Genomic DNA, 136,987 nt, shown 5'->3' with positions numbered 1-136,987 from the left:
GGGGGTGCAGGGGGTGGGGGAGGGAGGTACGGGGGTGGACGGGGGGAAGGGTGTGCAGGGGGGTGCAGGGGTGGGGGAGGGAGGTACAGAGGTGTACAGGGAGAGGGGTGAATGCAGGAAGAGGGAGGTACAGGCGGGTGTACAGGAGGAGGGGTGTGCAGGGGAGTACAGGGGGTGGAAGAGGGAGGTATGGGGGGTGTACAGGAGGAGGGGTGGATGCGGGGGTTACGGGGTGAAGGCAGGGGGAGGAGTGTGCAGGGGTGGGGGAGGGAGGTATGGGGGTGTACAGGGAGAGGGGTGTGCAGGGGGTACAGGGGGTGGGGGAGGGAGGTACGGGGGTGTACAGGGGGAGGGGTGTGCAGGGGGGTACAGGGGGAAGGGTTGGATGGGGGGTACAGGGGGTGGATGCAGGGGGAGGGGTGTGCAGGGGGTGCAGGGGGTGGGGGAGGGAGGTACAGGGGTGTACAGGGAGAGGGGTGAATGCAGGAAGAGGGAGGTATGGGGGGTGTACAGGAGGGGTGGATGCGGGGGTTACGGGGTGAACGCAGGGGGAGGGGTGTGCAGGGGTGGGGGAGGGAGGTATGGGGGTGTACAGGGGGAGGGGTGTGCAGGGGGGTACAGGGGGAAGGGTTGGATGGGGGGTACAGGGGGTGGACGCAGGGGGAGGGGTGTGCAGGGGGTGCAGGGGGTGGGGGAGGGAGGTACAGGGGTGTACAGGGAGAGGGGTGAATGCAGGAAGAGGGAGGTATGGGGGGTGTACAGGAGGAGGGGTGGATGCAGGGGTTACGGGGTGAACGCAGGGAGAGCGGTGTGCAGGGGGGTACAGGGGGTGGGGGAGGGAGGTATGGGGGTGTACAGGGGGAGGGGTGTGCAGGGGGGTACAGGGGGTGGACGCAGGGGGAGGGGTGTGCAGGGGTGTGCAGGGGGTGGGGGAGGGAGGTACGGGCGTGTGCAGGGGGGTGCAGGGGGTGGGGGAGGGAGGTACAGGGGTGTACAGGGAGAGGGGTGAATGCAGGAAGAGGGAGGTATGGGGGGTGTACAGGAGGAGGGGTGGATGCGGGGGTTACGGGGTGAACGCAGGGGGAGGGGTGTGCAGGGGGGTGCAGGGGGTGGGGGAGGGAGGTACGGGCGTGTGCAGGGGGGTGCAGGGGGTGGGGGAGGGAGGTACAGGGGTGTACAGGGAGAGGGGTGAATGCAGGAAGAGGGAGGTATGGGGGGTGTACAGGAGGAGGGGTGGATGCGGGGGTTACGGGGTGAACGCAGGGGGAGGGGTGTGCAGGGGTGGGGGAGGGATGGATGGGGGGTACGGGAGGTGGATGCCGGGGGAGGGGCGCGTGCAGCTGCTGTGTGTTCCTGCTCACGTCCCTGGGCGCTGCTCCCACCCCCGCGCTGGCCGGAGCTCCCGGCACAGGCTGTTCCCGTTCCCGGCACGCCCAGCTCGGCCCTGGAGCCTCTGCGTCCCACCCAGCGCGTCTGCAGGCAGCCGGGGCTGGGCTAGTGCGGGGCGGGGGCGGGGATTGAGCAATTCAGGGGCATCAGCTGGGGGAGCTCAGGGCTGGGCCAGCAGGGGGTGGGGGTCAGGAGTGAGGGGCACTGACAGAGCTGGGGGGAGCCCAGGGCTGGGCCAGCAGGGGGTGGGGGTCAGGAGTGAGGGGCACTGACAGAGCTGGGGGGAGCCCAGGGCTGGGCCAGCAGGGGGTGGGGGGCAGGAGTGAGGGGCACTGGCAGAGCTGCGGGGAGCCCAGGGCTGGGCCAGCAGGGGGTGGGGGTCGGGAGTGAGGGGCACTGGCAGAGCTGGGTGGGGCAGGGCTGGTACAGCAGAGGGGGTTGTGGATCAGGAGTGAGGGGCACCAGCAGAGCTGGGGGGAGCCCAGGGCTGGCACAGCAGAGGGGGTTGTGGATCAGGAGTGAGGGGCACCAGCAGAGCTGAGGGGAGCCCAGGGCTGGGCTAGCAGAGGGGGCTGGGGGTCGGGCATGAGGGGCACTTGGAGAGTTGGGGGGGGCTGCAGGTGGGGGTTGGTGTTGAGGTTTGCTGTGTGGGGGAAGCTGGTGCAGCAACTGCCTGTGTCATCGGTGACTCACAGCAACCCTATTGATCTCCCTCCCGTTCCCCCACAAACTCACACCGCTGCCAGCACGCTGCACGGGCCTTGGGGACCAGCTGCTGCCAAGGAACCGCTTTGAAGCTGCCTCGTGCTGTCACGCAGCAGGGGGCTATGCTGAGAACACCCCAAACTGGCAAATAAAGGGTTACTGTCCCCCAGACCTCCCCCACCCCAGAGCCAGAGACCGAAGGACCCCACCCAACCGGATCCACCCCAAAGCCAGCTGCCACCTCCTCTACCTTGATCCCTCTTCACACCTGTGTGTGTAGTGTGCTGGGTCAGCTGGCACCCTCCCCCACATCCCTTATTGTGTTCTGAGTGCCCCCCTCTGCTGTCACATCCTGCCAGCCCCCTGTGGGTAGGGGGTTTCTAGCAGGCTTGTGGCACATGGAATTATCAGGCTTGGCCATGGGGTCCTGAACCATCACTTAAGGCCAGCGGGAGCCAGCCTCTGGCCTGTCTGTGGGGGCTTGCCCAGCCAGTGAACATCTGCTGCCCCCAAGAATGAACAGTCCCACCCCAAGTGATCAGCCAGGGCCCAGGCCTCTGGGGGCTCACTGGGACTCGGCCCACCATGTCCATCTGTGACCTTGGTTCAGTCATTTCACCAGCCTGTGCCTCAGTTTCCCCCTTTCTCTGGAATGGGAGGTGATAATCCCTTCCTGCATCTACCTCTATTATTGGTGGGAGGGGGGTGCCTCTCACTCCCCTGCTGTCCTGTGGCCAACAGGGGAGCAGCAGCTGCTTTGGAGAGAGGGGTAAGAACCCCTCAGCAGACAGATGTGGGGAAAACAGCCCCTCCCCCAGTGCAGATCTCATTCCTGCTAAACGGGGCCTACACCCTCCCCCAGCCTCTATCTCCCGGCACTAAATCTTCAGGCCTGGGATCCAGAGGCTCCTCCAGCCCCTCTTTGACTCTTGCTCAGCTCTTGGCCCCAACAACTTCCTGTGGCAGTTAGTTCCCCAGGCTCATGCCCCAGCACCTGGAAACGTTTTCCCTCTGATTGTGTGCAGTGTTCTGGTGGGACCCCACTCGCACCTTGGGATGCTACCATTGTACACCTAATATCCCCCCCAAAGCAGGGTGCTACTGTAATGCAGCTAGTATTGCCCCATCTCAAAAGGTGGGTGCTTCAGCTGCTCCCTCGACACCTCTAAAAACAACTCCCCCCCAGCAACTTCCAGAGTCAGGAAAAACTTTTCTTTGCCTTTGATCTGAGCTGTGGGATCGTGGCTGGATCTTTCCTGGCTCAGCTGACAGAAATTCACCAGTGGAGGGGCGGGGGGGGAGTCTCTCTTTTTTTAAGGGGGGGGAGCCTGGCAAAGCCTCCTCCTGCCCCCTCCCCACCACGGGGGGGGGATTTCTCAAAAGCCCCGGCCTGGAACTGAACGGGCTCGTTTCGAGCCAGCTGCCCCCAGGGCCGCTCCCCCGCGGCCCCTGGGAAAAACCCCTCCCCGCCCCCTGCCGCCTTGGCTGGAAACGAAGACAGGCCGAGCCCCCCCCCGCCCTGCCCGGCAGGCGGTGTGGGCGGGGGTTCCCGGAACGGGGCCCCGAGCCCGGGCACGTCACTCGCCGGCCCGTGCCCATATATGGGCATCTTCCCTTGCGTCACTGGGAAAACCCTTCCCCTCGCCTGCCGCCCGCCCCCTTCGCGTGCGCCCGAGCCGGGCGGGGGAAGCAGCGCAGCGCAGGGGGAATTTTTAACCCTGTCCTTGGGCGAAAACAGCCGCGCAGGGGCTCCAGAGCGCTGCGGTCTGACATCAGAGGTGGGGGAAGGGGGAGAAAAATAACCCCCCCCCCAATAATCAGACCCACAGGGCAAGCGCCAGGCAGCGAGGGGGGGGGGTGTTACAGGATGGGGGACGAGCTAGAGGGTGATTTCCAGCTGTAGGAGCCCCAGGGACTCAGCCAGGGTGAGCTCTTGGAAAACAGAGGCCCTGGAGCCAGAGTGGGAGGAAAACAGCACAGATCAGCTGAGACACATCCAATCCACTCAGGCTGGGAGAAGTTGCCAGAAATGCCTCCTACAAGCTGGGGTGGGGGTAGACATTTTGTACAGCACCCTGAGGCCCCGGCCCATGGCAGAGCCCCACAGGCTACCACCCCAAAAAACAAGACGTGGTAAGGAATGATCACTGAACGATAGAAATATATACACACAGGGAGCCCTGGAGAAAGATGTGAAGGGTACTGACAGCAAACACGTCTAGTTTAAACCTTTCCAATGTAAAAAACTCACTTAAAAATACAGAACAAATCCTGTTTTATGATCAAACAACATGATCCCCCCCTCCACCTTCCCCCATTTGAAATAATTTAAGGGCCAAAAAGGATTTAAAACAAAACCAAAACCTCAGACAGGCACTTAGAGAACACTTTTTTTTTACTTAAATTAAAAGGTCAATAAAAAGTCAAAAAACACCAATACAAACATTTTTAAACACACAAAACAAAATAAATTCGAGGACTTTTGTTTAAAAAAACCAACAAGCCACCACAGAAGTAAAGTAAAGAAGCCGTATTTCCTTTCGTGGGCTAGGCAGTTCTACGGTGTGGCAATCAGTTTCTCTTCTCGGTCAATGTCAAGTATCAGATTGATTGTTTGTTCTGTTTTGTTTTAAGTTAAGGAAAGTCCTAGCCCCTTAAGTCAGACACACAGTTCCCTGTGCCGAAGTACCTCTTGCCGCACTATCCAGCTATGCAACAAGTTTGTTGGTTTGCGCCGTTTTTAAATACACTCACACATACACAATAGTAGGCAATACGCACATATTCTGAATCCAGCAGAGAGCAAAATACAACCCCCTCCCGTCCAAAAAAAATAATAATACAACCATCAGACAGGAGGAGGCAGAGAATCGTCTTGGAAGTCGCATGCACAGCTTGGTCCAATGTGTGAGAACACGACAGAAGTCCAGATAACGTTCATGTAAACTTTCCAACGGGGAGTCCAGTTACACACAAGTCTCTTAAATAACACGGGGGGGAGGGGGGTTCAGAAGGATTGCATTTTAACAGTCAAAAGCAACTGGCACCCATTGTTCACGTGATTCATGACTTTCTGCTTGAGTTGGGCCACCTGATCTCTCAAGACACTAGCCGTGTTGGACAGTCCTGCGTTCTCTGTCTTCAGCGTCTTGACTTTGTCCTCCAGCCGGGCTATCCTTTCCAGCTTCCTTTTCCGGCACTTGGTAGCCGCCAGCCGGTTCCTCAGCCGCTTCCTTTCCACCTTGATCCTCTCCTGATCTTCCATGTTGATGGGAGACACGGGAGGCGACTGGACGTCCGGCACGGTCTGAGGCTCTTCCTTGAAGACCTGCACCCTGGATGGGAGGGAGGTGGCCAAGGAGTGACCCCCGTAGGCGTGGGTCTGGGGCAAGTAGCTGAGGTTGGCGGTGGGGTAGCTGGAGGAGGTGGTCATGGTGCCGGGGTTGTAGCTGGTCAGGTTGGTGTAGACGGGGGGCGGCTCCTGATGGAGGGAGGCCCCATAGACGCTGCTGGCCACCGAGGCGGCCGCGCCGATGGAGACGTTGGGCGGGGGCATGTGGTTCATCTTGTGCAAGTCGTCCAGGGCCTTCACGAAGCCGTCGGCAAAGCCCTCCTGCTCCTCCGTGGCCCCCCGGGGGTAGAAGTAGGGGCCCGGGGTGGGCGTGGTGGTGATCACCCCGTTGCTGTTCTGGATGATGAGCCGCTCCAGCTCCGGCGAGGCCAGCTTGAGCGAGGAGTTGGCGCCCGCCTCGGGCAGGCCGGCGGGGGCGTAGAAGGCACCTCCTTCCTCCGCCGCCTGGCCCCGGAGGTGCAGCTGCGCCTTGAGGCCCCGGCAGGGCTCCGGGAGGTTGACGGCCATGTTCTGCTTCAGCGCCTTGTAGGCCGGGGGCCCGCTCAGCTCTGCACGCCCGTAGCCGGAAAGAAAGGAGTCGTCATGATAGAAGGGCTGCTCCATTTTGGTACACATCAGCCACGCGACCCCAGGTCAGCACGCGGTGCCCCAGCCTACACAGACAGCGGGGGCAGGGGGTGGGGGGCTGCAGAGCCAGGAAAGCTGGGTACGGTGAAAGGGGGGGTGTCAAGGCAGATCCTCCAGGCTCCCCTCCCAGGGCGCCCCCGAGACCAGTCCACGGCTCGGTTTCACTTCCAGAAACGCTCCCTCTTCCTCGCCCCTCTTCCTCCTGGCTGTGTCGGGGGGGTCCCTGGCCGGGCTCTTCTCCCCGAGCGCAGCCCCCACGCGTGGCGGGCGATCGGCCCGGCTCCCTGCTCTCTAGCCCCCTCGGAAGCGACAGGCGGCGGGTACCGTACCGGGCTGGGCGCAGCAGGCGGCTCCGATCGGGCTCCGAGCTCCGTCCCCTTCTGAGTCAGCTGCTGGCGGCGCCGCGCGGAGCCTTTATAGCGCCCGGCGGGCGGAAACGCGCCGCCATTGGGCCGCGCTGGAGCCCCACGCGCGGGGTGGGGCCGCGGACGCCGCCTGCCGGGCAGCCCCGTGCGTGCTGGGAAGGGCCCGCGCGAGGCAGGGCTGCGCGTCACAGGGGGCGGGGCCAGAGAGACTGACAGCGAGAGACACAACCACACACGCTGATGGGCCCGCAGCCCCAGACAGACACAGACACACAATAACACACCCGAACCTACAGAGACAGACACCCACACGTACAGACACACAACCACACACACACAGACACACAACCACACACGCTGATGGGCTCGCAGCTCCAGACAGACACAGAGACAGACACACAACAACACACCCAAACCTACAGACACACAGAGAGACACCGACACATAGAGACACACAACCACACGCTGACAGAGAGACACGTCCATAGAGACACAACAACACACCCAAACGTACGGACACACAACCACACACAGAGATGGACATGCAGCCCCAGACAGACACTGAGACACGGCCATAGAAACACACACAACCAGGCACCGAGGGACAGGGACACACAACCACACACATTGATGGACACACAGTCCTAGACAGACACAGAGAAAGGCACACAACAACACACCCAAACCTACAGACACCCAAACGTACAGACACACAACCACACACAGACATAGAGACACAGCAATACACCCAAACATAGGGACACACAACCTCACACAGAGACACACAGCCAGAGAGACAGCCACACACACATGCAGCCATAGAGAGCCAAACAGCCACACACAGACAGACACACAACCACAGAGACAGACACACAGCAACACATAAACACACATCCACACACAATAAGAGACACACACAAACATATAGACACACAGCAACACACAACCACACAGAAACATGGCCAGACACACAACAAGGCACACAGGTTGAAACACACAGAGATGAACACACTACCATACACAGAGACACACTACACACACATCAGCCCCCTCCCCATGTGGGCACATACATGAACTCACTGACAAAACACACTCGTGACCACTCGCACGCCTCCATCTGCACACACTCACCCAAGACCTCCCTGCTAACCCAGAGGGCTCCCCACTGGGGTCCCCACCTGGCTCCCCGTGCCCCCGTGTGAATTCAGCCGTGATGGGGGGTCGGGAACAGAACCTGGACTGGGACCTGGGGTTGGGCTGGGGGGCTGGGGATCAGGGCCCTTGGGGAGGGGGATCAAGGCCCTAAGGCCTGGGGGGCAGCTGGAGCTGTAGAGAAGGTGGCTACACTGGATCCCCCCCCTTCACATGAACCGACCCCTCCAGCTGGAGCGGGGCGGGGGAGCTGATCCAGCTCTCCAGCCCAGGAAGAGCCCATCCCCGCCCAGCTCACCCAGCAGGGCCGGAAGCCGCCCCTCTGGACAGGGTCGGGTGCAGGTAGGGTGAGGTGGGGGCCACGCGTGCGATGGGAGCAAGCTGCCATGCAGGCCTTAGGTCACGGGAGAGCCGGCAGCAGCCCGTTTGTGCAGCGCGCCGGGACTCATCCTCCTGCACCGAGCCCCTGAGGACCACAGGGGCCACTTACTCCACGGCTGGGCCGTTGGCGGATTAAATGCTGCAGTGTCTGATCCGTGGGAACCACGCTCACCTGCAGGCCGAGGGACAGAACTCTGCAGTGTGCAGCTCCTGAGCAGTGTGTGCTGCAGTACTCTGCCAGCGATGCTGCAGCACCGAGCAGCAGGCTGGGAAAATACTACAGTACCCGATCTGTGCATACTCTAGTACTCTGCAGCATGCTGGGAACATACTACAGTACCCGATCTGTGCATACTCTAGTACTCCGCGGCATGCTGGGAACATACTGCAGTACCTGATCTGTGCATACTCTAGTACTCCGCGGCATGCTGGGAACATACTACCGTACCTGATCTGTGCATACTCCAGTACTCTGCAGCATGCTGGGAACATATTACAGTTCCTGATCCATGCATGCTCTAGTACTCTGCAGCATGCTGAGAACATACTACAGTACCCAATCTGTGCATACTCTAGTACTCCGCAGCATGCTGCGGACATACTACCGTACCTGATCTGTGCATACTCTAGTACTCTGCAGCATGCCGAGAACATACTACAGGGCCTGATCCATGCGTGCGGACATACTACAGTACCCGATCTGTGCATACTCTAGTACTCCGCAGCATGCTGGGAACAAACTACAGTACCCAATCTGTGCATACTCTAGTACTCCGCAGCATGCTCGGAACATACTACAGTTCCTGATCCATGCATACTCTAGTACTCTGCAGCATGCTGAGAACATACTACAGGGCCTGATCCTTGCATACGCCAGTACTCTGCAGCATGCTGGGAACATACTACAGTACCTGATCTGTGCATACTCTAGTACTCTGCAGCATGCTGCGGACATACTACAGTACCCGATCTGTGCGTGCTCTAGTACTCTGCAGCATGCTGCGGACATACTACAGTACCCGATCTGTGCGTACTCTAGTACTCTGCAGCATGCTGGGAACATACTACAGTACCCGATCTGTGCATACTCTAGTACTCCGCAGCATGCTGAGGACATACTACAGTACCTGATCTATGCATACTCTAGTACTTCACAGGATGCTCGGAACATACTACAGGACCCGATCCGTGCATAATCTAGTACTCTGCAGCATGCTGAGAACATACTACAGTACCTGCTCAGTATATACAATACTCTCATATGCACCAATATTCCTCAATATATCCTACAGTACAGTTCAATGAGCTAATCAATCCCTCTGCAGTTTATTATGCTCCTCTGCACTATACACTGTAGTACTCTGGGGGGCTTTACCTACATGCTGGTGTATTGTTGATAATATACACTCCTGTCTGCTTACACAATACTATGGTACTTGATGGTGTAAGTATGGCATTTTAATAAAGTACTCTACTGTTGTATTCGACAGCTGAAACACTACTGCAGGACCTGCCTGGATGTAATGCTGGGGGGCAGGATCCTGGCTTCTCATCCCAGTTTTGGGAAGAGAGTGGGGTCTAGGGATAAGAGCATGGGAGCCGGGACTCCTGGGTTCTATTCCTGTCTCTGAGGGGGGACGGGGTCTAGTGGGTTAGAGCAGGGAGTTCTGGGAGCCAAACTCCTGGGCTCTATCCCCAGCTTGGGAGGCGGGTGATGGGGTCTAGGGGATTAGAGCACGGACGTAGGGCTGGGAGCCAGGACTCCTGGGTTCTATTCCTGGCCCTGCCACTGACTCACGGTGTGAAGTGAAGTGAGTCACTTCCCCACTTTGTGCCTCAACTTCCCCATGTGGGAAAGGGCCTTTGCTGCCTTCGTTTGGGAAGTGCTCCAGGCTCACAGGTGACAGAAACAGCCCTGACACCACTGGGTCCCCCAGGGGCTGGTAAACCTTCTCCTTAAAAAGCTGCTCACTCCCACGCTCCTCCCTGTGGGGTACCGTTTGTATCACAGACACTGCAATGCAGCCACCTCTGGGGTGCAGCGCAGGGGCTGTTTATACAGGGATCCCTTGTCTGGAGCTGGGATGCAGCCACCTCTGGAGTGGGGCTTGTGTAGGTTTAACCCTCATTCCTAGGTTTAAGGCTAGGGGAAGTCTGCTCGGCAGGAGATTCACACAGTCTTATGATCCTCTCCGGGCCCAGCTCTTCCATGGGATCCACTCGCCTGGGCGGTGCCCTCTCAGGACGGGCCGTGCCCAGAGGAGGCCTCGCCGCTGGGATTGTTTAGCCAGGAAATAAACAGGCCAGGCGGGTTTGGTTTGCAGACAGCCCCAAGTGGCAGGACGGGCTGGGCCGTTATCAGGGAGTGGCGAGAGCAGAGCCAGGCACGGAGCAGGGAGCAGAGTCTGAGAGACACACACACACCCGCACCCAGCTGGGAGCTCTGCCAGGACGCGGCCCCGACCCAGCGCAGGGGCGGGCCTGAGCCGGGGTGAAGGAACGGGTGACACAGCCAGGGGCTCCAGTCCAAGTCTCAGGCTGGTTCCAATTCAGCCCAAATTGGTTCTCCCCTCCAGTCTGCATGTTTTATTATCACCATGTTACAGAGGGGAAACTGAGGCAGGAGAGGCCAAGCTGGGGATAGAACCCAGGAATCCTGACTCCTAGCCAGCCTCCCAGCAAGCCTTATTTGCTGCTTCTGGTGTCAGCCATGGCCTGATTCCCGCCCCCCAGTGCCCCAAATCCCCACCCCCTGAGACTCCCTCCTCTGGGCCTGTCGGAAGGGTCTGCGAGGAAGGGGCCAGGGCAGGTGGGTTCGGGGTCACAGGGCAGGAGTGATATTGAAGCGACAGGGAGGAGATTTACAGCCAGACACTTCCTGTCTCCACTTGTCCCAGCCCAGGGCAGGGCAGGGTGGCACCATCCTGCCCCTACCTGGGGTCCTGTACACCTCTGAAGGGAAGAGGGAGGGGCTGGGGCCCCTACCAGATGAAAGGGGGTTAACCCACAGCCACCCGTATGGAAGTGCACAGATACACGCATGTGCCCATGATCCCCTTCACACACGCATTTACATGCCCCATGCACACGCGTGTGCACACCAGCACACACTCCCATGTACATCCACACGCACCGGTGCACACTTGGGGACACCACCATGCACACACAGAGCTGCTCCCATGTGCTGCGCCCAACCATCCACAGCGACACTTGTGTACTCACACGCACACCCCTGCTTGCACAAGGTCACTCGCATGCACATGCTTGCCCTGAGCTGCTCCGCGGGTGACTCAGGCCCATATAAGGCAGCGGAAGGAACCGGTGCCCCCCCGCCCACACGTCCCCCGCACGCCTGGGCACGTCGCTACCTGCTGCAGCAGGGCACCCAGCGCCGGCTCCCAGACACACCCCAGCTCACGGGGTCCCCGCGCCCCTCCCCCACCGGCCAGGCCAGGGCCTGTCCCAGCGCTGGGGCTGGGTGGTGGGGGAGGGCAGGGAAGGGGCGTGAGGAACAGTGTGTGGGGGGGACTCGGGGGTCATGGCCCCACAGATCCCCGACTGACCCCACATTGGAACCAAGCGCCACTGAGATTAATTCCCCCTCCCCAGCTGAGTTGCCTTCCCCCCACTCACCCGTCTCTCAGCCCCCCCCACTCCTCCCCCTGCCCCCATCAACCCTTCTCCCAAGTGCCCCGGAATACCATCCCCCCACTTAGCCCCTCCCCCCACCAAACCCCTTGCCCTCTACAGCCCCCCAGTATGTCCCCACTTCTGCCCCCCTGCGCCCCACTAATATTCTTCCCCCGCCCCCTCCCCCCCGCAGGGCAGCTGTGGGGCCTGGCGTCTGGCGGGAGCTGGGCCAGCGGCTCTGTCTCCCCATGCTAATGAGGGGATGAGTCGGCACCTGGCCCAGTCCCTGGGGGATCGGAGGCAGGGGGGAGGGGGTGAATGGGACTTTCCCAGCAGAGCACCTGGGTGGGGAGGCCCAGACGTCAGGGTCAGGGACAGCCCTGTAGAGCGGGGCTGGGATAACAGGGGGCTGCGGGTCGGGAGTGAGGGGCACTGGCAGAGCTCGGGGGAGGGGAGCCCAGGGATGGGATCACAAGGGGCTGCGGGTCAGGAGTGAGGGGCACTGGCAGAGCTGAAGTGAGCCCAGGCTGGGATAGCGGGGGCTGTGGGTCAGGAGTGAGGGGCACCGGCAGGGCTGCGGGGGCAGGGAGGGGGCTGCGGGTTGGGAGTGAGGGGCACTGGCAGAGCTGAGGGACAGGGAGGGGGCTGCGGGTTGGGAGTGAGGGGCACCGGCAGAGCTGAGGGGCAGGGAGGGGGCTGCGGGTCGGGAGTGAGGGGCACCGGCACCGTCCGGGGGCTGAGGGCTATTGCTGGCTCAGGGTTTAATGTGCTGAGTCGAGCTCTTCCCCTGCGCCACGCGGGGCCCAGCCCAGCCAAGCAGCGTCCCGGCCTGGGCCCTCTGCACGGGCAGGTTCTCGCCAGGGCTGGGCCTGGCACCCAGCGGGGAAGATCTCATGGCCTGGTGCCAGTGGAAAACCACACAGCTGTCTGCAGCCCCCTCTCTGCCCCCCCAGCCCTGCCGGTGCCCCTCACCCACAGCCCCCTCCCTGCCCCCCCAGCTCTGCCGGTGCCCCTCACCCGCAGCCCCCTCCCTGCCCCCCCAGCCCTGCCGGTGCCCCTCACCCACAGTCCCCTCCCTGCCCCCCCAGCTCTGCCAGTGTCCCTCACTCCTGACCAGCAGTCCCCCTCCCTGCCCCCCCAAGCTCTGCCGGTGCCCCTCACTCCCTACCCGCAGCCCCCTCCCTGCCCCCCAAGCCCTGCCGTTGCCCCTCACTCTCGACCCGCAGCCCCCTGCCAGCCCAGCCCTGGGCTCCCCTCTCACCAAGTTGTGCTTGTGCTGATGGGAATCTCACAACTATCCAGGCGTCCCCTCCCCCAGCAGGCATAGGACGTGGGGGGAGGGGGAATGTGGCACCCACCCTGCTCCAACTGGGGGTTCCTGCAGCCAGCCCTGGGCTAGGATGGGGGGGGTTACAGCTGCCCATGGCCATGGAGTTTCACCCTCCCCTCGATCCCACTCCCTGCCCCTCCACCCCAACCCTGGATTCTAGGGGCTTTTGGGCCATGTGTTTTTCCCTCCTGCCCGACTTCTCCTTCCCTATAAATATCCCGTGACTCAGAGCCGGGAGCCAGGATCTCAGCCTTGCGGTGGTGGGGGTGGGGGCGGGGAGGGGCTCTGGGCTGGTAGTGACTCTGGGGGGCCCAGAGACAGGGTTTTGCTTTGGGCTAACGTCATTTCAAGGAGGGGCTCTGGGTGCCAATGAGGGGAGTTGGGTTTGTTATAACTGAGGGAAACTGAGGCAGGGAGCTGGGACAAGACCTACCCGCTCCCTCTTTGCAACACAATGAGTCAGGGCGGGGCTGGGGATAGAACCCAGGAGTCCTGGCTCCCAGCCCCCCTGCTCTAACTGCTAGACCCCACTCCTCTCCCAGAGCTGGGGATAGAACCCAGGCATCCTAGGACACCATAACTGATAGCAAAGGGGTGGCTGGGGAGCCCTGCTGGATTTGACCCAGCGTCGCTCCCATCTGGCAAACCCCCAATACCCCTGGGGGAGCCCTGGCTGTGGGGAGCTTGCTGAGTTGGGAGCTTGGGGGCAGTCAGAACCCCTCCCCCATGGGGTTCATGACCACTCCCCCGTCTGTGCTGGGCCGATGGGCTGGGGAGTCCGGGCGAGGGGCCATCAAGGCATGTTTCCAGCCTGGGTGGCAAGACAGGATTTGCTCCTGGACTGAGGTGTGGGGGGAGAGCTGGGAATTGGGGGACCCATCCCATGTGCCTCCCTGTGGGGCTGGGTCCACCTGCTGCTTTTCCATGGGGTGCCCAGGGTCCCCCCCAACCCCACCCCAGAGCTGGCCAGCAGCGCCTCTGCCTTCCTCCCTGAGGTCTTTACTCCTCCTATCCCTACCCCCTCAGCTCTGCCCCCTTTACACAGACATCACTCTGTGCAATTGCCCAGCCAGGGGGCTGGTCCCTTCCGAGTCATCCTGGGGCTAGGGAAACTGAGGCACTCAGAGGGGGAAGGGCATGAATGAAGTCACACAGGGAGTCAGAGTCAGAACTGGGGGTAGAACCCAGGAGTCCTGGCTCTTCCCCTCCCCCCCACTTTAACCCCTAGCCTGCACCCCGTTCACATGCGGCAGCCTGTGTGAAAGGAGTTAGTGGGTCTCAGCCCAGTCCCTGGGGGGAACAGCCCATCAGGCAGCCCCAGTGGAGGGTCCAGAGGCTGACTGGAGTGTGCTGCTGTGGGGCACACAGACTCACTCATCTCTGGCAAGGGAGTGGGGTCTATTGATTAGAGTGGGAAGGGGGGCTGGGAGCCAGGACTCCTGGGTTCTTTCCCCAGTCCTGGGTGGGAAGAGAGGTCTAGTGGTGGGGGGAGGGGCAGGGACAGGAGTCAGGACTCCTGGGTTCTCTCCCAGCCCTGGGAGGGAGGTGGAGTCTTGTGGTTGGAGGTGGGGGGTGGGGGAGTGGGGTTTAGTGGTTAGAGCAGGGTGGAGGGGAGGGGAGAAGCGTCAGGGCTCCGGGGTTCTCTCCCTGACTCCAGAGGCTCAGCCAGCTGCCCTGCCACGCTGCCCCCTTGCTGTCACCCCCTCTCCCGCTCCCTTCCCTGCCAGCCTGTGCCCAGGAAGTGCCGGGGGTGGGTGACAGAGTCATTTCCCGTGAAGCGCCCAGGCTGGCGAGCAGGGGGCAGAGGCAGCTGGTTCAGAGCCAGCGGGCGGGGGAGGCCTGGCCCAGCTTCCTGCCCCCACCCCCCAGCAGATGAGGAACGCCCCCCTCCCCCTTGCACAGGGGTCAAATAGTAACTGGAACCAAGAGGAAGTTGGGGGCGGGGGGGGACGTCACCTCATGGCTCAAACTCAATGTCAGGGCCCCTCATCCCCACAGCTCGGCCGGTGCCCCTCACTCCCGACCAGCAGCCCCCTGCTAGCCCAGGCCTGGCTCCCCACCCCCACAGCTCGGCTGGTGCCCCTCACTCCCGACCTGCAGTCCCCTGCTAGCCCAGGCCTGGCTCCCCACCCCCACAGCTCGGCCGGTGCCCCTCACTCCCAACCTCCAGCCCCCTGCTAGCCCAGGCCTGGCTCCCCACCCCCACAGCTCGGCCGGTGCCCCTCACTCCCAACCTCCAGCCCCCTGCTAGCCCAGGCCTGCCCCCCACCCCCACAGCTCGGCCGGTGCCCCTCACTCCCAACCTGCAGCCCCTGCTAGCCCAGTCCGCCCCCCCCCCCCCCAAATCTGAACTGATTGACCCAATCACACCACTTCTCTTAACCCTTCCTGCTCCACCGGGTTTCCCTCTCCCCCTCGCCCTGGTCCCTGCTCTACCCCACCTGGAGCCCAGCTACTGAAACATGAGGCTGGGTTACTGTCTGGCCCCCTCCCCTCTCATGATGCCCCCAAGACATCCCTCCCGCGTCCCCGGGGATCCCCAGGAGGCTCCCAGAGTGGACCTGGATCCCCTCCCTGAAAGCAGTGCTGGGGCCAGGCTGGTCAGGATGCCTGGATCCCACCCTGCCATTGCTCTGACCATTAGATCCCACTCCCCTCCCAGAGCCAGGATGGAACCCAGGAGTCCGAGCCCCTGAGAGCCTCAGAGTCTCAGCCCTGGCGTGGTGGGCTCAGTTTCCCTGGGGGTCTCAGATCGAAGGGCCTTGGCTGATCCCTGCTGGGGGACTGTGCCCTCCCACTGCCCCATAGAGCCAGAGGCAGGGGCCTCCCCAAGGCCAGGACCCACACTCCAGACTGGCTGCCCCCACCCCATCCCCCTATCCTCTGGGGATCCCCCATCCTAATGTCCCAGGCTCGGCCCCAGCCGGCTCAGAACTTGGGAATGAAGTTCCGGGGCCCGGGGGCAGGGACCGGCCCGACGGGTTCAGCCTCATTCCTGGGGCTCCACTCACATCCGTGGGGGGATGGGGGAGCTGGGGGTGGATCCCAGGACTCCCCATGCTGGGAGCCAGCCCGGGTGAACCCGCTGCCCTCAGCAGGGAAAGGAGTCACGGGGCAGGTCGCGGGGTGCGTGGCAGGGAGACTCGCTACGGTGCTGAATCAGCAACAGGGAACTGCTGGGTGTGGGGGTGCTCAGTGCAATGAGAAGGAGAAGTGGGGGGTGCTCAGTGCAGTGAGATGGGGCAGTGGGGGTGCTCAGTGCAGTGAGATGGGGGCAGTGGGGACGCTCCATGCAGTGAGATGGGGAAGTGGGGGGTGCTCCGTGCAGTGAGATGGGGCAGTGGGGGTGCTCAGTGCAGTGAGATGGGGGCAGTGGGGACGCTCTGTGCAGTGAGATGGGGAAGTGGGGGGTGCTCCGTGCAGTGAGATGGGGCAGTGGGGATGCTCAGTGCAGTGAGAAGGGGAGGTGGGGTGCTCAGTGCAGTGAGAAGGGGCAGGGGCAGTGCTCAGTGCAGTGAGATGGGGCAGTGGGGGCGCTCAGTGCAGTGAGAAGGGGAAGTGGGGGGTGCTCAGTTCAGTGAGAAGGGGAAGTGGGGGTGCTCAGTGCAGTGAGAAGGGGCAGTGTGGGGTGCCCGGTGCAGTGAGATGGGGCAGTGGAGGTGCCCGGTGCAGTGAGAAGGAGCAGTAGGGGGCGCTCAGTTCAGTGAGAAGGGGCAGTGGGGGGCGCTTAGTGCAGTGAGATGGGTCAGTGGAGGTGCCCGGTGCACTGAGAAGGGGCAGTGGGGGGTGCCCGGTGCAGTGAGAAGGAGCAGTGGGGGGTGCTCAGTTCAGTGAGAAGGGGCAGTGGGGGGCACTCAGTACAGTGAGATGGGGCAGTGGGGGGGGGTGCCCGGTGCAGTGAGATGGGGCAGTGGAGGTGCCTGGGGCAGTGAGATGGGGCAGTGGGGGGTGCCCGGTGCAGTGAGAAGGAGCAGTAGGGGGCACTCAGTTCAGTGAGAAGGGGCAGTGGGGGTGCTCAGTGCAATGAGAAGGGGCAGTGGGAGGCACTCAGTTCAGTGACAAGGGACAGTGGGGTGCACTCAGTGCAGTGAGATGGGGCAGTGGGGGGCACTCAGTTCAGTGAGATGGGCCAGTGGGGGGTGCCCGGTGCAGTGAGAAGGGCAGTGGGGGGCACTCAGTGCAGTGAGGTGGGGCAGTGGGGGGGGTGCCCGGTGCAGTGAGATGGGGCAGTGGAGGTGCCTGGTGCAGTGAGAAGGGGCAGTGGGGGGTGCCCGGTGCAGTGAGAATGAGCAGTAGAGGGAGCTCAGTTCAGTGAGAAGGAACAGTAGGGGGCGCTGAGTTCAGTGAGAAGGGGCAGTGGGGGCGCTCAGTGCAGTGAGATGGGGCAGTGGGGGGTGCCCGGTGCAGTGAGGGGGTGCCCGGTGCAGTGAGATGGGGCAGTGGAGGTGCCTGGTGCAGTGAGAAGGGGCAGTGGGAGGCGCTCAGTGCAGTGAGATGGGGCAGTGGGGGGTTCCCAGTGCAGTGAGATGGGGCAGTGGGGGGTGCCCGGTGCAGTGAGAAGGGGCAATGGGGGCGCTCAGTTCAGTGAGAAGGGGCAGTGGGGGGCACTCAGTGCAGTGAGATGGGGCAGTAGGGGGTGCCCGGTGCAGTGAGGTGGGGTAGTGGGGGGCGCTCAGTTCAGTGAGATGGGGCAGTGGGGGTTGCCCAGTGCAGTGAGAAGGGGCAGTGGGGGGTGCTCAGTGCAGTCACCTCAGAAGTGCTGGTCCCAGGGCACTCTTTCTTTCACTCATCCGTCGCTTTTAGGGGTAACCCCCAGCCCCCCGCGGGAATCTTTTTCCTCCCAACCCTCCTCTCGCTCTTGACCTCAGCCGAACCCCGAGCGGCCTTCGGCAGGGCTGGGCTGACTCATCCGGGGAATGGGAAGCAGGGCCCGGCAGCCGCAGCCCCCCCTGCGCCTCTCGCTTCGTGTCACCCGGGCGGGCAAGAAAACGGATTTAACCGTTCGGGCGCCTCCCGGGCTTTCGATGCACAAACTTCCGGCCCCTGGGGACATGTGGGGATGGAGGCCGGGGGGGGATCCCTGAGACAGGGAGGAGACACAGACCCTCGGGGAGCATGGGGGACTCCTGCCAGAGAGGGGGAAGCTATAGGATTGGGTGTGCCCTGCACATGTGCTGCTTGTATGTGCATTGCATGTCTTGCATGTCCTATGTATATATGTGTGCTGCAAGCATGTCTGTTGCATGCCTTGTGCATGTCCCATGCATGCGCATTGCATGTTTTGGATGTATGGTGTGTGCATGTCTGTTACGTGCCCTGCAAGTGGACTGCATGCGTGTGCACTGCACATGTTGCAATGGTCTGCACCAGAGGCTCTGTGCTTCCTGGCATTGCTGAATTGTGCGCCAGGCACAACGTGCGTGTTGTACTGCTGTCTAGTTCTTTTCTTGCATGGCTATGCATCTGTGTCAACATGATCTGCATTGCACCCGTGTTGCGTGAATCTTTGGCACACACTCACATGCATGCTACGTGCATGTTCATTGCATTACATGCCTATAGCCATATTTCATCACCAGCACTTTTCCCCAGACATGCTTTGCATGTGCATTGCGTGTCACATGCGTGTGTACTGTCATCCCTGCACTTGTGCCCTGCGGATGGGTACTGTGGGTGTAGAACTGTATCAGGATCACCTGTGGGGGGGTCTGCCTTTGCCCCCACTCTCCCAGGAATTCAGGGCCTCCAGTGCCTCCCTGCCTTCCCCTACACCAGGAAGTGTTGCTGCCAGCCAGGACTCTGCTCTGGTTCCCAGCCTCATCCCTTACCCCACTGCTCCCGGCTGAGTCACGCACCCCGCCGGCTTCCAGGACAGGAGGTGGCCGACCTGGGGCGAACCTGGCTCTCCTGCCTGCCTGCCAGACAAGCCTCCCGGGGTCCTGCAGCGGCGCCTCCTGCTGGGTAGAGCAGGGAGCAGCCCAGGCTTCTGGAGCAGGGCAGGGATGGGAGCGGGGGCAGGGGGGGGTGCCTCAGAAGTGGTGCATTGTGGGAATATCTCACACCCCAAAAATACAGCTGCCTCTTGTGTGTTTGGGGGCAAGGAGAGACCACAGCTATTCACCCTGCAGCACACCGCTCCACCAGCATTGGGCCCGAGCCCCCTCCTCGCCAAGCCCACTGCCCCGCTCCCTGCAGCCCAGTGCCCCCTGCCAGTCCCTCCCCCACTCCCTGCAGCCTGATGCCCCCTTCTGAGCCCCCCCCACAGCCCAGCACCCACCTCTGAGCCCCCCACCCTGCTCCCTGCAGCCCAGTGCCCCCCACCAAACCCCCTGCCTCGCTCCCTGCAGCCCAGCACCCCCTGCCAAACCCCCCGCCCTGCAGCCCGGCGCCCACCCCCAAGCCCCCCCGCCCCGCTCCCCGCTCCCTGCAGCCCGGCACCCCCTGCCGAGCCCCCCGCCCCGTTCCCCGCAGCCAGGGCCCTCTAGCACTGGTGGGGGCTGCAAATGACACAAGGCCGGGTTGGGGGGAGGACTGGGCCCCGCAGCGTCTCCTGGAAGCTGGGTCTTTCTCTGAATGCGGCTGAAGCTGGGGGCACAGGAAGGCAGCTATGAATGGCTGAGGTCAGGCTGCCTTTGTGGGTTTCGAGCCTTCGCTCTGATCCCGGGCTGTTTGCACCTCCCCCCGCCCCCCCCCCCCCCAGCTAGCTTCTCTCCCTCTCCCGCACAGGGTTTCACCCCACGTTGGCCATCCCCCCACCCTGTCCCCTGCCACAGCAAGCCAGCGAGTGGGAAGGAGCAGACGCTGCTGAAAGGACAGGGCGTCCCCCCACCCTGCCCCATGGGGCACTGACGGGGCCCAGGGCTGAGGCAGCCAGGCTGTGCCAGTGATTGAGCTGGGGAGAGAACCCAAGAGTTCTGACTCTCCCCGCCCCCGCTGCTCTAACCACTAGCCTCGGGAATGCTGCTGCGGAAGCCTGGATGGGACAGGCGCCCCCAAACAGGCCCTGATGAAATCCCGCTGGGTAGAAAGAGGAACAGAAAGAGGCAGATGGGGACAGTTTGGAAGGCGGGGGGGGGGGATCTGCGAGTGCGGAAAGGGGAAACTGAGGCACCGGGGTTGGTCCCTGGGATTGACGTCAGCATTGACAAGACTGGGCCTAACCTCCAGCCCCTCCCATCTCAAAGTTGGGTAACTAGGAAAGACCTCCCAGCCTGGCCCTGGGGTCCAGCTGCTTCTGAGGTAGGGCACGAGGGCTGATAATACCGGGCCCCCACCCCCAGTGCAGGGCGATGCAGCCGCCTCTGGGGTGGGGCATAGCCAGATGTTTGCTAGTTGCCCAGCAACAAGCCACAACAGTTTAGGACAGGAAGTGAAGCAGCCACCCGCGTCCAATTGAAACCACAGGGAGGATTTAGGAAGGTGGCTGGAATTTCCCAACCTGCCACTTGGCCGGGACACAGGGTCACACCCCAGCGCTTACAAAACGAATGTAAGACACTGAGCTGGGCCAGAGCTGAAAGACGACCCCCCCCCCACTGAGTGCGCAGTGGAGCATTGGGGCAGCCCCACTGCACAGGGCAGAGTCCCCTACCCCGCTCCCCTTCCCCTCTAGGGAGCGCCACCTCTGCTCCAGCTCCAGGGCCTGAAGCCTGGAGCTGAAAGCGTCCTGGCCCTCCACAGGGTGTCCATGTGGGGCAGGAGGAGCCGGGCGCTGTGGGGCTGGCCCTGCACAGCGGAGTGGGGCTCCAGGCCCAGAGCCCCCCAGCTGCCCCCCAGCTGGGGTCCTCTGGGCAGCAGGCCCCACATAGGGGGTGGATCACAGGAGCCAGGCAGCATCTTGCCTAGGGAAGAGTTACGTGTGGGCCCAGGGCCAAGGCCAGCCTCCGGCAGCGTCAGCTCCGCTCCCTTTCCCAGCAGCCCGGGAAGGGGGGGCGCGACAGCAGGGAGGGGGGCGCGCAGGGTTCTCCGAGTTCAGTCCCCAGCGCTGGGAGCCGGTGCATCCTGTCGGCTGACCGCAGCGCGGAAGTGGATCCGGGCGGGGGTGGGGGGAACTGGGACGCTGGGCCAACTCCCCCCTCCCGGGCACATACACACGCTGCTCCCCCCACCCCAGGCTTATCCACCTATCCCACAGCCCTGCAGGACTCCTGCCTGGAGCCAGGGGTACCAGGCTGAAGGGGGTAATCTGGGAGGGCAGAGGGGTACCAGGCTGGATGGGCACCTGGGGCTGATGCGGGGGGGGGGTGAATACAGGGTTGGCTGGGCCCAATGGTCTGATCTGGGGGGGTGGGATATGGGGCTGGCTGGATCCATTGGACTTCTCTGTAGCTGCTGCTATGTTCTTGGACTGGGGGGGGGGGGGAGCTGACCCCAGTTTAGCAGTGGGGAAGGGTAGAGGGGGGTGTGGGGTGACTCCATCCCTCCCCCTGAGTCACCCCGACCTGGGGGAAGCTGAGAGTTATGGGTCACACGAGAAAGGGCTCTTCCCCCCTTAGCCCCCCCGCCTGAGTCATGGGGGAGGGAGCAAGGGGTCTCGGGACTTCCCCAGCCCTGGTGTCCGGCTTGGCCAGCAATGGGCTGGGGGTGAGTCAGCCCCCAAGGGGCTGGCCAGACAGACGGCTGGGGAAGGCAGGGCCCCCCCGGGCTGCAGCCCCAGAGGGGGTCCCCCCACACGGGGAGAAGGGAGGGGGTGTCGCTGGCCCCTCCAACCCGTGACCTGGGCTGAGTCCTGGCAAACTCGGGTGGCACACTGGGGGGGCACTGAATGGGAGTGACAGCCAGGGACCCCCCCGCACGCCCTGGGGCTGGAAGTGTCTTTGTTCCATGTGGGCGGAAGCTCTTGGAAGCTGCCAAACGACGCGGGAAGCAGCTGCTGCCATGGTGACGGCGCGTGACACCCCCTTGCGCCATCACGGGTGGGGGGTGTCTCCGCGCCCCGGACGCCTGGGTCCCCAAGTCGCCGTTGCAGCCCTGGGGCTGGGGGGGTGATAAATGCATGGACGTGGGGGCCGGGGGCCCTGGGGGGACTCTGGGGGAGCCCCGCCCACAGCCTGTGACACCCCCCCCCAGGAGGCGCGTCAGCCCGGGATTGCGCAGCCCCCGCGGGGAGGCGCCCAGCCCCCGGGCAGCGAAGGGTTAAGCAACAGGAGTCACTGGGGTCGTTGCCTACGTCACTGCAGGTTTGTGAACCAATCCCAGCCCCGGGGGGAGCCACCCCCCTCCCGCTGACACGCACGCGCAGGGACACGGGCACGCGCAGGAACACGGACCCGCACGGCGACACGCACAGACCCACACACACCAACATACACACCGACACACACACAGTGACCCACACACCAACATACACTCTGATACACACACAGTGACCCACACACAGATACACACACACAGATACACACACTGATACACACACACTGACACACACACACACACACACTGACCCACACACCAACATACACACTGATACACACACGGACCCACACAGCGACACGCACAGACCCACACACACCAACATACACACCGACACACACACACTGACCCACACACACACACAGTGACCCACACACCAACATACACTCTGATACACACACAGTGACCCACACACAGATACACACACAGATACACACACACACACACACACTGACCCACACACCAACATACACACTGATACACACACAGTGACCCACACACAGATACACACACACTGACACACACACACACACACTGACACACACACCAACATACACTCTGATACACACACAGTGACACACACACAGATACACACACAGATACACACGCACCGACACACACACACACACACACTGACCCACACACCAACATACACACTGATACACACACGGACCCACACAGCGACACGCACAGACCCACACAGCGACACACACACTGATACACACACGGACCCACACAGCAACACACACAGACCCAAACAGCAACATACACACTGACACACACACGGACCCACACAGCAACACACACAGACACACACCAACATACACACTGACACACACACGGACCCACACAGCGACACACAGACACACACACCGATACCCACACCAACACATACAGTGACACACCGACACACACACACTGACACACGCACAGACCCACACACCAACATACACACTGACACACACAGAGACACACACCGACACACACACAGTGACTCACCAACACACACACGGTGAAGAACACACACCGACATACACACACTGACCCACACACCGACACACACACACTGACCCACACACCAACATACACACTGATACACACAGCGACACACACAGACCCACACACCAACATACACACCGACACACACAGTGACACACACACAGATACACACACTGATACACACACTGACACACACACACACACACTGACCCACACACCAACATACACACTGATACACACACGGACCCACACAGCGACACGCACAGACCCCCACACACCAACATACACACCGACACACACACAGTGACACTCACACCGATACACACACACTGACCCACACACCAACATACACACAGATACACACACTGATACACACACACAGTAACCCACACACCAACATACACTCTGATACACACACAGTGACGCACACACTCAGATACACACACTGATACACACACACCAACATACACACACACACCCACACACCAACATACACACTGATACACACACGGACCCACACAGCGACACACACAGACCCACACACACCAACATACACACCGACACACACACAGTGACACTCACACCGATACACACACACCGACACACACACACACTGACCCACACACCAACATACACACAGATACACACACTGATACACACACAGTAACCCACACACCAACATACACTCTGATACACACACACTCAGATACACACACTGATACACACACACCAACATACACACCGACACACACACACGCACTGACCCACACACCAACATACACACTGATACACACACGGAGCCACACAGCGACACACACAGACCCACATACCAACATACACACTGATACACACACGGACCGACACAGCGATACACGCAGACCCACACAGCGACACACACACTGATACACACACGGACCCACACAGTGACACACACAGACCCATACACACCGACACACACACACAGTGACACACACACCAACATACACTCTGATACACACACAGTGACACACACACAGATACACACACACCGACATACACACCAACACACACACACATTGACCCACACACCAACATACACACCAACACACACACAGTGACACACACACCGATACACACACACAGAGATACACACACACCAACATACACACCGACACACACACAGTGACACACACACCGATACACACACACAGAGATACACACACACCAACATACACACCGACACACACACACACTGACCCACATACCAACATACACACTGATACACACACGGACCCACACAGCGACACACACAGACCCACACAGCGACACACACACTGATACACACACAGACCCACACAGCAACACACACAGACCCAAACAGCAACATACACACTGACACACACACGGACCCACACAGCAACACACACAGACACACACCAACATACACACTGACACACACACGGACCCACACAGCGACACACAGACACACACACCGATACCCCACCAACACATACAGTGACACACCGACACACACACACTGACACACGCACAGACCCACACACCAACATACACACTGACACACACAGAGACACACACACCGACACACACACAGTGACTCACCAACACACACACGGTGAAGAACACACACCGACATACACACTGACACAAACACACCGATACACACACTGACATACACACACTGACCCACACACCGACACACACACACTGACCCACACACCAACATACACACTGATACACACAGCGACACACACAGACCCACACACCAACATACACACTGACACACGGACCCACACAGCGACACACACCGATATACACACACCCACACACACCGATACACCGACCCACACACCAACATACACACTGACACACACGGACCGACACACACACACACACCGACACACACACTGATACACAGACACACTGACACACACACCGACATGCAGACACACACACACACTGACACAAACACCGACACACACACTGACATGCAGACACACACACCAACATGCAGACACACACACCGACACATGCACATTGATACACACACTGTCACGCAGACCCACGCACTGGCAAACACACCGACACAAACACCCACACACACCGACACAGACCCACACACCAACACACACGCAGAGCCACATGCACTCACAGACATGGATCCTAATGCGAACACACATGCTGACACACAGACCCGCACACCAACACACACACTGACATACAGACCCACACACCACCAACACAGATACACACACACAAACCCACATGCACACACGGATCCATACAGATATGGATCCTCTGGCACACACAGATCCAGACATAGACACGGACACATGTGCAGATGCACACGCTGACACACATGCTGACACAGACCCACACACCAACACACACGCTGACACGCAGACCCACACCTGACACACATACCCAGAGCCACATGCACTCACAGACATGGATCCTCATGCGAACACACACGCTGACACACACAGACACACAGACCCACATGCATACATGGATCCAGACACAGATATGGATCCTCTGGCACGCACAGATCCAGACATAGACACGGACGCAAGTGCAGAACCACACACTGACACACATGCTGACACAGACCCACACACTGCCGACACAGGCCACACCCGACACACACATGCAGAGCCACATGCACACATGGATCAACACACAGACACGGACACTGCACCTGCAGACACACATGCCAACACACACACACACACTGTAACACAGTACACACTAGCAACACATATATATGCCACCCGTGTGTGTAATGCAAAGCACACAGGCAACACACACACACCAGCAACCTGGTCTGACAACAGACGCACACGTATGCGTGGGGCACAACACACACACTCATGCACCAGCCCTGCAGACCCGCATAATGCATGCATGCTGCACACACCCCACCATGCACACACAATGGCACTGCACACACTGACAACACACCAGCAACACACACAACGCATGCCAGCAGCACACGCTCCCCCATCCCTCACCATGAGCACAACGCCCCCCGGCCCCAGCCTGCCCTGGCTCCAGCCCCCCTCTAGCCACAGCCCCTCTTGGACACGTGCCCTCCTTGCCCCCCGCCCCAGGGCCAGGGAACCAACTGAGCAGGACGGGGCTGGGATTGGAAGTGGGTCCTTCCAGCTCCAATCTGGAGAGCCGGGGCTGAGTCCAGCTGGCCCCATAACCCTCCACACTGGACCTGCTCCCCCCCAACCCCCCAACAGGTCCCGTTCCCCCCACCCCCTTAACTCCCCCACTGGTTTAACCTCCAGCCCCATAACCCCCGCCCCCGTCCTGCTTACCTCCAACCTCCCTACAAGTCCTGCTCACCCCCGACCCATAACTCCCCCCATGGGTCCCCCCTCATCTGGCCTCCTGGCATCTGGCCCAGATGATGTAAACACACACGCACACACACACGCACACACACACTAACCCAGCCTCCCCCCGGCTCCCATTGCCACCACTTCAAAGGCAGCTTGGGCCTGGGCAGCTGCCCAGCTGCAGCTGGGTCTGGGGGGAAGCAGCTTTGCACCCCCTCCCCGCAGTCTCTGGGGGACGGAACGAGGCGGAGGGGGGGCAGCGTGTGAGTCACGGCTCCCAGACTTCCCAGCAGCCGGGGCGGGAGGCCCAGCTGCCTTCCTGGAATCTGCCGGGGCAGCACCGGGTCGCTGCGGCTTCTCCAGTGGCCTCGGCCTGCTGGGGGAGGGGGGCATTATCCCAGGGTGGGAATTTCCAGGGGAAACAGCTGTGGAGAAACACCCCCCCCATGACAGGGGACTTTAACCTCTGGGCCTGGATCCCCAAAACACGCCCCCCCCACACCCCGCCGGACACCGGCATGGGCCTGGGCTCCCAGCAGCCAGCACCCTCTGCTGCAGACACCAACATTTAGCCAGCCAGGCACCCCCAGTCTGCCTGTCTGTCCAGCTTACAACCCCCCCCGTCTGTCTGTCCATCCCCATACACACACTCCCTGTCTTTTCGTCCATCCATCCAACTTACAAACCCCCCTGTCTGTCTGTCCATCCCCATACACACACACCCTGCCTGTCTGTCTGTCCATCCATCCAACTTACAAACCCTCGTCTGTCCGTCCATCCAACTTACAAACCCCCCTGTCTGTCTGTCTGTCCATCCCCATACACACACACGCTGTCTGTCTCTCTGTCCATCCAGCTTACAAACGCCCCGTCTGTCTGTCCATCCCCATACACACATCCCTGTCTGTCTGTCCATCCCCATACACACACCCCTGTCTGTCCGTCCATCCCCATACACACACCCCTGTCCGTCCATCCCCATACAAAGCCCCTGTCTGTCTGTCCATCCAACTTACAACCCCCCCATTTGTCCGTCCATCCCTATACAAATCCCCTGTCTGTCTGTCTGTCCATCCAATTTACAAACCCTCTGTCTGTCCATCCCCACACACACACCCCTGTCTGTCTGTCCATCCCCATACACACACACCCCTGTCTGTCCATCCATCCCCATACACACACCCCTGTCCGTCCATCCCCATACAAACTCCTCGGTCTGTCTGTCCATCCAACTTACAAATGCCCCTGTCTGTCCGTCCATCCCCGTACAAACCCCCCTGTCTGTCTGCCCATCCAACTTACAACCCCCCCGTCTGTCTGTCCATCCCCATGCAAACCTGCCTATCTGTCTGTCCATCCCCATACACACAACCCTGTCTGTCCATCCATCCCCATACAAACCTCCCTGTCCATCTGTCCATCCCCATTCAAACCCCTCTGTCTGTCTGTCCAACCCCATACAAACTCCCCTGTCCATCTGTCCATCCCCATACACACACACCCTGTCTGTCTGTCCATCCAGCTTACAAACGCCCCGTCTGTCCATCCATCCCCATACACACATCCCTGTCTGTCTGTCCATCCAACTTACAAACCCCCCTGTCTGTCTGTCCATCCCCATACGCACACCCGTGTCCATCCATCCATCCCCATACAAACCCCCCTGTCTGTCTGTCCATCCCCATACACACACACCCTCTCTGTCTGTTCATTCCCGTACAAACCCCTCTGTCTGTCTGACAATCCCTGTGCACACCCTGTGTCTGTCTGTCCATCCCCATGCACATCCCTCTGTCTGTCTCTCTATTCCACCCCACACACATACTCTGTCTGTCTGTCCATCCCTTTGCAAATCCCTCTGTCACTTCCCATACACATTATCTACCTATCGATCTATCCCCATCCACCCCCTCTATCTATCTATCCCCATCCACCCCCTCTATCTATCTATCTATCTATCTATCTATCTATCTATCTATCTATCTATCTATCTATCCCCATACACCCCCTCTATCTATCTATCTATCTATCTATCTATCTATCTATCTATCTATCCCCACACACCCCCTCTATCTATCTATCTATCTATCTATCTATCTATCTATCTATCTATCTATCTATCTATCTATCTATCCCTACACACCCCCTCTATCTATCTATCTATCTATCTATCTATCTATCTATCTATCCCCACACACCCCCTCTATCTATCTATCTATCTATCTATCTATCTATCCCTACACACCCCCTCTATCTATCAATCTATCTATCTATCTATCTATCTATCTATCTATCTATCTATCTATCTATCTATCTATCTATCCGTACACACCCCCTCTATCTATCTGTCTATCTATCTATCTATCCCTACACACCCCCTCTATCTATCTATCTATCTATCCCAGACACCCCCTGTATCTCCCCAGTGCCCCCCATTCCTGGCCCCCTCTCGAGGCCCATGGGGTGTGAGGCATGCGGAGTTCAGGGAGGCTGATGCGCCTGTAGGGCCAGGGCCTGTGCCCCGCTCCCAGCAGGATCTGGGCACGCCGGCAGCTCACCCAGAGGTTGGTCCCGACACACGGGACAAAGTGCAGCCACTTCCCCAGCCTGGCGTCTCCGCAGCCACCCCCACCCTGATCCCTGCCGCTCAGGAGAGAGGATGCTGGGATACTTGGCTGTGGTCCTGCAACCCCACCCCCGGGCAAGGAGCAAGGCCAACGGGTCTCCTCACCCCCAGTGCGGTTGTCAGCATCCCCCTGGGTGTCCTGCTGGCCTCTGGGCTGAGGCCTAGCAAACTCATTCCACAAGCAGGCACTTTGGGGGTGTAGGGGAATGAAGAGGGAGCAGGGAGGATGTAGGGGGAGGGAGGGGGACTTATGGGGAGCAGGGGGCTCATCCCAGAGCAGCAGCTGGATACAGGGCCCAATCCCCCCAGCCTTCCAGGGCATAAGCAGCTCCCCGTGACTTTGGGTGGGGGGTCACCCCTGCCCCCGGGTCTGGGGGTTGGTGCTGGGATCTCAGGCCAGCTGGGCCCTGCTGGGATGGTGGGTGGCTGCCAGCTGGGCTGGAAATGCCCAGGTGGGGGCAGGGGAGGTGTCTGTGTCTCTGTGGGTGCATGCACCCACGGGTGGCTACATTTCCCTGAGTCTGGCCCTACACTGGGCTGGCTGGTCCCCCTGCCCAGTCTCTGAGTCCCCCCCTGGCCCCGCCAGATTTCCCATGTGGGGATCATGTGAGCTGCTGGATCCCTGCCTGGTTCTCGCCCCAGCCTGGGCTGTAATTAGAGGCAATTCAAGGTCATTATGGAGCCAGAGCTAATGAGCAGGTAGGAGCCCAGCCGCCCCGACAGCTCCGTCCGGCTCCCGGGCGTTGGCCGCCTGGGGCTTTCATGGCTGCAGCACCCGCTGCTCCGACGCCTGCCAACCTGGCCTCCGCCCCTCAGCACAGACTGGCTGGGCCGGCCCAAGGGAGACCTGCTACACAGAGCGGGGCAGGGGCTCACCAGGGGGCGCTCTCCCCTTGCTGTCAATGCATACCCCCCTGTGGCACGAGGGGGTGCTGTGCAGCAGGGGGCGCTCTCCCCTTGCTGTCAGTGCATACCCCCCTGTGGCACGAGAGGGTGCTGTGCAGCAGGGGGCGCTCTCCCCTTGCTGTCAGTGCATGCCCCCTGTGGCACTAGGGGGTGCTGTCCAGCAGGGGGCGCTCTCCCCTTGCTGTCAATGCATACCCCCCTGTGGCACGAGGGGGTGCTGTGCAGCAGGGGGCGCTCTCCCCTTGCTGTCAGTGCATGCCCCCCGTGGCACTAGGGTGTGCTGTCCAGCAGGGGGCGCTCTCCTCTTGCATACCTGCCATGGGCACTAGGGGTTCCTCTCCCCTAGCGGTCAATGCTAACCGCCAACACCCCAGCATGGCACTAGGGGGCACTGTGGAGGTGAACCTGAGGGCCTGATGCTGCATGACTTTGAAGCACATTTTGGAAGTGCTGGGGTGTGAACCCCGCTGTCCTGGCCACATGCCAACTGGGCTAATTCCATTCTTCCTGTTCCCTGAAATTCCTGCCGGGCTTCGAACTAGACCCAGGGTTATTCACTTCCTGTCCTCAGCTGTCGCGTGTGGTTGCCACGCTTCTGTCAACCAGCTGCTGTGCCCCGCCCCAGAGGTGGCTGCCTCTCAGTGCTGGGTGATAGGGCCCTGTAGGATGTGAGGTGGCGAATACCTCATTTGGCTCACTAGGCCTCAGCCCTCCAGGGATCTGCTCCAGGGCTGAGAGGGAGACAGTCACATGGGGCTGCTGGTGAAGGGGCCAGGGGCTGCTGATTTATCCCTCACCAGGCCTGGTCCATATTCCACCCTTACAGCCCACCCTGTGCTGAGCCCCATTGTGGTGCGGGGTGGGGGACGGATGCAGCCATGCTCCCCGGCACTGGAGTGGCTAACCCCGCACTGCCCGAGCAGGGAAGGGGAAGCTGGAAGCAGACGGTCACTGAGTCGCCCGTGAGTCACGGCACCGATAACACGTTCCGCCCTGGGAGCAGCCGAAATAGCCCCAGCCAACACTCCCCCATGGAGTTTGTTTTCCATCCTGAGAGTGGGGGCAGGGGCGTATCTAATGCACCAGGTTCCCATTTGGGAGGCTACAGGTTAGGCCTGAGGGGCTTTGGCAGAGCTGGGAGGAGAGGGCTGCGGGTCGGGAGTGAGGGGCACCGGCAGAGCTGGGGTGCGAGGAAGCCCAAAGGTGGGGTAGCAGGATGGGGTGGGGTCTCTCTCCCGGCTGATGGACTCGGTTTCTGCCTCAGCCAGGTTTTATTTTAATCCGTCCAGAGCCAAAGAGAACCAGCCCAGCCAGGATGGGCCACCTCTCCCCTCCCCCTACACCCCAGCCTGGCGAGCATAGAATCAAGTGGGGGGTGTCAAGGAATGGGACATGGGGCCTTTCCCCCTAGGGGGTGCCGGCTCCAAACCAGTAGTGTGGGTGGAGCTACTGGGTCTCCGCTTGGTCCCCTGTGGGACAGAGGCCCCATGTCACTAAAAATCCCCCAGCCCCAGGGCCATGCAGACCACAGGGACCAAGCCCCTGCTTCACCACAGCTCTGCAGAGCTCCCCCCAACCCCACAGGCAGGCGAAGCTGGAGTCCCCTGTACCCCAGAACAGGGATCCTAATACAGAGACAATCCCCCACTCCCATTCCTGCAAGAGGAGAGGGGTGTGACAGGGAAACTTCCAGCTCTGGGATCTTGGCTGTTGTTAGCCAGGGCTCTGCTGTGGGGAAGCTCACAGCCCTGGGATCTCGGTTGGTGTTAGCCAGGGCACTGCTGTGGGGAAGCTCACGGTGCTGGGATCTCGTTGGTGTTAGCCAGGGCACTGCTGTGAGGAAGCTCACAACACTGGGATCTCGGTTGGTGTTAGCCAGGGCACTGTGTGAGGAAGCTCACAGCGCCGGGGAGGGGAGGGCAGGGCAGTAACGGAGAATTGTCTCTACCAGCCGCGGTGGCCCACGTTGGTGTGTGAAGGGTTAACAGTGACGCGGTCTCCCGTGCTGTGCTGCCCTCTGGCGGCCGGCGCTCAGCACTGCCCGTCTCTGCGCGGATCCTTGAGCTGTCCAACAGCGCCCCCTGCAGGGCTCCAAGGCTCCGCACCGCCCTGCGTGGGGCCGCTGCCGCCCCCGGCCGCGCTGCGGGGGAAGTGAAAGGGGCAGGGGGGTTATAGGGACCCGTGAATGCCCAGGATAAGGGAGGGAGGGGGTGTCTCTCTATCCAGTTGTGAGCTTCCCCGCAGCAGTGCCCTGGCTAACACCAGCCCAGATCCTACTGCTGTGAGCTTCCCCACAGTAGTGCCCTGGCTAACACCACCTGCTTTTCCCATCTGTCAGTCCCAGCACACAGCATATTTGTAACCCACTCCCATGTGCCTCCCCACCCCACAGCCACCACTCCCTGCCCCTCTTTCCTTCACAAACATCCCTGGCACCGGAGAACGGAACAGAGCCAAAGTGGGACTCAGAACACACCCCAGCTGCCACTGAGGAGCTGGACGAGGCTGTGAAGGGCCCGTCCCAACCTGGTTCTGATTCATCTGCGGGGGAACTCCTGCAGTTCAGCTTCCCTAAAACAGCTCCCTGGGGGAAGCCCCCACAACCTGGACCCACCCCTCCAGCTATGCAAATCAGAGGAGGGTGGGGAGTCCCAGGGCTCTCACTTCCCCAAAACCATCAGCCTTTCCTGGGAATCCTCCCCCCAAAGACCCACCCTGGGCTAGGCAAGCGTCGCTTGCTCCACCCTGACCCCCTGTACTCCCCTCCCTCCTGGTCTCAGCAGGCTGTTCGGACCCCTGCTGTGGCTGCAGGCAATAGGGTCTTTGGTCTGTGATGGGGAAGCGAGTGCCAGAACAATGCACCCACCTCTGGGGTGATGCACAGTTGGGAAAATGGCCTAGGAGTGGGAGCCGTGAGGAAATGGGGGCTGTGCAGCGGGGCGCAATGGGGTTGCAATGGAGTGCAGTGGGGTGCAATGAGGTGCAGTCGGGGATACCCCTCTTGGAGGAGCTCCATCAGCTGTGTCCCTCAACCCCCCATGGCCGATGTCAGGGCACTGCCATGGGGCACACGGTGCATCAGAAACACAGCTCCCCCCATGCCTGCTTGGAAACGTGGCTGGTTCTGCTGGCACCAAAGGGGGGCAGGAAGGGGAGGGGTGCTGGGGGCCTCCAGAGAAGCAGCCCCCCACCCCCCAGTTGTGTCACTCTATTCTCCCCACAGCACCAGCCTCTTTTTGGCCTCCCCATTCCTGCCCTCTGCTGTCTGGGGCAGTTTGCAAGGCATCTGGCGCCCCCTGGTGCTGCAATGGGCCCACAGCCTCCTGCACCAACAGGCTGTGAAGTGTCCACCCCACTTCTGTCCCCCAGCCCCGTGCTCAGGCTACGAACTCCGCAAGGCAGTATGAGACCCTTGGGGTTTTGTCTACACCTCGCACTGATCCCCGGCTCTGACTCAGGTTCTGGCCACACACAAGTCAGCCCACGAGGAGTCATCGAGCGCTCGGACCCTGGTCCTAGGGCCCTGCTGGGGGTGTGTGTGTCTCAGAGCGAGTCCTGCTTTACTCAGGGCCAAGCCCTGTTGTTACGCAGCGTGGATGCAGGTCGAGCCGCAGACCCAAGCCAGGGCTGTGGAGTGTAGTGTGGACGTGTCAGCGCGGCTGTGAGACCTGGGGCCAGCAACTGGAAACCCAGGTTTACAATGTGGTGTGGATGCACCCTTAGGGGCTGGGAGTGTCAGTGGGGGGTGTTGTCTGGGGGCAGGGGGGGACAACAACAACCCAAATGCTTCCTCTAATGCTCATTGCTGGGTATGAGATTCTTTGGATTCTGAAAAGGTGGGATAGATAGATAAAGGGGGTGGATAGGGATAGATAGATAGATAGGTTAGATAGATAGATAGAGGGGGTGGATGGGGGTAGATAGATAGATAGATAGATAGATAGATAGATAGATAGATAGATAGATAGATAGATAGATAGATAGATAGAGGGGGTGGATGGGCGTAGGTAGATAGATAGATAGATAGATAATGTGTGTAGGACTCCCTGTCTAGTTGGCAGCTGGTATCAAGCTGAGTGCCCCGAGGTCGGTCCTGGGGCCAGTTTTGTCCAATATCTTCATTAATGATCTGGAGGGTGATGTGGGCTGCACCCTCAGCAAGTTCACAGAAGACACTATGCTGGGGGGGAGAGGTAGATATGCTGGAGGGCAGGGATAGGGTCCAGAGTGACCTAGACAAATTGGAGGATTGGGCCAAAAGAAACCTGATGAGGTTCAACAAGGACAAGAGCAGAGTCCTGCACTTAGGACAGAAGAATCCCATGCACTGCTACAGACTAGGGACTGAATGGCCAGGCAGCACTTCTGCAGAAAAGGACCTGGGGGTTACAGTGGATGAGAAGCTGGATAGGAGTCAGCAGTGGGCCCTTGTTGCCAAGAAGGCTAATGGCATTTTGGGTTGTATAAGTAGGGGCATTGCTAGCAGATTGAGGGATGTGATCATTCCCCTCTATTTGACATTGGTGAGGCCTCATCTGGAGTACTGTGTCCAGTTTTGGGCCCCACACTACAAAAAGGATGTGGAAAAATTGGAGCAAGTCCAGCGGAGGGCAACAGAAATGATTAGGGGGCTGGAGCACATGACTTAGGAGGAGAGGCTGAGAGAACTGGGATTGTTTAGTCTGCAGAAGAGAAGAACGAGGTGGGATTTGACAGCTGCTTTCAACTACCTGAAGGGGGTGGGGGTTCCAATGGGGAAGGACCCTGGCTGTTCTCAGTGGTGGCAGATGACAGAACAAGGAGCAATGGTCTCAAGTTGCAGTGGGGGAGCTCTAGGCTGGATATTAGGAAAAGCTGTTTCCCTAGGAGGGTGGTGAAGCACTGGAATGGGTTCCCTAGGGTGGTGGTGGAATCTTCTTCCTTAGAGGTTTTTAAGGTCAGGCTTGACAAAGCCCTGGCTGGGGTGATTTAGTTGGTGTTGCTCCTGTTTTGAGCAGGGGGTGGGACCAGATCCCTCCTGAGGTCCCTGCCAGCCCTGCTAATCTCTGATTCCATGATAGATAGTCCCCTCTAATGGCCAGCAAAGAGACCATAGAGAACAGCCCTCCCCGTCCCTAGAAGGTCCTTTCGCCATAGAGACGCCCAGCCCTGCGCTATGCTAGAGCGCCGCCTGCCCGGGCTAAAGATGTCGGCTGTGGGCGGAGGAGATGACGTGTGCCAGGCGGGGTCGCTCTAGGCGGGGAGGGTCCCGGTGTCTATGGTGCTGGCGGACCGAGGCGCTCGGCGGCCGGATCGTGCCTGGCCCCGGGGGGCGGCGGGAGCCATGAGCCTGGACAAGGCCGAGCTGTGCGGCTCCCTGCTCACCTGGGTGAGGGCGGGGCGGGGGACCCCTGGGTGGGGGCGGGGGGGCGTTGGCCCCAGGCTGGGGGGGACCCCTGGGTGGGGGCAGGGGGGGCGTTGGCCCCAGGCTGGGGGGGGGGACCCCTGGTTGGGGGCAGGGGGGGCGTTGGCCCCAGGCTGGGGGGGGGACCCCTGGTTGGGGGGCAGGGGGGGCGTTGGCCCCAGGCTGGGGGGGACCCCTGGGTGGGGGCAGGGGGGCGTTGGCCCCAGGCTGGGGGGGACCCCTGGGTGGGGGCAGGGGGGCGTTGGTCCCAGGCTGGGGGGGATCCCTGGGTGGGGGCAGGGGGGCGTTGGTCCCAGGCTGGGGGGGACCCCTGGGTGGGGGCAGGGGGGCGTTGCCTCCAGGCTGGGGCAGGACCCTTGGGTGGAGGGGGGAAGGTTGTTGGGCCCCAGGCTGGGGCGCGACCCTTGGGTGGGGGTGGGGGAGGTTTTTGGCCCCAGGCTATGGGGGGACCCCTGGGGGGAGGGGGGAGGCTGTTGCCCCCAGGCTGTGGGGGTTGGGGAGGTGACTGGGTTGTGGGGGGGTTGGGGAGCTGGGAATGGGAGGCTGCCCGTGGTTATGGCTGTGCCCTCTCTGTCAGTCGGGGGGGGCTAACCCTGAGCAGTTCCACCCCCCATCGCCCCCTTTTTGCCTGCCCTGGGTGCTCTGGGTCTGTGCTGGCTGCCTCCATGAGCTGGGTCTCCTCCAGCCCCCTGCTCTCTGCTATGGGCCATGCCCTCCTACACAGCCCCCTCTTGTGCACACGTTCATACCCCTCTTCCCCCCCCCCAATCCACCCTGCCCCTCTGAGTGTCACAGCCAAGTTCCAGTCCTGTGGGGTGCCCCCCTGTGTAGGTTGAGAGGGGAGTCTATATGCTCAACCCCCCCCGAATCCCTCCAGACCCAGACATCCCATTCCTCCCTTAGAGCCCTAGTGCTGCCCGGGGAGCGCAGCCGCTTAGGAAGCTGCTGTTGGGGAAGATTTGGGATGGGAGGTGTCTGAGAGGGTTGTGGGGTGGGGTGAACAGGCCAACAACTGACCCTTCCCGTCCCATCCCCTAGCGGGCAGAACAGGGGAACTCAGCACAGGGCTGCAGGAAGAAGATGCCATGGTGCTGTGAGCTTCCCCCCGCAGCGGTGTCCTGGCTAATACCTCTGGTGGCAAGACAAGCAGGGGTGACTTGTACCAGAGAGGGATGGGGAGAAGATGACCCAGCCTGACCAGGATTCAGCCCTTCCCGTGTCTCTGCCCAGCCCTGCCAGGGAGGATTATGGAGCTGAGAGCTCAAAGCTGCCCCAGTCAAGTACTGTGTTTTGGGAAAACCCGGCAGACCTGCTCGGGGCGCTGGGAGCTCATGGCTGAACCAGGGCAGGTGCTGAGCTCCTTGTTGCTGGGGAGATCTGGCCCCGGGGACTCTGCTGCCTGGGGCTTGTGTGTTCTGTGCTTCTCCCCCACCTTAGAGTCACGGATCCATGGGTCAGGGCAGTACTTTTAAAGGGTCGCTTGGCGTGCTCCTGTCAGCGGGCCAGGCCCCCAAGGGTCCCACGCTTCCTTCAGCGCGTGCGATGGGGCCTTCTCGGCTCCGAGACGGAGCCCCTGGGCTGCAGCCCTCCTGCTTCTCCCCCTTGTCTGCCTCCTGCAGACCTGTGCCAGGTTCACACGTTCCACCTGCCAGTTCAGTCGTTTACCGGATCCTCCCCTGAGCTGGGGCGGCTCCAGCCAGACCTTTCCCAACCCACTGGTACCGTCCTGGGCAGTTACGCAGCACTAATGCCTTCGGCTCTGCCCTGAGAGCAGCCTTTTAACGCCCCTCCCCGGTAGCACTGCCTGCGCGAGCCTGTCACTGCCCTGCACTGCGCTCATAAAACCACTGCAGAAACGTCCCGGCAACGGTTAGCTCCTCGGTGCAGGGGAGTCTGCTCCTGGCGATGTGCTAGGAGCTGTACACATCACGCCCTGATCTCGGTGTGTCCGTAGGCCATGCCGTGATAACCCCGTTAACTAATGACCGCACCGCAGTAGCAGGGCAGTTAATTTGCCTGGGGCTGGGGGGAGTCTTGCTGTAGTGCTAGGTTGGGGAATGGGGTATGACGCCCTTTAGAGGGTCGGGGACTGGCTGGCTCAGGGGGTGGGGAATGGGGTATGGGGCTGCTGCCCTCTAGGGGGCACTGGCTCTGATCTGACCCCAGGGAGTGGGGAATGGGGTATGGGGGCGCTGGGTCTGATGCAGCTCCAGGGCGAGGGGGCTGGCTGGCTCGGGGTGGGGAATGAGATATGGGGCTGTTGCCCTCTAGGGGGCACTGGCTCTGATCCGGCCCCAGGGTGAGGGGGCTGGCTGGCTCAGGGGCTCTGGAATGGGACACGGGGGCTTCCCCCCTCCGGGGCATTGATTCTGAGCTGTTGGGGGTGGGGAGACGACAGAAAATCCCTCCAGCTGATGACTGCTTGGTGGCCCCTCTATGAAACGATTTGCTGGGTCTCAGCCTGTCTCCCCCAGGCTGAGAACCCCCCCAGCATGGCTGAAGTTCATGGGGGCGGTCACTGTTGTGAGGCTGTGGGGTCAGCAGAGACCCTGGGCTGGAGGAGTGGGAGTTGGGGGGGGGATCCTCTGGGGATGGGCAAAGGTGTGGGCGGGGTGTGGGGGTAGGGGTGAAGGGGAGCCATTCATAGTACTCGAGCCTGCAAGGGACTGTTAGATGCCTCCTGCCTTGTTTGGGGGGTGGGGGGAGGCTGGAAGTTAGATCCCTCCAGCACCCCCCCCCCAAAGCGGGAGGGGGCCTCAGGGAAGCATCTGGAACAGGTGGCTAGAAACTGAAGCCGGGTCCCAGGCCGGAGTGGGGTCTCTCTAGGGGGCTGGGGGTAGGTTTAAGGGAGACTGTGCTGCATGCAGAGAGAGAGAGAGGCGCTGGCTAGAGCGAACGTCCTGTCGCCGCGCTGAAGTGAAATCCTACTCGGCTGGTGGCGTAGCAGCTGGTTCCTTCTTAGTTTGGGGTGCCGGCTTTCTAGAGTGCAGGGGGGCAGATGGAGGGGAGGACTTCAGTGCCTGGGTTAATGGGGGGGTGGCTGGTCCCATCCTCGGCCCAGCGTCATCCGGGGGAGGCTGTAACTCTGGGCTTGCGGCCCCAGCAGGAACCTCCTTGCCTGTGCTGCGTTCTGGAGAGGGTGGGTCTGTGCCCCACGGCTTGGAAGGCCAGTTCTGGGGGGTAGGATGTGGGCACGGCCGGCCCGCGGGGAGGGTGAGCGACTAGGATCTGGATGCGTCTCTGGGTGACACCTGAGCCTGGCTATGGGGCCTTCCCCCTCTAGGGAGCGCTGGCTCTGAACCCACCTGAGGGTGGGGGTGCTGGCTGGCTGCCCTGGGGGTGGGGGAGTTCCCTGTGTCTCCCCGAACCGTCAGCCCCATAGACTGCTCCTGCTCTGGGGTGTTCCCTGGTGGGTGGGGCTGCGTGACAAGCTCCTGCCTTGGCTAGCAGCTGGCGCCAGCAGGATGAATCCAGAGATCCCAGGTTCAATTGTCAGTGCCGGCCGCTTGCCCGGCATGCGGGGTTACCCCTGCTGGGTCTCGGGGTGGCTTTTCCTGTCCCCCGCAAATCCTGTTCATTCCCTGCCTCGCTGAGCCGCCTCTGTGTCCCCCTCCCCAGCTGCAGACCTTCCGCGTCCCCTCTCCGTGCTGTACCTACCAGGATCTGACCAGCGGGGTCCCCATTGCCCAGGTCCTGCACAGGATGTAAGTACCGGCCTGCAGCCCCCAGAGACGAGCTAGGGTAGGTGGCAGGGCTGACAGGGGGGCTGTCCTGCTGGGGGCTAGACTGGGGCTCATCCCTCTCTGACCAGACCCGGAGGCTACTGGGCTTGGATCTCTGGTGCTTTGGGCTTCCAGGGCGGGGGGGCAGAGGGAATGGGAGAGGATTTCGGAGCAAGGGGCCTGTAGGGAAGACAGTGGAGCTGACAGGAAGCCCCCCTGCCCCTTGTCCCAGCAAGATTCCAGATCCCTGCCTGCGGCCGGCCCGCCCTGGGTGTGGGCAGCCAGCAGGGAAATCGGATCCTGCCCCGAGGTGGCAGCTGCTCCAGTCGGGCCAGGAATTCCATCCCATTCTGCGCCCTCCCCCCAATTCTGCCCTGCCCTGTCCCCTCCTTCCTTTCAGAGACTCCTCTTGGTTCAATGAGACCTGGCTGCTGCGGATCAAAGACGACACCAGCGACAACTGGAGGCTCAAGGTAACCGGCTCCCGTAAAATGGGGATGGGGGGGAGAGTTTTAAACCATCTCTTCACCCCCCACACACCCCCAATTGCGAAGGCCCTGACATCCTCTCAAGCAGGGCCGGGTGTGGACAGTCCCAGTCTGGTCACGTTTCCCCGGGACTGTAGAATCTAGGGGGCAGGAGGTTGCCATGGGGTGGGGGAGCTGAAGCCTCTCCCCACTCTGCAACTTCCCAACTGGCTGGTCCCATCCTCTTTGGGGGCTTGGCTGCCCCCCCACCCTGCTTACGAGCCAGCCGTGGTGCTGCCTCCTGCCCTCCGCAGTCGAGCGCCCACCCTGCAGCTCCCCTGCCACGCGCCGGTCTGGTCTGGCAGCTGCCTGAGCTGGGTCGTAGGTTCTCAGCCCTGTCCCCAGGGAGATCAGCGTCAGCCCAGCCGGGGGGTGGGGTTGGGGGGGTCCTGTCTGGATCCGGTGCGTGTGGCAGTCAAACCCTGCAGCGCTCTCTCTTCCAGGTGAGCAACCTGAAAAAGATCCTGCAGAGCGTGCTGGAGTACTGCCAAGATGTGAGTGGCCCCCTCTCTGGAGAGGGAAGGGGAGTGGCAGCTATTAGGTGTCCTACGGTAGCACCTCCTGGGCGCAGCTGAGATCAGCCCCCTGCCCTGCAGAGCTCATGAGCTAGAGCCCACAGGATGGATGGGGAAACTGAGGCACACAGGGACAGCAACTTGCCCACGGTCCGTGGCAGAGCTGGGACTAGACTCATAGACTCTAGGACTGGAAGGGACCTCGAGAGGTCATCGAGTCCAGTCCCCTGCCCTCATGGCGGGACCAAATATTGTCTAGACCCTCCCTGATAGACATTTATCTAACCTACTCTTAAATATCTCCAGAGATGGAGATTCCACAACCTCCCTAGGCAATCTATTCCAGTGTTTAACCACCCTGACAGTTAGGAACTTTTTCCTAATGTCCAGCCTAAATCTCCCTTACTGCAGTTTAAGCCCATTGCTTCTTGTTCTATCGTTGGAGGCTAAGGTGAACAAGTTTTCTCCCTCCTCCTGATGACACCCTTTTAGATACCTGAAAACTGCTATCATGTCCCCTCTCAGTCTTCTCTTTTCCAAACTAAACAAACCCAATTCCTTCAGCCTTCCTTCATAGGTCATGTTCTCAAGACCTTTAATCATTCTTGTTGCTCTTCTCTGGACCCTCTCCAATTTCTCCATATCTTTCTTGAACTGCGGTGCCCAGAACTGGACACAATACTCCAGCTGAGGCCTAACCAGCGCAGAGTAAAGCGGAAGAATGACTTCTCGTGTCTTGTTTACAACACACCTGTTAATGCATCCCAGAATCACGTTTGCTTTTTTTGCAACAGTATCACACTGTTGACTCATATTTCGCTTGTGGTCCACTATGACCCCTAGATCTCTTTCTGCCATACTCCTTCCTAGACAGTCTCTTCCCAATCTGTATGTGTGAAACTGATTGTTCCTTCCTAAGTGGAGCACTTTGCATTTGTCTTTATTGAACTTCATCCTGTTTACCTCAGACCATTTCTCCAATTTGTCCAGATCATTTTGAATTTTGACCCTGTCCTCCAAAGCAGTTGCAATCCCTCCCAGTTTGGTATCATCTGCAAACTTAATAAGCGTACTTTCTGTGCCAACATCTAAGTCGTTGATGAAGATATTGAACAGAGCCGGTCCCAGAACAGAACCCCGGTGTCCTGATTCCTAGCCCATGCCCTGTGCACTAGACCACACTGCCCTTTCTGAGGGGGTGGGCGGGAGGTGGCCTCCTTCCGATGGTGCCCTCACTCTCCCTGTATGTCACCCCAGTCCGGTGGGTCTGTGCACCAACCCCCTTGGGCGCCAGCTCCAGCAGGTAGGGAAGAGGGGCAGGGAGTATCTCTGGGTCCCCCCGCTACCTCCGCAGAACCCTCCATCTCTCCCCCAGGTCTTGGGTCACCAGATCTCAGAGCGCCACCTGCCCGACGTCAACCTGATCGGGGAGTTCTCGGACACCTCGGAGCTGGGCAAGCTGCTGCAGCTGGTGCTGGGGTGTGCCATCAGCTGTGAGAAGAAGCAAGGTGTGAGACTAGGGGGCGGGGGGGCTTGGCTCAGTGTGGGGGAGAGGCAGATGGTTACTCCCTGCCCGGGGGTGGGGTCTCTCCATGTGCTCTGGTGCATGTGATTTTTGGAAGGTGCCATTCTGGGGTCCCTAAAAAGCGTGGCTAGTGCAGGGGAGGAGATCAAAAAAAAAAAAAATCCTTCCTCCCCTCCCTGCAGCACAGGGATCCCTCTGTGGAATTAGCCTGGAGGCTGCTGCTCTGTGCCTCCTGCCCACGGCCCCTGGCACAGAGGCCTCTGATGTTGGCATCTGTGCCATGTGGGTTGGGTGCCCATGCTGCATGGGGTGGGGCTGGCATCGTGCCCCCGGGGTGGGGTTCGGCCCCCATGCTGTGCAGGGGGAGTGGGGTTCATGCTGGAGGGAGGGGCAGGTGTTGGAGGGGTAGGTGGAAGAGGGGCAGGGACTCAGCGGCTGCCCTCCCTCTGTCCCAGAGCACATCCAGCAGATCATGACCTTGGAGGAGTCCGTCCAGCACGTGGTTATGGCGGCCATTCAGGAGGTGAGCTGGGGCCGGCTCGGGGGTGGGACACGGTGGGCTCTATGGGGCCGGCTGGGGGGAGAGGAGTTGCCTCTCTGGGGCTGGTGCTCATAGGAATGAGACTGATGCCATTGGTGCTCCTCACTCCCGACTCGCAGCCCTCCCGGCTCTGTGCTGGCCCATCTGCTTCCTGAGCATCCGTAACCTTTTCTCTCCTGCAGCTGATGACCAAGGACCCACTGGACACGCTGGCCTCTGAGACGTACGGCAACTTCGATAGCCAGGTACCATGCCTCTGTTTCCCCACCCGTAAAAGAAGGGAGAATTCTGGGACTGTGGCCGAGACTTGCCAGGAGGGAGGGTGGAGTGTCTCTGGCTCCAGGGCTCCTGATTCCCCCCGCAGGGTGGGAAAGGTGCCGTGCTGGGATCTGTCTGTGTGATCCCCTTCTCTGATGTCTCCCCCTCTGTCCTGCAGTCCCGGAAGTACTATTTCCTCAGCGAGGACCTGGAGGAGCCGGACGACATGCGGCAGCGCTGCCAGGAACTGGAGCAACAGGTGGGCTCCTCGCCAGCTTGACTCGGGGCTGGGGGCAGCCAGAGTTAATCTCGCCCAGCTCGGGCCTGGGGGGTGACTAGCCGGCTTCCAAAGGACCCTGGGCAACACAGCTGTGTCTCGGCCCAGCCCACAGCTGCTCTCTTGCCTCCAGAGTGTTGAGTCTCCAGCTCAAGCTGTAGGGGCTCCGGGCGTCCCCGGTTTGATCCCTGCTGCAGCAGCTGTCGTGTGGGTCCGAGGAATCCGCCCACCCCCCTGATGGTCCCGTCTGTGCTCTCTGGGTGTCTCCTCTCCGGCTGGCTTGTGGTTGCAGTGTGTCCGCTCCGGGGCTGCGTGGTGTGTGGGCCTCTGCATCTCTCCCCTCCCGAGTGATGTAGCTCTGCCACTGGGTAGGTTTTGGGAGGAGTGGGGCGGGTTATCAGTCTGGCGTGGTGTAAATGGGATTCGTCAGGACCCCTGCATTCTCTGTACGGCTGGGCCCTGTTGTGTTTGATGCTGTACATGCATTGAGCAGCTGTCACTGCTCAATCTCCGTAGCCGAGCAAAGGGTGGGGGGAATGGAAGGACTGCTCTTCCTGCTTCGGAGGGGGGAAACTGAGGCAGAGAGGAAATTACTCCAATAGGGAGGCAGTAGCAGAGCAAGGAATCGAACCCAGGCCTTCTGGTGGGGTGCCCTCAGCACAGATTGCCCAGCTGGGTCCTGTTGTTTGGCTCTGTCGCTGAGCAGCTGTGCAACCCTGGCCATCTCCCTGGCCCTTGGGGGTCCAACATGGCTACCACAGAGCCAGGCAAGGGGTAGCAAGTGGCCGGACCGGAGAGACCCGGTATTAGCAGCAATATGGCAATCAGGCTCTTGTTTACCTGCACCTCCTGTTGTGAGAATGGATCCGCAGTGATATGAAGGCAGCAAACTGTACTGGGGGGAGAAGGAAACTAAACTCTGTGCTGTGTACGCCTCCTGCAGCAAGGAGTTCCCCAGGTAGCTGAGCCTCTGTAGCCATCCTCAGCCGTGTGTGCGCACAGAGGGGGCGGGAAGAGTCTGACTCCAGAATGAAGAGGGCTCCTGGCTGGCACTAAAGCCCCTGACGCTAACCAGGTGGAGACACGATACCAGGATAGCTGGGGGGAATCCTCGCTCCCCGGTTGCAGGGGGTCGGGGTGGGTTTCCGCTTCGGATGCCCATGTAGCAAGAGCTCCCCCTCCTTGCGGTGCGAAGCACAACCGCCCGCTCTCCATAAACCGCCCCCTTTGCTCCCGCAAGGTGCTTATACATCCCTGGAGACGTGGTTCCCCTGCGGGAAGGTGAGTTCGCCGTTCGCCCCCACCCCTCTCTCTCCCCCTGCGGTAACAGAGCTACTGACACAGCTGTGCAGCCCGTCGTGTTCGCTTTCTCTGCATGAGCATGCGTGTCGTGGAACTGACGAATGCCAGCGGCTCAACACGGCCTGGCACGGCTCACTCACCTACTCACACTCTGACAGCGCTCGTGGGCACATCTCTGTACCCCAGACTGGGCCCCTCTCCGCAAAGCCTGGGGGGTCGACGTCTCTAGAAGCGTATTGCTGAATTATGGGGGGGCTTCCAAGGAAGGGGCCTGGAATTATCTGAGGCCTGGGAAAACTCTCTGTGGGAAGAGCGGGCTGCTCCTCCGTGATGAGATGCAGTAAGGGGGGGCTGTGACAAATCTAATTTAAAATGACTGGGGTAGAGGAGGGAGGTGGAGAGCGTCTGGTCTCCCTTCTCCGGCAGCACCGGCCTGATGGGCTGCTCAGGTTTGAATTGACGGCCTTCCAGTTTCACGGCTCAACAGAAAGATTCACTTTCCCAGTCGTTGGCCTGTGGAACTCACTGCCACATGATGGCATTGAGGCTGAGAGCCAGTCAGAAGAGGGGCCTGGATGCGTGTGTGTCTAGCAAGGGTAGCCGGAGTTAGACCAGACAGTGCCACTGCTCCCTAGCTGTAGATGACATCCAGTATCTGGGCTTCACCTGTGCCGGGCAGCCTGCCATGTCCTCTGCCCTGGGCGTGACCCCCTGGAGAGCTGTGACCCTGCCCTAAAAGGGTGGGAGTCCCTTGATTCTGTATCGTCCCCATCCCTTCTTTTCACAGGGGTACAGCCCACCCCACCTTGAGTCAAAGACTTAACTCAGACGCCAGGCTCAGGGGAGTTCTGACTCCCTTGGCAGAGCCGGTAATGGGGAGCCTTATCCTCCCCCGGAGTCTACTCGTGTGGGTGCCCAGAGTTCCCTCCCCAGCCCTGGGTGGTCTCGGAGAAGCCCTTTCTGGAGCCCTGTTCACGCTAGTGCACAGAGCATGGGGTGGGCGGAAGCAACTGGCTCTGGGACACACCGAGTCCAAAGGTTGGGGTGCGGAGGGGGGCCGAGGGGTGTCTCCTGGTCCCTGCCCGGGGGTTCTGACTCCCTCTCCCGGCCTGCAGATCTCCGTGCTGGTGGAAGAGAAGAACACCCTGACCCTGGAGAACAAGACCCTGAAAGAGCAGAAGAACCTGCTGGAGTTAGATACCGGCAGCAAGAAGCTGCTGCTGCTGCAGGCTCAGATCACGCAGCTGCAGGAGGAGACCTTCAGGTGGGGGTAGCGGGGAGTAGTGTCGAGGGGCTGACGTGGGAGCCAGGGCTCCTGGGTTCGGTTCCTGGCTCGGGGGGGGAGTGGGGCCTAAGGATTAGAGCTAGGAGCCAGGGCTCCTGGGTTTGGTTCCCGGCTTGGGGAGTGGGGCCTAGGGGTTAGAGCTGGGAGCCAGGGCTCCTGGGTTCGCTTCCCGGCTCGGGGGGGGAGTGGGGCCTAGGGGTTAGAGCTGGGGGCTGGGTTTGGGGTCTCAGCTGGGGCTGCCCACCCCGTGCAGGCTGGAGAGCGGGAAGGAGGACTTCCGCACACGCTGTGAGGATCTGGAGAGGGAGGTGCAGGAGCTGCAGCATCGGAACGAGGAGCTGAGCAGCCTGGCCGAGGAGGCCCAGGCCCTGAAGGACGAGATGGACGTGCTGAGGTGAGAGCCCTGGGTCTGATGGGATTCCCACCCCCACACCTGCCCAGCAGGTGGGTAACCACAGCACCCTAAGACTCAGGTGGGAGGTAACCCTCATGCCCCAGGGCAAGGGTTAGGCAGGAAGTCTCCCCTGCGTGGGATTCTGACACAATCGCACTGGTTAAGGGCATGTTCTCTCCTCTTTTCCTGCTCCCTGTGTGTGCACAGGGCACTCCACATTGAGGATAAGAGCCTACTACTGCTAGCTACTGGAGGAACCCCTCTAGCTCTGGTGGGAGCAGCTGGGTTTCTGGTGCTAGGGAGTCTTAGCTGGATTCCCCGCTCAGCAGATGGGGCTAGAGGTGCGGCTGGCCCACTAGGCGAGGCTGGGCTCCGTGCCCTCAGGTTGGGTTTGCTGGCCTTGGGCCCAGCAGCTGTTCAAACCACCCACGCTCTGGGTGTCCCTAAATCTCTGGGACAGGGGACGGAGCACCTGAGAATCGCTCTGCTCTTCGTTCCCTCTAAAGTGTCCGGCGCCAGCCGTTGTTGGGAGACAGGCTACCGGGCTAGATGGGCCGTTGGTCTGACCCAGTGTGGCCGTTCTCCCTGGAGTGGAGAGCGTGTTGGGGTCCTTACAGGACTCCTGGGTTCTGGTTCAGGGGGTTACAGCAGGGGGCTCAGCATATGCTTCCCCCGGCCCACTCCCAATGCCCCGGTGATCTGCAGCAGCCGCAGAGGGGCTAGAACTTGCATGTGCCCTGGGGGCCGGGCTGACAGCCGAGCTCCTCCCGCCCCCGGCAGGCACTCCTCGGACAAGGTGGGCAAGCTGGAGGCCGCGGTGGACGCCTACAAGAAGAAGCTGGAGGACCTGGGCGACCTGCGGCGGCAGGTGCGGCTCCTGGAGGAGCGGAACACGGTCTACATGCAGCGCACCTGCGAGCTGGAGGAGGAGCTGCGCAAAGCCAACGCTGTCCGCTCCCAGCTGGAGACCCACAAGAGACAGGTGGGCGGCAGGGCTGGGGCTCCCTGGGCGGAGTGGGGCAGCCTGGTGTCTCCAGCAGCGGTTCTCCTCTTCCTCACTTCTCTGTGGAGTGCGAGGGGGGTTTCCCTGATCTGCTGGCGTCCCATCCTGGGAGGCACCTCAGTCTGCGCTCCGGAGCAGCGGCCGCGGTGAATCCTGTCCCTGTCGCCCCACAGGTGCGCGAGCTGCACAGCAAACACTCCGAGGAGGCCTTGAAGGCCGAGAAGTGGCAGTTTGAGTTCAAGAACCTCCAGGAGAAGTTCGAGGCGCTGGTGAAGGAGAAGGAGGTGAGGCGGGATCTAGTGGTTAAAGGGGGACCGGAGTGTGTGGCGGGGTGGGAAGCTGGGAGTTGGAATTCCCAGTATCCCCAGCTCTGGGAGGAGACTGGCATGTAGCGGTTAGAGCCGACCGCCCGGGCATGGTGAGTCCCAGGTTGGGAGCGAGGCGATCCTGCTCTCTGCCTGTGTGAAGGGTTCTGCTGACCCCCAGCTGCTCCCCCCCGCAGCGCCTGATGGAGGAGCGACACTCCCTCCGCGAGGCCAACGAGGAGCTGAGATGTGCCCAAGTGCAGCAGACGTGCCTGAGCCAAGCAGGTGGGTGCAGCTGTGTTGGAATAGGAACCATCTGGGGCTGTGGGGGGACTTGGGGGTGGGAGTAGTGGCTGCATCTCCTGCTGCAGTTGCCCCTCTCCTGCCTGACCTGAAGCAGGGAGAGGACAGACTTCAGCACTGAAACGTAACGACTGTTTGTGCCAGCACCTGAATGAGATGTTGGTTCACACCTCTCGGAGCTGGTTCAGGCTCTCTGCAGACTCAGGCAGCCATCCCTGCACTGGGGCTTCTTCAGGCTTCCCTTGAAGCTCTAAGTGCTGGGAAACGCTCAGAAGTTGCCTCTGTTTGGGGGCGGGGGGAGGCTCAAACTTTTGGGGATCTGGCTCCTGCCACCCAGGGTCTGACTTTTTTCTGAGGTGCTGAGCACCCGCAACCACGTGATGCTTCAAAAGCTGTAAAACCTCTTGCTCTAACTGCAGCTCGACCCAAACCCGCTGTCCCAGGGACTCGCTGTAATTCAGAGCCCTTACAAACAGGCCCAGAGCTGGAGACGCAGCTACCAGCCCCGGGCTGATCTAACCTCAGGCAATTAGCTGAGATCAGGAATAACGCCAAGGACAGTCAAGGCCTTGATTAGAACCTGCGTTTCCACCACGTGACTCAGCTCCACACCCTAGGCCAGGAATCTGCACCGCCAACAAGCCCAGAATCTCGTGGTTTTTTTTTTTCTTTCCCTTCCTCCTCGACTACAAGCTGCCTTGTCATCCACAAAGTCACAGCAGCTTTACTCTCGGCAGCTTATCAGCTGATGGGAGGCGAGTGGTAACCAGCAGGGCACACCTGCCTCGATTAGCTCCTTAGCACGGCCTGTTCCCGCTGGGAACGTTCCAAGTCCTGTTTGTCGGCTGGGTGCGAGGCCCTGGAGAATGGAATTCGAGCCGGCTCCTTGTTGGAAGTGTCTGTTGTGGGGCTGGTCAAACTTTTTTGGTCACTTTTTTTTTTTTTTTTAATTGGTGGAGAAGGGGAATTTGGGTGACATGCACCTGCTTTCCGGGGGAAAATTGTGTATTTCAGTCCAAAGAGGCGGATTGGCTGTGCTGCCGCCATGGTGCCTTGTGGGAGTTGAAGTTTGGTTTCCTCAGGTCCTTGTTCTCCTCTATGGGCTGAGCTCCTTGGTAGAACTACATTTCCCATGATGCACCTACCTGCCCGCTCCGTGAGGCGAGATCAGGGTGCGTCATGGGAGAGTGGGCCAGCTGCAGAACCTGGCCCAGAGAGAAGAATGAAGACCTGTAGGTCTAGTTCTGTTTCCTTATTTTCCTCCATGGGCTGGGCTCCCCAGGCAGCCTACTTCTCCCGTGATGCACCACAGTCTCACCTCATGGGGGCAGGTGGGGGACATGCAGTCCCATCAGGGAGCCTGTCCCGAATGATAGAACAAGACACCTGAACTACGAGTCCCATGAGACACTGCAGCAGCACTTCTCAATCTGAAATATTTTGGCCAAAACCCCTGAAATCTTCAATCTGTTTTAGTTGAAACTCTCCCCCCGACCCCCCATTTTCTGACCAACTCTAATTCGTTGGTTATTTTGTAACTGATACAGAATCTGTGGAACTCATTGCTACAAGATATTGAATCCAAGAACTTGGGTAGTGTGGGGCAGAGTTCATGCACCCTTATTGGCTATTACACAGGCTGTATCCCATTGCTAACCGAGCCCCCCCCATGCTACCGCACGTAAACTAAGTTGGCGGGAGCGGCGGAGGGACACTAGAAAAGAGACCCTGCCTTACATAAGCAAGATATTCATAACTCTCCGCTGGGGGAGTTCCTTTCCTCTCTCTTTCCTCCCTGGCCCCTGTTGCAGATAATGGCCGGCCACGTCCTAGGCTCAACTTTCTCCCACCAAATGGGGGGCGTTGTTCCAGCTCCATCAATGGCGTGAACACTCAGAAATCTCTGTCTGTGTCACGAGCCCAGAGCAGGAGGCTGCCAGTTGTGACCCTAGCGTGGGATCTCTGCGTTCCTAGTCCCGGCTAGGGGGCAGAGGAGAATTCCCCCACCCCACCCCCGTGCTTGGGGCTAGTAGAGATCTGCCAAGTCAGGGCTGGTCTCTGCTCCTCCATACACCCCCACCCATCCTCTTGCAGATGCCTTGCTGGATGGAACCTCTTCTCCCATGGACAACCTGGCTGCTGAGATCTTGCCAACTGAACTCAAGTAGGCTCCCGCCCTGCAGCTGTCGGGCTAGAGGAGTGTGGCATGTGTTGGCACCTCTAGACCACCGTAACCGGGGGGAGGATGGGGGCGGGGGTTCTGTCAAGCCCTCGGTGTGTTGCATTTGCAGAATCTCGCTAGTCCCCTTTGAGGGGAGGATCTCTGCTGCTGATCTTCAGCCGCACGAGCTGTTCCCAGCTGTCTGCGCGGCCGGGAGTGAAGGGGTGAAATTCCTCGGGGCGGTGACTTTCTTTCCCCTGGAGGGGGGCAACGCCCGCCTGGCCCGGGCGCACTATCCCTGCCCGGCTGCGCAGGGTAACTCCCAGGACCCCGGCCGGGGGGCAAGCGTCTGCTCTTAGCACGGCTGCACCTCCCACCTTAGCGAAGGGTCGCCCAGCCTGCCCCAGGGCCAGCTGTGAAGAGCCACACGCGTCCCCCACCCAGCCCATCTACCACCCCCCTGGTTGCTAGGGTGTCCCCAAGACTCTGTCTGGTGCTGCAGAGGCCTGCGAGTAGCCAAAGGGCGGCTTGTAGATGCCCCAATGACAAGCCACAGCCCTGGGGGACTCCAGGTTCCAGCATGCAATGCTGCAGCTCAATCCAAGCTGGTGATTGGCTCTTGGTTTGAGACCCAGTGTTGCATGCTGGGATTTGTGGTCCCCCAGGGGCTGCACCTGTGCCCCAGGCTGCGGCAGGGGCATTGGCTGGAAGACGGCCTCCCTGGGCTAGCTGTGTGGGGGGCCCCCAGGCTATCTGACCTCACCCCTCTCCCTGACCCCAGGGAGACCATCGTGCGCCTGCAGCATGAGAACAAGATGCTGTGCATGCAGGAGTCGACGTACCAGGGGCAGCTGGCCGAACTGCAGGGGCAGCTGGAGGAATCCAACCGCACCAAGAACCGGCTGGAAACCCAGCAGAGGTAATGGGATGGGGGGGCAGGGCAGAGGCTGCTAATCTAAGGAGGCTGAGACCTCCCCCAAACTTATCTTACCTGAGACACCCTTGGCTTCCCCCAGCCAGCTAAAGGGGGTGGGAGCCTCAGCCCATGGAGGGTCCCAGTCGTGCCATCCACTGCCCCCTCTCAGGCAGCCTCCTCTCCCTTCTTCCTCCCTCTCCAGGTTGCACCAGCAGCAGATCTCGGAGCTGAAGGCCCAGGTGGAGGAGCTCCAGAAGGCCCTGCAGGAGCAGGGCACCAAGACGGAGGATGTGAGTCTAGCTGAGGACGGACTATACGTGGCCTTCCCTGACCTCTGCCCCATCACCCTGCAGCCCTGAGCCGCCTCCTGGAAGCAGATTCTGGACTGGCAGTGCCAAGCCATGCACCCTTGGGCCCTGCCACAGAGCAGAAAGATTCCCTCTCCTGTGACTGATCGGTTTTTGTCCCCCTTGATCCATCCCTTTCCCTTACCAAAGCCACGGGAGCAGCTAACGGCTCGTTCTGTCCAGCCCGGGGTATGTGGGCGTGTCACGGGGGGCTGCACCCCTCCCCACGTGGGCGCCTGGCCGAATGTGAGAACTTGGAATGAGGTCTCCTGCGTTTCTTCCACCCTGGCTAGAGGCTGCCGAGTGCACCTGCCGTAGCTTGCCACCCTATGCATTGGGTTTGGGAGGTGGGGGAAAGGGTGCCCTTGGGTTTGAGCGTCTGGGTGTGGTCTGCCCCACAGCAGTGTGGGGGCTGGGGTGAGGATGGAGATCTGTGCATGGTGGGGGAAGAGGTGGCTGGAATGGGGTCCATCCTCTCCTGATTTCTCATTCTTGGGAAGGGAACTCCAGGGCCGCCCAGAGGATTCAGGGGGCCTGGGACAAAGCAATATCAGGGGCCCCTTCCTTTTAAAAAAAAGGTTGCAATACTATAGAATATTATATTCTTGTGGGGGACCCTGCGGGGCCCAGGGCCTGGGGCAAATTGTCCCACTTGCGCCCCCCCCCCCCCGGGCAGCCTTGGGGAACCCACTATACTCTTGGGATCCCCTGTAGTGGGGATGGGAGCCCACTTGCTGCTATCCTCCAGCCGCCTCCTCCCCAGGTTCTGCTGCCTGTGTGTGTGAAATCGTCAAATCGATCTCGTGTGCCCCTCGCACCCCAAATCTATGCTGTGATCACGCTAACTCTTTTCTCTCTCCCCCACCCCTCTCTGTCTCACTGGCTGATTATCCCCCTACCCCTCCAGGCCATTGTAAGTACCAACCGGCCCCTCGTTAAAATCCACCTTGCTTCTCCGTGCTCCTTCCTATGGCTTGAGTGAGGGGATGGCGGAGTTTGGGGGCCCGACCCACCACACCTGATCTCCAGGGTGGATGCCCAGCTCTTCCTGAGAGTAGAAGACTGGGCGGCTTATAAGGGGTCTTGAGTTGGGGGACCCCCAAAAATACTGCTAGTTGCTGTCAGAAATCTTAGCTGTTACTCGTAGGCTGTTATTGCTGCTTAGTTCGCTTCCTGGCTTAGTAACCTCCCTTGGGAGATACAGCTTGGTGCAATATACGAGTATCTCGAAAGAGAAGCTGCAGAATATCCCGTGCCTCCAGCCCATTTGGCTACCCATCGGCCTCTGCATGGAGCCGTATTACAAGCCCTGGATTTAGACAGAGGCTGGACAGAACTCCCTCTCCTCCCTTTTTTTTACTAACTTCAATTTTTTTTTGTATCCATTTAACTTTTCCCCATTGCGGGAAACAAGGCGAGGGTGTCGGACCGATTGCGGCCATTGTGATTCGCAAAGCGAAAGCTCGAGAGCACAACTTGTCCACAGGTCCCCAGGAAACCTCCTCCAATCCCGGTCTGACAAGCTCTCAAACCGTGGTTCTCGTGCTTGGCCTGTCAGAGATTTCCTCGTTGGGGGCGGGGTGGATGGTGAATTTGACGTTGACCGGCACAAAATTGACTCCTTCCAGGCCTAGCTATAAATGGAGACACTTTTCTAGACTCAGCTAAGCCCATGATTTGAACGGCTGGGTCCCAGCTCCGTCACAGCCACCCCCCCCCCCCCCGGTTACGTCTGGCTGCCAGCCTCTGCAAACTGGCGTTAAGATGCTATTTCAACAGTTAGCATCTAAACCCCCGGGGTTTTTTTTTGTTTGCGCTGAGCTCTTGATCTTCACCCTCCTCTTCCTCCCTAGTCTTGCCTGCTGAAGAGGAAGCTGGAAGAGCACCTGTAAGTTGGGTTGTTCTGTGAGTACCGCGGGGCGGGGCCTTCAGGGGGTCAGGATTGGGAGCTGTCCACATGGGGTGCTGGGGTGGGTGTCCCGGGTGGGGGCGGAGATCTAGCAGGGGCAAAGTATCCAGGCTGCGAGGCAGATCTGGGGGGCGGGGGGACGCTGGGCACCTGACAGCCCGTGTCTCCTCCCCGCCCCAGGGAGAAGCTGCACCAGGCCCACTCAGAGCTGCAGAAGAAGCGAGAGGACATCGAGGACTTGGAGCCCAAAGTGGACAGCACGAGTATGGGGGCTGGGGGGAGGGGCGAGGCTCTGGTACAGACTGGGGGGGTGGAGAGGGGGATCCGGTTGGGCTGGCCCCTCAGACGCTCCCGCTGGCGCTGTGGCTGTGGCGTGTCCCTAGGGTGTCCCTCCCGGGACTGGGAGCCAGGCGCTCCGGGGGTCTGTGCCTCTGGTTTCCCCACGTGTGTAGGGGTGGAAGGACGCTCCTGTGGACCCCTCCTGACACCCTCCCCCCCCCCCCAGCCGCCAGGAAAATCAACGAGCTGCAGCAGTGTCTGAAGAAGAAGGACGAGGACATGAGGGCCATGGAGGAGCGCTACAAGCGCTACATGGACAAGGCCTGCACAGTGAGCCCCGGGCTGGGGCGGGGCTAGTGGGCTGGGCTGGGGCGGAGCCCCGGGCTGGGGCGGGGCTAGTGGGCTAGGGTGGGTGGAGCCCTGGGCTGGGGCGGGGCTAGTGGGCTGGGCTGGGGCGGAGCCCCGGGCTGGGGCGGGGCTAGTGGGCTGGGCTGGGGCGGAGCCCCAGGCTGGGGCGGGGCTAGTGGGCTAGGGTGGGTGGAGCCCCGGGCTGGGGCGGGGCTAGTGGGCTAGGGTGGGTGGAGCCCCGGGCTGGGGCGGGGCTAGTGGGCTAGGGTGGGTGGAGCCCTGGGCTGGGGCGGGGCTAGTGGGCTGGGCTGGGGCGGAGCCCTGGGCTGGGGCGGGGCTAGTGGGCTGGGCTGGGGCGGAGCCCCAGGCTGGGGCGGGGCTAGTGGGCTAGGGTGGGTGGAGCCCTGGGCTGGGGCGGGGCTAGTGGGCTGGGCTGGGCTGGGACTAGTGGGCTAGGGTGGGTGGAGCCCTGGGCTGGGGCGGGGCTAGTGGGCTAGGGTGGGTGGAGCCCTGGGCTGGGGCAGGGCTAGTGGGCTGGGCTGGGGCGGAGCCCCAGGCTGGGGCGGGGCTAGTGGGCTGGGCTGGGGCAGGGCTAGTGGGCTAGGGTGGGACTAGTGGGCTAGGGTGGGTGGAGCCCTGGGCTGGGGTGGGGCTAATGGGTTGAGGCAGGGCTAGTGGGCTAGTGTGGGGCGGAGCCCTGGGCTGGGCTGGGGTGGAGTTAGTGGGCTGGGGTGGGGTGGGGCGGAGTCCTGTGCTGGGCTGGGACTAGTGGGCTAGGGTGGATGGAGCTCTGGGTTGGGGTAGGGCTAGTGGGCTAGTGTGGCGCGGAGCCCTGGGTTGGGGTAGGGCTAGTGTGGCGCAGAGCCCTGGGCTGGGGCGGGGCTAATGGGGTGGGGTGGGGTTAGTGGGCTGGGGTGGGTTGGGGCAGAGCCCCGGGCTGGAGCAGGGTTAGTGGGTTGGGCTGGGGTGGGACTAGTGGGGTCAGGTGGGGCTAACAGGCTGGGGCGGAGCTCGGGGCTGGGGTGGGACGGCTCCATCCCTTGGGATGCTCCCGAGTGGCCCAAGCCATGGCAGGGCTGGGCCCTGTCACCCCACACCTGCTGGGGCCATGCTCCCCGTACCTCCCCACAAGGCGTGGTGCTCTGGGGGGCCCCTCTGGGTAGCTCTGCAGCACTGACAACCACAGTGGGTGTCCTGCCCTGGCGGGGAGGGGGCAGGGGGATGTCCCCGGTAACACCCCTGACCATATCCCTCCATTCCAGGTCATTAAGACGCTGCACCCCAAGCAGCCGCCGTCCAAGACACCCCCCGAGATCCAGGCCTTAAAGAACCAGCTGCAGGAGAAGGAGGTGAAGATCCATCACCTGGAGGTGAGGCCCTGCCACCAGAGTGGGGAAGTAACTAGCCTGGGGGCCTTCTCCCCCCTGCCCCGGAGCCCTTCTTGGCTGTGCCGGAGGGTGCTGTGCTGTGGGGTTTGTCGCCTTCCTTCCTGGGCCAGGGGAGGACAGAATTTCCTCCGCTGCCCTCACGACGCTTGTAGCTCTGTATCGTGATGAGGGCTGGAATCCAGTCTCATGCTTCAGGGCTTCAGTGGTCATCTGCAGGGGTCAGGAAGGAAACCCCCACCCCTGCCAGGCACATCTGTGTTGTGGCGGACGGGTGGTGGGGAGCGGGTGTTTCCTTCCTCTGAAGCATCAGGGTTTGGCCACAGCTGGAGACTGGTCACCGGTCAGAAGAGTCCAGAAAATCCACTGCCTCGGTGCCTGGCTGGTGGGTCTGGCTCTTCTGGGTAACCAGATCATCCCCCCCATGTTGGATTAGCAGGGAGCTTAGTGGGGTTGGGGTGGGGGGTGTCACCCGCTCTGCAGCGCGGGGCACCTGCGGGGCTCATCTGGGTGTGTCTAATCCATTCCCTGCCACTGCAGGGGCTTGGGCACCCCCCCCATTCCGGCTGCTGAGCCTGGGATACTATGGCCTAATCCCAGTTGCTGGGCTCACTGGGCCAGCCGGGCGGATCTGATCCCAGGTGCGGATGGTCTGGGTCGTGCTAGCTGCTGGCACCAGCCCACTGCCCCGGAAGGACCCTCTGGAGCCTGGGTGGGGCAGCGCCTGGCTCCATTGGTGAGAGAGCCCTCAGGGGGCACTGCCCGGCCCACTAGCAGTGGCTGAGCCTGCCTGGCCGGAGGGAGGGACCCAGTCCCAGGCAGGCGGATATCTATGGCCATGGCCAAACGCCTTCAACCAGCTACTGGATTATCCAGGCAGCCTGTGCTGGGGAATGATAGGGGAAGCCAAGGGACCCCCCTGCCCACATTGCAGCTTCCTCCCCTCCCAAGATCTGAGCTTCCCCCAGGCCCGGCTCTGAGTCGAAGGCCACAGGAGGCCCCCGTGTGGCCTCTGGGACCCAAAGCCAGCGGGGCAGGGGGGGAGTGCCCCATATGCCCAGTCTGAGCCCCAGGGGCCAGCCTGGCTCTGCCTCCGCCCACTAACCTCCCACCTCCGCCCCCCCAGACCAACTTGGAGAAAACAAGATCCCAGCGGGAGCAGGAAGAGAAGCTGATCATCAGTGCCTGGTACAACACGGTGAGTGCAGGGGGTGCGCCAGGCTGCCGGGCATGATGGGGGTGGGGCGGGGCTGGTGCCAGCTTCATCCCACAGCACCTTGGCTGGGCCAGACCCCCTGAGGCGAGCGCTGGTGCAGGGTCGGCGCCCAGCAGCCCATGACTCCTGAGCTCCCAGCAGGCCTCTGTGCCAGGCGGTGCCCAGGGGCCTTCCCGGTGCCCCCCTCTCTGACCGCCCTGCTCCCGTTTCAGGGCATGGCGCTCCACCAGCAAGCCACGGAGCAGCGATCAGCCACCACCAGCAGCGCCCAGTCCTTCCTGGCCCAGCAGCGCCAGGCCACCAACGCCCGCAGGGGGCATCTGGGGCGGACCCAGCCCCTGCTGGCCAAGTATGGAGACAAGCCCCCCCAGCTGCACTGACCGGAGCCCCTCCCACTCCTACTCCCCTCCAGGGCTGTGTGGGATGGCGGAGATCTTGGAACTGGAGCGTCTCGTCCATTGCTGCCCTGTGGCACCCGCCCCCCCGCGGTGCCATCTGCCTCTTACGGTGAGGGGAATGCAGGCAGCAAGGGGCTAATCCTGCCTCTGCCCTCCCTGAGAGATGGGCTACAACGGCCTGCGCTGCCGGGGGGGTGGATCTGCCCGTGATCTTGGGGCGGCTGGAGATGGACCCTGCTGCGAGCCCTCTTGCTACTAGAATGGAGGGGACTGAACAGGGAGGATCAGCCAGAATCCTCCCTACCTCCCTCCTCCCCCCCCTCCCCCCCCACACACACACGCTCCCTGGGCTGGTCCCTTTGAGCACTAGCGTGTGAGCTGATCCCCAGCCCGGGAGGGGGCTGGCATCCCCCCCAGCAGCAGTCATCCCTTCCCTCCCATCTCTGAAAGACCCCCCTGAATTTTAACCCCTTCTTGGCCCCCTCGGCCGAGGCACCCGGCAGTCAGTGGCCGTGGCAGCTGCAGGGGGTGCTGGCTCGTGTTTGGGGCATCCGTGGCGAGACAGCCAAACACTTGGGTGCCGGTGCGGCTGGGGCGTTGAACGCCAGCGCGGTCTCTGCCAGCACCACAGCTCTTGCGCTCAGGGCCAGTCCCATCCCCTGTGGGTGTCGGAAGCTGGGCAGTTCTGCTGCTTGATGCCACCCAGCCAGTGCCCGTGGGTGAGGGGAGATGGCTCGCAGCCTCTGGGCAGGGGTCTGTCCCCTTCATAATTCCCTGCTGGAGCCTCTGACTTGCTGTTGACCAAAATCTGACCTGATTAGCAGCTGTGCCAGCTGCCCCCGTCCCGGGACCTCACGCACCAGGATGGCCCTGCTTCCTTGTCAGTTCCTAGCTGCTGTGGCAGCAGGTGCCACCTGGTCCCAGGCTTCACCTCGGGGATCCAGGGTCCCTGTTTCCCGGGTTCTGCTCCATTCCTTGCCCTTCACCAGAACCCGCCAGCCGGGGCCTGGGCTTAGCCGCTAAAGCTACCGGCAGACCTCCTCTTCAACACTAACCGCCTCTCCCGGCTGCTGGGAGCAAGGCAGGGCCCAGAGTCGGTCACTACAGCCTGTGGCAAACCCAGCCCCCCGTTGTTCCCCTCCGCGGGGGGGTTTCTGCGTCCGTTCTGAGGCTGGGTCTAGCGGTGTCTTTTGGGTTTAAAGTGATCTGTTGTACTTTGCCCTTTGCTCTGTGGGGGTTGATGTGGATTGAGTTTTATTTTTAAGTGGGAGGGGGGCCGGGGGCTGTCCAGATTTTGCTGAGTTCCTCCTCTTTTTCTTCTTTTCATTTTAGAATGTGATTTTAGTCAAACGCTGCTGGGGTTTTAAGGCGCAAGCTGTATATTTTGTAAAACTGTGACGGGAGGAGGGGTTCTGTGGCTCTGGGCCCCGTGTCTTTTATTTTTCTACTCTAGGGCAGCTTGCAATGGTGCACGGGAGCACCTTGGCTCCTGTCCACAATCTTTACACTACCAATAAAGATGCTAGAATCGTTCCTGCTGATCGGCCTCCTGAGACACAACAAGCTCCTGACTGCCCTGACCCCTAGTGTCTGGGAGCAGGTCTCTATGGATTATTAGGTGTATTACGGTAGCCATATGGATTTTTTTTCTGGATGCTATAACTAGGTATATTATGGTAGCACCTGGGAGCCCATCTCCATGGATTATTAGGTGTATTACGGTAGTGCGGCTGCATCCATGTCTTGGATGAAGACCCCATTTTTCACGGGGGCTGTGTATTAGGTGTATTAAGGTAGTGCCTAGGGTCTGAGAGCAGCTCTCCGCGGATTATTAGGTGTAGTACGGTAGAGCCCACAACCCCATAGTGCTACGTGCTACCGTAATCTACCTAATAACTAGTGGCTGGCGCCTGGGAGCCCCAGTCACACAGCAGGGCCCATGGTGTCTGGTGCTGTACAGGGGCAGCCAAAGCCTGTTTCCCTGTCCGGTTGAGGGCTGGGCTGAGATCCCCCAAACTCATCTCTGGGGCAGGCTCTTGGCTGCTGTTAGCTTGGCCTGGCTTGAAACAGGGCATCAAGCTGAGCTCCTTTCCCTGCCCACAGCCCAGCTGGTCACAGGGGCAGTGGTGCTGCAGGTGGATGGGGCTCAACAGAGGGCATTTGCCCCCCGGGTAGTGCTGCCCCCAGTGTGCCACTGGGGGTGGGGGGTGTGCTGTGCCTGGGGACCATTAACCCTCCAATCACCTCTTCCCCAGGAAGCCCTGCCCTCTGCCTCAGGCAATGCCCACTGGGGCCCGTCTCACCCATCCCAGCGCAGGATCTCCAGTGACCCTGGCGGATCAGCTCTTCCCCGGCGCCGTTCAGCCACAGAGCGCCCTGGTCCCCAGGCAGGGTGGATAGCGTTAGCCCCACTCAGCAGCTGGGGAAACAGGTGCCCAGCAGGCCCAGGGCAGAGCTGGGAATGGATCCTCCCTCTGGCTTCTAGTTTCCAGCCTGCAGAGAGAAGAGCAGCCCTCTTCCGCCCATTGGGGTGGGTGCTACCCCTGGGCTTGGGACTTACCAAGTACAACTCCAGGCTGGAGGGACCCCAGGGAGTGCCAGAGGGAAGGGGGTGATCGCCCAGGGCCAAGGGGAGACAAACTTCCTCTCGGGGGGAGCTGACATGTAGTGGCAGGGGCTGCTAGGGCCTGCCAGACTGCCCGCCCCCCCCATGCTGGTGGAGGCAGCAGCTGCCATGCTCTGAGCAGAGCCCCCGGCCCGTGGCCAGCTGCCCAGTTCTCTCCCGCGGGTGCCGCTGGAGGCAGAGGGCGTTGCCTGGAGCAGGGCCTGTGTATTCGTCCACTTCTCCCCCACGGCCCTGGCTGCCCCCCTCCCACTATTGCAGGGACCCCCCACCCATGCCAGGTGTTCTCTGCCCCTATTTGCTCCTTCCACCTCATGGCATAGATTTCCCCCCCCATTCTTCCCTGGGGCTCCTCTGGGATTGTCCCCCAGGCTCTGCCCTCCCCCCTCCGCCCAATTGCTTCTCTTTCTGGTTGGGAGCTAAATCTGAGCGTGAACATGCCAAGCTCCTAGACCCGGGGAGGGGGTGTCAGTGCCTCCCCTCCAGCAGGTGTGAAAATGCCGGATGCAGGACTGGCCCTAAAGCGCTGGCTAGGGCTCCCCATCTCCCCTATCTCCCCCCCCCCTCGACCCCGCTGGGTTTCCCTATCCTTGAAGCATCCTGAAAGTTTGCGAGGTCGCAGCTGGGGCGGTTCAGAGTTGTGGCAGGATCGACCCCAGGCCCGCCCAGGATTCCTCGTAGTGAGGCCTGGGGGGGGTGGGGGGTTAAAACCATCCATCCATGCTGGAGGTATCCACTGGGGGGCAGCACCCCTGGGCCTGGGTAAACAGCAGTGGCTCTGGCTTAATTCAAGCTGTTTTTTAAGCCAATTTCAACTGGAGCCAAACGATTGTGGGGGGGGGGGGGGGTTGGTTCAGTTGAAAACCTGGTCGTGAGTTAAGGGGAGAGTTTGCCCCAATTTGGCTGACAGGGGGGTCAGGCTGGAGTTAAAGGCGGCGATAAACCCAGGGCTCCATTCCCTGCAGGCCGGTGAGGGTCGGGGGGGCCTCGTGCCAGCTCTGTCCCGGTCTCAGTCCAGCCCCCCCCCCAACTCCGACTGAACTGGGGGGCTTTGAAAGCAGGCCCTGAGGGGCTGTGCCTCGCTTTCCCCCTCCCTCAGAGGAGGCAACACCCCCACCTCGCCGCTCTTACACAGCAGCTGGCCCTGGGCCCAGCTGAGACCTCGAGCCTAGCCCCCCAGATCAAATGGCGAGGGCTGCTGGCTCAGCTCCAGCTCTGCCTGGTTTTCCAGCCTGGGGGGGGCTGAAGCAGGTACCCCCCCTCAAGGGGGTTTTGGGTTGAGACTAGAAGGGGAAATTGGGTCCATCTCGAGCCACCAGCCCACAACCTCCACCACCTCCCTCCCAGATCAAGCCCAAATTCTGGCTGAGCGGGCCCATGGGCTGGGCTTAAAAACTGCCCCAATGGGCAACCCCTCAGCCCTGGTTCTGCCCCATCTCTCTTAGGACTTGGCCTGGCCAGTGGCTGGCTCTCAGCTGAGCTCAGAGCGTGGCTGGGGTCTTCAAGCCCAGGGCTGGGGCTTTTCCATCCACGGCTCACAGGAGGGGGGAGTTTGCCGCTTTGAGCGCCGTGGTGGGGGAGACTGGCTCTCCTGGGGCCCACCTGTGAGAGTTGCTGCTTATTCTACACAGATGCAGCCACCTCTGGGGTGGGACACGGCTGCTTATTATGTGCAGGTCCCTCGCCCAGCACTGAGACGCAACTCAGAGCAGAAGCTGCAGCTGTTCAAAGTTAGGCTCAGGCTCTGAACCTGCCCCCTCACTCTCCCATCCATGGGCCCCACAAGCTTCTGTTCCTACCCCCAGGAGCCAAATGCCAGCTCCCCCCTGCCACCCCCCAGGGCATGAAAGTGAGACAACACTGGGGTGACCCCCGCTGAGCTGGAGCAGTGTTGTAGTTATTAGGACCTTTCCGTCCTCCACCCCCAGGGCAGGTTCCACCCCCCTGTCCAGCCACAGGCCGACATCACTTCTCCAGCAGGGTCCTAGCCCAGGTTTCTTCCCCCCAGAGTGAACTGAGCCTGAGGCACCAGGCGCCAGGGGAGGATACGGAGACAGGAACTCCTGGTCAATGGGTCCTGCCCTCCCCAGCCCATTTTATTTTAAACGTGACCTACATTTCTGGAGGTGGGACTAGCCCCACTGCATGTTCCCAGCAGCGCACACGAGCCCTGCACGCGAGAGCTGCGTGAGAGTCATTCCTTGGGGCAGAGGGGGAAACTGAGGCACGGAGCTGCTCCCAGCAGACTGCAACCAGCCTTCCCCCCACCCCACCCTCTGCACAAGACCCCACTCCAGAGCAGCTTGATAAACGTATATTTAAAAAGGCAGGAGCCAGACTGTGAAAGAAAAGGGATTGAGCTGTTTTCTCCAGCCCCCGAGGGGTGAGGCTCCCACCCCCAGCTCAGGGCCCCCCCATCCCGTCCCGGCTGGGGAGCGAGGGTAGAGGCCGGGGCAATGCCCTGAGGATGGTGGCATTTGCCAGCAGGGGGCGCTGCACTACCAGGGCCCAGCGTGTAGCTGGAGAGAGAGGGAGCAGAGGGGTCCGGGTGGCTGGGGGGGGGGCATTGATGGACCCCCCACGATTAACACACACCCCCTTTGAACAGTTCATCTGGCAGCACCAGATCTGGGCTCAGCTGCCTTTGGCCAGAACCGGGCGTCTCTGCCGTCACATCAAGGGGTTGGCCCCGGCCCCCCACCCGGCACTGGGGTTTGGTCCCGGCTCCCCCTGGCCACAGGGCAGCTCGGCCCGGCCCAGCTCACGCCACAGTCTCCTCCTCGATGCAGTTCTGCAGCCAGGGGCGGTAGGCGGCACTGGGGGGGCCGCTCCGGGGGGGGCTCCTGGGCAGCTCCCGGCTGCAGGAGGAAGGACGTGTCCACAAGGGGCCCCACGTCCTATGGCGAAGGGAAGCCGCCGGCCACAGGGGCGGCGCCGTCAGGGTGAAGCAAAGAGACCTGGGAGCGCTGGGCAAGGTCCGAGTCCTCTGCCAAGGCCTCCTCGTGGCGGCCCGGGGCCCAGGGCCCGGCTTCCTCGCCCCCCTCCCAGCCCCGCTGCTCCGCGGTGAAGGGGACCTCGCTGAGGGGCAGGCGGCGGGCGGGGGGCCCACAGCTGCAGTCTGTGCTCTGCGTGTCCTGGCACAGGCAGCTGTAGGAGGTGGAGGCCTCGGAGACGCAGCTGTTCTTGTGGCGCAGAAGGGAGAGGCGCCGGCCGAAGCTGCCCGGGGCGGGCCCCGTGGCCAGCAGCCGGTTCAGGAGGTGCAGGGGAACATGCCGGCTCGGCTCCAGCCCCTCCTCGATCTCCTCCAGCGGCTGGAACTGCATGTCCTCCTTGGGCAGCCTGCACCAGAGAGACCAGGGATGGGAATGCAGCCACCTCTGGGGTGGGGCACGGCTACTTATACATACTCTGAGCTGCAGCCACCTCTAGGGTGGGGCATGGCCCCTCGTTATACACAGGTCCTTCACCCGGCGCTGAGCTGCAGCCACCTCTGGGGTGGGGCACGGCCCCTCATTATACACGGGTCCCTCACCCGGCGCTGAGCTGCAGCCACCTCTGGGGTGGGGCACGGCCCCTTGTTATACACAGGTCCTTCACCTGGTGCTGAGCTGCAGCCACCTCTGGGGTGGGGCACGGCTACTTAGACATATGCTGACCTGCAGCCACCTCTGGGGTGGGGCACGGCCCCTCGTTATACACGGGTCCCGCACCCGGTGCTGAGCTGCAGCCAACTCTGGGGTGGGGCACGGCCCCTTGTTATACACGGGTCCCTCACCCAGCGCTGAGCTGCAGCCACCTCTGGGGTGGGGCACGGCCCCTCGTTATACACGGGTCCCTCACCTGGCGCTGACCTGCAGCCACCTCTGGGGTGGGGCACGGCCCCTCATTATACACGGGTCCCTCACCCGGCGCTGAGCTGCAGCCACCTCTGGGGTGGGGCACGGCCCCTTGTTATACACAGGTCCTTCACCTGGTGCTGAGCTGCAGCCACCTCTGGGGTGGGGCACGGCTACTTAGACATATGCTGACCTGCAGCCACCTCTGGGGTGGGGCACGGCCCCTCGTTATACACGGGTCCCGCACCCGGTGCTGAGCTGCAGCCAACTCTGGGGTGGAGCACGGCCCCTTGTTATACACGGGTCCCTCACCCAGCGCTGAGCTGCAGCCACCTCTGGGGTGGGGCACGGCCCCTCGTTATACACGGGTCCCTCACCTGGCGCTGACCTGCAGCCACCTCTGGGGTGGGGCACGGCCCCTCGTTATACACAGGTCCCTCACCCGGCGCTGAGCTGCAGCCACCTCTGGGGTGGGGCACGGCCCCTTGTTATACACGGGTCCCTCACCCGGCGCTGAGCTGCAGCCACCTCTGGGGTGGGGCACGGCCCCTCGTTATACACAGATCCCTCACCCGGCAATGAGCTGCAGCCACCTCAGGGGTGGGAGGCCCCAAACTACGCAGGTTCCAGGATGGGGCGGCAACGTTCCCATCCCATCCCATCCCCCTTGGATGAGACCTCAGCAGAGAGGCCCAAGTGCTCTGGGATCCCTGTGGTCCAAGGGCCACCCAAGGGAGCCCCCACCCCCCGCCCCGGGCTCACGTCATGTCGAAGGTGGAGCCCTGGAAGGACGGCTGGTGCAACAGGAAGACGGTGGCCGCCGTGTAGGGGGCACGGGGGTTGGAGGCATCCCAGTAACGGTCCTTCTCCAGCAGGGGCAGGTCATCGTACATCTCGTCCACCGCCATCATGGAGACCTGGGGGGCAGGGCAGGGCTCAGGACTCCTGGGTTCTAGCCCCAGCTCTGCCCCAGACAGACTGGGGGAGCGGGAGCCAGACACTAAGGGGGTGGGGGAAGAGTCCTGCTGGGTGTTCGTCAGGACCCCACAGTCTGGGGGGCTGTAGGGGGCTGGGGGGAGGTACCTGGAAATTGCGGTCGATCAGCAGGTTAGTTTCGAAGTCGTCGTCATCCTCCCCAAAGGGATTGATTAGCTGCTCGGCAACCTGGGGGGAGCATGGCTCAGCTGGGGGGGGAGACAGACCCTCCCCCAACACCCCTGCCCCCCAACACCTCCACCAGGCCTGCCTCTCCCCTGGCTCTCTGCCCCCCAACGCCCCTGCCAGGCCCACCCCTCCACCAGGCCTGCCTCTCCCCTGGCTCTCTGCCCCCCAACGCCCCTGCCAGGCCCACCCCTCCACCAGGCCTGCCTCTCCCCTGGCTCTCTGCCTCCCAACGCCCCTACCAGGCCCACCCCTCCGCCAGCGCCCTGCCCCCCAACACCACTCCATCAGCGCCCTGCCCCCCAACCCCCTCCCCCAGTGCCCTCCCCCGCAACACCCCTCTGCCAGCGCCCTGCCCCCCAACACTGCTCCATCAGCACCCTGCCCCCCAACCCCCTCCCCCAGCGCCCTGCCCCCCAACACTGCTCCATCAGCACCCTGCCTCCCAACACCCCTGCTAGGCCTGCCCCTCCCCTGGCTCCCTGCCCCCCAACGTCCCTTCCAGGCCCACTCCTCCCCCAGCTTCCTGCCCCCCCACCCCCACCCCCACCCCAGCATTGATCAGCTGCTCAGCTGGGGAGTAGGCCCCCTCCCCCAGCTCTAGGCTCCCCAACCCCCTTCTGGGAGTCTCCCCCCCCAGTACCCTGCCCCACCCCCTTGGCCAGCCCCAGACCTGGAGCCCTGCCCCCCACACACACACACACCTTGAGCCAGCCCACGTAGAAGAAGAACTGCAGCAGGGTGAAGACCGGCACATACAGGTCCAGGTCGTGGCCCTTGTAGCCCTGGGCTGGGTCCAGGAACTGACGCCCGATCAGACAGGCCACGAAGAAACTGTACACGGCGATGGTCACCACCTGGGGTGAGGGCAGGGAGTCAGGGCAGCCAGGCCCGGAACCCTGGCGTCCGGGCTCCCCGGCCCTGCCCCTCCCGCTCCCCGGAACCCCGGCGTCCGGGCTCCCCGGCCCTGCCCCTCCCCCTCCCCAGAACCCCGGCGTCCGGGCTCCCCGGCCCTGCCCCTCCCCCTCCCCGGAACCCCGGCGTCCGGGCTCCCCGGCCCTGCCCCTCCCCCTCCCCGGAACCCCGGCGTCCGGGCTCCCCGGCCCTGCCCCTCCCGCTCCCCGGAACCCCGGCGTCCGGGCTCCCCGGCCCTGCCCCTCCCCAGAACCCCGGCGTCCGGGCTCCCCGGCCCTGCCCCTCCCGCTCCCCGGAACCCCGGCGTGCGGGCTCCCCGGCCCTGCCCCTCCCCCTCCCCGGAACCCCGGCGTCCGGGCTCCCCGGCCCTGCCCCTCCCGCTCCCCGGAACCCCGGCGTGCGGGCTCCCCGGCCCTGCCCCTCCCCTTCCCCGGAACCCCGGCGTCCGAGTCACCCAGAACACCAGCATCCAGGCTCCCTATCCCAGCCCTGCCCCTCCCCTCTCCTCCCCATCCCAGCACCAGGCCCGGAACCCCGGCGTCCGGGCTTCCCCAGCCTCCATTCCACGGGGCCGGTGCTCACCTGCGTGTAGACCAGGGGGACACTGATCCAGTCGTAGTGGAACAACATGCTGCAGTTCGCACGGAAGTGATTCAGCTCCTGGCGGGGGGGAGAGGAGGATTTCAGAGCCAGGGAGGGGGCAGATCCCTGCTGGGGGGCAGCCTGACAGCCCTCCAGGGACAGACTCACGGCATCCCCAGGAAATGCCCCCTGCCTAGCACAGAGCCCCCACCACTGCCAAGGTATCTCCGTCCACTGGGGTCCCCTCTAGGGCTGGGGGGGGGCTCAGTCTCCCCCATCAGCCCCCAGTTAGTGCTGCTAGGACGCAGCTGGGAGCAAGCAGAGCCCCAGCAAACTCATCACCGGGCACATAAGGCTCTGGATTTGCCAGTCACCACCAGGGGCTGGATTCAAATCAGGTGGGACAAGAGGTAGAACCCAGGCATCTGGGTCTCACACCCCCCCTACCCAGAGCTGAGCCCAGAACCCAGGCGGCTGGGGCTGGCTCCCCCACCCCCTACCCAGAGCCGGGTTCCCATCCACCCCACCCCCACCAAGAGCCGGGCCCAGGCGGCTGGGGCTGGCCCACCTCCCACCCCCCCACAGCCAGACACAGAACCCAGGCATCCGGGGCTCACACATCCCGAGCCGGACACAGAACCCAGGCATCCGGGCTCACACACCCCGAGCCGGACACAGAAACCAGGCATCCGGGGCTCACACACCCCGAGCCAGACACAGAAACCAGGCATCCGGGCTCACACACCCCGAGCCGGACACAGAAACCAGGCATCCGGGGCTCACACACCCCGAGCCGGACACAGAACCCAGGCATCTGGGGCTCACACACCCCGAGCCGGACACAGAACCCAGGCATCCGGGGCTCACACACCCCGAGCCAGACACAGAACCCAGGCATCCGGGGCTCACACACCCCGAGCCGGACACAGAACCCAGGCATCCCCAGGCAACTCCTCTGGTTTCCACCCACCTCCATCAACAACTTGAGGGTGCAGTTGTCCCGGACGCGCCCCTCCTTGCGAGCCTGGGCCACCAGGTTGGTGAACCAGACGCAGGGGATCCAGTACTTGTTGTAGGACGAGCTCAGGTTCTCGTATTTCTTCCGCTCCTCCCGGGTCATGAAGCCTGTGGGCGAGGGGAAGGGGTCACCCAGCCGCCCCCTAGCCCGGGCCGGGGACCAAACCTGCGGCCTCTGCGTCCTGCAGCCCCTCCGGCCCCTGGCCACCAGTGGGAGCAGAAGCGGCACATGGGGTTCGCCTCGGGCATGAGCAACTGGGACCCCTGGGGCACAAACTGACCCAGCCTCAGTCCTTCCCCCCTTTCATCAGCCTCCCTGGACAGTCCCCCCACCCTTTAAACAGACTCTACACTGGGACCCCTAACCTGGTGCTGAGACGCAGCCGTCTCCAGGGTGGGGCACGGGAGTTGTTTATCCAGGGACCCCTGTTCCGGCAGCGAGACACGGCTGCCTCTGGGGTGGGGCAGGGGGCTGTTTACACAGGGATCCCTGGCCCGGAAGCGAGACGCAGGCCGCCTGGGGTGGGGCTGGGGGCTGTTTATCCAGGGACCCTGGCCTGGTGCTGAGATGCACCCGGCTCTGGGGTGGCGCTCGTGGCTGTTTATCCAGGGACCCCTGGCCTGGCACTGAGATACAGCTGCCTCTGGGGTGGGGCTGGGGGCTGTTTATCCAGGGACCCCTGGCCTGGCACTGAGATACAGCTGCCTCTGGGGTGGAGCTGGGGGCTGTTTATCCAGGGACCCCTGGCCTGGCAGCGAGACGCAGCTGCTTTCGGCACAGAGGCTGCTGAACAGCTGCGCCAAGGTTTTGATCAGGCCGTGAAGTGAGATCCGGATCCAGCTGAAGCAGCAGGAGGGAGTCAGGGAGGTGGAAAGGAATTCCCGGTCCTGGGCGCCGGCCAGGCCGCCGGGGTTCAACCCCCCCAACTCAAATGGGGAGTGACAGCCGAGTTTTACTGGCCGCGAGGACCTGGGCCCTTGATTTTTGTCTCCTAGCAGATTGCAGCTCGGATCAGGATAGGCGAGCGCCCCCTGCTGAGCCCCCGCCCCGCTCCCTGCAGCCTAGCGCCCTCTAGTGCCCCCAGGGCCAGCCCTGCCTACCAGGGGAGAGCCCCCCCTGCTGAGCCCCCACCCCCCTGCAGCCCAGTGCCCGCTAGCGACCCCTGCTGAGCCCTCACCCCGCTCCCTGCAGCCCAGTGCCCACTAGCGCCCCCTGCTGAGCCCCCACCCCGCTCCCTGCAGCCCAGTGCCCCCTAGCGCCCCCTGCTGAGCTCCTACCCCGCTCCCTGCAGCCCAGTGCCCACTAGCGCCCCCTGCTGAGCCCCCACCCCGCTCCCTGCAGCCCAGTGCCCCCTAGCGCCCCCTGCTGAGCTCCCACCCCCGTCCCTGCAGCCAAGTGCCCCCTAGCGCCCCCTGCTGAGCTCCCACCCCGCTCCCTGCAGCCCAGTGCCCCCTAGCGCCCCCTGCTGAGCCCCCACCCCCCTCCCTGCAGCCCAGCGCCCCCCGGCATCTACCTGCCTCCACCACATGGTCGATGGTGGGGAAGCGCTTGAAGACGGCGGTGCTGACGGAGCGCAGGATAAGCACGGCCGAGAGGCTGCTGTAGCGCATCAGGGAGCGGCGGTAGAGCCGGCCCCGCTCATCCCCGCCGTGCACGGAGCCGGAGATGGCGCACATCAGGCGGTCGGGCATGGGCATGCAGGTGTACTGGCTCCACCACCGGTTCACCACCAGCGTGACGTAGAAGCCTACGAGCAAAGGGACAAACCCAGGAGTCAGGGCCCGAGCCGGCCACAGAAGCCCGGCGTCCTGGACCCCAGCCCTGCCCGGGGGGGACAGCAAACAAGCCCCAAACCCAGGCGGGTCAGTGGGGTCCAATGGGGCTGGGAGGAACCGCTCGCTCTCACCCCATTCGACTGGAGGGTCCCAGCCCTGGCTTGAGGGGCCTAGCGGGATTTGAATCCAGGACTGGTCCCACCCTGGTGGGAGAGCTGAGTCCACACCCACAGCCCCGCCCCAGAGCTGAGCCCACACCCACAGCCCCCCCATCATGCTACAAACAGCCCAGAGGGGCATTCTGACCCCAGGGTGGAGCCAGTGGGGCCCATACACCCTATAGTGCCTGCCCGCCCTCGGAGAGGGCAGGGGCCTGGGGGAGGAGGGCACGTCTCTCACACGAGGGGCTGGGCGGGGGGTCCTGGCTCTTACCCAACACGAAGGAGACGGGGATCAGGTTGGCGTAGTTGTCGCAGTAAATCACCAGTTTCTCAAAGTAGCGTTTCTGATCCTCGGCCAGGACGAAGCTGCAGGTGGGAATTGGGCCGAGGAGAGAGGGGGAGAAATGGAAGGAGGTTGGTGCGTTCGCCCGGGGGGTTTCCACCCAGACCGTGCACAGGGATGGGGTGTCCACACACATGTGCAAAGTGCCGCATGCCCCTCCCCACCGATGAGCACACAGGCACACAGATGTGCGAGGGGCCAGGGGCAGGCTCTCCCCCCACCCACATGCACACGCGTGCAGAGAGCCACAAGTGTGTGTGCAAGAGACACGTTCACCACAGCCGTGCACAGGCCCAGGGGCATGCACGTGTGCAAAGGGGCCCCCCTCACCGGTAGGTCAGGCTGAGCCCCAGGTAGGTGACGAAGAAGGCCAGGAATTCCTTGTATAACAGCTTGTAGATGCTCCCGCGCCAGAGCAGCAGCAGTTTGTAGAAGCCCCCGAAACGGGCGTTGGCCACGCGGGCCGTGTAGGTGACAGTCATGGCGGGGCGGCCAGAGGGACACAGGCCCTGCAGAGACACACGGACAGCGACGGCCACGGGGTCAGAGAAAGGCCGAAAGGGACATCAGGAGGTCACGGGGCCCGCCCCATTCACTGGGGCAGGACCTGGGGTGGGGAGTGTCCCTCTTCCTCACTTTCTGAGGGGAAGCCTGGTGCTACCCACCTGAATGCCAGGTGTGGCCCTGTTACACCCTGTCTGTTGGCACTGTCTGTACAGCACCTGGCACAGCGCGGTCCTGGGCCGGGGCTCCCGTAATCCAAATAAGGAGGGAACAGGAAAGCACAGAGAACCCCTGGCATGGGGGCAGGGCAGAATGTGGACCCCAATAAGGGTGGAAATGGATAATGGGGGAGCACACAGCGCCCGGCCTGGGGGGCGGGGCACAGAGCACCAGGCATGGGGGGCAGGGAGTCCCTGACATAGAGGGGGTCAGGAGGGGCGCTGCCCAAGGAGCTTCCAGGAGGGGGGATATGGAGTCGCTGGGTCTTCACATAACTCATTGCTTGTTAGCCAGTCCTCAGTGAAAGAGCCCCCCACTCCCCATAAACTCAGAGCCAATCCCGCCCCACTAGATTTTTCCCCAAATTGGGGAGAAAAAAAAAGAAAGAAGAAACAGCCCATGGCAAATCTGTCCCTTCCCAGCAGGCTCTCAGACCGGCACCGTTTCTGCCCATTAATCGGCTAATTCATTATAAGTGTCCCCAGGCTGCTTTGCTCCCCCTCCCCCAGCAGCCCCCCAAGATTTGAAAGCCCTTTGCAGGAAGAAATTCCACTCACAAGACACTACCCCGCTCCCCGTTTGTCTGGCCTGTCGCCGGGGATGGAGATTTTAAGGCCAGGCCTTATTTTTAGCCAACTGGCCCTGAAAAAGCCAACGCTGTTATTGGAGAGTTTGGGTTAAGAAAGGGCTGAGGGCGGCCAGCGTGTCCGGAGAGTTACACAGAGAAAAACGCCGAGACAAGATTGAGCCAAGGGAAGGGGATATCCGCAACCTTTGCCTTCTTAACGCCCCTCTGTCAACATTTGGGATAAGCCAGTCGGGGCAGGTCATTTTCCTAGGTTGAGAGACTCAAGCCGCCTCTAAGCTCAGGACTCCAATTGCAACCGTGAACGTGGGTGAGAGCAACCGAGGCAGGCCAGGGGCATGAAAACAGGCTGGGGAAAATACAAGTGAGGCAGCAAGTCTGTGCCCTTATCTCCCATGTCATCACAGCCTCAGCTGCACGACGCACCTGCCATTATTTCTTTAGGGGAGAGGGGTCTTTCTGAAAAGCAGGGAACCCAGCCTGCAGCCACCCCGCTCTGAGCTGGGACTCCTGGCCTCCATTCCCAGTTTGAGGAGGGGAGGTCTATCCCATTACAGTTGGAGGGGGGCACATGGCAGCTGGGAGCCAGCACTCCTCTCCTATTCACAGCTCTCAGCCTCCTACTCTAACCCCCAGGTGACCCCACTCACCTTCCCAGAGCTGGGAATGGAATCCTGACTCCCATTCCAGCCTGCCTTAACCACTAGACCCCACTCCCTCCCAGAGCAGGGACAGAACCCAGGAGTCCTGGCTCCCTTTCTGCCCAGCTCTAACCACTAGACCCCACTCCCTCCCAGAGGGGAGACAGAACCCAGGAGTCCTGACTCCCATTCCTCCAAGCTCTAACCATTAGACCCCACTCCCTCCCAGAGCAGGGACAGAACCCAGGAGTCCTGGCTCCCTTTCCGCCCAGCTCTAACCACTAGATCCCACTCCCTCCCAGAGCAGGGACAGAACCCAGGAGTCCTGGCTCCCACTTTAACCCGTTCCCACAAAGGGTGGTTACAAAATGCATCCAGCTGGGGGAGGGGGTTAAAGTAGTGACATTTTAAAGCTCCAACTAACTGAACCAGCGGCTCTCTGACGTTTTTCCTGGTGACTCCGTCACATCGCACGACTCTGAGTGCGACCCCCTCAGCCGTTACAAACACCAATAGAAACCTGGAGGCGAAGTGGGGTTTGGGGGGAAGGTTGACGGCTTGCGACCCCCCCCGTGTAATAACCTCACGACCCACTGAGGGGTCCCGACCTCCCCGGTTGCGAACCCCCGAACTAAACTTTCCAATAATTCGATTGCCCCGATTCACATCATCTCGCCAAAGGCCACCACTAAAAGTCCATGAAGATCACAGTCCCAGCTCAGCCCTCTGGTCACCAGCACATCTCAGCAGCCAAAGGGCAGTTCCGAAAACCATCCCCAGATATTCCAGAAGCTGCTATTGCGAGTCACTGGCCTTGAGGCCTGGCCCACACGCAGGGCTCCAGCCATCGCCAGGAACTGAAGGATTCTTCCCCAGACAGTGGGTTCACCTTGGACACCTGGAAGTGATTGAGCTGGGTCAGATCCCTGAGCTCACTGTCCTGCCAGGCCTGGCGTCTCCCCGAGCCCCTGGCTGACTTCCATAGTCGGGCGCCTGTTTCGAACCAGCCGAATTGCTGCCAGCCTCCTCCTTTCAACCCCAGTTCTTCTGATCTTGGGTCTTTTTGTCTGTCAAGCTTCAGCTCCTGGAGTCATGGGATTGGGAGACGCTCCCCGGAGCTTCTCACCCTGCTAGCTACGGAAAAGGCTTGAAAGTGTCCGGTTCTGGCAGCCGCCACAGCAGATGGCCAATGAAACCAGCCCCCAGGTGGCTGTGAATGTTTGTAGGCGCCTGTCTCATGATTTTGTGACTGCTGGGGTGGGGTGGGGGGGTTACTGACATCACTTACATGCTCCCCCCGGGGTTGTGCAGCATGACTGGGGTGCTGAGATGCTACCATAATACACCTAAACCTCTTCAGCCCCCCAGCACAATGGGGTTCTGATCCTGGGCGCTACCGTAGTGACACCTAATCCGCGAAAGGTGCTCAGCCCGGGGCCGGGGCTGCCGAGCACCCCACGGGAACGAGGGGGTGTCCATGCGGATCCCAGCACAGGCTCACTCCCCCCACTCCAAAGTCCCCACTGTCTGCTCAGCACCTCATACTCCCACCCCCATTCCCACCACTGCAGGGGCCTCCGATTTGGGGGGGGGCCTTGGCACTGACCTTGCCTGGATCTGCTGGGTCTCTTCGCAAGCAGCCACTGGTGGAAGAGAAGTTAAATTGAAGGCAGCCGAGCAGCAAATCTATCCCCCCCCCGGCCACTCTCCTCCTGGCGGGCCAAGGAGCCAGGCCCGGGAAGGTGAAGACACCCAGGGACCTCCAGAAGCAGCCAAGGGGACTCCAAGACAGGGCTGCAGCTGCTTAAAGAGACCCCACTCCCCTGGGCTGCTGTTTAAATACCTCCGTGCCCACCCCTCTGACCTTTGTCCTCCCAGAACCTTTGATTGCCTGGCGGGGGGGGGGATTAGAGGGAAGGGCCGGGGGGGGCGTAGCCTCCTTTCCCACAGCTGGAGGGGCTGGCTGGGTTGTACTGGCACCAGCTCCCCAGGGAACACAGAGGGTCAGATCCTGTGGCTGATTTCAGGGGGAGTTAAGGGTGCTGAGAAATGATCGAGCAGGAGGGGAGTGGGGGCTAGTGGGGCGATTAAGGAGGGGGCTGGGAGTCAGAACTCCTGGGTTCTATTCCTGGCTCTGGGGGCTAGTGGGGCGATTAAGGAGGGGGCTGGGAGTCAGGACTCCTGGGTTCTATTCCTGGCTCTGGGGGCTAGTGGGGCGATTAAGGAGGGGGCTGGGAGTTGGAGTTAGAGTAGGGGGCTGGACCCCCTGTTCCTATTTCCGTCTCCACCCCATCCACTCTGACCACTAGATCCAACTCCTCCCCTCCCAGCGCTGGGAAGAGAACCCAGGTGTCCTGCCTCCCCCAGTAGCTGAGCACGGGAGGTGCTGGGGTGTGTGTCCCTGCGGGGGGGCTGAGGCAAGCGGCTCCATCCTGCTATTGGCTTCTTCGCTCGCTGTTTGACGAGTCCACACCCCCAAGGCTGGATTGCTGCGGGGGGAGGTCGGCAGGGCAAACACCTCAGACAATGCACTTGCTCCAGACAGGAGTCTCCAAAGCCCCCGGCACATTCTCCAGAGTTATGCAACCCCCCTTCCCAGAAATGCGGGGCAGCCGGGACTCCTGGGTTCTCTCCCCGGCTCTGGGAGGGGAGTGGGGTGCAGTGGTTAGAGCGGGGGAGCTGGCAGCCGGGACTCCTGGGTTCTCTGCCCGGCTCTGGGAGGGGAGTGGGGTGCAGCGGTTAGAGCGGGGAAGCTGGCAGCCGGGACTCCTAGGTTCTCTCCCCGGCTCTGGGATGGAAGTGGGGTGCAGTGGTTAGAGCGGGGGAGCTGGCAGCCGGGACTCCTGGGTTCTCTCCGGCTCTGGGATGGGAGTGGAGTCTAGTGGTTGGAGCAGGGGGGCATTGTGAGCAGTGACTCCTGGGAGCGGGGTGCCGGTCCTTCCCCTTTGCCCCTGGCCAGGTGTGACCCAAGCGAGCGGGCCCTGGGGCAGTGGGGTGATGATCGCTGCCATCACGAGCAAGGCAGCTGCGGGGCCTGGGCCGGGGGGGCGCTGGGCTGCGGAGCAAACCCAGCACATACCTGGCTAAGCACCGGCTGCCCCTCCCACCCCCCAATCAGCCCTGCCCGCTGGAAACAATGCGGGCTGGGGGCTCCCTGCTGATGGCCTGGGGAAGGGGTGAGCTCAGACCTGCCCCAGAGCAACACCCAGCAACCCCCCCCCAGGGGCTGGCAGGGGTCACTGGGGCTCCCCAGGGAGGCACCTGGCCGGAGGCTGAGGCAAGCCCCCCCCGCACCAGACCTTGACCCCCACTTCCCCCATCATCGCCTCTTCCAGATCCTCCCTGGCACATGGACCAGCCTGCAGTCCCCGCCCCCCCGCCACTCCTGTTTGTCTGCAAAGCCACGGGCTGGGAAGGGAGGAGGGGGCAGCTTGTGCCGTGCTGGGCAGTGGGGGGACGGGGGGCAGGTATGACTCCCACTACCAGGGACACGAGCTGATACTGCCCTGGTAGCCCGAGCACCCCCGCAAGTGATGTCTGCAGAACCCAGGAGTCCTGCTCCCCCCTGCCCCACTAGATTCCACTGTCCTCCCAGAGCCTGGGATAGAACCCAGGAGTCCTGCTCTCCACCCCCCCTGCCCTAACCACTAGATTCTACTCTCCTCCTGCAGCAGCCCCTAATGGGCAGAGTCAACACCCCAGCTCTGAACTCCCCCCCCCCAATGCACTAACAGGAAACAGCCATGGAGCAGGGCACTAGCCCTTTAAGATCAGCGCCGGTGCCCAGCACCGTAGCGGGCAGCTTGGTGACACATGGCCGAATGGGTCAGCGCTAATGAGCCCCCCCAGCCCCTTGCTGGGGCAGACACAAGTTCCAGACATGGGCAGGGAGCGACTTACATAACCCCCCTCCTGGGCGCACACGGGGCCCCTCGTGTTTCATAAGCCCATCGCTCACGCCTCACAGCCCTGCTGCAGCCGGGCACAGGGCGGGCACGCAGCTGCAGCCCGCTCCCCCGGCCCAGGCAAAGCCAGAGCCTGGGAGGCTCAGACCCAGTCACCGAGCCCAGCCGCGGCCCCCCCTCAGAAGGGAACCCAGGAATCCTGGCTCCCACTGTGCTGTTCTGACTGCTAGTCCCTGCTCCCGCCTCCCCTGGTCCTAGAACCCAGGAGCCCTGGCACCCAGCCCCCCACTCTAACCGCTAGTCCCCACTCTGCACCCAGAGCTGAGGATAGAACCCAGGAGCCCTGGCTCCCAGCCCCCCGCTCTAACCACTAGTCCCCACTCTACACCCAGAGCTGGGGATAGAACCCAGGAGCCCTGGCTCCCAGCCCCCCGCTCTAACCACTAGTCCCCACTCTACACCCAGAGCTGGGGATAGAACCCAGGAGCCCTGGCACCCAGCCCCCCACTCTAACCACTAGTCCCCACTCTGCACCCAGAGCTGAGGATAGAACCCAGGAGCCCTGGCTCCCAGCCCCCCGCTCTAACCACTAGTCCCCACTCTGCACCCAGAGCTGGGGATAGAACCCAGGAGCCCTGGCTCCCAGCCCCCCGCTCTAACCATTAGTCCCCACTCTGCACCCAGAGCTGGGGATAGAACCCAGGAGCCCTGGCTCCCAGACCCCTGCTCTAACCACTAGTCCCCACTCTGCACCCAGAGCTGGGGATAGAACCCAGGAGCCCTGGCACCCAGCCCCCCGCTCTAACCACTAGTCCCCACTCTGCACCCAGAGCTGGGGATAGAACCCAGGAGCTCTGGCTCCCAGCCCCCTGCTCTAACCACTAGACCCCACTCCCCGCCCCCTCAGCTGATGATAGAATCCAGGAGTCCTGCCTCCTGCTGTTGGCTTTGATCCACAGGACCCACGCCCTCCTTTGAAGCCCCTCGAGATAAGGCTGGTGCAATCCCCCCTCCAGCTTCCCAGCACAGCCTCACGCGGCTGGGAAGGAATCGGAGAGGCAGGTGCCTGGTCCCCTTCCACCACTGCCCAGGTAGGGCTGGAGAGCAGAGATGGGACATGGGGGAGGCCCCCCGCCAAGCACAGTTTAATACCAGCCTCCAGCCCCCCCGGGCCCAATTTCACCAAGCAGAGGCAATTGACAGGGGGCTGGATTCAAGCCAGGGGTCACCCCAGTCTGACAGCCCCCCCTCAGCAAGGGCTTTGCTCCCATTGGCCTCAGGGAAGGAACCAGGTCACCAAACCCATGGAGGGGGGAGGGATTTTCTGGGGGCAGCCCCCAGCCATGAAGACTGAGGTGGGCCCAGGCTGCAGTGCAGGGGTTGGGAGGGAACCAGAGCCCTGAGGGGCCCAGCGGCCCCTTGGCTTGCTCCTCATTCGCAGCCATTGCAGGGGGAGGGCCTGTCTCCTGACTAGCACCTGAAATCATTGTCCGCCTGGCTGCACGAAGGTCCTTACAGCTCTCGAGTGGGGGGAGAGGCTCCCCCGCTGAGGACTGGGGCTCTCAAAGTACAGGGAGCCTGGGGGCCACACGTTTGAGGGCCCCAATCTGCCTCAGATAGGCTTGAATAGGAAGCTGCATCCCCCTCCATGCTGGGCGAAGGATTCCAGTCCCAGGGCCTGAGCCCAGAAGCTGCCAGCTCCTAGCACTACTGTGCAGGACAATGCAGGAGTCATAAGGTAGGTGCAAATAGCTGCACCCCCAGCAGCTAGCATAGTGGAAGGGTATGGTTGGCTCTGCACCACAGGAGGCAGGGGGTGCAGAGCGAGAGGTAGAGCAGCCCAGAGGCTGCTCTAACTGATGCTGGGGACCAGAATACAGGGGACGCCAAGGAAGCCCTGCCCTCCTCAGCCCACATGCAAGGATGGAGGGACTGAGAATCCGGCCCTGCTTCCCCCCTAGTCCCAAGTGTTGGTTTTCTCTCCCTTCTGGGCTCCAGCCCCACCAGCCCCTTTGTCAATAGAGCAAGCACACCCACACAGTACCCATATAGGGCTGACTGTCCTTCCCACCCACCCCCCACACTACATCGGCTGGCACAGAGAGGGGAGTGAGAGAACTGAGGAGCCCTGACTCCCCGTGTGCCTGCACTAATCACTCGCTAGACCCCACACTGCTCCAAGCTGGGACCAGAACGAGGGAGATCTCGCCCCATCCCCCTGCTCTAACCCTTACACCGTACTGCCTCCAAATCAAGGCTCGAGTTCCCCACACAGCACAGCAACCACGCTGCAGGAAGCCACGTGGGCTGTGCCATGTAGAGGGCTCCCTGCTGCCACCCGCCTCTGCTTTGAGCTGGGCCAAGGGGCACCCCACTCCCCTATGCAGCCCCTCGCCCACCCATGAGAAGTCCCAGCCCCTCCCCTCAAGAACACCCCACAGCTGGATTTTCCTCTACCTTTTTTTTTTAATTATTATTTACAATGTTTTTCCTTAAGCTTCGGGGCCTCGGCTTTGTACAACACCTGGCAGAGCCCCCTCTGCCTCCCAGTGTCTGGAGAACCCCCTCCACCCGGGGGGGGGGGAGCAGCAGAGCACACTGGGAGAAAGAGGGGAGGGGAGAGACGAGGGACCCATCAAGTGACCTGTAGTGGTGCAGCCCCCTACGGAAGGGAAGGGGGAGAAGGACGTGGCAATTGCTGGTTTTTAATGCAGCCTTGAGACTACTGGGGGGGATGTGTTAAAAGGGGGGGGGAATCCAGTATTCTGCCTGCGGCAGAGAGATCCTGCCCCTCCTTGGAAGGGGAAATAAATACGACCCCCACCCCTGCTGACTGCAAGTCTCCCCATCACGTGACAGACAGGGCAGGAAGGATTGTGCTCTGCAGGGGCGGGGTCCGGGTGTGTAGCCGACGAAGTGGAATGATCCAGGCCAGAGCAGCGGCCGCGCGTCCCTATTTGGCGCTGGGCGGCTTGTAGGGCTCCAGGAGGAGGCTGGAGAAGGTGTTGACTTTGTCGGCTCCTCGCACCTCGTGGGGCAGCAGCGGCAGCTTGACGATGTGGAAGTCTTCGTACAGGTCCTCCATCTGCAGGGGTGGGGAGAGGCGAGAGAGAACCAGCCCCCCGGGGAGCACCACCTCCTCCTTCACCCCAGAGGCGGCAGGCAGGCTCCGCGGGCCCCTTCGGCCGTTGGTCTCTCTGCTCAAGGGGCTCGGGGCCAGGCTGAGGCCCGACAAGCCGTGTCACACGCTGGCACTGGCCAGCAGAGCTGGAGGCTGGATCAGGGTAGGGGGCTGAGCTGCTCCGCCAGGGCCGGGTCTCACGTGGCAGCAGGGCGGGTTAAGACCCCCAGGGCCGGGCTGGCAGACACCTGGGTTCCAGGAGCCACCAGAAGCCGTAACAAAGGGGGGTTCCAGCCCACGGGGACACGTCTGTACCCACTGATCTCAGCTCCCCATGCCAGAGACGGAGCCTAGTTCAGCCCCTGGGGGTGGAGCTGGAGAAGCTGGAAGGTGCACAGTGCAGCCACCTTGGGGAAGGGGCAGGGTGGGGGGGAAGGCCAGGAGGAGCCCAGCGCAAGGGCAGGGGAAGGGGGAACCCAGAAGGGTGGGTCCAGGGGGCAGCTGCCCAGCCCCCTCCCTACCTGGTCGAGATATTTGGACTGGATCTTGTGCCGGGCCTCGCACATCTTGCAGGGCTTCTCTGGGTCTGGGAACACCAGCTGGTTGACGATGATGTTGTGGGTGTCGATCCTGCACTTGGCCAGCTCCTGGATGAGGCGCTCCGTCTCGTAGAGCGACAGGAACTCAGCGATGCAGACGCAGATGAAGGTGGTCTGCTCCTGCCGGGCGGGGGTGACACCGTTACTCTGCTCCCAGGGCCCTCACCCCAGCAGTGTGTGTGTGTGCGTGTGTGTTACCCCCCCCCCCCCCCCCAAGAATGCAAGAGATCTGCCTAGGATCACACAGCACATCAATGGCTGAGCTGGGGATAGAACCCAGGAGTCCTGGCTCCCAGCACTCCCTGCTCTAACCACTGAACCCCACTCCCCTCCCAGAGCAGGGGATAGAACCCAGGAGTCCTGATTCCCAGCTCTCCTGCTCTAATCTACTGGCCCCACTCTCCTCCCAGAGCGGGGGATAGAACCCAGGGGTCCTGGCTCCCAGCACTCCCTGCTCTTAACCACTGAACCCCACTCATCTCCCCCAGCTGGGGACAGAACCCAGGAGTCCCCTCTGCTCTACCCACTAGACCATGCTCCCTTCCCAAGGGAGACAAAGGACAATGCTAGTGAAGCTCTCACCCCACTGACCTGTATGCAACCTTCTCCCCAAACCCATGTCACTGATGGAGCCCTGGGCAGGAAACAACACACAGGAAGTGAAGTGTTGGTTACGGGAACTTAAAAGCCAGGCAGGCTCCCAAGGCAAGATTTCAAATGATCTTTTCTTATGCTTGCCTGGGAAGTTCTTTGGGGCGGGGGCCGTCTGTCTGCCTGTTCTGTGTCTGTCCAGCAGCCAGCACCCTGGGCGCTCCCGACTAAATACACTCACTCACTTTTAAAAGCAAAGAGCTTTCCCAGGCAGGATGAGATCAACCGGCCCACCCAGCCCCCCGTCCTAGCCCCGCTCCCAGGCTGGGACCCACTGGTTCCTCTAGCTGCGTGGGGGGGCCTTAACCGCCCTGCCCCCTCCCCTGCCACTGAGCTATGTGAAGAGGTTAAATCAGAGAAGGGTGCAGATGTAGGGGTGGGGAGAGGGAATTCCTGCCTCCCCCCACCCTACCACGGGCAATCAGGGTCTGCCCTGCAGCATCCAGAGCGAGGAGCAACAGTGTTAATGGGCGAAAAGTCGCTGGGAGCTGGCCTGCCCGCAGCCCTTTGCTTTTCAAGGCAGACAGGAGGGTTCCCCCTGTGGCAGCGAATTCCACAGAAGCTTTGCAGGAATGTGAAGGGACTGGTGGGGCTGGGCTCACTGTAGCTCTAAGCGTTAGGAGTACCAGGCCTGACACTCCTGCAGCAGCCCAAAGGGGGCCTTAGAAGAGATAGAAGCTCATCCTCCCACCCATGCACACCTCTGTGTAAGTCGGGGGGCTGGATGAGGTATGCTGCCTTATTAGGGCTGCCAACAATCCCGGATTGGCCTGGAATCTCCAGGAATTAAGATTAGTTTTGAATTAACAGTTATGTCATGTGACGAAATCTCCAGGAATACATCCAACCAAAATTGGCAACCCTATGCCCTATAGCTACGCTCTGCTTCCTGGGGCCCATAGGCATCACCGCACAAACTAGAGCAGCCTCGAGGCTGCTCTAACCTGCACCAGCAGGGCCCCCAAGAACACAGGGAGAACAAAAGTAACTGGAAGGCGGGTCCTTCATCCCCGCCTCATGTGCAAGAACCAAGGGACCAGGAATCAGGCCTGGAGTCTTCCCCCAGGGCTCCTTGTCAATTAACATTTCAACTCTGTCAGACTCCAGTTTGTACCAAATACCAGACAGGGCAGCTTTTTCAACAGAAACAGCTTTGGGCTAGTACCAGAGAACTAGAAATTGACCAACCGAGAGGGTCAAACAGACCCGCCCAGTTTTACTGTCCCAATGGGAGGGGAAAACACACGTCAAGAGCACCAATGGGCTGCTGAGATGTCTGGGTGGCAGATGCTGCAGGAATGTTGCCATCCCAATTGCAAAGATCCCTCCCCTTCCTACACAACCCTAGCTACTAACACTTGGAAGTTCTCCCCCCTTGACGTAGGGAAGCCACCTCTCCGGGAGGCAGTAGCCGGGTCAATGGAAGAAGTGGTCAGGGCGTGACATTTTCATAGCCCTGTGTGACACAGCTAGATCTATGTCTTGGTTGTAGACTGGCCTGGGACTCCAGAAAATAGACCCCCTCCCCCCCCCGGGTCTGCCACAGAGCCCCGGGCAAATCATTTAACCCTCTCGGGGCCTAACGTGAAAATGGGGCGGGTGCTTCCCCCGTTCCTCACAGGGGTGCTGTGAAGACTGGATCTGAGCCCATCACAACAGATTGCAAAGTGGGTTCAGCTACACCTAATCCGGGTTAACTCTCAAGTGTAGACAAGCCCAGGCCATGAGAGCCATGTAAGAACTTAGGCAGGCAAAGGGCCTTAACCTGTAAGCACTTCACTACCTTTCAAAGAGCAGCCATGAGAGAAGAGGGGTGGAAATCATGCCCCATGGCACTGGCCTTGAGGAGTGAGTCTGTTTAGCTTAAGGAGAAGGTTCGGGGTGACCTGATCCCAGGCTGCAGGTACCTCCCTGGGGAACAGATAATAGAGTTTTGTCTGCTCGACTGAGCCACCCAAGAAATTCCAACAGCTGGTCACTGAAGCTAGACCAATTCAGACGGGAAGGTGGGGGCACGGAGGGTAATTTACCATTGGAAGAACTTAATAAGGGCTCTGGTGCATCCTTCGTCACTGGCAATTTTTAAGTCCTGACTGGCTGGTTTTCTGCTCTAGTTCAGACAGGAATGAATTCAGGCTGGTGCCCTACAAGAAGTCTGACTAATCAGCAGTTCTCAAACTGCGGGTCAAGGCCCCATTTTAACTGGGTCACCAGGGCTGACTAAGATTTGCTGGGGCATAGGGTCAAAGCCCAAGCCCAAGCCCCGGCCCCCTCCTCCCTGGGCTGGCAGGGCTTGGGTGGGTTCAGGCTTTGGTCCCGCCTCCTGGGGTCAGGCAGTAAATTTTGTTGTCAGAAGGTGCTCGTGGAGCAATGAAGTTTGAGAGCCCCTGGCCTAGATGATCGCACTGCTCCCTTCTAGCCTTAGGATCTAGGAGCGTAGGACCCAGAACGATGAGGCCCGGGTTGGGGCCTCTGGGTGCTACTGGAATATAGACAGATACTAATTGTGACAGTGTCCAAGCACGACGTGCCCCCAGCCTTCACTGCATTCTGTGCAGGGGCTGGCCTCAGCCAAATGAGGCAACGACGGACCCGCCACTTACCTCCTTGTTGAGTTCTTACCGGGTCTTTGAACTGCTCGCTCACTGACCGGATGACAGGGAGGGTCTCCTCCAGCTTGGAGGCCAGCTGGTCGGCGTTCATGTCCCCCAGGCCAAGCATGTTACACATCTGGAGAGGGATGGGATACAACACCACAGCTCAGCTAAGAGAGCCAGCCAGTGGCTAGTGCTCTGAGCCCAACGCCCTGGACTGGATGCAGTCCCATGGCATGCTCAGCCAGCTGGACCCCAGGACGGGGTGTCCCACAGCCCTAGCCAAGCCCAACCTGACTTATGCCAGAGGGACCCAGGCCAGATCAGAGCCGCTGAGTGCAATGCACTATGACCCAGGCCAGCCCAATCGAGTGCTGTACACCAGCGCATTCGAGTGCTGCAAGCCAGGACCTAGGCCAGCGCAATCGAGTGCTGCACACCATGACCCAGTCTATGGTCTAGCCCAAGCTACTCGCAGAGAAGAACCACGCAAAAGCCCAAGCTAGCGACTGGCTCCCCAGCTCCCTTCCCCACTTACCTGAGATATGAAGGGACTAATCTGGTTCTTAATCTGCATCAGACGGCCCAGGCCCCGCTCCACGATAGTGGGGAAGTTGAGCAGTCGCAGGGTGTGCCCAGTGGGGGCTGTGTCGAACACCACCACGGAGAAATTCATCCCCTTCACCAGCCTGTATGTGCCAGACAGACATTAGCACCCCCCCATCTCATTCCCACAATAATCTGGGGTGCCCCCCTTCCCTTCTCCCTAGTGCTGGTGAAAGGTGACAGTCTCCCCACTCCCTGGCTGGCTGTAGTGGTATATACCAGAGGGCTCCTTCCTCCCCCCTACACCATTGGAGGTGGTAATGGTATATCCCAGAGCACCCCTCTGTAATGGCACATCCCAGAACATCCCACCTCCATAGGTGGTCTTGTCCCCTGTCCCCGCAAGGGGCTGGTACATCCCAGAAGCCTCCTGTTGAAATGGTATATCCCAAAGCGCCCGCTTACCTGAAACTGGTCTTGTTCCCCTCTCTGACTGTAATGGTACAGCCTAGAGTGCTCTTACACGTGCAGGGGAGAGGCTTGCTCTCAACACCCCCCCTCCACCACCACCACAATGAACTCACACCTGGATAACTAAGTCCCCTAGATAGCCGCCCCCCCCCCCCCCACGCAAGGCAGAGCAGTGGCACCCTGCCCCAGAGGGGAGTTCACCCTCTGTGGTCCATTCCATGCTTGGCACAAATTGGCACAGTGGTGTCAAGTGCAGTGGGTGGATTTTGTGACACTTGTTCCCAGAACTGTGAGCCACACAACTCCTGTCTCCCGGGGCCAATCAGCTGTCAGATGGGGGTGGATCTGGACTGGGATTGACTACCTAGAATTTCACTTTCATACTCAAGAGTCCTAGGTGAACTATGTGCTGTGGAGGGGGAACGGGTTCTGCTTCTGCTCGGTTTACGTTTCTAAATGCTGCGCTGAGAAGCCTTTGTGATTGTTCTCAATAACTGTAATATTATAATCGAGCCTGGAGGGGTCCCACTGTGCCAGGCACTGCACAGTGTGAGAAGCCGTGCCCTGAAGAGGTCGCAGTGCAAACAGAAGAGAGGGACAAGGGAAATGCTCTTAGCTCCACTTTACAGCTGAGGAACTGAGGTCCTATCAGCCACAGCCACTAGCCCAAAGCCCCAGCAGACGCCGTGGGCAGAGCTGTGAACCAAATAGAGGTCTTGGGTTTATGCCCTGTCCATTAGGTCATGCCTCTGACCCTGTGAACAGCTGCACACGCAGAGTCACAGGCCTGAGCACAATGCCATGGGGGTGGGGTGGGGAACGTACCCACCCTGAAGACATATAGCCCCCTTCTGACTATAATGGTACACCCCACCCCTTTGCTGATGGTCTTACCCGCCCCATCCCATCCCCACATGACAGATGTGCAGCGACATTGCTTAACGCACAACAGGAACGTGCAAGGGCCAGTGACATGTGCAGTATAAGAACCTATCAAGAAGACAGTCCTCTTTCACCTACAGATGGTCTCATTCCTGGCCACGGTGCTGTAATGGTACATTCTAGTGATCCTCCTCTATAGGTGGTCTCATTCCCTGCCTTTACAACATATCCAACCCCTTCTCCTTTCCCCCCATAATGGTACATCCCAACCTCTCCTCCCCTGTGATAGGTGGCCTGCCCTTGTCACCCTTTTGTCAGAGCTATCCCAACATCCACTAAGGGTCCCAATCGCTTCAGGCAAGTATCATGGGCTGGTGCCCAGCTGCCGAGCTCACCTCATCACCTCCGCATAGCTCATGGCCTCATCGATGCCGGGGAAGGCGCTCATGGCCTCCTGCATCATCTTCTTGCCCATACTGAGCATGTTGTCCTCCTCGAAGAACTCATCCGGGAGCTCAGCCACCCCCAGGCTGGGATCAATCTCCTGGGGAAAAGGAGGAGAAGGGGGCGAGGGTTTAGGGAAGAGTGGCCATCACTGTCCAAAAAGAATAGGAGACTCATTGGCTCAGCACCAGCTCTTGCCTTCGACACGAGAGCATGACAGAAGGGAGACAGACATATTTCAGAATGCCTGATGGGTTAGAACAGGGGCTAGGAACCAGGGCTTCTGGGTTCTATTCTCTGCTCTGAAAGGGGTGTGGGGTCTGGTGGTTAGAGCAAGGAGGACTGGGAGCCAGGACTCCTGGGTTTTATTCCCTGCTTTAAGAGTGGGGTCTAGTGGGGGGGAGGGGGCGCTAGGAGTCAGGACTCTAACTCTTGGCTCTGGAAGGGAAGTTGGAGCTAAAGGCTGGACCAAAGGAAACTGAGTCAGGACTCGTCTCCTTTCTTTCCAGATCTAAGAAAATGCTTGATCACGTGGTTAAAACAGGTAACTTGGAAGCAGGACTCCTGGGTCTGTCACTGCAAGCACTGAGAGACTCAGCTCCAGCCTTGCACACGTCAGAATGAGCCGTTGGAAACCCACCCTCTTCCCCCTTCCTCTCCTGCCCCCTCACCGCCCCCAGCCCTAACTCACCATTGCAAACAGGTTATCATAGCCCTTGACTTTTGTGGGGACCTTGGAGAATTTCTGGTCGAAGGCATCGGAGATGTTGTGGGCTGGGTCGGTGGAGATGATGAGGACGCTCTCACGCACCTTTGACAGCTGCACGGCCAGGCTGCAGCTGTGGGGGACAAGTCAGTGGATATCAAAAGGGAAACAGCTATGAAAAATCCATGGGGCTAGAGAGGCGAGGAGTGATACATGGAAACAGGAGATGCTTTCACCTCTTCCCCACAGGTGCAATGGTAGATTCCAGCTCCCCTACAAATAAGTCTGTTCTCCTATTTCCCGCCCCCAGCATAATGGTACATACCAGGTGCACCAGTAGAAGCCACCTGTTCCTTGGTGCAATGGAATATCCCAAGCATTCTTCAGCAGTTGTCCCCCCATCCACAAATATGGTACATTCCACCCAACCTTATCTACAGGTGGTCACACTCTCCCTCCACCCCATAGTAACAGCACGTCCAACCTCGCTATAATAGCACATCCCAACCCCTACAAATGGATCTCACCACTGCTCCCCTTACTAGTGGTAAATCCCATACCCTTCCCGCACACAATGGTACATCCCAACACTTCTCGCTTACAGATGGTGTCAGTTCTCCCTATACACTACCATGGTATATTCTAACGGGCCCTCGCCTACAGGCAGCCTCAACCCACGCCTCCTGCATAATGGTACATCCAACCCCTCCTAGCGGCCTTGCCTCTCCCAACCGTCACCCCCCTCTCCAAAGTAATGGTACATCCCGACCACTCCCCCTTCTCCCTACATAATGGTACTTCCCAACCCCTTCAGGTGGCCTTGCCACGCCCCCAACCGCTCCTCTTCCCCCCACATAATGGTACATCCCAACCCCTCCCGATGGCCTTCCCCCCCTTCTCCCCTCACAGTGGTACAGCCACGCGCGCTCTCGGCCCCTCCCCCCTCACCTGCAGGTGGTTTTGCCCACTCCTCCCTTCCCCCCTACGAAGATCCACTTGAGGCTCCGCTGCTCGATGATGTTGCTCAGCGTCGGCTCTAGCGGTTCCACATCGGGGGCGTCCTCGAACTCGTCCGCCTCCGGCCCCCAGCCGGGCCCCGCCGCCGCCGCCATCTTGGAACCGGCTCACGTGACTCGGTGCTGGGCCAGACCATTCGCGGAGGGAGGAAGCGCAGAACGAAAAGGCAGTGACAGAAGACAGGGCTGTGCCGCCCTAACCCGTCACTTTCACTGTCCTAGCCCCGCAGTGCAGAGCAATGGTACAGTCCGACCACGCCCCCTCATCATCTGACTGGGTCACTCAGGAAGCCCGCCCACCTGGTTTGTCTCGGAAAAGTTCCGCCCCTTCGCCTCATCTGATTGGTCCCGATGACATCCGCCTTACGTGATTGGGCTAAAGAGAGAGGCGCTGATTGATTCTTTGGATTATGGGGCGCACCCAGCCTCACTTCCGTCCAAAAGCCCCCTGATTGGAGTCGAGGGTCACACGCTCTGGCTGCCCATTGGTCCCGGTTCCTGCCATTCCCCTTGAGCGCGCGCGGGACCAGCGTCCCTGACGGGGACGCTCTCGCACTCCCAGCGTGCCTTGCGCCAGCAAAGCGCTCGCTCTCCCGACACCCCCTGGGGCTGGGCCTTGTCCCGTCGTGCCCCGCGGCCGGCGCTGGCTTTTCCCGGCACCCCCCGGGGCGCGGCGGCGGTCTCCGCGGACAAGATGGCGGCCCGAGGGGGACGGGCGGCGGCGGCTCCGCAGGGCCCGGGCGGCGTCAACATCTTCGCCAACGACGGCAGCTTCCTGGAGCTCTTCAAGCGCAAGATGGAGGCGGAGCAGCGGGGGCGGGAGGCGCCGGCCCAGGGGGGGCCGGGGGCAGCGGCCGCCGGGACGGTGGGGCCTGGGGAGGAGCCGGCGGCCCCGGGGGACTCCGGGACTGAGCAGCAGCGGCCGCCGGAGGGGAAGAAGAGGAGCGGGAGCGCGCTCAGCTTCGTAAGGACCCGGGGCCCCGCTCCCCGCCCCGCCGCGCTCCATAGTCTGTTATCCGCTGCCTGGGGCCCCTCCTGTCCCAGCTACCCCCGCCCCCTCCCCCCTCCACTCCCCGTTCCCGTCCCAGCTACCCCGGCCCCCCCCCCCGTTCCCGTCCCAGCTACCCCGGCCCCCTCCCCTCTCCGCCCGTCCCAGCTACCCCCGCCCCCTCCCCCCGTTCCCATCCCAGCTACCTCCGCCCCCTCCCCCCTCTGTCCCCTCCCAGCTACCTCCGCCCCCTCCCCCCTCCACTCCCTGTTCCCGTTCCAGCTACCCCCGGCCTCCGCCCCCCCGTTCCCATCCCAGCTACCCCCGCCTCCAGCCCCCGCCACCTCCGTTCCCATCCCAGCTACCTCCGCCCCCTCCTCCCTCTGTCCCCTCCCCGCCCGTCCTAGCTACCCCCGCCCCCTCCACTCCCTGTTCCCGTCCCAGCTACCCCCGCCTCCAGCCCCCGCCACCTCCGGTCCCATCCCAGCTACTCCGGCCCCCGCCACCTCCGGTCCCATCCCAGCTACTCCCGCCTCCGGTCCCATCCCAGCTACTCCGGCCCCCGCCACCTCCGGTCCCATCCCAGCTACCTCCACCCCCTTCCCACCCGTCCTAGCTACCCCCGTCCCCTCCCCCCTCCACTCCCTGTTCCCATCCCAGCTAGCCCCGCACCCCTCCCTGGCCTCTCCCCCCCCCCCCTCGGCCTCTCCCATCCCATCTACTCCTCCCTGGTCTCAGCTCCACAGTCTCCATCCTCCACCCCCTGGGGCCTCTCCTATCCCATCTACCACTGCACCCCTCCCCAGCCTCCGTGCCCCTCCCCCCCCGCTGCTTCCCTCATGCTACTTCCTGGCCTCAGCACAATCTCTGCGCCCCCCCCCCCAGTCTCCCACACTGTGCTCCCCTCCCCCTGGGGCCTTCCTCTTACCCTGCTCTCCAGCTGCAATCCTCTTATCTTTCTCTTCATCCAATGCGTCCCAATCCCATCCCCTCCTCTTCCTGACATCAGCACCCCCATCCTCCTGCCCCATGTTCCTTGGGGCCTCCCCCACCAACTCACCATTCTCTTCCCCCTACACCCCCTTTTATTCTTACTGTCCCCCCAGTCCCACACTGTCCCTGAGAGACCCTGACCCCCTTTGGCCTTTCTTTTCATTTTCCTCTCTTACCCACTGTGGGGCTTCGCACCTGTTCTCTTGCTTCCATCACTCTCCTCTCATTCCCAAGGCCTCCCCTGCTCTCTCCCCACCCCAGGCCTTTACCTTCTTTCTCCTCCAGGGCCTCACCCCCTTCCTTCTCCTTTATCAGCCCTGTGGACCTCAAACTTTCCCATCCCATGGGGCCTGTGCCCAAATCCCTGGCACCTCCTTTTACTGTATAATTCCTCCCCCCTTCCCAGGACATCTGCCACATCACTGGAGCTTCCACTCCCCTTCCCTTTCTCTAGCACTTCTCTTCCCCTGGATATTTATCTACTCCTTGGACCACCAATCCTGCTAGCCTCCCCATCCTTATTCTCTGAGCCTGCAGCCTTCCCTCCCTTCTCCCTCTTTGTGGGGTGCTATTTCCCCCCCGCTCCTGATCCCCTTGCTGCTTAGAACCCTCTGCATGTGAGGAAACCCATATTTCCCGTCCTTGTTGCCTTTCCATAACGGGGGTCTCCTTCCCCTTACTGGGTGTCCTTATTCCACCCCTACCAGAGGCAAGTCCCCCTCGCTGAAGGCAACTCCTCCATCCCACATGAAAAGTCTTTCCTCCTCTCCCTGTCCCTGTCAGTGGCATTTCGTCCTCCCTCCAATGCCTGGTGGTAGGTGCCCCGAACCTGATTGGTCTCTGGGATGTCTCTTGGAGAAGCTGTGGCTGCATCACACAGATGTTATCCTTTTCCATCCCCCACACGCTTCGTGGATTAGTTTCAGCTACCTCTACCTCAATATAACGCTGTCCTTGGGAGCTAAAAAATCTTACCGCGTTATAGGTGAAAGCGCATTATATCAAATTTGCTTTGATCTGCCGAGTGCACAGGCCCAGCACTGCTTTACCACATTGTATCTGAATTTGTGTTATATTGGGGTAGACGTGTAGTTGGTTGTGTGCATATGCCAGGACCAGAGGGGAAAATGTTCATTGCTGGAGTCCTCAAAAAGTTCCTTCTGTAGAACTTAATTGGCCAGTCCTGGGCTCAAGCTGATCTGGTGTGTGCTCTGAGGGCCCATTAAGGAATGAAGTCATTACTAGAGCTTGTACTTCATCAAGGCTGCCCCCTTATCAGGTGGCTAATAAATCCTTGGCGTCTATATAATGCTTCAGAACATTGCAGTGCTAAGTAGCTAATTCTGAGCACTCCTTAGAGGTAAGTATTATCCCTGATTTTGAGCTAGGGAAAGAGAAGAGAGACTGCAAGCTGAGGAAAGCCGCCTCAGGCGAGTAGCAAAGCTGGATTAGAACCTGGTAGGCATGACTCCCAGTGCAGAGTTGCAGCCCCCTGCTCTTCCTTCACAGATTTGAGAGAATGAAGCAGTAAAGGGCCCACAAATGCTACGAGCTGTTGCTGATACTTGCGGTATTTATCAAATAGAGGCTCTGGACGAAGCTGCTTTCCCAGGAGAGTTTTTTAGGGCTACAGAAGAAATTTATTCCAGCAATGACATTTTCACTTCCTGGCATCCAAGTGGAATTACTTCTTAGAGACGTCTTGCTGATTAGTTTTTTTAAACCCCTGGATCTTTACATCTTAATTGACTACTCTTCAGAGTAACATGTCAAAGGAAATCTCTTGCATCCAGGTTGTGCTTCCTTAACCATTATTAGTGCTGTTCCCCTGTTGTGCTTGGGAGCTCGTTAGCTGTAACTTCGGAAGAAAGCAAATCCCCCGCCCTTCCATTACAATATCCAGGTCACTTATCAAACTTTGATGGGGCTAAATACACCTTAGGCCCTGTCCCCACAAGAGTTTGGGCTATACCAGCTACAGCAAAGGTCAGAAACAATTGTCGGGGGGCTGGATGGGGACAAACTGAGTGCGATAACATAATACTACAGTTATCGGCTGTACAGGTGGTGATAGGTGTGGGTAAAAACTGCTGTTGTCTTTGCAAATGTTAAACAGGTGCAGAGCTTCAACTGCTTTGGGCTTCAGGGTTCAGAACTGGCCTCCACAGCTATTAGTACCTCCTTCCTTCCTGCAGTGCTGGTCACTCACAGCGCCGTTTGAAACCCCTAGTAGAGTACATTGACTAGTCAGGAAGGCTAAGATTTTTCTGTCAGAAATTTTTAGTAAAAGTCACGGGCAATAAAGAAATGAGTCGCAGCTTCCGTGAATTTGACTTCTACCAAAAATACCCATGACAAAACGGGGTGCTCAGCTGCAGGGTCCTGCCCACAGCGGTTAGGGAGCTGTGGGGGGACCCTGCAGCTCCCGGCCACCACAGCCTGCAGTCACGGAGGTCGCTGGAAGTCACAGATTCTGTGACTTCCACGACCTTTGAAAAAATCGTAGCCTTAATAATCAGTAGCATTGCTGGCCATCTGGGTGTCTGCTTAGTGCACAGGATAGGCCTCGATTCACCAAGATACTAACATTATTCTCTAATGAGGCTATTAATAAGCAAAAAAGTTATTCATTTGCCTGTGTACCTTGCTGAATCGGGCCCTAGCTGAGGTAAAGCTGCCTGCTCTGTGGCATTCAGGACAGGCTTTGGTGCTATGTTTTTCTTTTCCCTTCATGTTGAACGCCACCTTACTGTAGGGCACTTAGCGAGAGCTGTTTAACTGCCTTATAGAATATAGCCACCCCATGGGATGAATTTTGCACGTTTACTGGTACTAAACCCTGTTCTTGGATTTCATGTGCAGGCCAGCAAGTGTCTGAACATAGTACAGTAGATCTCTGAAAACTAGACCTGGATGATGATAGAGGCACAAATCTGATCTCCCTTGTGTGGTGCTAACAAGACTTTTATTCATAGAAAAACAGTCTGCAGTTTCAGTGTGTCAGGTAGCACTGAGAAGCAAAAACCCATTTTCCCTCTGCCTGCTCTAGCTCAGGAACAACAGGGATTTTAGAGAATGAAAATCCAAGTGTGAAGGCCAGGGAGGAGGGTTTCCTGCCTTTTACTTTGTGTATTAATTGGCTATGAAGCACCAATCACACACACTGTGCTCTAGAGCCCTGCCTCCATGCTGTCACAGTCCTAGCATGTGTTGGGCCTGGTAGCGAGGGAGATGGGCTGTCACCCAAGGCTTGCGGTACTATTGCAGCTGGGCTGAAACGGGCAGCTGGGATCTCCTTTTTTGGGGTAGGAGGAAGCAGGGATTTCATGGCATCTTGCCTTGCTTGAAAGTCCTTTGAATAGTCAGATTCAGACTTCGGTGAGCGGGAGCAGGGTTTCCCCAAGGCTGTGGTTGGGAGTCCCAGCAACCTGACTGACTGGATGTTGGCCATGAAGGAATGACTGACTCTTGGAGAGAATTATTCTTATGCAAAATGTTTGTCTTCCCCTGATTCCTACTTAGCTAATTACTGAATGCACATAATCACGACTTACATCATTGCATAAAAATAATACCCCACTCGCTTTATAAACTCTCTGCAGAGATTTCCAGAGTGCCCAGAGCACTTCCTCAGGTCTGTGAAAAAGCCACATTGCTGCTGCACATGAGCAGCAGTTTAACAGCAGATAGGCATAGAGAGCTTCGTGCGCTAGGCTGTGCAATGCTTCATGTCCCCTACTGAGACTTGCCGACGTCTGTAGGTGAAACCACCTAAGGCTTATTTGAGGTGGTGGAAGGGGGATGTGTGAGGCTCGAAAAATGAAAGTTTCCTTGAGGGACAGCCCTGCTGTAATGGCTTATATTGGGATGGGGAAGCACTCTGGGTTAGGATTCCGATTCCCTTGGCATCTGCTTGCGTTTGGAGTAAACCAAACTGTGTGTCGGTAGCCAGCTGTTGGAAGTGCGTTTGTCTTCTCCTAGCATCTGTGGCTGTGTTGGGGAGCGCAGGCTGCAGGTAACGCTTGGCAGCTTTATTCTGAAGAACAGGCGTGACGCGTTAAGATGATCTAATTGAAGGACTCCCTATTCCATTATATAGTGGGCAACATTACCCTTGCAGCTGCCAGGGCTCGTATAACGGTTGCAGTCTTCTGTCCCTTCACCCAGGTGGGCAAGCGGAGAGGTGGCAACAAACTAGCCCTGAAGACAGGAGTGGTAGCAAAGAAGCAAAAGACGGAGGAGGAGGTAAGTAGCAGTGTTGCCTAGTGGATAGCCACTTCCAACGTGGCAGTTCCAGGCTGTTTCCCTGTGCAGACAAGCCCCCAGTTAGAAGAGCCTCTGAGCTGCTCCAAGTTACACTGTTTCCTGTGGCCCTGGGAAGCAGAGAGTGTCTGCAGTGCTACCTTGCCATAATCCCATCCCACCCCTGGGCTGAGGGCAGGGTGGGTCATTGTAGAGCCCTTGTGGTGATTGTATACCAATGTCCTATGCAGCAGGAGATTTGCAGGGAGTCACTTGTGTGCCCTTTAAGCCATCAGTGGTGAACGGGGCCTCAGTATAACAGTTTCAAGCTATGTGTGGGATGAGAACAGAAGTTTGTATGCCAGGTCTCCTGGGTTCTATTCCCGGCACGAGAAGGGGGCTCTGGTGCTTAGAGCAGAGGTGGGGCAGGGAATCAGGGTTCTTTGGGTCTGTCCTCCCCTCTGGGAGGGGTGAGTGGGGCCTAGCGATCAGAGTTGGGAGTCAAGATTCCTGGGTTCTAGTCCTGCCACTGGCTTGCTGTGGCCTTGGGCAAAAGTCGTCCTGTCCGTGTCCCTGTTTGGGATAACAGGCTACTTTATCTGGCAAGGATGTTGGCAGATAGCGAAAACAAAATCCACTCAGTGCGTGTGCCTTGATTACAGCCTCCTCCCCTCCCCCCTTCTCTCTCTCTGCAGGTTTTGACAAATAAAGGAGATGCCTGGGCCAAATACATGGCAGAAGTGAAAAAGTACAAAGCCCACCAGTGCAGCGACGATGACAAAACGAGACCCCTTGTTAAATAGCCCTTCTCTCTGCTGACTGCCACGGGGACGCTCTGTTGTACATACTTATTTAAAACAGCGAAGGAGGGTAGCTAGGCACTGCGAACTTAACACAGCTGTTTCTAGCGTTGGCTCCAATGGATGGCTCCCACAGACGTTTTTATATACCCAGGCACACCGAGACTTTCATTAGTCTGTCGTTTACTTAGTTTTGGTTTTGTTGGTTCCTGCTGGGAAGTACGGACTCTGAATTAGTTGTCGCTTTTATTTTTTTAAAAGAATCCGAAGTAGTGGAATCCCGACAATGTTGTGTATTTCTGTAGCTGTCAAAGCAAAATCTAATCACCAGCTCTCGCGTGTGAGATATAACTCACTTCCACATCCGGACACAATCAAGAACCTGTCCCAGCAGCCCTGCTCTTCCCTCTCACCCTCAGGACTGCAGCCGTCTCAGCAAGTTGAGCTTCATACTAGCTAACTACTTTGAGTAGAAATTGTAGGCGGTAGATGGCGGGCGTCAAACTCCATTATTAAAGGTAAATGTGGATGCCGCACTTGCATTTACTCATTAAAGACTTTGGATATTTTTAAGCTGCTTCTGCCTTGTTGGGTGTCTTTGATGCCAGTGCTACATTCCCTGCAGCCTTGGAGGGTTCCCGGTTGGTTCCTCACAATACCTTTGCTCTGTTACCCATCTCAGCGTTTCCAGGACCAATCAAGGGTTTACGGGGTCACCGTCTCGTGGTGGTTTCCATGTATCTATGCTCCGATGCTGGTTTCTCTCCCCAGTTCATTCACACAACTTCCAGCCGTTTCAGGCAGCCCGATCGCTGCCTGCCTAACAAAGTCCTGTGACTGCATCCCCACAGTTGCTACGTGTGTAATGGGAGGGGTGTTTCTTAGAACTATCTGAGTGAAAGGGAGGCCTCTGGTCACTCCTGTAAGCTTAGCACCTTGAAACTTGGCACCAGCAGGTGGTCTAATGATGTGCCTAGGGAGGGGAAACAGATGAAGCATTAAAAACTTGCTACTGAAGACTCAAATCAACTGTGGCAAGGCCTGGGCCACGTCCTCCTGGTGGGGCTTGCACTAAATCAGAGTGGCTGAGACGTGAGCCATAGGGCTGGCTGGAAGTCAAACCCCTGGCTTGCTGCAGCTGTGATCAAGTCATTTCAACTTGACCTTTTTCCCTACTCACAAGATACTTAACTTCAAAGTTGGGAGCAGCAGGAGAGTTTCTACAGTGCTGTGAAGTCTTAAACTCCAGCGGTTGGCAGTGGTGAAGGCTGCAGATGTTGCTAGCGAGATCTGCCAGGTGGAGGCCATCTCAAACTAAATACCCACCTGTAATTAAGTGATGGCTTAACGGCAAGGCCTGTAGCTTGTAACCCACTGCTTTAGCCTGAGGGCCTCGGCTCTGGGCTTTTATTTCCCCAACAAGTGGGGGATCAAGTTGAGTTTAAATCTCAGGCCCATTGTGCCACTTTCAATCACTTGCCTTCAGTTGGCTCGTCCCACCTGTTCAGTCAGCACCAGGAGATGTTCTGACCTAGCAGCAGCTTTGAGGTAGAGCGGTGCAGCTGCCAGTTAATCCTGGAATATTTTAGGAGCCAGATTTTCCCCATGGATGGCCCTTGCTGTGAGGAGCTGGGAAAAGTGTGGTTTTCTGTATCTTCTCTACCAGTCAGGGTGGGAGGGGGAAGCTGGATCCCCTAAGCAGTAGAGATGAGTGACATGAATCTCCTGTGGTTTAGAGTGGGTATCATAGCCGATGTAAGACTTTAAGTAGACAGCTGGGCCTTGGAGCTGCTGTGACCTGTCCACCTGATTCATCCCTCTTTGTATCACTCTTACAGGCCAAGCTCAGAATCACTGACAATTTTTTCTTAAGATTGGCTTTTTTAAATAAACTCCTGTTGTATGTACTGCTGAGTTGGTAGGTCTGTTTCACAGGAAGTGTTGCTTTGTTTTCTGTCTCTGCTTTTGCCTGTGTAATTAGTTAGCTGTCTGCTGCCAATAAAGCCATTAACAGGTACAGCCCCTGTAAAGGGAGCACAGTGAGCTGTTGCTGGAGAAAGAGGGTGGTACCTATCTCCTGGAGGATGGGGGGCTGAGGTAAGGGCTCTGAGCTCATTGGGTAGAAGTAACGGGGGGTTATGTCTACATGGCACCATTAACCTGGAACCCTCCCAAACCCCATTTTTGTCCCATAGGAGTGTGAGAGGGTGTTTTAAGGCCAAGCTAGCTAACCTGGCTGGGGAGGTGGATTAGAACCCTGTGAGGATGCAGGCTGAAGTAATCAGGTGCTGCTTGTCCTCCAATGCTCTTGCCCCAATTTTCTGCCCTGAAGAAAAGGGAATTTCTCCCATAATTGACTGGGAAGGATTCCCAGAGAACACAGGGCTATGTCCCCAGACATCCAGGCAAGTGCAGAAACCGTGAGGACGTGGTTCAGTGCTGGGGGGACACAGCCAGGCACCGCTCGCCCAGGTTAACAGCAGTGTAGACATGTAGCCTCGAGACCTCAACCAAGACAAAGGGCCTTGTTGTCCATGGAGAGTCAGTCCTGGCCCTGAAGAACTTACAGCTGACAACTGCAGTGGGGCTGGGAAAGGACTTGTCGGAGGTCACAGAATGGCACTAGCAGAGCTAAGATTTGAACTTGTTTCCTGACGCCTAGTCTTGTGCTCTAGCGTCTGCCCTGCAAGGAGTAGGGGGGGAAAAGGAGCTAAATATGGAGAGTTTGACTCAAGAGGGGAGTCAGTGTAAATTCAGTCTCCTTTACCTTCTCTAGGGAAGTGTAAATCCGTATTGTCCCAGGAACAACGAGTGCTGGTCCATGCTCCAGCACACTAAGGATCAGCAAGTGCTAGAGGAATCAAATTAACCAGGCCAGGGAGGGCCCAGTCCCGAACCACCTTCCCAGCTAATGTGGTGGAAGTTAAATACAGCAGGAGGTGGTAACCCCCAGCTGCTGCAACCAGTTGTGATGGTGGGTAGCAGTTTTGGGTGAAGAGACCATGGGTCCAGGTTAAATCTCCCACAAGCACTCTCACAGAACTAAGTGATTGGGCAACAAAATGGCAAATGAAATTTAATGTGGATAAATGTACAGTAATGCACATTGGAAAAAATAACCCCAACTATACATACAATATGATGGGGGCTAATTTAGCTACAATGTGTCAGGAAAAGATCTTGGAGTCATCATGGATAGTTCTCTGAAGATGTCCACGCAGTGTGCGGAGGCAGTCAAAAAAAGCAAACAGGATGTTAGGAATCATTAGAAAGGGGATAGAGAATAAGGCTGAGAATATATTATTGCCCTTATATAAATCCATGGTACGCCCACACCTCAAATACAGTGTATAGATGTGGTCTCATCTCAAAAAAGATACACTGGCATTAGAAAAGGGCAACTAAAATGATTAGGGGTTTGGAGAGGGTCCCATATGAGGAGAGATTAAAGAGGCTAGGCCTCTTCAGCTTGGAAAAGAGGAGACTAAGGGGGGATATGATAGAGGTCTATAAAATCATGAGTGATGTGGAGAAAGTGGATAAGGAAAAGTTATTTACTTATTCCCATAATACAAGAACTAGGGGTCACCAAATGAAATTAATGGGCAGCAGGTTTAAAACAAATAAAAGGAAGTTCTTCACATAGCACACAGTCAACGTGTGGAACTCCTTACCTGTGAAGGCTAGGACTATAACAGGCTTTAAAAGTGAACTGGATAAATTCATGGAGATTACATCTGTTAACGGCTATTAGCCAGGCTGGGTAAGGAATGGTATCCCTAGCCTCTGTCTGTCAGAGGGTGGAGATGGATGACAGGAGAGAGATCACTTGATCATTACCCTCTGGGACACCTGGCATTGGTCAGTGATGTTAGACAGGATACTGGGTAGATGGACCTTTGGTCTGACCCGGTACAGCCATTATGTTCTTATAAGCACGTGTGATTTCAGCAGCTAGCACTGCCCTTCTCTCTGTGATGTGGCCTGGTCTATCTGGAGCAGTTTAGACCCATGCTTCTGACTGATTTCCAGGTGCATGAAGGACTTTACTGTCCCCCAGCAAACCATTACAGTGGTTGTATCTGCTCCTGTATGGGGCAGGAGGTGATGCAAGTGGTCATGACAGAGGGCTACAGGAGTCTTAAATGTGGTCTAGTGCTGCATCTTGTCAGGGTTGTGTGGTTCCTCACCTGGCCCTAGGGCTGACATGTCCCTCCTTCAGAGGTGTGTGCTGTGAGCAGGCCTCCGTAAGATACTCTGCAATCAAAGCCGTGAGGCTGAACGGTACGAGAGGCTTAACCCCTAGAAAGCCACACGGCCCAGCACTCATAGGCAATCTGTTTTATTGTTCATTTCCAATGCAATGTACATCAGTCTTAACTTTCAAGCACTAAATCCTTGTTAAGGACAATACATAACTGGAAAAGCCCTTTTACGCTTCTGGCCTGAGAGCCACTAACAGAGCACAGGGCAGCCCGTCCTACTGGCAACTCACTAAAAATTGTGCTAACCCCTGGTGGGCCGGGCCGACTCCTGCACTACGAGCAGCATCTGACAGCTGGCAAACGAGCTGGCTTCGCTAGGGTGGGTTTAAGTCTCAAGGCAACAAGAGAAGCTCCTGGTGCTCCCATCATGTGAAAGAAAACTTCCTATTTCGTGGGGCAAACTTGGCCTCTGTTTCCAATTTTCTACTCTCGTAGTTTTGATTAGTCTTCATTGCCTTGTGAGCCAGCTAAGGCAGCAAATCTGCAGGTTGTATGTAGAGTGTAATGACTGATATTAAAGTTGCAACCTCAAAGGGAACAAATGAACTGCTGCCCTGCCTTCAAAAAGGAGAAAATTCATCAAAAGCAACTGCCCTTTACCTGGCAGACGCTTAAAATAGCACTAGGGAAGAAATCTGCATTCGGTTATTTAAAGCCATTCAGTTGTGACACAATAAAAACCACCTTGTGCCAAGCCGATTTGGCTTAATAGAAATAATTTATTTTGGGGACTATAAAACCTTCTGGGGGTGGGAGAAATTCCTCCAGGAAATAGCTTTGTTCAGGCAGATGTGCCAGCTGGAATATTAAAACATTGTCTGATTGGTGAGAATAATCTCTAAAGCAGGAGAGAGAAAATGAGCAGGGTTTGGTTTTATTCCTCCTCAAACCCAAGACTGACACTAAGGTTAGCGCCTTTACGGGGTGCCATTCGTGGTGCTAGAATCAGAGTCCTGCTGTAACGTTGCTATTTAACGTCACCCACTAATGTTGCTTCTAGGCACCCCCGTTTGAGTAACAGCGGGTGGGGAGCCACTGGGGGACTTACTTTCATCTTTCCAGTCCATTTGGGGTGGGCGGTTTGGTTTCAGTCAGCCGAGGGGTTAAGCACAGCTGCCGCCACCCAGGGGAAGGAAAAAACAGGTGCTAAAGGAGCTGAGTTGTGACTATTTAAAGCAGAGATGAACAAAAAAAAAAAATCCCTAACCAAGCTAGATGTCGAGCAGTGCAAGCCTGCGGCTCTTGCCAGCACCTCTACGATCTTGCACCTTCTGTTTGTAACGGAGGGGATCAGCACCTGTTTTTATTTAACCTCATCCATTTCTCTCTCACTTCTGCATTATGCTAATATCGTCACACGAAGGGGATGCAGTCAGGCTGCAGCCTAACAGCACCTTCCCCCTGTCCCCATCACAGCCAGGCCATGCTCACTGAGGAGCTACTCGGAGCGGCTGCATGGCATGGGCAGGTGCTGCTTTCTGGGAGGGCCCAGGAAGGGAACTTTCCATACCTCAGCCTGACACGCTAATACAGAGATTGCAAGAGGCAGCTTTTAACTGACATTCGTCGGAGAGACGTTCTAACGGCTCTGGACGATCCGCAAGGCAGCAGAGCTGGCGTTCCTTGCAGGAGTCTTTGGTGTAACCCGTGAGTGTGCAAAGCAAAAAGCCCCCAGTCCTCCCAGCTCGACCGACCTCTCCGCACTACCAGCCTCGAAGCATTAGCATGGGCCACGACGATGACGCTTGGCCTCAATTCGTCTCGTAGGAGGCCAGCAGAGCAGCGTCCACCGGCTCCATGCAGGAGGGACAGGTGAAGGAGCGCATCAGCCAGTCGTCGATGCAGTCCACGTGGTAGATATGCAGGCAGGGCAGGAACCGGATGGGGTCTCCGTACACGAAATCCAGCATGCAGATGACACACCTATGGCCAGAGAGTGGGGAAGTGCTGTTAGCTCGCCGTCTGCAGGGGAGATCCCTGGCCCCACTGTCTCCATACCTGCCCTGGGGGCTTTACCCCCCTATGTTTAAGGGACTGTTAAGCTGGAGCAGCCTTGGGGCTCTTCTACTTCATGCTCTGCTTCCCACAAGCCCTGGGAAGAGAGAAAAGCCCCTTTCTTCTGCCAGAGCAGCATACAGAGCAGAGGTGGGCAAACTACAGCCCACGGGCTGGCCATCCTGGCCGGGGAGGCTAGCCCCCGGCCCCTGCACTGCTGTCCCTCATCCCTCACTGCCAGCGCTCTGGCCTGCCGCTCCTGCCAGGCACTGTGGCGGCATGGCTGGCTCGGTAAGGGAGTGGGGAGTGGGTGGGTCCCAGGGAGCAGTCAGGAAGCCGGGGGGCCATGGTTCATGGGGGCGGGCAGTCAGTGGACAGGGAACCAGGGGGGTTGGATAGGCGCAGGAGTTCCAGGAGGCCTGTTGGGGCAGGGGTGTGGATAGGGGGTGGGGCAGTCAGGGAGCAGGGGGGTTGGATAGGGTGTGGAGTTCCCAGGGGGCAGTTAGGGGTCAAAAAGCAGGAGGGTTTGGATGGGTTGGGGGTTCTGAGGGGGGCAGTCGGGAGTGGAATGTGGGAGGGGTAGATAGAGGGCAGGGGCCAGGAGGCACGGCCTTCCCTACCCGGCCCTCCATACAATTTTGAAACCCTGATGTGGCCCTCGGGCCAAAAAGTTTACCCACCCCGATACAGAGACTCCCCGCATGCCCCTGGGCATGCTCCGAGGGAGGAGTCTTGACCCAGTGCACATAGCTGAGTACAATCAAATGCCTCTGGACTTGATGCCAGGCACTGCAAGGCTCCATCAGACCAGTATTCTACCTCCCACCGTGCCCCAGACCAGCTGCTTCCAAGGAAGGTGGCAGCGACCCCCCCCTTCCCCCTGCCATCTGAGCAGGGTGAACCCAGCTGAACACAGCATTCATGGTGTTGGCGAACTGATAGGACAGCAAAGTGATTTCCATTTCCATTTTCACACACCTGTAAGTTTAATACACTGGCTTTCGGACTGGGCAGTTTTCCACTTTGATTTCCTGACCCATACGGGAAAACTCCTCAAGCATTTGAAATCTAGGCATCTGTCACCTAATCAATTCCCCGCCCGCACGCCGGAGCCCCTGGCATGACAGCAGCTGGATCTCTCGCCTGTTCTCTGCCTGGAGCAGAGTTCAGTCTCCTGACGACGGAAATGCTTTAATGGCCTGTAACATACAGGAGCTGAGACTAGAGCAGAGGTCCCCAACGCAGTGCCCGCAGGCACCATGGCGCCCGATGGGGCGCCTAAATGCACCCGTGTACTGGCCGGCGGATGAGCATCCACCGAAATGCCACCGACAAGCTGCGTCATCCAGAGACGTCACCGCTGAAAATCGGCAGCACGTCGGCGGCAACGCCTATTGACGCTGCTTGTCGGCGGAATATCAGTGGATGCTCGTCCGCCGCCACGGTCCTCCATGGCTCGTTGTCTGGCACCCGCCAGATGAAAAAGGTTGGGGACCACTGGACTAGGGGATCTAATGGTCCCTTCTGACCTTAAGCTCTATGAGGAACAACAAAGAGTAGAACCGTCGCCCTATTCGAAACAGAAGAAAACGGGTTACTTCCCACCTCAGCCTCCCAATGGGAGACTCTCTCAAATACCAGCTGAACTCTGCTGGTAACAAGCAGTAGCGCTCATGGAGGCTCAGATATGTCTGGTGAAGGGTTTGAAGATAAAGTGAAGCTGTTTGGAAGAAGTGGGATCAGCCCATCGGATAGAAAAATATTTGCAGAGGGCAAATTGCGTGCTGGCTGCTCTACCAAAGAGGTACAAGGACCAAATCCTTGTCTTCCAAGACTTTCCATTCTAGGCAGCCGTTATCCAGCCTTGTGTAATACCACGGGCTAGGAGCTAGTCAGTTTTTTTCCCTCGAGGAGTGAGTGGATTTTCTGCCAAGCCTGGAAAGTTTCCATAACAATTACCACAAACCTAGGCAATAAATTCTACAGGCTGTTTAGACATGCATTGGGGCGGACTGTTCAGCTTTATGGCGACTGCTGTCAACCCTCACAGCTCAGCCCGGGGCTAAGAGAAGAAACGAAAGGCGTCGGACGCAAAGGACTTACTCTTTCACTTTTTTTTCCGATGGTTCCGTGCCCGGATCGAATATCCCTTTGGGCAGGTGCTGTATCAGCCCAATCCGCTGGGCGATTCGGATCTGCTCTTCCTCCGTTAGCTGCGTGGCAAGTCGGGTCTGGCTCGGCGTGGGGTGATACACTGGGATCGGCTCATGTTCCTTCAAAATCAGAAGACAGAGCTCATTACCCTGGTAACAGGCACCCAGGGGCTGAACGTCCCCCCTTCCTCCTGATTTTAATAGAAAACAAACCTGTCAGGGATGGGCTAGGTAGACGCAACCCTATCTCAGCATGGGGGGGAGGGTTGCACTAGATGACCTCTGAGGTTCCTTCCAGCCTGGCATTTCTATTATGCTATTTAAGGAGACAGTTTTGCAGTCTGTCCAACTATTGAAGTGCCCTTATTTATACTGCAGTAGCAACTAGGAGCCTCAGTCCTGGATCAAGACCACAGTGTGCAAGGTGCTGTACATTGTTTAGGTGTATTATGGTAGCATCCAGTATCCCAGTCATGGATCAGGACCCCAATGCGCTAGGCGCTGTACAAACAGACCGAAATAAAAAAAGACAGTCCTTGCCCCCAAAGTGCTTCCAATCCAAGTGTGAGAAGAGAAGAGAGATGGATATAAACGGACAGGGAAGCCCAAGGAAACCAGACTGGTCAGCATGACAGGCATGACACAGCAGCCGCCTCACTGGTGTCAAGGTTTCGACAGGCATTGTGACAGAGGGGAGTTTTCAGAGTTGCCTCCCACCACAGGGCTGTGGACAGTTCTTCATGGTGTTACTGAACTCAAGCACCCATGGGGAGCACCAACGTTGCTCCTGAGGAAATGCCAGGCCAGAGACCCGGCCCTTTCAGGCTGACCCACCCAGTCAGATGCCATGACCTGAGGGGCACAGTGTCAAGCCCTTCATCCAGAAAGGCACATGCTAATCCCTCCCCCACACCCCCAGTGTGTAATACACGGCCCTCTCCCTACGACAACACAGGTCACCAACTGGGCTGTTCTGCGGCTTCAACGCAAGCTTTCAGTGGCACAGCTGGACCGAGACGGGAGAGAGTAAATCCCGCTCAAGGGGCGGTGGTAGCTATGGTGGTGGGAGATGCAGACAGAGCGATGTGCACCTGAGCCCTTACGTGGGCAAAACTGAGGGAGGGTTTCCACACCACAGAGCGATAAAAGTTTTGCCAACATTAAGCACTAGCGTAGACCTGGCCTTCGAGTTTACATGGCTCTGAGCATTGGGCAGATCTCTTCCCATCTAATTAAGTGTTTCTACAGCACCCAGGAAACAGCTGTGTCTTCAGGGTGGAGACACCGAGGGGAGAGGAATGTTTAGGGTGGAGCTAGACTGAAATTGAGCACAGCGTAGGCTGAGTATCAGGGTACAGTCTTCCCGATGGAGACTGTGAGAAGTCCCATTGCTTGGGGTGTTTCAGACTAGGTCCAAAGGCCTGGGAATAGCCCATGGGGCCAATCCCAAGCTGGACAAGCCGGGATTCTCTGGGTCCTCGTTTGCAGGAGGTGCTGATAGGAGTGGGTTGGAAATGCAGCTTCTCTGGGAATGCCAGAGCCCTGTGTCCAAAGGCAGCGCCTGCCAAAGGGAAGAGAACAGGCCTGGAACCCAGGAGTTCCTGGGAGGATCCTGCTGGCTCCTGGTGCCCTGCCTTGCACCCGTACAGGACTGGGAGTGCTGCTGGCTAGGTCAGGTAGGAGACACCCCCCACCTCCTTGTACTCTTCCCAAAGGAAGCCCGCACTGGGCCACCCCCACCCCCAGAATCTCCCCATGGACCACATCCCTTGCTGCTCCCCTCCCCCAAGAGCTCCCCCTGCCCCCCATGTGGCTGCAACCCCCCAATACTCCCCACTGGTCACACCCCCAGCTCAGGGCGAGCTTCACACATGGGCCACAGCACAGCCCCCCTCCCCACCCAGAATCCCATCCCCATGAACAGTAGCCCCCTCCTCCCAGCTCACCCCCCCAACTACTCACCTCTCCTGGGGGGAATGCCCCCATAGGCCTCGGTCCCGTCCCCCCAGCCAACTCCCAACTACTCCCCACAGCTCCCCACAGCCCAGGAGCCCCTCCTTCCCCTACAGGCCACCCCAAAGCTCCCCCCATACTCTCCCGGTATAGCCTCTCCCTTGGGCTCCCCCTCCACTTCCCTGCCCCCCACCGGGGCCTAAAACCCCCCCAGCCCCCTCTTCCGCCCCCCCAGGGGCCCCATAGGGCCCCAGACTCCCCCCCCCGGGGCCTATGACCCCCCCAGCCCCCCCACGGGCCCCATAGGCCCCCAGGCTCTCCCCCCCCGGGGCCTATGACCCCCCAGCCCCATAGGCCCCCAGACTCTCCCCCCCGGGACCTATGACCCCCCAGCCCCATAGGCCCCCAGACTCTCCCCCCCGGGACCTATGACCCCCCAGCCCCATAGGCCCCCAGACTCTCCCCCCCGGGACCTATGACCCCCCAGCCCCATAGGCCCCCAGACTCTCCCCCCCGGGACCTATGACCCCCCAGCCCCATAGGCCCCCAGACGCTCCCCCCCGGGACCTATGACCCCCCCAGCCCCCCTACGGGCCCCATAGGCCCCCAGGCTCTCCCCCCCGGGGCCTATGACCCCCCCAGCCCCCCCACGGGCCCCATAGGCCCCCAGACTCTCCCCCCCGGGACCTATGACCCCCCCCATGGGCCCCATAGGCCCCCAGGCTCTCCCCCCCGGGGCCTATGACCCCCCAGCCCCCCCACGGGCCCCATAGGCCCCCAGGCTCTCCCCCCCCCGGGGCCTATGACCCCCCCAGCTCCCCCACGGGCCCCATAGGCCCCCAGACTCTCCCCCCCGGGACCTATGACCCCCCCAGCTCCCCCACGGGCCCCATAGGCCCCCAGACTCTCCCCCCCGGGACCTATGACCCCCCAGCCCCATAGGCCCCCAGACTCTCCCCCCCGGGACCTATGACCCCCCAGCCCCATAGGCCCCCAGACTCTCCCCCCCGGGACCTATACCCCCCCCACCCCCCCTACGGGCCCCATAGGCCCCCAGGCTCTCCCCCCCGGGGCCTATGACCCCCCCAGCCCCCCCACGGGCCCCATAGGCCCCCAGACTCTCCCCCCCGGGACCTATGACCCCCCCCATGGGCCCCATAGGCCCCCAGGCTCTCCCCCCCGGGGCCTATGACCCCCCAGCCCCCCCACGGGCCCCATAGGCCCCCAGGCTCTCCCCCCCCGGGGCCTATGACCCCCCCAGCTCCCCCACGGGCCCCATAGGCCCCCAGACTCTCCCCCCCGGGACCTATGACCCCCCCACGGGCCCCATAGGCCCCCAGACTCTCCCCCCCGGGGCCTATGACCCCCCCACGGGCCCCATAGGCCCCCAGACTCTCCCCCCCGGGACCTATGACCCCCCCACGGGCCCCATAGGCCCCCAGACTCTCCCCCCCGGGACCTATGACCCCCCCACGGGCCCCATAGGCCCCCAGACTCTCCCCCCCGGGGCCTATGACCCCCCCACGGGCCCCATAGGCCCCCAGACTCTCCCCCCCGGGGCCCATGACCCCCCAGCCCCCCCACGGGCCCCATAGGCCCCCAGGCTTCCCCGCCCCCCCACGGACCGCCCCGTACCTGGTAGGGGGGCGGCGCCGGGGGGGGCGGCGGGTCCCCGGGCCCCAGGCTGGCCCCGTCCCCCGAGTCGTTGAGCAGCGAGAGGTCATCGGCCGCCTGCGAGGAGAGGCAGTTCCCCATCCCCGGCCGGACTCTGCCACCCCCGGCCCTCCGCTGGGGGGAGGGGCAGGGAGCGACGCCGTCTGCTCCCCCCGCCCCTCGCCGGGCAATGGTACCGCCCTCCGCCCCGGGGCACCACGGGAATTGGAGTCCCGGCGGCCTTGGCGGGGCTCCGCGCGTGCGCAGAGGGGCCAATTAGCGAGGAAGGGGAGGATAGTGGGAGGGGGTAGGAAAGAGGAGGGGATGGGGTAGAGCAGGGAGTGGCTGGGTCGGCGAAGGGGAAACAGGCTGTGAGGAAGGGGCTGGAGAAAGGGGAGAGGAAGGGAAGGGGCAGCGGGGAAGTGATGAGAGGGGGTGTACAGAAGGGGAGCCCCTCCCCACGCCCCCAGGGCCAAAAGGCTGACAGCATCTTGTTCCATTTGGGAATCGATTTGATTCACCTCACATGACTTTCATAGTTTGGGAACATACCTACCCTTTGACTAAATGCGCCACTTTCTCCTTCCTTGATCTTATCCAGTTGCCCCTCATTTGCTTCTTCAGGTGCATGAAGAAAGCCTGGAAGAGTTTTTCTTTTCCTCATCTTATATGATTGCAGATTCATCATCAAATGCTGGCATCGAACAGAGGGCAGAGTTAAGGTTGTCTGGTCGAGGGGTGACTGAGCAGGGCTGGTTTGCTAGGGGAGCAGAGTCCCTGGCAGGAGTGCCGGGCAAGAAGAGTGGGGCAAGCCCCTGTGCCCCAACTCCACTCCCCAGCAGGAGCACCAGGCGGATGGGCAGAGATGGGCATGCTGCTGCGCCTTGACTCCTTTTTTGCAGCAGCAGCCCAGAGGAGGGGTCCCTCTTGCTTTGGTTCTGGCCAGGGCCTCACAAAACCATAATCCACCTCTGGACTCAGGACACGTGGGTTCTATTCTGGCTCTGCCACTGACCTGCAATGTGACCTTGGGCAAGTCACATCCTTTCTCTGTGCCTCAATTTCTGCTCCCAGCCTGTGTGTCTTCCCTATTTTGAGTGTAAACTCATTGAGGTGGGGATTGTCTTTGTTTTTCTATTGTCTTACACACATGCTTGTACTGTGCCCTGTGTGAACGCATTTATCTCCGTTTAAAATGGATTGGAGTTTAGTTTGTGAAGGAAGCAATGTAAGCCACATTTCAACTGATTTAAAAACATCCATTACTGTATCAATTTAACCAAATTTGGTTTAAAAATTACACTTATAGTTAAACCAGTATGACTGCGTGTAGACCAGGCCTCAGGTATGTACAACATCTGACAGGTTAGATGCTACTGTACCCTAAATCCCATTCCCCTTCCAAAGCTGGTGCTAGAACCCAGGAGTCCTGGCTCCCTGTTCTAACTGCTAGATCGCACTCCTCACCCAAAGATAGAACCCAGGAGTCCTGGCTCCCTGCCCCCTGCTCTAACCACTAGACCCCACTCAGAGCTGGGGATAGAACCCAGGAGTCCTGGCTCCCAGCCCCCTGCTCTAATCACTAGCCCCCACTCCCCTACCAAAGCTGGGGATAGAATGCAGGAGTCCTGGCTCCCTGCCCTAACCACTAGCCCCCACTCCCCTACCAAAGCCGGGGATAGAACCCAGGAGTCCTGACCCCCTGCCCTAACCACTAGCCCCCACTCCCCTACCAAAGCCGGGGATAGAACCCAGGAGTCCTGGCCCCCTGCCCTAACCACTAGCCCCCACCCAGAGCTGGGGATAGAACCCAGGAGTCCCGGCTCCACCCCTCAATCACAGTTTGGTTCACCAGATTGAGGGAGGGGGCGTGGCTATTGCCTCTCTTTGGGAGCCGAGCCCGCCCCTTCCTCCTATCACGTGACCGGCACCCGCTTCGTTCCCCACCATGTGACCCCCCCTCAGTTTCCCTCCCTCACGTCACGTGGTGCGGCCGCCAGCGGGCGGGGAACGGCGGCCGGCCGGGGTCAGCGCCCGCGTGTCGCGTTCGCCTCGTTTTGCCGCCGCCGCTGCAGCCGCCTCCCTCCTGGGCCGGGCAGCCGGAGCCGCCGCCAGAGCGAGAGAGGCCGCCGCGCCCGCCCCTGGCAGCCGGGCAGGTACCGCCGCGCCGGGCCGGCTAGGCCGCAGCGCCCGCCGGGGCCTGCGGGAGGCGGGCGGGGGCAGCGTGGGCGCGGGGGGCCGGGGCGGGCGCGTGGCCGGGAGGGGCGCGGGGGGGCTGAGTAAACCCAGGGGGAGGCGAGGATGGGGGGGCCGGGGGGGGGCCGGGGGGAGGGGAGAGGATGGGGGGCGGGGGAGCAGCCGGGAGGGGAGGGGAGAGGACGGGGGGCCGGGGGGGAGGGGAGAGGATGGGGGGCCGGGGGAGCAGCCGGGGGGGAGGGGAGAGGATGGGGGGGTTGGGGGAGCAGCCGGGGGGGGAGGAGAGAGGATGGGGGGGCCGGGGGGGAGGGGAGAGGATGGGGGGGTTGGGGGAGCAGCTGGGGGGGAGGGGAGAGGATGGGGGGGTTGGGGGAGCAGCCGGGGGGGGAGGAGAGAGGATGGGGGGGCCGGGGGGGAGGGGAGAGGATGGGGGGTTGGGGGGGCCGGGGGGGAGGGGAGAGGATGGGGGGGTTGGGGGAGCAGCTGGAGGGGAGGGGAGAGGATGGGGGGGTCGGGGGAGCATCCGGGGGGGAGGGGAGAGGATGGGTGGGCCGCGGGAGCAGCTGGGGGGGAGGGGAGAGGATGGGGGCGCTGGGGGTGTCTGGGGGGAGTTGAGTCACGGGGGTGGGAAACTGGGCGAGCCCAGGTGGAGGGGGGGGTCGTTGGGAGATCAAATGTGGGGAGGCCAGGATGGAGCCCAGAGGTGTGGGAGAGGAGAGGATGGGGGGGCGGGAGGAACAGCCGGGAGGGGCGTGGGGGAAACCCGGGGGGCTGAGGAAGGGGGGCTGGAGGAGCAGCCGGGGGGGAGGAAGAGGAGACGATGGGGGTTATTGGAAGCTGTCAGGAGGAGCAGCGGGGAGGAGGGGCAGGATGGCGGGGCTAGGAGGAGCGGGGGGGGGAGAAGAGGGAGGGCTGGAGGGGGCAAGAGGAGCAGCTGGGGGGTGGGAGCAGAGGGTGTCTGGCTGGGGTTGGGTCGAGGAGGGGGGTCGTTGGGAGATCAAATAAAGTGAGGCCAGGATGGAGCCCAGAGGAAGGCAGGAGGAGCCTCAAGGGGTGGCTGGGGGAGGGATGAGCTATTTGGGGTTGGGGACAGTCACTGGAGGACGTAGGGTGCAGGGGAGGAAAGAAGCATGTGTGGGAGGGGACCATGGTTGGATATCCTGGGCCTGTTCCAATTTCTGGCCTGAAGGCCAAGGTGGTCCAGCCTCAGGATTGTGGTGAGATGGGACCCACTCTTTCCCATCAGCCCAAATGGCACCACACAAGGTAACCCCAAGAACTTGCCTCATCCTGTAGCTTGGTGAGGCTGGAGAGGGGGATTTGGGGCTGGATCTGCGGGATTGGGAAGGGGGCCTGTTTAGAAAAGGCAGGCTCAGAGCGTTGGTGGGTTAGGAGGAAGTGGGGTCTACTCTGGAAAGGGTGGGGCAGAGAGGAAACGGTGAGGGTGGAGACTCAATCTCTCTCCCTGTGTCTCTCTGGGCTGCGACTGTAGGTAGAGGAGCACTGGTTTCCATGAAAACTCCCACTAACTTATTTTCAAGGAAAAGTAAGTGAGGTCATAGCCCTACAAAAATCTCTTCATCTCTAAATCCACTGTATGCTTCTCTTCTGCTGAGCCCCCCAGATGGCTTGGTGTCCTGATGATAACAATTTGAGGGACCATAGAAGTTTGGTCTCTACCTATTTCTCCCAGTACCCCCAGTAATTTGTTCTCCAGTTCAAAATATCCCAAATGATGGTGCTTCCTTTGGGAAGTTGATTCCACAGTGCAGTAGATCCCTTGCAATAAGGAAACATTTCCCATTGTCACCGTAAACTTTCTCCATCGGTTTCCCTGACATTATTCCTAGATCCCTGGAGATGGATGTGATGCTGCTGGGTGAGCAGAAGTGTGCCTCTTCCATGTAGGGTGACCAGATAGCAAGTGTGTGTGTGTGTGGGGGGTGGTAGTAGGAGCCCATATTAAAAAAAGCCCCAGATATCAGGACTTTCCCTATAAAATCGGGACATCTGGTCACCCTACTTCCATCCAATGAAGGCCTGATCCAGCAGCCACTGAAGCTCCTGGGAAGACTTTAATTCATTTAAATGTGCTTTGGATGGAGCTCTAGTTCTGTAACATGTTATGCTAATATTATCCTCACTAAACCCACCCTCCAAACCTTAACACAAAAATAGCATTTTCAGTACATCTAGTCCCTGCAGAAGCAGCAGAAACTCTTCTTGCCTCTGTATGAAGGCAGGAAGGACCTACATACATTGAGAAGTCCGTTTCTTAGGCAGCCATCTGCTCATGGATCAGAACTGTGTCCAGTCATAGCGAGTGCAGGTCCATCCTGGCTGACAGCCAGAGTTCTGCAATGCCTTGTGATCTTCGTTGCAGTTTAGTGAGATGCTCTGAATGGAGTATCATTAACCTCTTTTCCTTCCTGTGTAGTTACAGCTCTGCACCATGGATTGGCAGCCAGATGAGCAGGGACTACAGCAAGTGCTGCAGTTACTCAAAGATTCCCAGTCTCCTAACACTGCCACACAGCGCGTTGTCCAAGATGTATCCTTAAAATAATCAAGGCTGCTCTCTAGGAAGTCAAGTTGTGTATGTTTGCTGTGTAAATTGTGCTGAAAACTAATAACCTTTAAGTCGAGGTGCCCTGCGTAGCCTTAAAATGGGGAGAAATTTTAGTACTTCAGTCTGTGGATTTATTTTTTATCTTAGAAGAATCTGTGTCGCTGACATGCAGCTTGGCAGGGTGCCCATCTGGTCCTTAATATTGCAACGATCTGGTCCAAACAGATACTGTGCATCAGCCTTCCTTTAAAATCCCTGTTTGGGCTGTGAGCCTTCTTCTTTAACCAGCGCTGTAGAAACTGAAGCAACTGAACCAATTCCCCGACTTCAATAACTACCTGATATTTGTCTTGACACGGCTGAAATCGGAGGGTAAGTTCCCTGCTGTGATGGAAGTGGGTGGAAGATAAATGGGGACTTGTCCCCATGCCATTAAGTGTCTCTTTTGTGCAAAATTCCTTCGCTGGGGATTGTTGGAATAACTTGCGTGAGCAAAAGAATAGAAAAATTGGGAGGTGGGTTTCCTTGCCGGTGGGCGGGCGAGCTCCACAGACACATCTGAGCTAGGCCCTCTTGCTTGTTAAATGAGCTTGTATCTGATCTAGGGCTGACACCTTAAGCCCCTCAAGATTCTTGCTGGAATATCTTGTAAACTTGACATTTTAATGCTTTAGAAATGATTTTTCCACAGGTGTTCTTGCAAGTGACTGACTTTCCTAAAAACTTTGAGGTAGTGCCCAGAGTAGGGATCTGGGACACCTAGGTTCTCTGCCTCAATGAGAAGAAGACTAGGTCAGCAGTTAAGCAGAGGATGGGAAATTTGTGATTGTTAGGTACTGATATGCCTCCCCCATCCCTGTAGTATCTGGATGCCTCACAATCTTTCTCACACACTCACACACACCCTGTGAGGCAGGGAGGTGCTGTTATGTCCATTGTACAGATGGGAAACTGAGGCACGATGAGGCTAAATGGCTTGCCCAGGATTGGTCAGGTGGAGCAGGAATTGAATCCATGGTGCTGTAACCACTGGGCCAGCCTTCCTCTCTAAGCTGAGCCTGCAGAGTTCTGCTCCCAGCTGGGGGAGAGATTGTGGACTAGTGGTTCAGTAGGGGCACTGGGAGCCAGTACTCCTGGGTTCTATTCCCAGCTGAACTTGCTGAGGCCTCTTCAGTAAGTGAGTTAATCTCCTGCTCATTCTGGGCTTCTTCAAAATGAGGCTGGTACTGTTTGTCTCAGGGGAAATGCGAAGCCGAAGGGGGGTCGTGTTTGAAGAGGAATGGCAAGCCATTGTGGTTGGAGATGAAGGTATAGTGTGACTATAACAACAAAAGGCAGATAGCTGCATCCTAAACCTTTGCGTGCATTGAGATTATAGGCACGTACCTGGGAAGCAAACCCACGTGCTTGATATCCTTTCACCCTACAGCCTGTTAGAGCGCTTTACCGACTAGATATAGAAATCTCATCTCCCCCAATCGCTCACAGACGTGCAGCCACCTCTAGGGTGAGCAGCGACAGCTGTTGATGGAATTTTTTTATTTTTGTTCTCTTCCCCCTCCACCTCCTCTTCCAAAAATCCTCTAACCAGATGAACCGACTCGCTCGCTCAGCGGGCTGATCCTGAAGAACAATGTGAAGGCGCACTACCAGAGCTTCCCCCAGCCCGTGGCGGAGTTCATTAAACAGGAATGTCTCAATAACATTGGCGACGCTTCCTCTCTTATCCGAGCCACTATCGGTAAGAGCGGTGGGGAAGAGACAGGGTTGCACTGTGGGAAGTTAGTCCAATTTCAAGTAGCTTATGCCATGTAAGTACATTTGCATGGAGAGGAGAGGAGAGTATATTGTAACGATCCCCTTAAAGCGAGGCTGTGCTCGCTGGCATGGAAAATCATCGATGGCCCATGTTGTGTTGTCTCCTTATCAGGAGAGGATTTTCCTTCCTGCTTCACTGGCAGTGAAGAATCAGTGATGGGAACTTAGCTGAGGCAGGAGGTGGGATTGAACCCTGCTTGTTCTCTTGTAGCGCCTCCTGCAGGGCCAGTAGGAATAAAACACTCTAGCCTTGTCTACCCTTAAGTGTGATCTCAGGCATAACTAAAGCAGCAAACCTGTCTCCTTATGTAGATGCCATTACACTGTAGTAAGGCTTCTAGCAGCATATCTGTTGCTAAAATAATCACGCCTCTTACTGACCTAGTTATGTGGGTAAAACTTTAATTGTCGGTCAGGTTGAAGTCAGTAAAATGACCGGGCGTGGGTCAAAGGTGCATAGAACCGATGCGGAACAAGAATGTATCTGTAATGAGAAAGGTGTGCTTACCTAATGCTCTGAAATCATCTTGTGTAGAAAACCTCCAGTCCTGATCCTTGCCTGGCAGTTCTGGTAACATCGCTGCTTCTGGAACGTTCCTGGAGAAACTGACCTCCCCTTCTTACTGCCAAAGGGGTAGCGGACAGATACAAGGGTCTGGCTGTAGTGTGGGTCTAGGGATTGGCAGACATTGGGGAGGGGATCGTGATAATAGCTGTTTGGGGTGGGAAATGACACCTCCTCTCTCCCCTGGGTGTGTGTAAATGACCTTGAGAGACTGACTGAGTGGAACCCTTGGTTTGACAAGCCGGAGCTTACCATGAGGCATGAAATGTCACTTGTTTCCAACTGGCAGGGATTCTCATTACCACCATAGCGTCCAAGGGGGAGCTTCAGATGTGGCCGGAGCTCCTGCCGCAGCTATGCAACTTGCTGAACTCCGAAGACTACAACACGTGTGAGGTAAGATGGATGTCGGGGGAGAGAAGGCGGCGGGATGACATCTCTCGGTTTGCATATAGAAGGCAAACTCTGTCACCTGCTCAAATCCAACCCAGCTGGGTGGCCCTGAAGTGAACTGAGTTATCAAATCTCAGTCTGGTTCCTGTAGGGATAAATGTCCATGTTTCTGTCTTATGGTATCGTCCCTCAGTTTCCCATCTGTAAAATGGGTCTGCTTTCCTAATGTAACCCACACTTGTGGAGTATGGTTCTCTAGCTGTCGGATTGAACCAGAGTACATAGTTCATGAGTCTGTATAGCTTTTGAGCTGACAAACGTGGGTCTTCTAGCTCAGACAGTAGATGTTCATACTTTTAGATCTCGTTGTCCCCAATGTGATCCCCACTTCCGACAGGGCCCCCTCCCCTTCCCCCCCAGCATCTCATGTTTCACTAACATCACTGACAGACAAGGTAAATACCTCAACAGGGGTTCTGTGAGGGGAGTGCACTTGGAATTCCTCAGATGGAAAACACGGGTAGGGTAAAGTACTGTCCTTCACAGGGCTGCTCAGGCATTTTTCAGGGCCTGGGGCAAAATCTGAAAGCGGAGGGGGCCCCCACTCTTCCAGAAAAAGCCACTTGGGGTGGGGAGGCTGGAGAGCAAGCTCACCTCTTAGTGGCGGCTCCTACGCAGGGGGATGGACCCAGCTCCCCACTCCGGGTTTGGCCCAGCTGCCCCTCGGCCATAATGGAGGACGGCTGGGTCAAACTTGAGTAGGTGGCGCTGTGACCAGTCACAGAGGGTCTGGGCACCAGGTTGCAATGCCATTTAGTTTGGAGGCCCTCTCAAGGAGGGGCACAGGGAAAATTGCGTGCGCGCGCACACACTCACTCACTCTCTCTCGATCCTTCCATCTTGGAGTCGGGATGGGGGTCATAAAGAGAACAGGAAGGGGACAGAACTCCTCCCAGCACTCATGTTAGCTCTGCTGCTATGGCTGTTCCACTCCATTTCCCCGCATAGACAAGGGCTTAGACTGTCCTTGCTTAATAGCATTTGAATTGCCTTGTCTGGCCTTTGAAATGAAATACCTTCCCGAAGTGATTGGGAGAGGGGTTGAGACAACGCCATCAGTGCTACTGTTGTTTAGTCAGAGACTGAAGATGTGGGGACAGCAGTGCCTGGGTTTGGCTGTGAAACTCTCCAGTGGGGTGGGGCAGAGCTTGGATTCTGTGCAAAGCAGAGATGCAGATAAGGCCAAATCTTGGCAGCTCCTTATAAGTACGTTCCTGCATCCTGCAGCGGAGCGCCCTTGCATCCAGTTACTGTCTGGTTACAGTGAAATCCCAATTTGTTTCCAGCTGAAGTTGTTTGGAACAGGGATCATCACTCCCCTAAGAGTTTACAGTCTAAATAGATGAAAGAGGGTGAGTGGGGGAAACTGAGGCACAGAGTGGGAAGCCCAAGGTCAGGCAGCAGGTGGTCCAGTGACGTACCCTCTAGACCACACTGCCTTCCTCGAGTTTGGTGGTGGTGATAGCGTTGCCTTCTACATAGCTATAGTTATCACCATAACTTCAGTGGTAACCACTGTGCTTGGGTGTGGGAGTGCTCTCAGCAGTACATAAGCCGCCAGGCAACATTTTCCATCCCTTCTTTGTAAACACTCGTGGGTTGAGTTTAGATTTCACCTGCGTGTGTCCGTACAATGCTATTTTTGCGTTGTTCTCCTGAGCACCCATACAGACGTCAATCTTCCCTTTCGCTCTGTGGTCAGCTGCCAGCGTTGTGCCTTGGAGTGCGGCGTTGGTCTGGGATCTGAAGATCTGGGTGCTAATCTCAGCTCCTCCACAGACTCCTTGTGGGACCTTAGCCAAATCTCTCTGTGAGTGAGCTGACGAGTCTGTTGTGTTTAGGGGGCCTTCGGTGCCTTGCAGAAGATCTGTGAGGATTCTTCCGAACTCCTGGACAGCGATGCTCTGAATCGACCCCTGAACATCATGATTCCCAAGTTCCTTCAGTTCTTCAAGCACTGCAGTCCCAAGATCAGGTGCGTATTAGCTTGCCTGGCGGCGCGGGGAGCGCTGCCCCCTTCACTGTAGTGCTGGGGTACAGGTTGGGCGTGCGTGTATGAAACCTCAATGGAGCCCACCCCTTCGTAACATCTCACTTCCCCTTCCTGAGTGCATTCGCGTTCTGCTTTGGGGGATGTCTCTGGGCTGGTACCAGAGCCAGGACCACGATCGCTGGCAGGATGCCAATGAGCTTCCAAGTGGAGGATCTCTCTTCTCTCCCCCTCGCCCCGCCCATCTCTTGATGAGCAGAATGCATGGCCTCATGCTTATCAGAAAGCTGAACAGTGTTCAACAACTGACCCAGAAGGAGCAGTGAAAATTCTGCACAAGTTGCCAGTTAGAACAGCAGTCCTGTTACACAACATTATGCTGCATTTTGCTCTGAATGAGATTAAAGTAACACCTCTCCTGTATGATTTATCTTGTCAGGCCCCCATCACGACAATAGCTGAGCATTCACCATCTTTTATATATTAATCCTCATCACTCCCCTGTGAGGCAGGGCTGGGCTAAGTGACTTGCCCAAGGTCACACAGGGCGTAGGTGGCAGGGCAAAGGAATGAACCTGTATCTTCGAATTCTAAGTAATACCCTAACCACTCCACATCCTTCCTCTTGATCTCCATGCTGTCCCTCCTGGGGTGAAAGAACCAACTTCCCCTCAGCACCACAGTGGAGGAGGAGAACTTCTCCCAGGAACCTCAGGGCAACCCCCCCCCCCCGCCAGTATGTCTAGATGGGGCACCCTGGTTTCTACAGGCTCTCCAGCAGGATGGGGCTCTCTTGGAACTACATGCCACTGGGTTCCATCATCTGCACAGGCTGAAGGGCTGAGCTGGGCCTGCATGCAGCCCACTGAACAGCTGAGAGCTCTTGAGATCAGAGCTCTGTACTGGTCCCACTGACATCCCCACCCATGGGAAGATCGAAGGTTAGGCCCTGAAATGACTAGACCTGGGCTGCTGTTTGAGCAGTGACATACACCTCCTTTGTGCATGGAAGCAGAGCTCACTACCCCGGTAACAGTCCCTAGCTTTCATGTAACGCTTTTCATCTTAGATCTCAAAATACTTTCCAAAGGAGGTTCATCCCATTGTCCCCATTTTACAGGTGAAGAAACTGAGGCACCAGGAAAAGTGACTTGCCCAATGTCATCCAGCCAGCAGAGCCAGGAATAGAACCCAGGTCTATCCACTGGGGCCACACTGCCTCCCAATGTCTGTTTCACAAGGGTGGCAGGGTGACCACCTGGAATATCTCTGTGACCCACTATCTTTTTTCCCTCCCTTGATCAGGTCCCACGCCATCGCCTGTGTGAATCAGTTCATCATGGATCGAGCTCAGGCGCTGATGGATAACATCGACACCTTCATCGAGGTGAGGAGCCATTTCAACCCACTCTCGCTGCCAGGCCAGACCCATGTGCAGCACTGTGCCTGGGTGGTCTTAAACAGACATGCCCACCCTAATGCTGCTGGTGTGCTCAGCTCTCCCATAAGGCAGTGGTATGCAGGCCTCCCTGAGTGCACCACAGCCTGTGATCCCAGAAAACACCAGCTGCTCTGAAGTGTGGTGATAACACCCAGCTGTAGAGCTCAAAGCACTTTATGAAAGAGATTTTACAGTTGGGGAAATTGAGTCACGGAGGTGAAATGACTTGCATAAGTCACCCAGCAGAGCCAGGAATAGAACCTGGGTCTCCTGCCTCCTGATCCTGAGTGCTATCCCCTGAGCCGCGCAGTCTGCCATGTGGTGCGTAGGGACCATTATTGTATCCGTGCCTAGAACCATGGAGCCCTGCTCCGTGACAGGGCAACCACAAGACAAATATTCACAAGCTCTGTCTGGCTCCTTTGTACAAACACCACCTCGTGTCTCCCTCCTATGTTAGCCTCCGACTCATGCATCCGTTTTAAACCCCCTCCCCCGGACTTCTGGTTTGTGCTGTGCAGTCCTGAATATATCTGTAGCATCATGTACTACAGGTCTGCCTCTGTGCAGGCCTGCGCAAAACAGCCCAGTGCACTGGAATTCTCCCCTGGCTTTTCGCAGGCTCTGTAGTGTGTAGGAATCCCTCCCCCACCCAAGTTAAACCAGAACCTCGCTGTTTGAAAACCAAGCCTGCTCCGGCCCTGTCCGGCGGCAGCCTAGGGACTGGCTAGGCCTCTCTATTCCGTGCCATGGACGTCAGCAAGGGAATTCCTGCGTTAAGGACCCTAGGTGTCGCTGAGTCTCAGCTCCCCCTTTCCCCGTAGCACTTGTTCGCTCTGGCGGTGGATGAAGACCCTGAGGTTCGGAAGAACGTCTGCCGAGCGCTGGTGATGCTGCTAGAGGTCCGGATCGATCGTCTTATCCCTCACATGCACAGTATCATTCAGGTGAGTCCCAGAGCGGGATCCCGCAGGCTCTTCTGTGGCAGAATGGGCTTTCTGGGGATGCTGTGGGTCAAATCAGCAGTTAATGGCCTCCAGGCTTGGGGGGTGTTAATGTAAAACTGGCCCAAGCATGGGTGGGGAGAAGGAGCAACAGACCTGCTAGTAAACTGGCTTACATGGTAACCAGATTCTCAGGTCGATGCGAGCGACCTGGGTTTGCTCTTGTGCCCAGATGAGTCCAGGAAGCTGGGCTTCCCTGGTATAACCTCTGAGGTAGGGATCACACCCTCTTCATGCTCTCGTGCTTGATGCATTAGGCCAGGGGTTCTCACACTGGGGGTCGGGAACGCTCAGGGGGTTGTGAGGTTATTACATGTGGGGGTTGCGAGCTGTCAGCCTCCACCCCAAACCCCGCTTTGCCTCCAGCATTTATAATGGTGTTAAATATATTTTTTAAAAGTGTGTTTAATTTATAAGGGAAGGTCGCACTCAGAGTCTTGCGATGTGAAAGGGGTCACCAGTAAAAAAGTTTGAGAGCCGCTGCATTAGGCTGTCGGTTTGCCAAGGGTCAACAGCATCCAATTTCACACCTGTGTTTTAAAGGCAGTTCCCCCCAATTGGCATTCGGTCAGGACCCAGGTGACTGCCCCTACCCGGAGATGTGATGCTGGCTTGATTACAGAGCTTTGGGGTGTTGGTTAATGCCCCATAGATTGTGCCCCCGAGCATCAGGTTTCATGGTGACTCAGGGTGAAACATGCTGAGTCCCGCATAGGTTGGGATCGGCCAGGTTGGTCCGCCTCCTGGCATTTCAGCATGTAGGACTGTCGGGGACCTCCTGGGTCATTGACTATAGCCTCCTGCTACCGCAGGCCACCCCCGGGTGGTCATGGCAAATAACATTCCAACACGTATCAAGCTCCATCTTCAGGCTGGTTGGGTTATTGGAGCCAAGTGCATGAGGTTCTTCTTGCACGGCGGGCGAAACAAAGCGCGGGCAGGGGAACTGAACTGGTAGCTGCTGCGCCACGGGCCTGCCCTGAAGCTGGCGTTCTATCGGCGCTGCTCTTCTCCCCAGTACATGCTGCAGAGGACCCAGGACAACGACGAGAACGTGGCCTTGGAAGCCTGCGAGTTCTGGCTGACGCTAGCCGAGCAGCCCATCTGCAAAGAGGTGCTGTCCTCGCATCTAGTGCAGTGAGTAGCCTTGCTTCTGTACAAGCCAGGGAAGAGTCAGGAAGCCTGTTGGGGCTGCCGCTGCAGCCAGTAAGGGGCGACTGGTTCAGAGAGCTGGGCTAAGCAACCCTGGAGGCACAGTAGGGAAGGACAGGCAAATACTGTTGCTTTTGAGGGTGTTTGCTCCCCTGCTGATATTTGAGGGTCTCGAGGTTGGAGCTGGAGATTGGGCTAAGTACGGGGATAGCTGGGTGATGTGCTCCGGCCTGTGACACAGGTGGTCAGATTAAGGCCAGGCCCACATCCCTTCCTGCTGCCAGTTCAACTTCACCTTTGCTGCCGCTCTTACTGTAAGCGGTGGAGCATGTGAGCTCGCCAGACCGGAAATAGAACCAGCTGTCAAGCTGACCATGGCTCGTCTGGGTCTTAGCTGGGTTTGCATGTGTCTCATTGGCTTATTGCTTCACCCGTACGAGGTTAGTAAAGTCCTTTTACTTGAGGGGGGGGCGTTGAGAGCTCTCGGAGGCAGGTAATTAATCCACTCAAAGGACTGAGTGCTCTGGTGCTGTTCAGTGCCTGATCTGTGCCTTCACCCACACCCTGGGCTTACACTGATGAGCAGCCTTGCTAAGGATCCCCGGTTAGGGGCGATGGACTGAGCAGAGGGCTAGGAGTCAGGACTTCTGGGTTTTATTCCCATCTCGGGGGGTGACCTAGAGGTTTAGACCAGGGGACTGGAAGTCAGGACGCCTGGGTTCCATGCAATGTGCAGACACCATAAAATTCGCTTTCTTCTTCTATTTTAAAAGAAGGAACGTTAGTGCAAAGAGGGTTTGTTTTTTTAACTAAATAATTGAAGATGGGATTTATGGGCTAGTGCAGGGGTCCCCAACATGGTGAGTGCGGGTGCCATGGCGGCGGTCGAGCATCTGCCAAAATTCAGCATTTCGGCAGCGATGCCTCTGGATGAAAAGGTTGGGGACCACTGGGCTAGTGCATTGGGAGCTTGGAGTCAGGACTCCTGGATTCCATCTCTAGCTCTGGGGAGGGAGTGTGGTTGAGTGGTTAGCGTGGTGAGGGCTGGGAGTCAGGACTCCTGGCTTCTTTTCTGCTCTGCCACTGGTTTTCAGCAAGGGCTAGCTGCTTCTGTTTGCTGGTCTGTAAAATGAGCAGAACCCATTGAGAGCTGACTGCATAGCTCCAAGTATTGGATAAGCCTGAACAGGGGGGTTGGATATTGGTTATTGCTCAGGGCTGATCTAGGCTGGAAACCTACTTTGGCATGGCTGCGTCTCTCGAGTGTGAAAAATCCATGCTCTTGAGAGACACAGCTCTGGAGTCGTAACCCCTGGAAGGTCAGTGGAAGAGTCTGTCCAGCTGGTGGCTCAGAGGCCTCTGCACAAGCAGATTCAGCCTGAAGCTCTTGGCTCGTTGCAAGTGGTTTCAATAACCGAACAATTGAAGACATTTAGAACACACAACAACTCGCTCAGTTGTCCCCTTTGTTCTCTAGTTCTGGCTGGTTATAGGCACTTGCCTCACTCTGATTTCACCTCCCTCTGCTCAGACCCTGATTTTTGAATCCACCCTTATTCCCCCTCCTCTTGACAGATTGATTCCGATCTTGGTGAATGGAATGAAATACTCTGAAATCGATATCATATTGCTAAAGGTACGTGTCTGTCAATGCAAAGGGGTAGGGGGTGCACTTGGGACAGCCAGGATCCCAGCTCTGACACTGATTCCTCCTGTGGCCTCGGCCATGTTCCTTCCTTTCTCTTTGCCTTAGTCCTTCCTGGCTGTAAAATGGGACTAATGCTTGCTAAATATGATAATCTGAAACCTGCCGTGTGTGAAATTCTCTTCTCAAATTATCCCTTCAAAGGGCAGGGAGCTGTATCTGCCTCCAAGTTACCTAGATCATTGTTTGCAAATCAAAAGAGAATCTCTGTCTGTTTTAATGTGCTGCCTACCAGCCGTATTATACTGGCACTAGAAAAGGTTCAGAAAAGTGCAACTAAAATGATTAGGGGTTTGGAGAGGGTCCCATTCGAGGAGAGATTCAAGAGGCTAGAACTCTTCAGCTTGGAAAAGAGGAGACTAAGGAGGGATATGATAGAGGTATATAAAATCATGAGTGATGTGGAGAAAGTGGATAAGGAGAAGTTATTTACTTATTCCCATAATACAAGAACTAGGGGGTCACCAAATGAAATTAATAGGCAGCAGGTTTAAAACAAATAAAAAGAAGTTCTTCTTCACGCAACGCACAGTCAACTTGTGGAACTCCTTGCTTGAGGAGGTTGTGAAGACTAGGACGATAACAGCGTTTAAAAGAGACCTGGATAAATTCATGGAGGTTACGTCCGTTAATGGCTGTTAGCCAGGCTGGGTAAGGAATGGTGTCCCTAGCCTCTGTTTGTCAGAGGGTGGAGATGGATGGCAGGAGAGAGATCACTTGATCATTACCTGTTAGGTTCACTCCCTCTGGGGCACCTGCCAGTGGCCACTGTCGGCGGAGAGGATACTGGGCTGGATGGATCTTTGGTCTGACCCAGTACAGTCGTTCTGATGTCCTTATGTATTGATTTATTAAGACATTTGTGTTTGCAGTGTAGCAAAGCGTTCAGCATTACTTAACTTGGGTTGAGAGCTCCGTGGGGCGGGGACTGTCTCCTTGGTCAGTTTGCACACCACCCAGCACAATGAGATCCTGGTCCATGAGTGGGGCTCTTAAGTGCTACCGTAATATATATAATATTAGTACCCGAGTTACTGGATGCCGTAGCCGTTGGGTAGCCTGAATAAAGCTAGTTACCAGGTCTCAGTCTCCTCCTGGGACTCATTTTCACCTCAAGTCACGCACCTCCCCGCTCCATTGGCACTAGTTAACCCCCTCTTGTGGCCCGGTCAGGAGTGGGCCAGACTGAGATCCAGCTACTGAGGCACGGTGAGGTGGGTGTTAGGAGTGAAGTGTGGCTTGCTGTACCCTGGGCAGAGGGCATCAGTCTCCAGGACTGTCATGTCCGGGGCCACATGGTGTATGCTCATCGAAAGGGGAGCCTTGCAGCCGTCTGTGAATTGCTGGCAGTGAAGCTCCCTGTTTCATGGGATCCTTCCTAGAGGGAGGATGGGCTGGCAGGTAAGATGCTGCACTGGGACCAGGGTTCTGGTCTCGGCTCTGCCACAGACTCACCCAGTGTGACCTTGGGCATGTCACTTAATCTCCGTACACCTCAGTTTCCCCATCTGTGCAGTGGGAATAGTGCTTTGTGTTTCGTGTGAAAGTTATCTGGGGCAGGCACTGTGTCTTCAAAACGATGCCTTGCTCCTGGGTCACTACTGTAATACACCTAATGAGGAAAAGGACCTCTAGCAATGTTGTCAGTCATAGGTTCAGGTGAGGGAGAGGTACCGGTTCATGACCTCCTGGAAGTGATGCATAATTTCCAACCTGACGACAATGATGGTGGTTGTATTCATACTGTCTGATCCAAGGAGGCGTGACCGGGATCTAAAACAGGAGCGTGTTAGGTACAGGCGTGACCTTAGCAGGGGCCGTGTGTCCCATACTGCTACGAGATCTCTGCAAAACTGCGCCTGTAAGAACCCAGAGACTTGACCCTACAACCCCTCTAGTGGAAGGTAGCACAGGGAACTGGAACTTGGGAGAGCTGAAATCGATTCCCAGTTCCACCACTGGTGCGTTGGGTGACCTGGGGCAAGTCACTTCCTTCTCTGTGCCTCAGTTTCCCCCCTTGTAAAATGGGATAATTATACCGCAATGCTTTGAGATCTACCAATGAGACGTGCTGGGGATTGTCTTGACGGTGGCTGAACCCTCCACTTCTCAACAGCAGGGCAGAGGGTGCTTTCTTGGTTGGGTGCCAGTGCCTTCCCTCTAGAGAGAGAGAGAGTTTGACAGAAGCTTAATACGCAGAGCAGATGCATGTGGCATGAGGGCCTGAGCAGCGTGCTGCGAAGCCACCGGGGTGAATTTCAAAGGCAGGTGAGCACCTGAGTTGCTCCTGAAATTTCTCCATAGCACTTAAGGAACATGGCGGCACAAGCCGTGCGGTGGGGGTGTATGTGAATTCCCAGGCTGTGTGTCTTTGGGTACGGCTGTACTGCAGCGGGACATGGCATTTCCAGCTCGGGGAGATGCACTCGCGCTTGCTCCTGTCAGATTAGCACACTAAAGACAGACATGTAGTCACGGTGGGCTCGCCGGCTGAGTATGTACCCGGGGTCTCGGACAGAATCGTGCTCGGGGTGCTTCGCCTGAACCGCTGGGACTGTGCTGCTATCTGAAGTGCTCTAGCCTGATCAGAGCTAGCACAGGTACGTCTCTCCGGGCTGGAAATTACAGCTCCAGCTGCGATGTAGCTGGACTCCCAGACGCCTGTTGGAGTCCGACTGTGGTTCTTGTTTAAGGGGAAGGGCAGAGGGTCGCTAGCAGCTGCTCTCCAGAGTGCCCCACGCTGAGAACTGTCTTACGGTTGTCTGCTGTATCCGAACCGCTCTCTGTCACCCCAGGGTGATGTGGAAGAGGACGAGGCCATCCCGGACAGTGAGCAGGACATCAAGCCCCGCTTCCACAAGTCGCGCACCGTCACCCTGCAGCACGAGGAAGACCGGACGCAGGATGACGAGGACGGGGAGGATGAGGATGACGATGACGACACGCTGTCGGACTGGAACCTGAGTAGGTCGGGAGGGGCCGGGCTCGCGCCAAGGTCTGGTTTGGGCAGAGCGTTGTCGATGTAACTTTAGGGGATGGTCGGGTGACACCTAAGCAAAGCATCGGCCATAGTGTGGCAACGTCCTCGCCCTGCCTGGAAAAGCCAGGTGTCCTAAGTGCTGCCTGCTGGGGATAGTCTGGATTGTGTGTGCAGCACCTGGCGCAGCAGGGCCCCGAGTTGGGGTCGGGGCCTCTTGGCTCTGCCATAATATAAATAATGAACATATCTCCCTCCCCACAGGGAAGTGTTCAGCTGCGGCCCTGGACGTTCTGGCCAACGTGTTCCGAGATGAGCTCCTCCCGCACCTCCTCCCGCTGCTCAAGGGGCTGCTCTTCCACCCCGAGTGGGTCATCAAAGAGTCTGGGATTCTAGTCCTGGGGGCCATCGCTGAAGGCAAGTGCCGTGCGTGGGAGCTGCAGCAGTGGATCACATCCACATCGATGCTTGGTGGTGGGGAGGCAACATAACTGGTCTAGTGTGCAGTGCTGTACAGGGTGGGGGCATAAGAGCCCTGCAGGAGCAGATGTGGGGTAATTCCCCCCACTGGAGGTCTCATGACCCCTTATTATCAGATGAACTTAAACCACAAAGCGTGAGGCTTTGTGTCCTTCCAGTGCTTTTAGTGACTGCTCTGGCTATCCTTGTTATCCATAGAAACATCCAACCCCTCTTTGACTCTTGCTAGGTTCTTGGCTTCAGTGGCATCCTGTGGCAATGAGTTCCAGAGGTTTCTGGAGCTTGTAACTGAACCCTGGCCTGTGCCCAAATCCACTAGCGCTGGTATTTCCTGCCACCTGCCTCAGGTGCTTTGGGACTGAGGAACTTGTGGCACATGATTGGTTTATTTTAAAAAGAAAAAGGCTAAGAGGATTGTCCCAGCAGCTGATCCTCCCCAGAGACCCCTGTGGGATGGGGATCAGAGGTAGTAATTGTCCTGGCTCTAACTGCGGGGCTAGGCCCAGCAGTACCTAGGAGCATTGCTAGAGGGAGCCATGGCTGAACAGTCCAACAGACTAGAGGAGCATCCCTTCTACCCCCTCTATCAGGCTGCATGCAGGGCATGGTGCCCTACCTCCCCGAGCTCATCCCGCACCTCATCCAGTGCCTGTCGGACAAGAAGGCCCTGGTGCGCTCCATCGCCTGCTGGACCCTCAGCCGCTATGCCCACTGGGTGGTGAGCCAGCCCCCCGACATGCACCTCAAGCCGCTGATGACGGAGCTGCTCAAACGCATCCTCGACAGCAACAAGAGGGTGCAGGAGGCAGCCTGCAGGTACTTGGGAGTATGGGGCGGTGTTGGGGCGTGGGAATCAAAGCAGTTGCAGACCAGTGCCGAGAGGTTTTCCCATGCTAAAGACAGTCCTGTGATCAGATTTCCCCTTCCACAGCTGCAGTCCCCAGCCTCTTTAATCCTGAATCACGCACCCTTATGGTGCCCCTGGGATATCGGCAAAGGTTTGCCAGTGGCCACGCAAGCCACTCTTCCTCCCCAGCATCTGTAGTCACCCTGGCTACGATCTGGGGCTAGCGTCAGCTTCCCAGTACCAGCCATTGGTGCCTGTGTCGCTGCTATAGCAGGTGAACTGAGGAGAGCAGTAACCGTCTCTCATTGAACCATCCTCCCTAACATCCACGGTCTGCCTAGACTGGTCCTGGATGTGAGGCCTGGCTTGAGACATAGTCGCTGCTCAAGCTGGATCTTCCCCATCTCCCGCGATGCTTTTCTCTGGACGTGATGAGGAACTTGAAGTTTGATCTTAACTGTGACTGACTGTGTTTATTGATGTTCTGATCCGGAGAATTACCATGGGGTGGGGAGATGGCCTGGTGCTTCTGGTCAAAGCCAGCAGTTGGGGTGGGTATCGTGGGTTGTGGGGAGCCAGCTCATGGGGCTCGTATGAGCTGCTTCATGGGTTGTTTTATTACAAGAGGGAAAACAAAGTGGGTTTCATCTGCTTTCTGAATTGGACTTATCTGGCTGCCCTGTGCTGAGTCTGCTGCTGGCTTCGTGCTGCTTCCTGGGACCTGTCAGGTTCTCTTTGTTTGGGCTAATGCTGTTTGTTGTTTTTGCCCACCCCCTACCCCCCCTTCCCAGCGCCTTTGCAACTCTAGAGGAGGAGGCTTGCACGGAGCTTGTCCCTTACCTCAGCTTCATCCTGGACACCCTGGTCTTTGCCTTTGGGAAATACCAGCACAAGAACCTGCTGATCCTGTATGATGCAATTGGCACCCTCGCCGATTCCGTGGGGCACCACCTAAACCAGCCGGTATGTGCCGCCTACACCCTCCATCCGACTGACTGCCAGTGCGCCGGGGCTACCGCTCCGCTGCAGCCTCTTTCCCCCTGCACAACGTGACAGTAATAAAGCACCGTGGCCGCTTTCCCCTGGTGTCTGCTGACCCCTCCATTCCTTGCCCTTACACACTTGCTGCAGCACGTCCTTGTCAGCAGCCGCTGCGGCTGCGTTACCAGGTTCCCTTGGTGCCTTCGCCACGCAGCTCCGCACCGAGGAACAGTGATAAAGGAAGAACATTCGAATCCTGAAGCAGTGTGGGGACTGTTTTTTGGCTTTGAGAGTGCTGGAGAGGGATGGTGCAGTGGTTAGCACGCTAGCCTGGGGCGTGGGGACCTGGGTTAGGTTCCTAACTCTGCCACAGACTCCCCATGAGATCTTGGGCAAGTCACTTAGCCTCTCTGTGCCTCAGTTCCCCAACTATAAAATGCAGACAGGAGCACAGCCCTACAGAGTGCAATGTACTCAGATCAGATGGTGTTGTGGGGATGGGGAGGGTATATAAAAGTACTCATACTAGACCTAGTGTAAACCCCCCCCTCATGATAACACTGGTCTATTTTCCTGCCTCCCTCCTGTAGGAGTATATCCAGAAGCTGATGCCTCCTCTGATCCAGAAGTGGAATGAACTGAAGGATGAGGACAAGGATCTCTTCCCTCTGTTAGAAGTGAGTGACTGTGAGAAACAGGTGGGAGAGAGCATGCTGAGAGATAGGGTTGTGTGTCATGGTCTCCCATCTTCAGCAGCAGCTGATGCCTGAGTTGTAGTGTGATGGCTTAGCCGGGGGAGGGGGAGAGGTGGGATCGGAAGGATACAGACCTGTGTGAGATCAGGATAAAAGGAGGGGTTGGGTCTGATGGACCCCTCTAAACGTCCTCTCTGAGGTGTCGTGTGTCTCTCTCCAGTGCTTGTCGTCTGTAGCAACCGCTCTCCAGAGTGGCTTCCTCCCGTACTGTGAACCCGTCTACCAGCGCTGCGTCACGCTGGTGCAGAAAACGCTCGCGCAGGCCATGGTAAGTGCTGGACTCCTTGCAGCAGGTGAGACAGGGAGCTTGGGCCGTTGTCCTTCGTCTTGCACTAGTGCCTGGGAGCATCGAGCATTGGGTAGGGATAGCTCAGTGGTTTGAGCACTGGCCTGCTAAACCCAGGGTTGTGAGTTCAGTCCTTGAGGGGGCCACTTAGGGATCTAGAACAAAAATCAGTACTTCGTCCAGCTAGTGAAGGCAGGGGGCTGGACTCAGTGACCTTTCGGGGTCCCTTCCAGTTCATTGAGATAAGTATATCTCCATATATTATATATTATTGGGTGCAGGCGGCGCCCCGTTGTCGGGAGCTGTTGGGACACCTACTAAGAGCCGAGCCTGTCCCAAAGGGCCTGTGATTGAAATAGACGAGACAAAGGACGCGTGTTTCTCCCCGATTTACAGATGAGACTTGGGAGGGGGAGTGACGTGCTCAGCTGGGAATTCAATCTGGGTCTGTTGAGCACGAATCCAGTGCCGTAGCCACAAGCACAGCATGTAGGGCTCCGAGCTGAGGGTGTTTTGAGGGTGGGGAGTTCCCTGTGGTAAAAGACTTGGCCTTTAACCCATCTCCCGATCAGATGTACAATCAGCAACCGGACCAGTATGAGGCCCCCGACAAAGACTTCATGATCGTGGCCCTGGATCTGCTGAGCGGCTTGGCGGAGGGCTTAGGGTGCCACGTGGAGCAGCTGGTGGCCAGAAGCAACATCATGACGCTGCTCTTCCAGTGCATGCAGGTCAGCCGGCTCTGGACCCTGGGTTAACAGCTGACCCTGGGTGGCTGACTTTCTCCCAGTCTAACCCTTCGCTGTTGCTCTGTGCAGGACACCATGCCAGAGGTTCGGCAGAGCTCATTCGCCCTCTTGGGAGACCTCACTAAAGCCTGCTTCATGCACGTCAAGCCCTGTATTGGTAGGTCCCTGCGCCGATCCCTCACTTTGCTGCTGTGGTCACGGGGGCCCGCTTGCCTCTGGAAGTGATGGAAAAGTCTTTCAGGCAGAGCTCTTGCTATGACCGTCAAAGTATTCATACTGTCTGATCCAGAGTGAACGGCAGAGAGGGGAGTGGGGCTGGGACATGGGAGACGCTGGGTTCAATCCCAGCTCCGGCACAGGTTCCCTGCATGACTTCGGGCAAGTCATTAAATAGCTTACAGGCCTCAGTTTTCCCTTCTGTAAAATGGGGGTGAGGAGCCTTTCCTTTGTCCAGCCTGCGAGCTCTTGGGGGGCAGGGACTATCTCACTCTGTATTTGGGCAGCTCCAGGCGCCCCGAGGCCCCAGTCTCAGGTAGGGCCTCCAGCCAGTACCACGTGAAGGAAGAACTGTCTCGCCTGTAGGCCTCTTCATACTGTGCTGGTCCTGAGAAGAGCCAGAGACTCCATGAAGCCAACCAAGGGCTTTGCTGCTGTTATTGACTTTACCTAGAAAGTGCCCAGATACTACGGTGATGGGTGGGGCGGAGACACGGTACAACACCTGAGATGGGATGTGCCCCACCTGCAACCTCTGCAGTGCTAACCCTGTGTCCTTCCTCTTCCTCTCTGCTCAGCTGAGTTCATGCCCATCCTGGGCACCAACCTGAACCCGGAGTTCATCTCGGTGTGCAATAACGCTACCTGGGCCATTGGGGAGATCTGCATGCAGATGGGTAAGCGTGCCAAGAACCTGCCAGGCTGGCACTGGCCTCTGCTGCTCTCCTCCTCCCACGCCAGGGCTGTTAGAGACAACCACGCGGCATCCTTCCCTGCCGACGAGAGGGTAGTGCACCCGCACAAATCTTCGGGGGAGAGGTGGTGAGCACTAGGGGCTGCCGAGTGCCTTGGAGTTAGAAGCGGCCGTGTTTGGGGCTGGGTGGGCTGCACTGATCTTGGTGAGCCCGGGGGCGCTGATGGGAGCTGCATCGCACTTGTTTCGGTTACAGTAACCCTGGCGTTTGGTGGTAGATCTGTCCCCGCACCACAAAGAAGTGGAGATCCTACCTCGTGCAATGGGTCGGTGGCTCTGGCATTGTGTGTGCAGCCTAGGGAGGGAGGCTGGAGTCAGGGCTCCTGGGTTCTACTCCTAGTCTAGGCCTTGTCTAGTCTGCCACTGTTTGATCTCGGACATTTCCTTATCTGTGCCTCAGTTTCCCCATCTGCAGTGGCACTAATCCCGATCTGCCTCTCAGAGGGGCTCTGAATGAATATTCATTTGCTGAGATCTGCCCTAGGGGGAAGCTTAATGAGCCACGTCAAAGATGGAGCTGACTGCACTCTCCTTCCTGACAGGGGCGGAAATGCAGCCGTACGTCCAGATGGTCCTGAACAACCTAGTGGAGATTATCAACCGGCCAAACACCCCCAAAACGCTGCTGGAGAACACAGGTGAGCTGGGGACCCCTAGCATGTCACCCCCCACCTCTGGCTCTGCGCATGTGAGGGATGCAGTGACTGGAGTGAATCCCGCTCCCAAGAGTGAAACTGGCTTGGACGCCAGTGGGAACAGGGTCTGGCCAGGGAGACACCGATGTGCCATCGGCTGGAAAGGTGCCTGAATGGGAGTCAATGGGGGGATATGGAGGAGCTGCTCTCCCTGCTGCTACCCTTAAATGGGGGGTGGGGCTGCTGGCCTGTCCCCTAGCCCAGAATCCCGCTCAAGCACCTGTTCTTAAAGGAGCTCTGCCCTGCAACAGCTGGTCCCTGGGCCTTTTAGGGGGTAGACCCACTTCCTACAGGTGGTTTCCCTGCGGTAGGGACCTTGAGCCTGGTGAAAGAAGCCAGTTGACAGCCAAAATCTACATGTACAGTCCTGACAGCAGCCGGGCAAGCTTCCCAAACGCCAGTTCCTGCCTCTGGGCATCCGCCCCGCCCTGGAGGGCATCCACTGGCCAAGATGGGAGTTTGGTCTTTGGCCGTCCAGCTCTGTTTCACTGCTGAGGCTGTCAGCAAAACAGGACAGCTACTTGTAGGATCATGCAAAGTGGATGGAGGAACTGGACCAGTGCTACCAAATGGCCTGTCAGCTCGCTGTTAATCTTGGCTGGACTTGACCTGGCCACTCAAGAGGGGAAAGGCGTTTCGCTCTCCCAGTCCTTTAGTTACTTCTCTTGGCATGTGCTGCATCCTCCGGACGTACTCGCTGCTCAGATCCGTCATGGGATTGTCTCTCTTCCAGCCATCACCATCGGACGCCTGGGTTACGTTTGCCCTCAAGAGGTCGCGCCAATGCTACAGCAGTTTATCAGACCCTGGTTAGTGAAACCACAGTTGGAGCGGGGGAAATAGTCTGATAGAGAAAAGGGGTTTGGCTGAAGGGTTCATGGCTGCTTCCTGGGAGGAGGTGGTCTGTTCCAAGGGGCAGCACGGCCTGACGGACATCTTGGCAAGAAGCTTCCAGTGGTCCAGGCTCTTCTGCCAAGCTCTTTGCACCAGTGCATTCTGGGATCCTAAAGCCCCAAGCCCACGCTGCCCAGTGCAGTTGTGGGAGTGGGGTTTTTTGGGTGACTTCCAGATGAGACCCTGCCTGTGGGATGGAGCTGAGTGAACTGGGGCAGCACTCATGCCTGTCTATGCTTGAAATGGGGATTCAACTGGGCCTGAATCAAGGACCCTGCTCTGCAACTGACTTCCTCTGACCTTAGACAAGTCATGCAGTGTCTCTGCCTCAGTTTCCCCGTCTGGATAATGGCACTGCCCTGTCTCAGTTGTGAGGATAAGCATGAGGAGGATTCGGAGGTTCTCAGATACTACAGCAACCAGGGCCATGAAACTAGCTGACAAAGCATTTGACGTATCCAGAGTTGGGCCTGCTCTGTGTGGGTGTGACACTTACTTGCCATCTGTGAGAGCTGTGTATTGCATGACTCTGTATCTCAGTGTGGATGGAGCTTCAACCTCCATCTTCTCGGGGGGGGATTTGCCAGTCTTTAGAAATAATTTCAGGGGCCTTCCCTCCCCCCGTGGTGCTCTTTCCTGAGTCTCAGGATCAGGTGCTCCTTGCACACAACAGCTTCTCAGAAAGGTTTGGTGAAACTCCATGCGCGATCCCACACCAAGGAGAGGTTCTACATACCTGAGCAAGCTTCTTTCCGGGGGGGCCCACCACAGATTTCCCCCGTTTCTCTGACTAAACTAGTCCCCTGAGCAAAGGGAATACAACCGGGGGCTTGTTTCCATAAACAAAGGCTGGGAACAGGAGCAACCGAGTCCTTCCCCAGGGAGCCTGCAACTCCGATTTCTCTGGAGATAAGCTCTGCCTCATCTGCAGTGCAGCACTGGTTCCGTTTGGGCTCCAGCTAGTTCAATGTCCTGTTTAAAAATTACCCCCCACCCCGGTGGATTTTTAATCTATTAATGCTGCAGTGTGCTGACAAGGATGCCAGTGCTCAGCATAACTACATGAACGGTCGCTCAGACCAGGCCTCAGCAGGCGAGTGAGGCCAAATATAGAATCATAGAATTTCATGGTGGAAGGGACCTCAGGAGGTATCTAGTTCAACCCCCTGCTCAAAGCAGGACCGAGCCCCAGACAGATTTTTGCCCCAGATCCCTAAATGGCGGCCTCAAGGATTGAACTCACAACCCTGGGTTTAGCAGGCCAATGCTCAAACCACTGAGCTATCCCTCCCCCATCAAACCACTGAACTATCACCCGCCCCAGCACAGAGCCGACTTTCAGCAACCTAGGGAAAAAAGGCCCTGAGTTATCGCAGTATCTGAAACCTCAGATGAGTTGCTGAGAGGGGAAGGAGGCAGGATGGGCCAATGGAGAGATACTGGACTGGGCGTTTGGGTTCTAATCCCAACACTGCCATTGAGCCTGGGGGAGATCCGTTTGTCAAGCATCTATCGACAGAAGGGTGAGACGCTAGTACTGGCATGAGGGTGTCTCTGCACTAACACCAGGCATCCCCAGATCCTAATTCTGCTATACTAGGGAGTAACTTAGCTCTGGTTCTTGGGCTCAACTGCCATGGGCTGATCTACCTAGCTGTGGTTGCACCAGTGCACTGGCACTGCTGGATGTGCAGCTGTTCAGCCTAATAGTCCCCCTCCCTGCTGTCTGCCCAGCCCCTCCGGCACTGATTGTGGGGTGTGCTCTGCCTTCCAGGTGTACGTCTCTGCGGAATATCCGTGATAACGAAGAGAAGGACTCTGCCTTCCGTGGCATCTGCATGATGATCGGGGTGAATCCCGGCGGAGTCGTGCAGGTAACAGCACTTCAGCTATTCTCTAGGGCTGTGTGGTGGCCAGCTGGATCTCCCTCCACACAACCCCCATGGCTGCAGGACTGCGCTGGAGCATTAGTGTCTGCACTGACTGCAGGAGTGGGGGCCTGACAGAGTCACCCACCCCGCTCCCCATAGCACTGTGCCCCCTAGTGCTGCAGTGGGGTATTGGGGTCTGTTCTGATTTCAAGGGGAGTATGCCCCCTATTGAGTCTCTGACCCTGCAGCATAGTGCCCTGCAGAGTCACACGGGGGGGTTGGGGGGGGGAGGAAGAGTGCCCCCTCCCAAGCCACTCGTGCCTCTCCCTGCAACAGCCTGGGATTTGCCTTGTTAAGCCCTGACCCTGCTTTGCTTGTGATATGAGACAGGTGTCGCTTCACACCATAAACCCAGCTCTTTAATCTAGCGGGAAAAGGCATAACAAGAGCCAACGGCCGGAAGCTGCATCTAGAAAAATTCAGACTAGAAATAGGGGCGATTTTTTTTAACCATAGAGTAATTAACCACTGGAGCAACTTACCTAGGGGCATGGTGGATTTTCCATCATTCGCGGTCTTCAAGTCAAGGTTGGTATTGGAGTGGAATTGGTGCCACTGTTGTTCAGGTTGAGCAGCACTTTAAAAAGAGTCTCCCTGCGAAGATTTGCTGTAGCTCATCCAGAAGCGCTGGGCCTGCTACGGGAATTGCTGGGGGAGGTTCCCTGGCCTCTGTTCCGCAGGAAATCAGACTGGAGCAAAAGGTCCTGCCTGGCCTTAACGTGGGACTCTTGATTCACGCTGCACTGGGGTCTGTGTCGGCTCTTTCGCAAGCACCTTTATCCTGTTCCAGGACTTTATTTTCTTCTGCGACGCTGTTGCTTCGTGGGTGAGCCCTAAGGATGACCTGAGGGACATGTTTTATAAGGTAAGTCGCGCGTCGTAAGGGGGGGGGTGGGGGGGGGCAAGAGAGACCTCACACAGCTGACCCCTCAGTCCAATTATGGATCAACTATGCAGACCAATACCGTGGGGGGGGGGGGGGGGCGCAGCGGCTCTTTCTCAGCTTTCGAGTGGTGAGGGGCTTCCTTGTTGTCACAAGCAGGTGAGCTGATGGGCCTGGTCTCTAGCACCATTTATTCACCGACTGAGAGGGAGTGCTGTCCAATGGCTAGAGTTGGGGAAGATCAGGACTCCTGGGTTCTTTTCATGGCTTTGGGCGGGGAATGGGGTCTTTCCAGCTCTGCCACTTCAGCCCTCTGTGCCTCTGTTTCCCCATCTAAACTGGGGATCCCATCTCCTGTAGGGTGGTGGTGAGGCTTGGTGTGTATTGTAACGCTCAGAGGCCTCCGTCTGCGGTGTGCCACCGTCATCGTGTCTTGGTTGTGCAGGCGATAAGCATTACTAAACACTGGCAGCTTCAGGCCCCTATTGAGCATGTTCAGCTGCAGCGGCCATCAGGCAGCCCTTGGAGCTTGGAAGCGCCGGCGTTGGCTGGATTTGTTGTTTGGCCTTAACAGCACGAATCCCTGCAGCTGTTGGGTTAGTGTCAGCGGATCGCAGCACTGGCCCGTCTGCAGCGCCCAAGTGGAAGAGTCCACCTCTTCCCTCTGCAGCGCACGGAGCGTGGGGGGAGCTGTTCGTCTTCCTCTGACTCCCAGGATTCTCGCAGTAACAGGGCTGTAGGCATAGCCGCGCGCCTGTATTTCCACCTCCCCTGTCCACGCGCGAGCTTGGGCACTCCCATCTCGCTACTTTTCCTCCTCAGATTCTTCATGGCTTCAAAGACCAAGTTGGCGAGGAGAACTGGCAGCAGTTCTCGGAGCAGTTCCCACCTCTGCTGAAGGAGAGGCTAGCTGCGTTCTATGGGGTCTAGGCAACGCAGAGAAACCGAACTAGGTGAGTTTGGACACGGGGGACCGTGGCTGGTTCTGATGGATCAGCCAGTGTGGTGGTGGTGGTGGGCGTAGACTTTTAGCTCCCATTCTCCTGGGCTAAAACCACTCATTGCCCCTCTTTCTTCCCACCCCCCGCAAATAGGTCTCAGGTGTTAACATGGTGAGAAGATGATGATGGAGAGAAGAGAGATTAGGTGGGAAGGCAGGTGGGTGAAGGGTATGGAGCACAGGGCTGGGAGCTGGCAGTCCCCTGGGTCTGCCGCTCACACAATGTGTCCTTGGACAGGTCACTTCCTCTCTGTACCTCAGTTTCTCCATCTGTAGTGGAAGCGAGATGTTTCCCTTGTTGGGGCAGAGGGTGGAGCTTATGGTGGTTTATGTGGGTAGAGGGATAGCTCAATGGTTTGAGCATTGGCCTGCTAAACCCACGGTTGTGAGTTCAATCCTTGGGGGGGCTACTTAGGAATCTGGGGGGCAAAAATCAGTACTTGGTCCTGCTAGCGAAGGCAGGGGGCTGGACTTGATGACCTTTCAAGGTCCCTTCCAGTTCTAGGAGATAAATATATCTCCAATTATTATTATTAAGGTCCTCGGGCAAAATGTCAGTTTCTAATAGTCAGAAGAGTAGAACCGGTGAGAAGCAAACCAGATGTTTAGTGTCCGGGAAGTGTGGAGCGGCAGTGTTGTCTGAGTGACAGAATGGGATTCAGGACTCCTGATTCAAGTTTCCACACTGTGAAACGAGGACAGTTACCTCAGCTTTCCTCTCAGAGGTACTGAGGTCTTTGAGCAAAACAGGTGTGAAGTGTTTAAAAAAAAAAAAAAAAAAAAAAAAAAAAAAAAGTAGAAGTAAGCCCTGAGGCAGCACACTCAGGAAGACTCAGCAGCCCAGACACTCAATCTATTTGCCCACCCTTAACATGCGGGCAAAGAGCCAAAGGTCAAGTTAAACACAGATTTAGGAGCCTGACTTTAGTCACTTAAATGAAAATGGCCTGATCCTTGTGGACTGTTAGCTTCCATTGAAGCTGGAAATTTCTGGATGCTGAGAATCAGGTCTCTCATTTATAATGCACCCAAGCTTTAAAACTTGGGCCTAAATATTTCTCTTCTCCTCCCCCAGAAAACCTCTTACCTGGAACAGAGAGTTTTGACAAGTAAAGTCAGCAGATTGAAAGTTTGCAAAGCTGATCTGATGCCCCAAAGCAGGGGAATATGAAGTCAGCCTGATTGGCCCTTTGTGGTTTGCCTTCAAAACATCAGGGCTTATCAAATCTCTTCTGTCTTAATTTCACTGGAGGGCTCCTTGGCTGTCTAGGTTGTGGCTTTTGAGGTCTGTCTGCCCGCCAGCTGAGGTGTTGGATTTTTAACCATGTTGGTTAGACATTTGAGTTATCATGACAAGTTTCAGCCAACCTGGATACAAATATCCTCCTCCTCTGCATCACATGCAAAACCTGCTAGTTTTCCTATTGCCAGAGTCTTCCAGGAAAAGCAGGGCAGATAAGACTTGTGTGTAATAATGACAGCAGCTATTCTGAAGCTTTCAGAAGGCTTCATTTGACGTGTGTGTGTGTGTGTGTGTGTGTGTGTGTGTGTGTGTGTGTGTGTGTGTGTGTAACCTCGACTAACTGGTGCCCTCTCTCTCGTCTCTCCTCCAGGTTCCTGTATGTGCTGGGAGGGTTACTGGGAACTCGTCCACAGGTGTTGCAGAGCCCTGTTAATGGGGGGTTAGGGAGGAAGGGAGGAGCATTGTGGGACATAAAATGACTTCCCTCCCATCTCCTGAAATTTAAAGTGGGGGGGGACCGCCGAGATCAGTTCAAACAAGCAACCAGGGGATCTCAGCGATTGGGAAAAGGGGCTCTTTCCTCCTTTTTCAGGGGTCATCTCTGGTAGATGGGGATGGGGTGGGGGTTGGCCGTGGGCCGAAATAGGGGAGCGATCTTAAACTGCAACACTTCCTCAGAAGGGATCTAACTAGGGCCATAATAGCAAAGGACTAGCTAATAATAATAATAATAATAATTTTAAAAAAATCATTTAAAGGCTAGGTTTTAAAAACAAAGATATGAATAAAAAGCTAAAATTGGATAAAAAGTTGTAATGGTTTAAAAATCTAGCTATTGAGAACAGAAGGGTTAAACTATAATAAACACAAGGTTATACTACTGTATAAATAGTACCAGCCACCGGTGTTTGAGATCAGCTTTTCCTCACCTCTTCCAGACTGCATGGTGACAGAAGTAGACTAGCAATCCTGTGAGTAGCCCATAATTAAGTGTAATCGTTTTTCATCTAGACACTTAAAACAGCAAGAAAAAACCTTTTCTGAAATAGTTTCCATGGCAGCGTTTACTGAACGCAATGCACAAAAAAAACCCAACCCGTAAGGACCTTCTGAGCCGAGATCCAGTCGATTTCTTTTGTGAAGGGGGCCCTTGTAATAAATACTGTCGGAGAAGCATGTTTTTTATATATAAAAAAAAAAAAAAATCAAAATACACAGTGCAGTGAATTCTCTTAATCTGTCCTTCAGATACAGACAGAGGGAGGTGAAAGTGACTAGGGTTTGTAAATGATGCAGTTGTATCATGCAGAGGCGAGACATCCTGTCTTCACCTGGTTTATAGTGCACCTGATCAGGGAGACATGTGCTGCACTCGGTCCCAAGTAACATCATTCATTACGGTTTATTACGCTTTCTGTCTTAATGGAGTTTATGCCACATCTGCCACTTCAGTTTACAAAATAAGAGAGGGCAGTCAAGATAGCAGAGCACCGAGGGGATGGATGTGTAGCTTTGTGTTGGCAACAGTCAGATTTCTTTTTAAGACGAGTCCATAAATTCTGCTACATGCTCACTTGGAGTCTTGACAAGACTCCCATGAATTTTAGTCCCCCATTTTATTAAAAAAAAAAAAAAAAAGAATAAATCAGGGGTTGGTTATGCTGAAAGTTTTTGACTTGGTGTAACCACAGCTTTTTAACTGTAAATGAGGTAATGTGCTGTGAAAGCATCATTTAACAGCCTCACTGATTTTTGACTTGCCACTAGTCAGAAGGCAGCTGTATGGGGGAAAGAAAGGGGAACACTTAATCCTTTAAAGGTGCAAGAATAACTAGGGGGGGAGGTGCTGCTAGTTGTCAGGAAGTGTCTGAGTCGGCTTGATCTGTCTGTAATCAACTGAGCTGTGGGATGAAGAGAAATCATTTCCCAAAGTGACATGCACCAAGGGAAATTCCAGTTCTCCTGAGAAGAGAGTGCCGCTGGAACACTGATTTTCTCCAAGTGCAGGGTGGGGAGAACTCTTCGCCAACTCCTTCCTGGATTTCTGCTTTCTGACTTCCTCTTCTTTAAACAAACTGAAAGTCACTCAAGTGACAGCAGGACGAACCTGTGGTTGAACTGTGGAAAGTCTGACCCTTCTCGAGGCTGCAGCTGCACCTGTTGCAAAAGTACCTTGCAGTGAGGAACCCACCGTCCCCTTTTGGTTGGCAATGTCATGCAGGGTGCGGGGAACCAATTTACTAAAGCAGCAGTCTAGGATCAGTCATGCTGCACCTGTGTCTATTGAAAGGCTTTGTTTGTGGGATCACTCAGTAACTTAAGCTTCACTGATCCTTTCCCTTCATCCTCCCTCGTTAGTTTTCAGCATTTCCTTTTTCTATTTTTTTTTTTAAAACTTATAACGCCCTCCAAGTTTTTGCACTGGAGTTCACCGGGTAACCATCCCAATAGACCTTCGCACCACACAATTTTGAGCCTGGCAGCCTGGCTGGCTTAGTGTCCACTGTTGCTTTCACTGGCTGGCCTAGCCCCTAGCCTTGCTCCCACCCATCTCTGCCACTGAAGATCTTGAGTGGTGGGAAGAGACTCAAGCAGCATTCAGCCCTAAGTGCATCTCTACCTTAGAGGGAGGAAGGGATGGGGAACTAAATAGATACATTCCTTCAATTCAGCCGCCTCCTTTATTTTTATTTTTTATTGGTATAAGACTTGAGCAGGTCTCTGGGAAACTATCAGATGTTTTT

At 58.5% G+C, this 136,987-nt stretch overlaps 7 protein-coding genes, 1 long non-coding RNA gene and 1 other non-coding gene across 13 annotated transcripts; 4 read left to right on the top strand and 5 right to left on the bottom strand.

Annotated features, from left to right (window-relative positions):
• Positions 1 to 4,475: 4,475 nt before the first annotated feature.
• On the bottom strand, positions 4,476 to 6,469 carry JUNB (JunB proto-oncogene, AP-1 transcription factor subunit). Its single transcript, XM_050925115.1, has one exon. It carries the CDS (start codon positions 6,059 to 6,061, stop codon positions 5,102 to 5,104), a length of 960 nt encoding a protein of 319 aa, XP_050781072.1. The 5' UTR covers positions 6,062 to 6,469; the 3' UTR covers positions 4,476 to 5,101.
• A 28,774-nt stretch (positions 6,470 to 35,243) lies between these two features.
• Positions 35,244 to 57,851, top strand: HOOK2 (hook microtubule tethering protein 2). The gene is made up of 22 exons (XM_050925092.1): positions 35,244 to 35,366; positions 39,021 to 39,106; positions 39,525 to 39,597; positions 40,095 to 40,145; positions 41,542 to 41,674; positions 42,147 to 42,214; positions 42,415 to 42,477; positions 42,669 to 42,749; positions 45,185 to 45,333; positions 45,608 to 45,748; positions 46,529 to 46,730; positions 46,925 to 47,035; positions 47,254 to 47,341; positions 49,454 to 49,523; positions 50,302 to 50,439; positions 50,639 to 50,726; positions 52,637 to 52,671; positions 52,873 to 52,955; positions 53,198 to 53,301; positions 54,582 to 54,689; positions 55,831 to 55,902; positions 56,133 to 57,851. The coding sequence occupies exons 1-22, from the start codon at positions 35,256 to 35,258 to the stop codon at positions 56,298 to 56,300; spliced, it is 2,223 nt and encodes a 740-aa protein (XP_050781049.1). The 5' UTR covers positions 35,244 to 35,255; the 3' UTR covers positions 56,301 to 57,851.
• Positions 57,852 to 61,824: 3,973 nt separating this feature from the next.
• On the bottom strand, positions 61,825 to 69,245 carry BEST2 (bestrophin 2). Of its 2 annotated transcripts, XM_050925095.1 has the most exons (9): positions 69,063 to 69,245; positions 68,661 to 68,755; positions 67,967 to 68,200; positions 66,406 to 66,560; positions 65,436 to 65,513; positions 64,643 to 64,795; positions 63,861 to 63,941; positions 63,540 to 63,694; positions 61,825 to 62,280 (listed from the first exon to the last, which is right to left on the bottom strand). In XM_050925095.1, exons 1-9 carry the CDS (start codon positions 69,212 to 69,214, stop codon positions 61,839 to 61,841), a joined length of 1,545 nt encoding a protein of 514 aa, XP_050781052.1. In that variant the 5' UTR covers positions 69,215 to 69,245; the 3' UTR covers positions 61,825 to 61,838. The 2 variants fall into 2 exon arrangements, with proteins under 2 accessions (XP_050781052.1, XP_050781053.1); XM_050925096.1 differs by lacking the exon at positions 68,661 to 68,755 and having other exon boundaries at positions 69,063 to 69,084.
• On the bottom strand, positions 62,292 to 63,488 carry LOC127035361 (uncharacterized). 2 transcript variants are annotated; one of them, XR_007769774.1, is made up of 4 exons: positions 63,371 to 63,488; positions 63,220 to 63,305; positions 63,111 to 63,154; positions 62,292 to 62,494 (listed from the first exon to the last, which is right to left on the bottom strand). It is a non-coding gene; the product is annotated as an uncharacterized LOC127035361 (long non-coding RNA). The 2 variants fall into 2 exon arrangements; XR_007769775.1 differs by lacking the exon at positions 62,292 to 62,494 and adding an exon at positions 62,804 to 62,867.
• An 8,031-nt stretch (positions 69,246 to 77,276) lies between the features above and the next one.
• GET3 (guided entry of tail-anchored proteins factor 3, ATPase) lies at positions 77,277 to 86,062 on the bottom strand. 2 transcript variants are annotated; one of them, XM_050925112.1, is made up of 7 exons: positions 85,550 to 86,062; positions 84,587 to 84,734; positions 83,847 to 83,995; positions 82,091 to 82,241; positions 81,581 to 81,688; positions 78,230 to 78,427; positions 77,277 to 77,672 (listed from the first exon to the last, which is right to left on the bottom strand). In XM_050925112.1, exons 1-7 carry the CDS (start codon positions 85,711 to 85,713, stop codon positions 77,541 to 77,543), a joined length of 1,050 nt encoding a protein of 349 aa, XP_050781069.1. In that variant the 5' UTR covers positions 85,714 to 86,062; the 3' UTR covers positions 77,277 to 77,540. The 2 variants fall into 2 exon arrangements, with proteins under 2 accessions (XP_050781069.1, XP_050781070.1); XM_050925113.1 differs by lacking the exon at positions 85,550 to 86,062 and adding an exon at positions 84,927 to 85,035.
• Positions 86,063 to 86,278: 216 nt separating this feature from the next.
• On the top strand, positions 86,279 to 93,217 carry TRIR (telomerase RNA component interacting RNase). Its single transcript, XM_050925123.1, has 3 exons — positions 86,279 to 86,581; positions 91,766 to 91,843; positions 92,536 to 93,217. Exons 1-3 carry the CDS (start codon positions 86,312 to 86,314, stop codon positions 92,641 to 92,643), a joined length of 456 nt encoding a protein of 151 aa, XP_050781080.1. The 5' UTR covers positions 86,279 to 86,311; the 3' UTR covers positions 92,644 to 93,217.
• A 3,749-nt stretch (positions 93,218 to 96,966) lies between these two features.
• Positions 96,967 to 104,841, bottom strand: LOC127035356 (RING finger protein 11-like). The gene is made up of 3 exons (XM_050925122.1): positions 104,642 to 104,841; positions 101,004 to 101,173; positions 96,967 to 98,828 (listed from the first exon to the last, which is right to left on the bottom strand). Exons 1-3 carry the CDS (start codon positions 104,759 to 104,761, stop codon positions 98,657 to 98,659), a joined length of 462 nt encoding a protein of 153 aa, XP_050781079.1. The 5' UTR covers positions 104,762 to 104,841; the 3' UTR covers positions 96,967 to 98,656.
• A 1,931-nt stretch (positions 104,842 to 106,772) lies between these two features.
• On the top strand, positions 106,773 to 136,631 carry TNPO2 (transportin 2). 2 transcript variants are annotated; one of them, XM_050925072.1, is made up of 25 exons: positions 106,773 to 106,815; positions 109,293 to 109,406; positions 109,721 to 109,796; positions 111,016 to 111,165; positions 112,097 to 112,203; positions 114,102 to 114,235; positions 115,556 to 115,637; positions 116,516 to 116,638; positions 117,714 to 117,832; positions 119,423 to 119,483; positions 122,348 to 122,516; positions 122,794 to 122,946; positions 123,600 to 123,825; positions 124,648 to 124,819; positions 125,428 to 125,514; positions 125,753 to 125,860; positions 126,451 to 126,609; positions 126,697 to 126,784; positions 127,422 to 127,520; positions 128,140 to 128,235; positions 129,026 to 129,101; positions 130,961 to 131,060; positions 131,908 to 131,982; positions 132,823 to 132,953; positions 134,614 to 136,631. In XM_050925072.1, exons 2-24 carry the CDS (start codon positions 109,308 to 109,310, stop codon positions 132,928 to 132,930), a joined length of 2,667 nt encoding a protein of 888 aa, XP_050781029.1. In that variant the 5' UTR covers positions 106,773 to 106,815; positions 109,293 to 109,307; the 3' UTR covers positions 132,931 to 132,953; positions 134,614 to 136,631. The 2 variants fall into 2 exon arrangements, with proteins under 2 accessions (XP_050781029.1, XP_050781028.1); XM_050925071.1 differs by lacking the exon at positions 106,773 to 106,815 and adding an exon at positions 107,987 to 108,121.
• On the top strand, positions 121,241 to 121,308 carry LOC127035792 (small nucleolar RNA SNORD41). Its single transcript, XR_007769950.1, has one exon. It is a non-coding gene; the product is annotated as a small nucleolar RNA SNORD41 (small nucleolar RNA).
• Positions 136,632 to 136,987: the final 356 nt, after the last annotated feature.

Source organism: Gopherus flavomarginatus, chromosome 16 (assembly GCF_025201925.1).
Source record: "Gopherus flavomarginatus isolate rGopFla2 chromosome 16, rGopFla2.mat.asm, whole genome shotgun sequence".
NCBI classification, from domain to species: domain Eukaryota; kingdom Metazoa; phylum Chordata; order Testudines; family Testudinidae; genus Gopherus; species Gopherus flavomarginatus.
This window is presented reverse-complemented; position numbering and strand designations above follow the sequence as displayed.

Bases quoted from the DNA above. Each gene is read 5' to 3' on its own strand.
- GET3 (XM_050925112.1), bottom strand. From the start codon at position 85,713: ATGGCGGCGGCGGCGGGGCCCGGCTGGGGGCCGGAGGCGGACGAGTTC. The intron at 78,428-81,580 runs GTAAGAACTCAA...CCCGCCCGGCAG, and splicing joins GCGAGCAGTTCAAAGACCCG to GAGCAGACCACCTTCATCTG. The intron at 77,673-78,229 runs GTAGGGAGGGGG...CCACCCCTGCAG, and splicing joins AGTCCAAATATCTCGACCAG to ATGGAGGACCTGTACGAAGA.
- LOC127035356 (XM_050925122.1), bottom strand. From the start codon at position 104,761: ATGGGGAACTGCCTCTCCTCGCAGGCGGCCGATGACCTCTCGCTGCTC. The intron at 101,174-104,641 runs GTACGGGGCGGT...CTGATTTTGAAG, and splicing joins CGGCGCCGCCCCCCTACCAG to GAACATGAGCCGATCCCAGT. The intron at 98,829-101,003 runs GTAAGTCCTTTG...CTCTGGCCATAG, and splicing joins TCGGAAAAAAAAGTGAAAGA to GTGTGTCATCTGCATGCTGG.
- JUNB (XM_050925115.1), bottom strand. From the start codon at position 6,061: ATGTGTACCAAAATGGAGCAGCCCTTCTATCATGACGACTCCTTTCTT.
- HOOK2 (XM_050925092.1), top strand. From the start codon at position 35,256: ATGGTGCTGGCGGACCGAGGCGCTCGGCGGCCGGATCGTGCCTGGCCC. The intron at 35,367-39,020 runs GTGAGGGCGGGG...CCCCCTCCCCAG, and splicing joins GCGGCTCCCTGCTCACCTGG to CTGCAGACCTTCCGCGTCCC. The intron at 53,302-54,581 runs GTGAGCCCCGGG...CCTCCATTCCAG, and splicing joins ACATGGACAAGGCCTGCACA to GTCATTAAGACGCTGCACCC.
- BEST2 (XM_050925095.1), bottom strand. From the start codon at position 69,214: ATGACTGTCACCTACACGGCCCGCGTGGCCAACGCCCGTTTCGGGGGC. The intron at 68,201-68,660 runs GTAAGAGCCAGG...CTTTGCTCGTAG, and splicing joins CCCCGTCTCCTTCGTGTTGG to GCTTCTACGTCACGCTGGTG. The intron at 63,942-64,642 runs GTGTGTGTGTGT...TGCTCCCCCCAG, and splicing joins TCTACGTGGGCTGGCTCAAG to GTTGCCGAGCAGCTAATCAA.
- TRIR (XM_050925123.1), top strand. From the start codon at position 86,312: ATGGCGGCCCGAGGGGGACGGGCGGCGGCGGCTCCGCAGGGCCCGGGC. The intron at 86,582-91,765 runs GTAAGGACCCGG...CCCTTCACCCAG, and splicing joins GCGGGAGCGCGCTCAGCTTC to GTGGGCAAGCGGAGAGGTGG. The intron at 91,844-92,535 runs GTAAGTAGCAGT...CTCTCTCTGCAG, and splicing joins AGCAAAAGACGGAGGAGGAG to GTTTTGACAAATAAAGGAGA.
- TNPO2 (XM_050925071.1), top strand. The intron at 125,515-125,752 runs GTGAGTGACTGT...GTCTCTCTCCAG, and splicing joins ATCTCTTCCCTCTGTTAGAA to TGCTTGTCGTCTGTAGCAAC. The intron at 126,610-126,696 runs GTCAGCCGGCTC...TGCTCTGTGCAG, and splicing joins TGCTCTTCCAGTGCATGCAG to GACACCATGCCAGAGGTTCG.